Raw genomic sequence first — 144179 nt, 5'->3', positions numbered from 1 at the left:
AAATAAACCTATATTATTTTTGAATCACTGTAAGTACGCATTGTAATCAAGTCAGCTTAACGTAACTAATTTTTCGTAATTTTTCCCATAATTAATATTATTTAATAAGTCCTATGTCGATAATGCTAACTAATATTATTCCAACAAAAAGTCTTAATTTCCTTTCTCACGTTTAAACTTCTAACTTATGTGCATACATAAAATATATGACCAACAGTGAACATGAAAAAGTACATTTGTGAGAAACCTGAATTCGTCCATCTACATTTCATTTCGAATACGAATATATTATTCAATATTATATAATATCATACGCATAAATATGTAAACTGTTACTGTATAAATATGAGAAGGTATATTTTACTATTTATATATTATCATTTATCAGCTATAAATTGTACAGCGTTGAGAAAACTTAACATTTTTTGATACAAACTATAATAATTTATGAGTTAATTTAATAGTATTATTTCATATTGATTGCATTTGCATAATATGATATGCATCAAATAATTAGTAACATAACCGAAAATCCATTCTCACATTCCTGTGGTATAATATTTCTTATAATTAATATAACAATATTAAAATATAAGCTGTTCTATAGATTTATAAACTACCTATACAATATTTAACTATACAAATTAATTAAATAAATCTATCGAAAGAATTAATATGTTATTAAATAATTATAAATACCTAACTAGGTACCAGGATAGGTTAACGTTAACCTACCAGGCAAACTTAAATAAAAATCAGTCCATTTGTCCCCACTCAGGAAGCAGCGGTCATCCCCAATAATGAAATAAATATAATATCTACAACACGACGTAATGTGGTCACGCATAAGGAGTGAAACTCGTATTTATATTGTAATAGAGTGTGATCTTCATATTTAGGTCACCGGAGCTCGTGGAGAGAACGAACGGTCGAAAAAGGGATCTGACTTCTTCTTAAAGAGAGAGAGAGCGATAGTCCTTGAAAACTCAAAGCCCTTTGTTTAGGGTGCCTATACACTCTGCGGGCCAACAATCTATTATCTTCAGTGCAGCAAGGTGCAACATCCAGTGCGCATGCTCACCACCCACGCCGCAAAGAACCATCCCCTATAATAGGTATATAATGGGTACCGACTACCGAGTCCTGCGTACGACATCACTGCAGCACATCATTTTTAACGAACAGTAATCTATATAAGAGTCACGTTTTTATATCGGCACCCGCACTAAAAAAAGTAATTATTTGCCGCACTTTATTATACCTACTAAATTTTAATGTACTGCAACAGTTTTTTTTTTTTATAAATACGATTTCGATAACCAACCAAACATCTGCAGGTTGAAGGTGATAACGTAATAAACAAGATAATTACTACGTTCTATGTTATAATATTATATTCTCCAGCACTATTATTATACTTATTAGTTATTTAAGTGCAGGGAATCAATCATCCGGATATCTGAAATGTTTATTCTATATAGTAGGTAGTTTGGTAATTTTTTTTCTTATTTATTTATGATTATATATATTGACATATAGTACATACTGCATAGCGCAAAGCATTACTATAGTTATTATACTACTTATATTTTGGTATAAACATGGCAACCCGATACAGGTTCAATTACCAAATGTAATATACTAATATATTATATTCTAATATAATATGGCTAATAGGCAAACGACTTAAGAACAATAACCATAGTTAGTGTTATACTGTTAGGTATACTGTGTTTACCGTTTGGAAGTGGAACGGAAATGTTAGGTATTTACTGCAACGAGCTAAAGTTTTTAATTGAACACAATAATGTATAGATTTCAAACTTATTTCCGTTACTTTTCATTTCTGCAGTCGTATAACTTATGGAAATAATGTAACATTGGTATACGAAACAAAATTAATAACATATAGCCTAGAGCTATTCTTATAAACTGTGGTATAAATGTATAATTATTACCAATCCCAATTATAACAGTTTGAGGTCAGTTAAATATAGTTGGTGATTTTGTGTAATGTCACGGTTCGTTATAGAACCGCGGTAGAAAATATAAATCATTGAAAAATTTATGTCATTCTACTGCATAATAATATGCTAGTAAAAAAAAAATCCAGAAAAAGAATATTATAAATACAGAATATATTATAATGATTGAAACTTTTTTTTAAATGCACATCGCATATTATAAATTGTAAGCCAAATATTTTACATATTTGGTTTGTAATTATTTCAACTTCTTATAAATTTAAAACAATAAATAGATATTAATTAAATTAATTTTAATTTTGTTATTATTTTATTCAGAAATTATATTTCCATAAACGGGAGATTTTTTCATATTTTATATATTATTCAATTTATTATTATTGTATATAAAGACGTGACAAAGTTATAACTTACGTTCAACTGGTGTTGACAATTTCTAGAATAGACATACAATTTCAAAATATTTTAGTTTTAAGATTATTAGATTGGCGATTTTAATTTAAAATAACCTGTGATTTGATTTTGACCTATAAAGCTAAATAATATAATTACCCTTGTTAATTTATTTATAACTGTTGAGCTGTATTAATTTTTATATTGGTAGCTTTTTAAGTTAAAAAAAAAATCCTCTCTCAGTCCCCGGACTTATTCTTAATAAATTATATATTTATAACCTATATCGATCGTACTTAATTAATGTTATATTTTTATACCTTCTGTTATAAGTTGTTTGTTATATGTTTACTATATTATTATAAAATATATTTTTATTTATCAAATCATTTTTTTAAGACATTTTCTTAGTGCTTTAATGCATATTGAGATGTCTAAGTTAATTATTATGGTAAATTAGTTTGTGTATATAATTATAATATATATATGTATAATGCATGATGTACAAAGTTGGTGGAGAAAATAATTGTATTTGAACCTAACGTAGGATTTAATTTAATTCATAATCATGATAGCACACATTTTTCCAGTTCATTTCACCATTTGGGTGTGTATATGTTAAAAAAAAAAAATGCTTATTAGTATACCTATATATCGAATCGTTAGTGAAACGCTAAATATATAAGAGATATTAATGGACATCCTTCTGAAATGTCAATTTAATACCATTATCTTCGCTACGGCGCGTTTTGAAATAGGCGCCGCGTCAGTCAGAAATATTATATACGAGTACAAAACCATATTATGTATAACTAAAATAAATTTATAATATGTTGTTCTACAATTTATAAACATTCTACAACATGTCTTGTGCACTTAGCAACAAACATTATCGTTAATCCAAGATCTAAAATCATTAAGTTACCAAGTAAAATGATGTGTGATACCTACGTAAAGCTAAACAAAAATTTTATGTTTAATAAAAAAATGTTTCGACTTCATGTATATTCTAAATTAAGAATCGTGCTCGAATCATTATTTTATGCATTTAATGGAATTTTAGAAAATGATTTATATATGATCACTATTCGCTGCAATTTACTTGCTTTGGTCAAACAAAACTTGTTACAGATATTTCATATAATAACTTAATGATCATATTTTCTAAAACTGGTTTTAACGAACGTTTTTTTTTTATTCAGAAAATTAAAGTCCATTTTTTTTTTTTGCTCTTACATTATCCGGAACACACGCGAAATGTACGATTTTTTCCATTTAACTGACTTTTAGCGTCCATATAGCTTATTTCCCGATGTGTTTAATGGATCTCATATTTTTCTTTTTTGTATTCGTGAGAAACATTTCACGACTTTCTTGTGAGTTTATACTCGTTTTTATAAATCGTTTTTCTGTATCCAATACAAATATCGTGTGGAGAATCCCAAATTACTATTTTAGCCGTACGCGTAGATATATCTACATTATATATTATTCACTTTTACGTACCTATGTGTGCATTATATTATATTCCGTGTATTGCAGATATTATAATATGTTGAAACAAATAGTAATAATGAAACGTATATAATATATTATGTATAGTAAGTTGTATACGCAGTACGCACAACATGTTTTTTTTTTTATAATATGACCTAAGAGTTTTACCTCTCGTCCACTTTTAATCACACATCATTTGTCACCGATGCTAAATGACATAATGTTTTGTTTTTCAACTTGAACACTTGATAAAAGAAACAATCTAGTCGAAGAAAAAATAAATGAATACGAATTTCTATTTAAAACGTTTATCGATTTATATAAACTTTTTACACCGTGTATTAACTCTATACATAATTACACATAATCTCGTGCACAAATAAACAAATGTAATAGTAAAATATATTATTATAATATGTTGTTGGTACCTATATCCTACTATATGTTTTTGCTGCACGACAGTTTGAAAAAGAAATTACAGTTTGAGACAGACTTGATATCGTGTGAATATATAAATAGCAACATAATATAACATAAAATGAAAAAAACATTTTAAAAAATGTATATATTACTCCACTTTTCAACTTATAATTTGTCAAACGCGCACTTTGCGCACTTCCCATACATTCATCATTGATATACACATATTATATATATATGTGTGCGTGTGTGTGTGTGTAGTGTGTGTGTGTGTGTGTGTGTGTGTGTGTGTGTGTATATTATATTGTATAATAGTCGCTTATGAGTGTCGTCTGTCCCGACTGGGGCTGATCCGCTTAAAACGTTACGACTGAACGGTTCACTGCGCCGATCCTCGAAGGATATTGTAAATGCGCAAGTTGCGCCACCCACACTGCAGTCGGTGCATATCGTACAGTATAATATCATTCCGTATAGGAGAGGGACCGATTCATGTCTGCCTGTCTGTAGCCTATATGAAGTATAAAAATGCAATCCACTCTCGTGTTATACTTAACTACGAAGACGTACGTACTCCGCTCACACCCTACGTGAAGTTTCAGCGCCGTCTCCGAACGGTAACGATTTGAATGTTACACCACTTAAATCAGCTGTATAAGTATAATAATAAGGAAACGTCAATGATGAGAAAAAAAAAATGAGAGATCTCCCGTTAAATCGTTCGGGACGACTATAATTGTCTCGGATTAAACTTCAATCATTTGCGTTTAATTTTGTCTATTATCACTAAAGAATTCTAAGTACCTATAGTTGAAAACAAAAACGTTTGACGAACGATAAAATAGTTAAGATCGATTACTTGATTGATTGACGAAATTTATTTTCTTATTAAATTCCCGACTTGACGATAGTTTTATTATTATTATTTTGTTATTATTATTATTATCATGACGAATACAGTCATTGTTTTCCGCCGTTTTCTCACGACAATAATTTCTGTTATCACTTATCGCTGATTGATAATTCCGGTTCGTGTTACTTTATAAAAGTGTTGACCAATATATTCTGTGTGGTATACTATAAAAATATGGGCGCGACCATTTTCCTCCAAAAACGAGATTCCGTTTTCCTCCACTGTCCATGCATTTTCCGCCAAAAACAAAAAAGGTTGGTTTCCATTTTCCTCCACATTATTTTTGACTGAAATTATGTCTATTTTCCTCCAATATTTTAGTCAGTGTTGTAGTGTTGCGTTTCGTATTATAAAAATAGAGTATGGCTAGGGCCTAGGATCACATTTTGTGCGTATCTGTAGATTAAATTCTGGTCGCGTTCTTATCAGCTAGGGAAAAACGCTAGTCTAATAGTGTTTTCCACCACACCGCACTATTGCACCAAGGTAAAACTGGTACAGTTCACTGATGATCGTCCCAACACGGGCTTGTGCAAATGTAGATGAAACATAAAATCTATACTTATTACTGATATATAAAGATAATAAAATATTTAATGGGTATTGCAGTACTCATCATGATAATGATAATGCGCACGAGCTCTTGGAGCTCGTGCGATTATCTTTGCACTGAGTGCAAAAAACTGACGTAGTGCATTTAGGTGAAACATAAAAAAGTCCACTCGGTGCATATTAATCTTGCAGATGGAACATAAAAATATGTACTGGTGCAGTCAGTGCAGTGTGTGGTGGAAAACGCTATGAGTGTCCGACAGCACACGCAGTTTATAACAGTCGATTGTAACTTTGATTAAGCCTAAATAGCCTAATAAAGATAGGTACGTACATATACAACATATACGTATATACATTTTACTTTTATTGTTATATTGTGTATCATCAAATGTCACTGATTATGAGTTAGACAGTTAGACAATATACTAAATACTCGTATCAATAAGACTATATTTTTAGTAGTTTACCGTACGCCGTAGTGCCTATAGTGTGTTTTAAGGTTTAGCGAATTTTAATTTTTAACATGTCTGAAAAATCGACGTTTATTGAAAGTTCTCGAGGAAAACCTTTGATAATTCGTGATAGTTATAAATATTTCTTAGCATATAAGTCAAAATCTGAATTATCACGTTGGCGATGTTGTTTAACGACTTGTCAAGCAGTTATATACACTAATAAAAATGAAGAAATAGTAGCCGATGAATTACACAAAAATGTACATAATCATTTGCCATCACCAAAAAAAGTAAATCGACAAATAGTGAATTATGTAAGCGAAAAGCAATTGACGATTTATTCTCACGACCAAAAAAAGTGATACTTAAGGAACTAGGACAAAGTTATGTAAGTTTATTGGAGGGAAATGGACAGTGGAGGAAAACGGTATCTCGTTTTTGGAGGAAAATTGCTACGGCCAAAAATATAATATTAAAACTGGTGGTTGGCCACTGAAGAGTGGTAAGTGTTTATTATAATATTTTTACCATAAATGCTTGGTTTCGGTTTAGCTTAAAATATGGCAACCCTAGTATAGGTAATAATATGTATATTGAACATTGTTGGCTAGAGTTGAGTATTATTTTTTGTATTTATTGATGCTCGTCGTTGGAGTTGTGCGCACAGGTGTAACAAATTGGGCTATATATGGATACATTTGAACATATAGTTTTTATTTTTGGATTGAGTATACCCGTACCGTCTAGTAACCCCAATTTTAAAGTATGAAAATGTGTGGCTTAAAAAATATTCGAAATTTTTAGTTCAGATTTACCTATATACCTGCGCGATGCACTAAAATTTTGAATAAATGTATTAAAATTGTGTTGGTTAAACGATAGAATTGTAAAACAATTTTTTTGGAAATCAGTGAAGGTAGTCACAGAAAATGTACTCTTATAGATGCCAATATAATACTAACACGATATACGACTGTTGTATAGGATCATACGTGATACCTAACAAAAACAAAGAAAAATATAATGAATAATTAGAATTTTGAAGTGTTAGACTGTTATAGACATGCTACTACGTTTTTTCAAACCTATAATTAACTTATTATTGTGTTCTTGTTGATATGTGTGGCAATTATTTAAAAATGCATTATCACTTATAAGTATTTATTTTTTCCCTGTATATATCTGCGATCTGCCATAATGTATAGGTTCTTAAATAGTTATTATTAATGGTATGCATAAAACAAATAAAAAACATACAGCGTCGTACACACATTATCTCTTATATTATGTTTAATTGTTTGAACACAAAAAAAAAACAATAAAAAAAGATTACATAGTTCTACGTATCATTGCACCAATATATAACTTTTATGCCTAATATAATATTTGGTAGTGTTTCACCATATAATTATAATAAATATTTTAAGGTAGCGTTCTGTCGACGATACTTACTGAATATTTTGAGTATAACACAATTACCACTTGAATAATGTTATGTTGATGCCTGCAGTTGTTTTAATTGTCGAGGGAAAACTATGTTCTCAACAATCTCAACTCGGCATTTAACGAATATCACAAAGAATAGTTAACAAGTTTCGCAGCTTCCTTTTAATATTAAAATTTCAACCGGGTGACGGCTACGATGACGACGACGAGGTTGTTTATAATTAAAATGCAAAATGTTACAATTTCGATACGACGTGACGTTTTAATTTGTCACAATCGGCCTTTGATATGAATATCAAATCATTTTAATATAGATTTGTTTGAAAGCATATCATTATACTCGTAGAGTCAAAAACAATTAAACTGTATAACGTTAAAACTATATTATAATATTTAACTATCGCTCAACCGTGATCACAACAACAGTGAACAACAGTAGGTATATTATTATAACAATATATTGATACTTTGAAAAAGGGAACTATGACGACGTATACAACGATTTGACATTTTTGAAAAGCAGGAATAATTATAGCAAGGACTTAGATTATGGTGTAAAAACCTACAATGCGATGGCAAGGTTTTATTTTCCACGTGGTAAAAAAAAACCGACCTCCAGCACATGTGGCGTGTTGTATTATATTATACACACACACACATTATATGTATTAAATTGAAAAGTGAACATGTGTGAGGAAAAGAAGATAACACTGACTGTTAAAAACGTCAGGAATGTTTTATACTTCAGTGGCGGCACACCGGGCGAGGCAAGTTATAATCACAGCCTCACTTCTATATAGCAGTAATAAATAAAAACTAATGAGAGGGGAAGAAAAACAAATATAAATATTTAATACGCATATTATTATTCATATCAGTGTAATATTTTCTTCACACTCGAACAATAATCACCTATTCATATAATTTTAAATTTTCTATATTTTTCCATTGCCGGTAATTATAAGTACTACGAATCATAATTCAATACAATAAGCTATATATATATATATATTACATACACATTTGATAACACAACAACTATGATGCTGTTATGACTAACAACCATGACGATTCCGTCCCAAGTTCCTATTCCAAACGAATGAATCGGTATAACTACTGTAATTATTAAACTTTCTTAGACAATTTGTTTTTTTTTCTCCTCCGCTGACCCGTACAATTAATAAAAATATTATAAGATTTTGAGAGGAGCCGAAAAAATATTGTCTCGAATCCCTGCAGAGGTGAACGTTAATTTGTCCGACCAGTTAGTAGATAATAGGTATACTAAACGACGTCGTTTCCCCGAAGGAAAATCAGTGTAGTTCCAAGTTCTAATCATAAAATAGTTTAAAATTTTCAATTCGAATAATATTCCATAATATTGAACATAGTCATAGATATTATACTGTTTGAAATATTATTGCATGTTTTGTAATCACATATTTTATAAATTATAATAAAGTTACAGAGTCCTTCGTAATTAGTAGCGATGAAAATTAATAGTTTTAAAAACATTTATAATTTTCTCTGAGAATTCTATAACAGCACGCTTAATAATTATTCACGAACAAATAAAGAGTTTATCTATACTTACACCATAATATTCACGAGTTTATTTGATTTACCTACTGATAATGTATTTGCATACGACGCATATAAAATATAATATTATTATAATATAATAATATACATAGCCGTATGTATCGTAATATTGTTGTGCGCACATAATTTGAATTATTATTATCACAAATGTTCGGAATTTATTCGAAACGAATAACATTAGGTATGACGTTAATCCGTTTTAATTTATTTCGCGAATCGCAACAGATATATAATAATGTATTATATTTATATGTATACCTAGTTGTTCAATGTTGTTGTCGAGTCAACTTTCTGGTTAGAATAGATAGGTTCAAGGAACCTTCAGCGTTCATTTCCACAAACCATTCAATAAACATTTCGTATTAATTCAAGAAATTCGCCAACACAAACCGGTGTAGATTTCTCTTAAAAAGTAAATCGGTATAATTTTAAGAAATTCGCCGTTTTCGAAGTGGTATAAACTGCTTTACTTATTTTACCAACCGCCACCCAATGTTTGATATAACATCTAAATAAAGAGCACGGGAATTACAAAAGTGTGCAAATAGATAGGCTATATTTCAAATGACAAACTGTTATTTGGATATTACATGATTATTTTATTATAATCGTAACTCCCACATTAGTTGCTCCGTTGGCCATAACTTAATGCTCCTACTCATTATTATTCCTCTATTTCAGTGACTTGACTACATTGCATTACACAGAGGATGAAAAGGCGAAAGACATGCAAACTGCAAATGTGGTTAGTTGATTGTCTAATAAATTCAGATAATAACTTAACTACCTAAATAAAATTGTAATAAGCGTATGTTAATTAAATTTAAGAACGACACGTTAAATTAAAATCAAGTTTATGTACCTACATACTTATTATTATCTATAGACTATAACTGACTGTAGTTTAGACCATGAATCATTGTATTTTGTTTAATCGAGCTCTTAACAAATATTTTAATTTAAAAAAAAACGAAATTAACAGATAAATATTCTTTGAATTAATATAATTTAATTGTGTTTGCTAAAGTGCAATATCCCTTGGCAAATTCAGTTAGGGTTATAACACAGTAGGGTTTATTTTAAATAAAATATTTTTTATTGTTATAAAAAATGTAAGCTGCACAATGATGGTGGTGGTAGTGGTACAAACTAGAAAGGGTACTACAGGATAACGAATATAATAGCTAACTTTTTTAATGGATTTTGGCCTTTCTTGAACTGACCTGATCCACAGAACTGTATAATCTTGGATACGCCTATGATCAGTTGAATTCAATTGACAAGGTTTTTTATCCAATGAAAAAACAATTTAACTAAATTAAAAAAAAAAAAATTAATTTTAATATGTAGATATCACGGCAAAAAATATTTATAATAATAGGCTATTAATTAGGCTTTAATATAACTGGTAAGAGATTTGAATGAATGGAAGTGTGGGGTGAAACCTTCGTGGGTCTGTAATTGAAAACGATTCGGTGGGATGGAATATTTTCCACTAAACTTCTACCCCTATTTATTTTTAAGTGTACACCACTTGAGCAATCACTTAATGTGTGAGGGTAATCAAAAACAATTATTGACTATTTTCTCTTTAACCGAGTTAAGTTAATATTTATCTTCATATAATATTATCATTTAACTTTAAGAGTTTAATATCATATAGTTTATCAACTAGTTAACACGTTATTTAACGTTATTAAAGCTGACTTGATTAAAGTTAATTAGATTTACTTCAGCATACATTTTTTTCACCGGCTTGCCCAAATTTGGTAATTCGGTTACAGTGATCAGTATTATTATATGAGTTCGTGGGACGTGGCAATATAACACAGATGTAACTTTAGGAGAAGGAGATCATAGTTTTTCTCGGGATCAATAATCAAATAATTTTAATCGTTTCGTCGATTTCATTATTGTGTTAATCACCATTGGTCATTCAACTATACGAGATTATACGAATGTTACTGTACTCCGGCAAACCGTTATTTCCAGAAACCAGACGTGACTTAATTTGTGCAAAAACTAAATAATAGACTTCCACTTCCAAGTTCCAGGAACGCGACGGTTTATATACCTACGATAATACTTGTGTACAAGGAAATCCGCAAGAGTATGCGATGATGATAATAATATTAAAACTTACAAGAATTAGGTATAGACAGTGTAGTGTGCACCTCTGTATGGTATGGCCGCAACATAAAATAGTTCACATATAAGTGTATAAATTATGTTATAAATTACAATGTATATAGTGCGACGTATTTACTTGTCGTTGTAAATGACATTATTATGGACAGAGTGTGGTCGGGGGATAAAGGAAAACGATATTCGTCGGTGCTAACATCTGTGGACCACGCACACGTAGATATTAAAATAATATCGGTATATATATATATATATATATATATATAAGTATATACATGTATTATTATAATACACAGTTGATTTAATTGAGACGTGGAATTCAAGGAAAACAGACCTAATGCAGAGACTTTCTCGAGGCACGGCAGTGGAATCCATCACCGATGTTGGGAACAATTATTATACTACAGGATATATCTGACGATAAAACAATGGATAGGACATAAGGACATCGGAGCTCATCGCTTGGGCTCGGACTACTATTATTACTTATAGTGCTCTTATAAATAATAAATAGTATACATGCACTTTTACAGAGGTGTACTGGGACACATTTATGCCGCGCTTAAAGCAGTTCAAATATGATAGTAAAATATATCCTTTTTAATTTTTTTTTTTACAAAAGTAAGTACCTATGTAGCTCATAAAACTATTAATTGTATTGCTCAAAGTTAATATTATTAGATTACCTAATTCTATAAATTTGATGTACCAAACTCTATACTTATACTCTTATTAAAAGCAAAAAATTGATGATTATTATTATAATTACCATATATAAAAGTAAATATTTAAAAAAAAACTAAAATTCTCCCTTAAGAGGATGTCTGCACACATTTTTGTGACCCACGTGCAACATAGACAAAACGCATTTACGCAGAATCATTTTTTTAAATGTTTTGAAGTTATCTTAGAGTAAAATCACCCATTACAAAAAAGCTTAAGAATAATATTTTTGAGGGAATGACATATCGATATTATACTTTATTGTTATTTGATCTTGTATTCGACATTCAAAATAAACAAAAAAATGTTAAAAATTTGAATTATGTTTAAATTGTTTTGAGACAATATTTAGTTAAATCTATATGCCATTCCCTAAAAAATATTATTCTTTATCTCTTTTGTAATGGGTGATTTGATTTTACTCTAATATAACTTAAAACATAGAAAAAATGATTTTGCGTAAATGCGTCTTGTCAATGTTGAGCGTATAGGCCAGAGAGAGAAAACAAATAGTGCGCAGACATCCTCTTAATTACAATCATTCTTATTCTAATTTTTCCATTAAATTATATAATATATAAAAACGTTATTTTATTTTATCAATTTGATATTTGAACAACGCGATGCAATTGATAGAGTATATATAGATAGAACTATATCAGAATTACATTATATATTATTTTAGAATTTTAAATTGTATCATTAAAGTAACTAGGTATCAAATAAACGATCTAAAAAACTGTAAAATATTAAGAACTATGCTCTTAAATTATCATTATATTTTCATTGTTGTGCACATAATTACGAATGCTCCGTGCATTGTCTGTCCTCTTCACCAAAGGTAAAAACCGTCCATCCATCTCTTTTCCCAAATAAATATACTGTGATCGGCGTGATCCCTGCAATCCACCTCAAACCCATCCCTTCTTCATTAACATTTACACGTATTTAATTTTTATTCCGCGGGACTTAAACGATTTTTGTGTCGTATAGAAACGGGATATTATATATATATATATATATTATATATATTGTCTTTCGTTTTTGTATATACGTTCCCCGACCGAGGGTCATTAAACGAGGGTAGTAAATAAATCGCGAGTTAAACCTATATATCTGCGGCCGAGTATAGTCGACGCATACGTTTCGCTTACTCGTTCGCCACCCTAACTTTATACAACACTATAATATACGTACCTTATATCGGCCAACGCGGTGGTGGAAGGGTCGACCGGACGTCCGGTCATCGCCGCACACCCCACGTGCAGATATTGAATCCTGACGACGTGCGGAGGGCATTTGTCGTGACTCGCCGTCGTTCCGGGCCGCTGCAGCATATTTCGTAGGACGTCGAATGCATACCGTATAGTATTATATATATATATAGGTACAAACGCAATATCCGCGTAACGTTGATGTTATATGTATAATATTATATATTATGCAAGCAGTCACACGAAATTGCATTCGGCTAAACAGATGAGGATATCATCCGCGTGACAGAAGTCCTCTTGGATAAGGAAAAGGGAGATTATCCTTAATCTCACCATGTTTTTTTCTATATCGTATGCAGGCAGCTAGTTTTGTTTCCACCGAAAATCTATCATATGTACATATATACCGTATAATAATATATAGGACATGAGTATATACATATGAGGTGTACAAACATTATTCTGGGCCAACACACGAGTATATGATTCGGTGAGGCCCAGTATTATTTTATGAAAAATAAACTATATTAAACTTCCCCGCCGACAAGCAAGACGTTTCTACCGCGCACAAAATATATAACTGCAGGTCTACATTATCCAAGGAAAATGGATTGAAGATTTTGTTATATATACTGTCTGATTGATGAAAATAACATTCGAAATTATTTTAAAAAAGCTGCTCGTCAAAAATCAATCACTTATTCGTGTTGTGTGACTTATGTAGGTATATAATATTATACTTGTGTGTTTTTATAGGAGGTATATATCGTATACAAAATAAATAAGTTTTATTATATACATAAAATTGTACGCTTTTATATTTTATTAATATAAAAAGGAAATTTCCGATATTCATATAGGTACGTATAATTATACGAACCAACTTGTAAATAATTACTACACAGTTGAAAAATTATATAATTTTTGCCACTGGCAATCTGAAAACCTGAAACAATCGGTTATATATTATATTATCATTGTGTTTTATAATAATAAATATAACTTCGAAACATCATTCGAGGCTTAACTATCGACCATTATTTGCATCTGCACTGCGGCTTGGAAGTCGTAGTACCTATATAGGTATATATTACGCTCACTTCCTGGAAAATAATAATTCAGACGGCAGAATTCATCCAGTCAATTATTCAAAAAAGGTAAAAAATACACAAACGTCCAAAACGGTTTCACGCGCTGCGACGCGTTTTAATAAGCAATATAATAACAACACGTGAACGGTCACCTGCTTGTGCGCCGAGTCGTGTTCGACCCTCGAGGACTTCAAATTTTTTTTTGTATAGCCGTCATCGTCGTCGGCCTATACTACATATTTACACGCATAATTCTTATCGTACGCACAATGATTTCGACACGTTAATAATCAACTAAAATTAAACATTCCTACGACGCCAATAGAACGACGTCCGGCGGTTAAAAATAAATAAACATTAACACTTAATATTAATATTATATTTTATTGAGTTGAGGATTTTGATATTTTTTTTTTCAAAAGGGCTATCTCGTCGAAATTATTAAAGTCTATCCATAAACGTGTATCCATAATTTGATCATAATATTTGTGCTGAAATTAAAATATAACAATAATATTATAATATATGTGACTTCAGCGAATTCGCAACGTCATATTGTATAAGGTATAACTGAGGGACACAATAAACTATATACGTCTCGCAATATGATAATATATTATTATAATATTCAGTCACTTCATTTTCGTATAGTATTAAGCGTTGACAATATAAACTGCAACCGTGATTCAACGAGAAGCATTCCCAATTATGTATTATTATATAGTAATCTCGGCTCCTATCGTACCTATCTATTTTATTCAACAGACTATTACGCCCTATTCCGGCTATTCCATAATTCTAGTCAGATGTACGTCACTGTAGAAAATCTTGAGTGGCGAACAGAGTGATCTACTTGACGTAAGACATTCATTGCTGCATCAGTAATTATTAACGTCTTTGAAAACATTATTAAAATTATTTAAAATCGTTAAAAAACAAAAAATGTATTTTTTACTGTTTTTTTTTTATGTTTCAATACATTTTCAATTCCTTACTCTAAAGCAGATTTTTCGGAGTTCTACGATTTATAGAAAACAACATTTTGTAGGAGTGGTGTATGCAACTTTTAAGTACTTCAAAGTTCAAGTTTAGATGAGCGGAATGGAGTACATACTCAGGTCCAGCACCCTTCTTCCGACATGTTAGTACTGCGCACTATATACTCTGCTCGACTAAGTTTCAAATACTTTCAAAGTGATAAATAGTAAGCTACTGGTCTGAAATTTGATTTTTATAGAAATTCGGATAGAACACGATTGCGTACGTTTGTTTTTTTGGCGATACGATTGCGTATGTTTGTAGGTGGGTTAAAAGTACCTTTAAGAAAGAAAAAAATTAAACACGATTGCGTATGAAATTTTATGCAAAGTTGTCAAATTTATTAATAATTTCATCGTGTATAAAATAGATAATAATATAATATATAATATATAATAATAATAAATAATAAATAAAATTAGGTTAACTAAATAATAAAAAAGTAATTAGTAAATAAATAAAATCATCAATTATTATTTTTTAAAAATATCGTAAATACATTTTTTTTAAATGCTTGAATTTAAATTTCTTGACATCTATAGCCAGCCTACTAATTTTAAATATTGAATTACATTTTTGTGGATTTTATACTCATCATAATCCTTTATTGTATTTTGAATTCTGTTTAAGTCTTTTTTGCCATTTTCTTTACTCTCCTATTATTAACTGATTATATAACTGATCTGGTCTTTCAGTATTTGAATAACAACATGTGTTGGAGGATGAGCACTATGAAATTGTCTATTATAAGTTCTATGAAAACTTTCAAATCTATTCGTGGTACTAAAAATACTTGATAATTCGATTGACAAAAAAAATATAATTTTATAAAATAAGACTGATATTGATTCAAAAACAGGTAAAAATGTAAAAAGTCTCATAAAAAGCAAAAAAAAAATTTTTAATTTGAGTTCTCTGTATCATGAAACACATTTTTAGCTTACTCTGCTATTTTTTAAACATCTCATAAGAAATATGTAAATGCTATAAAATCTCAACCCTGATAGATATATATACTGGTATGAAAATTTACAACAACGCCGCCTAAAACTTCGTACGCAACCGTGCAGTTAAAAATCAGGTAAAATCATACGGAATCGTGTAGCTTAAAAAGATCGCCGATAATGAACGTACGCAATCGTGTTTTACCCTTTCTATATATATAGATTATAGTTATATGTTGTTTTGTTATGACTTAAAATTATGCAAAAGAATTTATATTTAAAACGTTATTGATTCCTGAAATAATGAGTGTTTTATGTTATATATCACTCCGTATAATATATTAATATGTAATTTTCACGCTCACTCAGACGCCATCAAATTCATCGTTGTCATCAGTTTGCTCGACTAACTTCAATATCTTACAAGTGTAGGCGTTAAGCCGTTTATACCTACATATTATCATATGTCATATGTGTATTTGTTAACCGTGTATCAATTTTCATTTAATCCATTTACAAATAAGTTTATAAAATATGTAAATCATTAAATCTCTTCCAATATGGCGACTGCATCAAGTTGTCGACGACAAATATTTAAAAAAAAAAAAATAGCAATTAAAATATAATATATATAATATTAATTTGTATAACTGCAGTGTCTTGTTTTATCGAGACTATAATAATATATGAGAATACTAAAAACGTACAAAAACATTTAACTGTATTGATCCGCTCCTATATATAACAAACGGAAGTATAAATAAAATAATCGAACGGTTCGACCGGATTTCCGGAAAAATATAGTACACAGTATAATATTATGCGGTCTACGTATAAATATTACAGTAACACGTAGGTATATGGCTGTTACTAGGTAAACCTACGCGTAATCAGCCGAACTCCAAGTGTAGTATACTACTACAGTACACACAGGTTAACCTTTCTATAACGAATACTAAACTATAATAACTTATAATAACCCTTGAACTCTGCAACGTGCAAGTGTGTGTGTTGCCCATGCACGCGTTATGATCGTCTACCTGCAGTGGTGCATTTCGATGACCTATATAAAACTGCATATATTATTATGAATTATAATGCAAGTGCTTATAAATCATATGTATATGTTATAGTTATATGCACTTATACATCGATAATATGTAGGTGCCGACTTGCTGAAGTTGCGGTCAATACGTGTGTGCCCATTATATCGCGTACATTCAGTGCGCCAGTTCCCATGCCTCGATAATGCGTATAATTTATAGTTATTATAATAATATATTATTAAATTATTGTAATATTGTTTTACTAGTTACATGTTTTATATTTTTAACGATACTCCACTAAGCTGCGATAACAAATTAACTAATCGATTTAAATTTATTTTTCGTATGCCTATTATATAATATTTGACTCTCTGCATCAATTATATCGCTCAAAAAAGTAAAATACTGAAAAAACTGCGACGATAAATAGTAAATAGTAAATAAATAATAATAAAATAATACATGTTGTCATTTAAACAAATTAAAACTTAAAAACATTAACGATAAGATTAGAAAAAATATTAATTTTTTTCTTCAAAAACGTTGTTTTGTTATTATTTCAATTATGTAAAAAATCGACAAAAAAAAAAAATCCGTAACGTTAATTATTTGTCTAGATAATCATAAGTGATAACTTACTGTGAGAGAATTACTCAGAATATAATTTAGTTGTGTCGTAATTAGGTTGCTGCAGAGTTCAGCAGGTCTTTGTAATATCATCTTTTTGTCAAAACGTTCAAACTATTATAGTTCATATAACGACTATTTGTAATGTATGATACATTTATTTGACAAGAAATGAAAAAAATAAGAAGAAAAAATCTGTAAATTAAATGCAAGGATAGTTAAAACTAAAGAAATACCCCATAATATAGGTATACAAAATATTTGGAATATTAAAAAAAAAAAATTAACAAAATTAATCAAAATACGATTATAATTACTCGTACTTATAATGTATTATTATACTTCATTATTTATATTGTTGAATTTTTATAATAATTATTTTTATTTTTATGAAACCGTTAAATATTTTATAAAATAAGTTTGTACTGCTAGTATTATTCTGTATTGTTTTTCATTTTTTTTAAACATTTCATAATTTGCCTGACAAAACCAATGAAACTGGTATAAATAAAATAATAAGCCTAACTGTAAGTATATATTTAGTTTGTGTTGCCAATTCAGGGAGAATGTTGGTGTGAAAAATTATTGGTAATTTCAATTGTACGCCTTATATTAAGTTATATATATATACCTAGGTACCTGTATGGTGTAATGTATACCGTGTGAAATGCACATCCCCCCGAGATAAATGACATGCCGCTAATGCTTATATATAGGTAATATATGTATGATATACGTGGATGCGCATCACGAACTGTGGTTGAGTCTGCAGACGTTGTACGTTGGGTCGTTGGATAGACATAATTAAAACTATTTTTCGTTGTCATTGTACAGGCCTTCATAATAATTGTTCTAATTAAAATGTGTGCAGTAACGAATAATGTATATAAGTATATAATATTTTCAAATTACTTTATTGTAAGGGGTAGATAAATCAATATTTTAATAATTTCCCCTCCGTTAGAGTTCCTATAGCTTTGGAACAGGTCATTATGCCACACTCTTAAAAAAATAAAATAAAAAATACATCCACATGCGATGTCCATCATCCATCATGTGTAACGATGTTATCAATATAAGCCTCAACATTTATTGTGTTGAAATATATTTCATTTTAAATAAATGAAAGCTATGTACATAAAATATAAACGAATATTATATTATAATATATGTAATATTAATTATGTTGAATGTTTTGACCACGATAAACCCTATTGATAATGCATAACGGTGGCGTAATGAAGGGATAATTTCAGGTCTCCCAAATTGTTTTAACCTAGTTAAATTTTCACCGTTAAAATACGATTTAAAACTTCTATGCTTTGCTCTTATCGTGAAATCAACTAAATAATAGGCGATGCAATAGTAACAAAAAAGTATCATTTACTCGTATTTTATTTCGTTGTTCGTAGGAACTTATTAAAATATAAAATTATGGTGTGCGTTGCAGATATATCAAATTATTAGTGCTGATTGACGATTCTATATTCTATATAAGCACAAACAATAATAATTTAATATAACCAGTGAACACGCGCACTTCGAGTTTTTAAATCCGTTAAGGGCTTACAAAAAAAAAAAAAAATCATAACAGTATTGTTATATATTTATAAAAATAAAGCCACAGTCTCTTAGTACAATTTGACAAGCTATAATTAAATGACTTCGTACCAAGTAGAAAATAATCATTAAAAAATTCACAATTTTATCACGTTACATTAAGTAAAAGTCTGATCTCATTAAATTAAATGCCTACGGATGTTATTAAATTCTAATTGAAACTCGAAAGTTGAAGGTTAGGTATCGCAATAGCCGTTATATTGTTATATATAGAAAAATAATTGCAAAAATAAATGACATATTTTAAAGGAAAAACATTGTGAAAAAAACTGTCAGTAGATGTTTTACATAAAATATGCTTTATTAAAAACAAAATTCTAAAATGCAATTTATAATTCATGTATAGGATTTTTTTTTTTGCAATTGTATTAAAGTTTTGAATATTGTAATAAACGTGCACACAAAATATGCTATATTTATATATGTTACGGTTAAAGTACGAATACCGGTTAAACCTAGAATTTACCGGTAAATCCTAGGTTTCGCCGACTACTGTTGGTAAATGTCCGAATTTCGGACATTTACCAATTGATTTCGGTAAAACCTAGGATATACAACATCGTTTGGTCAAACCCCGAATGATTTTTGTAGTTCGGACTTTTACAAACGAGATTTGGTAAATCTTAGGATAAACAATCAGTGTTAGTAAAAGTCCAAACATGTTTGCCAAAGTTATTAATTATTATTATTATATATATATTATATATATATATATATTTTAATCATTATAGCGATAGCATTTAATATCAGGTATTTTCAAACCCTGAGGTTGGCACTGTTGCTTTCCAATTCTACAACAAACTTTAACAATTTATTAGTCTTGGCACCTCATATATTTTTTTAATGTTAGAATTTAGTTGCGTTTGTTACGCCTAAGTCGTAAGTCGTTATTATATTTTTTGTTTATAATATCGGTGTATTGAAATTTGAAGGTTTTATTAAAACGTCTAGTCATCATAATGGATATAGGTATATTACGGTTTAACTTTAAATCAAAGTCTGTTGTCTAAACAAAGAATAAAATTAATTTGACTATAATTATTACACTTTATTACATGTATGCTCATGCCTCATAATTATTAAAATTTATACCTAATCATTAATAAATTTACCGATTTTATTGAATTGCTGTTATATATGTCGTAATATCTACACCATATCATATAACTGCATTGTCGATATATTTTAGAGTAATACCTACGTAAAATGTTTTATAATTATTATTCAATATTCCTCATCGTTAATTAAAATCAAAATTCTCAAATTAATTGTATTGTAATAATTTGAAAGATTTCTGAAAAAAGCGTATGATAGATTGTACATTTGGTATACCTACAATTAATGTTAATTAACTGTTCGTTTGGTGTTGTTTCATCATGTTGTGTTGTTTGCAACATTTCAGATATTTATAATTAATTATCATTATCATTATTTTATTATATTGCATGGTCAAACAAACATAATAATATGGCCACGTATAAATTTATAAATAATATATAAAAGCACAATCTGCAACGTACGCAGGAAGGCGCGATCAGAATTTTGGTGTGTTTTTTTTTAATATTATATATTATTAACTACTCCTCGAATAACAAAGATCCGAGGTCGGTTCCCAAGACCAACTAATAATTTTAGAATATTTTTAAATTCTGATCTCGGCGTGTGTGTTGTGCATGTTCCGATCGAGTTTGAAGATGCGTTCGAATGATAAAGAGCGGGGATACTCTTATGTATAATTAAAACAAATTTATATACGTGCGCGTGATGCGTGTATATATGTGTGTATGTGAGAGAGAGAGACAGAGAGGGAATGAGAGAGAAACAGTGAGAGAGAGAGAGAGAGAGAGAGTGAGAGAGAGTGAGGGTATAATTTAAAATCGTGTATCCACACATAATTAGCATTGTGTGTGTTGAGAGTCAGTAAAACTTGATAAATATGATCAATAGTTACAAAATTAACTGCAGTAGTAATGTAGTATACTGTGACTCGTCTGTGTATCGTAAAAATAAATAACCTAAAAATCAAACGACATAACATAATATTATATACAATAAATTTATTACTCACGACCACACACGTACGTATTACTCTCGACGATTTACATATTCCAATAGGGTTCGTTGCGCATAAATTGGAGTGTATAATATTAATATTATATTGCTATATAATTGTGTAATTTGTAAATGTCATCAGTCATCACTATATTATTAGTAGTTTTTAGCCTCATTTTCGGTACTCTCTGATGGTGCTGTAAAAACTACGTAGTTCGACTGTTATAAAACACGATAAAAAATATCAAAATGTTTGTAAATTTGACATGTTTAGACATTTAGTATGTTTGAATATAGTTAACATTCAAAAATATCGTTTTGGACGCGTCGTGAGGCTTTAGGGAACACGGAAAACGTTATCGGTGGCCGAGCATCTACTGTGAGCACGTATAAGAAGCGAAATACATATTGTATATTGTATATTATATATATATTATTAAAAAGTAGGAGGAGTTTGGTTGTTAAGAATCAGAGGTGTTAGGGTATATTATAGTATACAAGTATGCTATGGGGCCATTAAATTCGTAATTCAGTGTGTGCGTGCGAGCGCGAGCGTTAAGTCGATTTCACACAGAGGTGATAAAATAATAAATTTATATAAAGTTAAAGCTTAAAGCAGCAATGAAAATCGCGGGACTATTACGAGGTATTGGAAATACAATATGCTTGATAAAAATAGTCCAAATAATAGCTGCATACGTATAGCAGTATAGAGATATCTACATTCATTTAATATTTCAGAACCTTTTGAAAATGCCAATATCCATAATATAGAAAACGATAGTTTAAGTAATGGTGGAAAGTTTCAAGTTTCTAAGATAAATATTAGGTATGTTTTAAATCAAAGCAAACTAATTATAACAGTATTTTTGAGGAAAACTGTTATTTTTTCATCACTATATGAAAAACTTCACATTTTAAATTTTATCAGTTATTAGTTATTACAAATTATAATACATTTATGAAACAAGTTACTAATATTTGATTTAAAAAATATTTATTTATAGTTTTTTTTGTTTTTTCTTTCTGTATCTTACACCTATAATATTAATTTATTCTAATTGATGAACCCGAAATTTTCCACTCTTAAAATGTTAACCCCCCCCCAATATGTCCCATATATAGATATATACTATAATATGATATATTATACTATACGAACCAATAATAACTAAATATTTAGGTTATATATTTAATGTTTTTGTAAGAAATCATAACTTACTTATACATAGTAGGTTTATATAATTTTCTAGAGTAAATAGTGTCCTAGTTGAAATCGGAGATTTTGACAATTTTTCAGGATGTATGAATAACTCAATGGAAACGGTCACCGATTTTCGTTGACAGTCGTTTAATATAAAATAAAGTTATATGAGTATCGTAAGAAAAAATCGTAAATATACCTTATATTAAATATTGTATGTCATTTTCGTTAGACGACTGAATGGTTAATATAAATTGGTACGTTTAATATCTAGACGGCAATTATATCATTATATTATATAACTAGGTTTGACGGTCTATATAATACAATATACCTAATATTATGTTGTTTAGTATATTTATGCTATATATAGTTGCCAGAAACGGTTCACGTGTTCTTTTGTGAGCTCACGGATCTTCGAACGTTAATTAAAAACCATGTTAGTAACTGTAAGACCTTTGAAGTTTGAAGGTGGATGTCGAGTAATGTTATATAATATATTATTACTTTTATACGCAAACGATATTGCACAAGTCTTGTCGTCGTTCAGTGGCCAGTACCATATTAGTTATCGCTAGGATGAATTCAGTAACTATTTTAAAATGTGAAACAAAGATTGATTGGTAATAATTGAATATTGTTATAATTTTTATTTGTATATATTTTAGTTTATTTTTTTTTGGTCTACTGACTACTATTAATATCTACATAATAAGTATAGTACCTACTTATAAGTTATAATCATAATACGAGTATAATATAATAACATGTATGCATTATCTGCAGTACGGACATAATAAATACAACAATATAACAATATAACAATTAACAACTATTAAATACTTTTATACGTAAAAAATTTTGACAACAAGTAACAACTATATTTTATACCAATTGTAGACAAACTTAGTTATAAATCACATTACAATATTTATTACCACTATATTTTCTTAATGATATGACAACAATTTATCCCACATCCATATTTGTATATTTTACCGTTATAATATCATTGATTATAAACACTAGTATTCATAATCAATGCTTATACTTATGTAGTTATGCCATTATTACATTTTAAATATAACTTTTCAAGTTATCGTTTCTAAAAATAAATATTTTTAATATTCAGAGAAAATTATTGGGTTTTTTGTATTTTATTGATTGGTTTTTTGTATTTGGTTTTATTTATTTAATTTTTGGTGTAACATTTTATGCAGTTACAATATGTCAATCATTTTCTAGAAAACTAACAAGGAAATTATTGTATTCTATATAGGTATTGATATACGAGTATATTCTTATAAACCTGTAAATTAAAAACCTAAATAGAATTAATATATTATTATTTGACATAAATTGTTGATAATTTAATTTTTCTATGTCAATATTATCAGGAGGATTTTATGATTCATTTGAAATCTTTAACACCAGCTTGGCTGACGAGTGACGATGAAGGTTGAATGGCAAGTTGAGCATTATGAATAATTAAAAATAAAATTATAGTAACTCAAAATAATTCAAGTATTATCAATACATTAAGAAGCTTTGATATATTTTATTATTTTAGTGATGACACAAATAATATTTCTTTTCATTGAAATATTTACATGAGTGTATTTTTCTTTTTCGAAAGAACACTGATTAGTTACTAGAATTTTGAGACACCGCCAAGAGGCTGTTGAAAACGACTGAAACCTTGTAACAAATGACGAGGGTTGCTTGAAGTAAAGCTCCATGCACCCGTTTGTATTTTTCCTAATTAATCATCGTCACCCTGTTATATAAATTACAAACACATGCCATCCATAGCTTTATAAAAGCTGTGTATAGTTTGTTACTATAAAATAATTGTATTTTATAAAGTTATATATTAATATACTGAACAAGATGTTTTTTGAGTAAAATAATTTAAAATTCATAATAGAAATAATAACTGTTTATAGAAAAAAAAAACAAATATTGGATCCGGCAATGGTTCTAGACGTATTCGAATTTAGGATTTTAGACAATAAAAATATTTTTTCTATAAACAGGTGGCAGATTATACTTTATTAAACTAAAATTAAGTAAAACGTACTAGTTCTTTAATATCTAATTTGAATGATACACAATTTAATGAGGTAAAAAAAAAAAATTGTTATTAAGGGAAAAGTCCAAAACTCATTATTTACTTATTTTATTTGGTGTCCACTTACAAATATATAGTTAACTTAATAACACTATTTTTATAAAAATGTTTTATGTAAACGTATTATACTCGTATATGTAAATCTAGCAAATGTATATGTAGGTAATAGTTATAGATACCAACTAATTTAGTAGGCTACAATATTTCAGTAGGTAGAATTAACTATTAAAATAATTTTTTGTTTAAATAATAAGTAATAACTCACTCAAGTAATAATAATTGCAAGAAATATTTTTACACAACATAGATGTCTGATAATATATTCTATAGAGAGGGTTCTCAACCTTTAGAGGTGCATGGATTCTTTCATGCTATTTTATGATGTAATGCGTCTCGCCTTTTCCATTCACCATAATAATTAATAACATTGAATTATGTTTAATATATATATACAAATATATAGGTAATAGGAATACATATATATTACAAATTTAGATATTTTAATATATACAATATTCATCATGCCTTTAATTGATTGATATAAATTAAAAACAATGAAGTTTCTAAAAATATTTAATGTATTTACTTTGTTAGAAAATATATTGTATATTCACTTTCTTAAATATTAAATGTTAAGTTTAGTTTTATGATATAGATAGAAATTAGTGAGAGGGTTGGCACTGCTTTATTAAAATCAATTTTTTTATGTTTTTCGATAACTGTGATAATGCACATGTCAGGTCACATTTTACGTCTAATTGTGCATTTGAGCTCGTTATTTTGATTTGTAATTTCCTTAAAGCCAAACTCACAGAGGTAGGTAAGTGAAGAAAAACAGCACTAAAAGTTTCATAGTCAATTTAACATCTGGATACACAAGGAGATAACTCAGTCAAAAATGGTTGAATTAGTGCATTAGTGAAGGAATAACGAAATAAAAGTAATTATAAACTAAATAAATTTAGTAAACTTAATAATTTCTCGATTTAACATGAAAAATAATCAAAAATCACGTTTTTGTTATGAAAAAAAATTTCATCTCTCCCTTGAAACTTAAGAGGATGCTCCTACTAGGTTGAGAACCATTGTTCTTTAAGACAATGTATAGCCTATATCATTACATTTTAATAATAATAAGAAAACATAACAAATTTAAAAATTAAATTCAAAATAATCCATTTTGTTCTGTAATTTTGAAAATTAGAGTGAATTTAAGTATCATCAAATTTAAAGGTAAAAATATTATTCTGGAAATATTTGACCTTACATGAAATGAAAAGATGGAATTTCGTGTTGTTGCAGTCATTAGTTACCTAAAAGAAATATATCAGGAAAAAATAAATATTTGAAAATGTCAAGGTATCAAAATAAAATTTCTCAAGTTAACCAAATAAGATTATGCACTAATATTTTTATCAAAATTATTTTGACTTAAATCAGTAAAGCCAAAAATTACGTTTAAAACCCCCAATTCTCCAGTTGATAGTTCAATACAGTTAATAATATCTAGTTGAGATCAATATCATAAGTATTACCTATAAAATATGAAGCTAAGACTAATTTATCTTAAAATATTTATACAATAATATTACTTAAGAGTTAAGATTGATTTGATGCAATTTGAAATTAGCTTAACAAATTTAATAATAATTGGCCCTACATGTATACATTGTAAAAACATCACATTGTTTTAAAATTCTGTTTCTTAATTACACAATTTACCCTTCTATAAATCTATAACTATTATAAATAGCTTAAGTATTTTTTTGTTATTTATTTGAATGTACATGTAAGTAGGTACTTTAAATAATAATATATTACTTATTTTTATAATTACTCAATACCAGACATCAAGTATAGAAAAAATATGTGTTTTAATTTTGTATTTTAGTGTACGATTCCTTTGAAAACAATAATAATCTATATGTGCTCAAGTAATACAAAATAAATTGATCAATAATAATAAGTTTATAAAAACATTGTTTCTCGCACTTCATCATGTTGTAGTAGTTAAAAAATCGTCACCTGACATTCAGTTTTTGTATGTACGCTTGCAATGAGACACATCGCATATCGTAGAAGTACTGAAAATGGTAATCTCGTTTTAAATCCTTTAATTTTTGGACTGTTCGTTTGCCTTCGTCTATAGTCTGTTTAAAAAATAAATAACACAAATTGGAACAGATACTTAGGGATATTAGTTATATTATAGACTATAGTTATAACTTATAAGTTATAAATGTTTTTTGTCTTTTGGGTGTTGACCGTTACAGTCGAAAACTAATTTCCTCTTTATATAAGATGAAAATAAGTGTAGTAATGAATTAAAGACTGAACTATATACAGTAAAATAGTACCTACAAATGAAAATAAAATAAAGTACCTACATAAATTAGTGAGCTAGTAATTTAGTGAGCAGTGATCAACTAACCTAACCAATGCATAACTAGGATAATTTGGATACAACTATTTAGGATTAAAACATAATTTACAAATATCTAATAAATATAAATCATAGAACATAATAGATACTTCGTATATATAACCTACATTTTAAAACTTTGATAACTGACATTGGTTTTCATTACTAGAAATTCACAGCAATATAATTTATCATTATATATATTTATATATTTTTATTTATGAGGAATTCAATCGGTGATTAAATATAAATTCTAAAAGGTTGTTCTATGTAGTATTATCGGTAATCAAATATTTGCGTGATCTTAAATCTTCAACCCGTATACACTTTACCAACATAAAAAATAAAAGGTGTAGGTAGGTACCTTTATTTTTTAAACAAAGAAATACATTAGGAAATTCGTTGTTTATAAATTGTACTTGAAAGTTGTAGCGACAAAACACTCTAAAGTAAATGATTTTTTAATAGTGGATAATCGATTACGATTACCATCTTGTTTTTTTATGTTGTAATAAATTTCAGAAACTAATAATATTAGTTTGGAAATTGTAACTCTATATATAAGTAAATGAATTGGCATGAAAAAGTACCAATAATGTAAATAAAACGGAATGAATAAAAAAACTGTAAAAATTCGTATAAATATATTCTCCATAGCTATAATTCAATATTAATGCAATCATTTTTGACCGATAAAGTCATAAAGTGATTTGTATAAAATATAATAGGGATAAAAGCCAATCTACTATAATAATCTACCATAATTATAAACTTATTATTAATACTAATATACCTACCATATTGTATGATAATCAAATTTTATAAGTTTTATATACTAAAATCTCGCTTACTTCGACGTGTCTGATCTGTTCGGCGGTCAGTTCATATACTCCATATGCGTACAAGTGATCACGCCGCTGGTTTCGGTCCATATTTTCAACAATTTCGATCAGGGAATGACAGTGGTCATCGACAAAACTCAGAACTCTTCGACAGACGATTGTCAGCAGTTGTTTTGTGTACCACATGGTGTTGTCGTCGTCTTCAGCTTCTTGACAATCTGTCAATAATAATAAAAATGAGAATAGCAATCATAAAATAATAATCGCCAATGAAATAAATCCCATAAAACGTAAACACGATATTAGGGTTAATAGGGTTATATAAGCAAGTACAAGATCTTAAATTATTTTACCATATACAATAAATAAAGAAAAAAAAATGAAAAATCGAACATTAAGTATACCTAATAATATTCCAAGAAAGTGTAAATATTGTTTTAATTAAAGGATAGTACAGTTTTAACAACGCGTCACCCACTGCCAACTTGCGGCATTGTGATATTTATTAATGGTTAATGATGAATAATAGAAAATTATTATATAAGATATTCTGTAGATGAGTCTCTATTACATTTACATGTTCATTTTAACTTAATATTAAAGGATAGAAAAAGCATACTAAAAATCATGATTAATGGCCCAACTCAATAAATAATAGCCAAATATTAAATTGAGAAATGTAATTAATCATCATTAATCATATTATAGAAAAGCCAAAAGCGTCTCATGTGTTTAGCTTTGGAAAACGATAAAATTAATAACGTCCTAAAACGCTATGTAAAATTACTTAGATTAAAAAGATCGTATTATTTAATAGTGTGTACCTATTTTAATATCAAGTTTTATTATGAAATAAACATTATACTTGAACAGTTAATAAACAGTAGAAACACGCGTATAAAACAAATGTTTATTTTTCGTTTTTGTGTGTGTGAACAGTTTAAATTTTAATACAAAAAGTATAAAAACTAAAAGAAGTTAATTCGTTATCTTATAACTTAATTCAAATATCATATCATAGCAAATTAAAATATAAACTAATTGGTTGCTTTTTTGTTTGAGTTAGAATTCAAAACACTAAGTTTTTATACACAATTTATTTTTCGTAAGAATCGTTTGATAAGTATTAGTAGTGTGTACTATATTTTGTGATCTAATATCAATATATTATATCGTAATCGTAAATCAACAAAAAAATGATTAAGCTATTTAGTGTTAACTATATATAATTTCCAAAAATGTAGTACCTATTCAAATTCGAATTAGTGATAAACTGATAAACAAGTAAATAATAATATAGGTGGTAATCTTACATTTACAATTGAATGTATAATAACATTTGGAGTTTTATATTTTTAATATTTATTTTAATTAAAAAAAAAAACTTCAAATATTATTTTTAAACATTTAACTTCAGTTTTTAACAATACTTTTGGACACTCATTTCATTATATATATAGGATAATATGCTAGCAGCCAAAAAATAAAGTAAAATGGGTAGCTGATTTTGGGAAGGGGAGTTTTAATTCCCAACTCATCCCTGGTTATGTCACTGGCCACTCGGACATACTAGTCATACTAAAGCAATAATATTGATTGTACAGTGCAATTCAGACACTTACATAGTACAACCAATAATAAGTTATTAGCAATAACTATATAATTTATTGAAACCCACATGACGTATACTTACAATACCATTAATCAGTTTAGTTCACCGATTCTCGACCAAAGGGTCGCCAAATAATTATTTGAAGTCACCTAGTTCATACATGTAGAATAAAAAATAAAATTTGGAAGTCACTACCAGTAAAGTCCGAAAATTATTGTTGCATAGGTATATAATATATACGTCATCGTACACGTGAATATTGCATTAATATTGTGATAAATTCCTAAATTCTTATGACTCTTAAATATTATTACGTATATTTATGAATTATGTACTTACTGCGTAACTTAATAATAATTACAAAAATAATATGTTAAAAATCTTTATTGAGTACAGGCGTGTATCCAGCGTGTTAGTGTCCTATAGAGTGTATATTTAGTTTATACGCGGTGAACGCGCAGTGGTGAAATAATCAAAACGTACAAATTATTATATTATGTTGCAGCAGACGATTAACGCGGTGCTCACCAGAAAGGACGGCGTGCAGTGAGTCCACCGGCCACTTGGCCACGCCGTACTTGACGTACAGCACCTCGTAAGCGATCAGACGGCAGTGTCGCCGGCCGTCATCGTCATCATGATTGCGGTCGGCGTCGTCTCCGCCCGAGGCCGCCGCCGTCCACCGCAACGCTTCGGCCACCTGAGTCTCCTTGCTCTCCATGAAGCTGTACATCGTTCCCTGACAAGTATTCAACTTGTAACCGTTGACTGCTTCGTAAGCACGCCGTCTCATCAGCTCGGCCGTAGTGGTATCGCCCGCCGCGCCTGCGCACACTATAGAATATAAATACACACACCCAGCGCATCATTATTAATGTTTATGATTTTTTCTGGGCATTATTTTATCAGTTCTTGACTTTGGGGGAGGGGGTATCCTGATTAAAAGTTCTGATATTTAAGCTTACCTTATTAATACCATTATATTATGTATTATTATATTTTAGCGTAGCCTATAGTAAACTACCTGAAAAAGTAAATCATCTATACCCTTATGGTTGAAACTTTTGAAGGAAATACAATAGGTCATGACATTTTTATTGGCTTATGATAATATGTTTGAGCAATTTGGGAGTATAATAAAGGGCAACAATCACGTATTCACATTTTACTATCATCGTGTGAACGCAGCCCACATAGCAGTAATGAAAAACTATACTTTTTTCAATAAATTATAGCTTAAAGTTACTTGTTAGTTGTTACTATGATATAATATCTATAAGGGATTATAAAAGTATTCAAGTATATTACTGTACTAGTATAATAATATATCTGTTACGGTTCCTTACTACCTATACTTAACAAAATCAAACATTTATGAAAGACTATCTACTAATTTTATAAATAAAATATACAGGATGTATCAAATAGAACTGACTTAAAAAAAAAAAATTATGCTAATTAAAAGTACAACAAAAATTGTGAAAATTATATAATTAATAAATAATTTAAGAAATATACTCATTTCAGAAATAATATTTGAAAGAAGACAGAAGTTATAACGCTCCAAAGTGATTTATGCAAAAAAATATTGATATTTTAAAAAATCTAAAAAATAAACTAATTGATTTAGATAAATATTTTTACCATCAAAATATTTCTTTTAATTAAATTTACAAATTGGCTATTTTGAATTTTTCCAATAAAAATTTAATCAAATTTAAATTTTTTTATTTTTACTATTAAAAAAATGAAAATTTTTTATATTGTACGTGTAACGCAAGGGTCTCTTAATTTAATAACAAAAGTTATTCTAAAAGTTAGTTCTATCTGTTACACCCTGTATATGTATGTAATATAATATAATATTATTGTATTGCCTAGGTAAATATGAATAAAATAAAAGTAAACAACGCCAACTTTACTTTTCAAAACGTTCCGTATAAACTATTATTTCTTATTAATCGGTAAAAACCAGACAGATGGCGCCACGGGTTTAATCCTATTTCCCTATTCTGTTTACCATGGCATGATGAGCTTTTTATCAGTCACATAATACAGCTTAATAATTACAATATGCTGATGGGAATCTACAACGATTCATTAATTTCAAGTTTGTCAAATTAAAATCGATAGTTATGGTGATAACCCAGTTACTACTACCAAGATCAATCCATAGGAGTTCTAAGGGTTGTCCTACACCTACCCCAACAGCATTATTTTTCAAATAGGAATTGACACTCGTAAATTAGACGCTTAGTTTGTTAAAATTTCTCGAAGAATTTTAAAGTTATGCTGGAACATACATATAATACTTTACACTTCCATCACTTCCATTTATATATACACATGATTATAGAATTATCCAATTATCAAAAATATAAAATATTCAGGTACGAGTATTAATAAGATTTCTAAAGGTTTTAAAAATTGAAAATGTGTGTAAATACCACTATCATATCATATAAAGTAATTTTTGTTACAGTTAATAGTTGACACTCACTATCTTTAATTCATTTTCATTATTATTTTTTTTAATGTAATTTAAAGTCATTATAAAATAAAATTTTTTGTTGGTATTAAGTATTAAACTTTTTTGAATGATAACTTACATTTTTAATTTCATTCTCTAAAACATAATATTTTTCTAAGAATTTCAAAATTAATTTGTTATAGCTATGTTAGCTTAGGTATAAGTTTAAATTATTGAAATGGAGCCCCATCATTTTTTTTTCAGTTAAAAATTCCCTTTTATCTTTATTTTTTTCCCCCCGAAGCTAATTACTGGGAATTTAAACCTTGTACCAATTAGTATCAATTTTCTACCAGAAAAAAAGGTAGTTGAAAATTGAAATATTATTTCGACTATACTTATCGTGTACACACAGACAGAAAAAATAAAATAAAAACATACATCATTAAAAAATCAATACATTCATCGTTCTACTCATAATTTAAAGTAGGGCTAATGTATTTCAATATAATATTATATATTTAAATTACTAATAATAATTACAATATTTTTAAAATTATATCATATTTCGTAAATATTTATATCAGTATTTTGTGAAAATTCGGATTCTACAATTATTCAATTTGAGTAAAAAAAAAAAAAAAAACTATCATTGATAGATTTTGATTTTATACCTACAGAAAAATAACTAAACTCGTAATATTACGAATTTATCGTTTATTGTATATAACCGATGTTTTAAACCACCTCTATTTTTTGCTACCAAGAACCAACCAGTCACCTGATTACGAAAATAATCACAAATAAATTAAACGCTTAAAATAATTTTATTTTCAACTTAATTTACAGTTCTACGTTTTATAAATTTATTGCCATACCATCAACCATTTAGATGGGTATGACGGTATTCGCAACTCCAGGGAACGTAATTAACGCACAAGTTTTCAAATTATTCATTTAGATTTTATGTTTAACCATATCAAATAAAGAACTTTGAAAACTCTTACTGGTTTTAGTTGAATTTCAACTTCGTCAAAGTAAAATATTTGGTATATTTTACAAACTGTTTGCAAAATATCTAGTATACCACGGGAGCATCCACGCGGTATAAATACCGATTTTTAAAATCGTACATTAGACAAAATATTATAATTTTAATGAAAAAAATTACTGCAATTATGCCGAATTTCGATATTTACTTAAATTTTTACGTGAAAAATAATTACAATTCAACGAATTATAATAGACCGAGAAAATATCATAAAAATCTATGAAATTTTTTAAAGTTTTTTGTTTAAAATAAATAAATAATTTTTTCAGCAAATACGGTGTGAACAAATCCTTTAATATTTGAAAACTTTAAAACCCTGTTTAAGATTTCACCAGCTGTCTTTATTTCCCTAACTCGAACTTAACTCTATAAACCCACCTTCGTACCATGAAATCAGAAAGCAAAAAACACTGAGAACTCAAGACTGCATCTCATTATGCGAATCGATTGGAAAAGTTAAAATTTCATATTATAATGTATTAAATGATACCATAAATGGAATAACTCGGTTGTTTATTTCTTCATATAAACATACATTGTATTATTGGAATATTTTAAATTTCCAGCTAAATCATAGAATAAAATATAACACTGAATCGTAGTAATTTGTGAATAACTTATAGGTATAAACGATGTGCAAGTTTCATATCTATAGACCATTTTATAATAAAACTAAATACTTAGATATTATTTTATACTTTATTATATTCTTAAAATCTTTAGGCTACTTATTTGAATTTTGTAGAATAGTATATAGTGTATACAATAAATAAAAGCATACACCACACTATAAATGACGAAAAGATATATTTTAAAATAAAATGTTTAACCTAAGTAAATTATTATGTATTAATTTATTAATTAATTTAAATTATGAACGGTCATCAAGTTCAATTACAGCAGGTGTATGAAAAAACATGTTATATGATTAAGAAAAAAAAAGTATAATAATAATTAAAATAAAATTATATTACTAATAAAATAAGTTAAATACAAATCACGTATAAATATGAATAATAATAATTAAGTTTGAAATGTATAAGATTATACATCATTTCATGAAACACTTAAGATGGACATAATATTATAATGTCAATATGTTATCACAATAAATAATAATACCTAATAATACCTATACCATTTATTAATAATTATAATTTAAATGTTATGGAATATTTTAATTACGAAGTTACAATTATAATATATAATATATCTATAATTATAAAAATAAATAACTCAAAATATGAAAAAAAATACTACCTATCGAAAATTGCAACTTAAAATACATCATTAGTCGTTGGATTAAAGACCGTATATTTTAGATTCAATAGATAGGTATACAATAATTAACAGTACGATTTTTTTTTTTTTTTTTTTATTATGTTTTATTCAATCTTTTTCAAAGGAGAACAATAAGAATAATTGATGATAGAAGCTAAGATAAAAATAAAAATAACGATTTTTTTTAAATTCAGTTCTTGCAACAATTATATGTTTTTGAGTTTTAGTTCAGTAAGAAATTACGAGATAAATGTTTTTATAAATGTAATAATTTGTTTTTACCTGTAGCCATAAAGTAATGATACTGCCTCATCCACACTTCTGCTACACTTGCGAATTTTTTATACGCAGCCATCCAATCCAATTTAATTGCATACATGAAACCTAACTCATGTAAACACAATGTTTTCATACTTACAAAAGAATTATCAACTACAACGGTTGATCCAATCTCGTACGCTCGTATTGATCGTTCTAAATCACCCTACGAGTATAAATTTACTGACACGATCAATATTTAATGAACTCAATAACTTAACGTCAATTTACTTAATGTCTAAATATAGTCAATATAATAGACATGAATATCTATGATAAAATTAAAGCCAATAACTTCTACTTAAGTTATATAAATATAATATGTATTATGTTAAGCTTACACAGTCTTACAGACTACAAACCTTGAGATAATGCGATCGCCCAATAAAGTATTGCAGACATGTCGAGTTTAGGAACTCTTCAGGTGGATTACATACTAATTGTTCCGATTCCTTGACGTAAGTTTCATCTTCTCGAGATTGTGGACCGTCGAACAAGTAATCTGTGTTTCCCATCATGTGATACCATGAAAGGATCAACCTATAACAAATAGATATTTACACAATCGTTTAGGTCAGCAAATACGTATTTCTGCCACCCTTGTGACTCTTTAAATCGGTCTTTAGTACCCATGCATATTATGTAAGTATATTGGATGGTTTTTTAAGAAGGCCAACTTATTAATTGCTTAAATTATACATTTATATTTAAGTTCTGATTTTTGTAATTTTTTTATTTTAGGTAGGTACTTAAAGACTTAAAGTAATAGTCTAGAACTCTTTTATTGAATATTTTTTACTTCATTTAATTTTTACTACACGCAACTATGATATCATCAAGATTGTAATTGGATTTCACAAACCTATATAATCTAGAGTATCTACATATACGCTCTACATAATATACTCAACTATATAATACATTTTAATTTTAAAGTGTTGTCACATTATGGTGCATTTATTAATTTTTACCTTTAAAAATAATCCTATAAGCACATGATGTATTATTAATGGTACCTCATTAATTTGTTGTACATAAAAGGTTTCGAGTGTGTTATACTGTTATCTCATTATTGAGGTGTAGGTTACTGTGAATTGTGATGGATTTGTTAAATTTTAAATCAATGATAAATGTACGAAAAACGATTCTGAGTGAGAGGCGTCGTTGATTTATTTCTAAAGATACCTATGAATGCTTAAGTTGTATTATAATATTTATGTTATTTTTAATTGATTGGACTGAACTAATTGAAGTTTTATTTTTAAATTACAATAAAAAAATAAACAAAATCGATTTAGAGTTGCAAAAACTAAACGTTTTACAATAGCAACATTTAAGATGAAATCAAATTTTTAATACATAACAAATATATTCTGCCTCGAAAGAGAATAATCAATCAGCCGACTGATTTTGCGTTCAATCAAGCTTGCGCACAAAATTGTTAGGTATAAAAATATCAATTAAAATTTGTCGTAAATAAATCAAATAAAAAATGTTTATACCAAGTATATGCACAAATATGATGGTAAAATTAAAATAAAACTCTTGTGGCTTTAGATTATGAGTGAAGCAAAAACCTACTACAAACATTTCAATAGCCACCTAGCACATCATAAGAATCCCATAACATCCAAACTTTCATCTTTCATCTGCTTCTATGCTAGGCAACCCGAATAAAATACTTAAAAGACAGTGGTGTCGTGACCTGCAGCTAGCCTAACAAAGATTCTTTACTACGTCGTAGTAGTACCTATACCTACGCTGGGAGGCTTTTGCAGTCTGTCCAATCTGTATTTTTATTTATTTTAGCATTATCATCAATTGTTCTTATTGTTTTTTTTTTTTTTTGAAACAGATTGAATGAAAAAACTTTTTTACCAAAAAAAAAAGATTATGAGCGGATTCGTAATTTTTAATATTATAGTTTGTATGATGAATAAAGAGAGTAGTCAAGCATAGATTTTAATTTTTGTGATTGGTATATAAGACTTTTTTTATTGATATTGAAGATGCTGGTTATTGTTAAGAGTTCAATACAAAAATTTCTCAGAAGTTTTCAAAAGCGTTGGAAAAAACAATAGAAAAATAATTACGTGCGTACCTTTTTTTAGTAAAAAAAAAGTTATAGCATTACAATTTAGTACTTTAGTAGTTACCATGCTAACGGTGCGTGTACGTCGGACCCGTTTTTAGCAAACGCTAAAGCTTCTAAACCGGTTCGGCGATTTCCACGAAACCCCAACATCCCGATTAAAGGGATTACCATTGGCGACATTAATGATAACATCAAATTAAAAGCTCCATATCCCACACTGACCGCTGCCATCAATCTAACAACGTCCTTAGACATCCCGTTTGATACACTATATGAAAAAAACAACAATATCTTATACGTACTCAAGCATATTATTAAAAAAAAATTTTAAATTAAACAAGTTAATAGTATTATACTAGGAAGTACCTATATAAGTATTTATATACTATTAGATTGTAGATTTTAGACAGATAAGTTTGGTTTTAAGACAGTAAGCAGAGGACCATGAACTAGATGTTTTAAATTATCTTAATAAATACATGTAAGGAGTTTTAAATCATTAAAAAACACTATTACTAGTTGCTATACCTATTACTTTGACTTTGATTATTTATTAAGTTAATTTGTTTTTAAAAATATATGAAATAGTATGATATAGTATTTTCGATAATCGTCTGGTTCACAAAAAAAAAAAAATCACTGTAGGTATATATTGTTTAATATTATTAATATATTATTTCACGTGTACCAATCTTGACGTAAAGTTACAAACGACGTGGTAGCCGAGCGATGCATACGACTTCCTATGTTTGACGTCGAAGCCAACGAGGTGGCAGACGTGGATTGTCTGCGTTTCAAAACTGGCGGCCACCTTGGAGTGTTGTCGTCTGGTGAACACAACAAATAAATCACAATAAATACTAGTGAGCGAAGTCCCAAATCGCAATGGGTATTACAGCAGGTATAGGTCACAGTTATCAACAAGCTGTTTTTAGAATTAGAAGATATAAGATATAAGCAGCTACTATAAAGTCCGGTTCACAGCTACGTTGCGTGTCGTGTCGCGCGAGCCGTTAGGGCGTAGTAACTATGGTTATAACTGGTAACCATATTGGTTTAAAAGTTGAGCCGTATTCAATTCTTGGTATCCTCGGCTTTAACTCGGTTATACCATCATACCAAAAGTTAAACGTTCAATTAGAATGTGGTTTGATCGACACGACGTAGCTGTGAATCCGGTTCAATAATATGGTATGTATACATAGATAACCGTGGTACAGGTATAAGTATCGAGTAAAAAAATAGTGGTTAACTCGCTGACCGGGGTCCAAGTCGTAAACGGTGCGGTATACGTCCAGCAGAGAGGCATAACACTGTTGGTACATTTTCCAGGCACGCCGCAACGTGTATACCGTTTTGGCGGTGGCCATGTGGCCCACATTGTACCCGTTCATGACCTTGACGACCATCAGTCCGACTATGCACAGGGTGACGTCGGCCAGCGCGATCTGTCCGTCGTAGTGGTCCACGCCCGCGGTGGCGGCACCGGACGAGAATTGTAGTTTGCGCCTGAACGCTCCCAACCACCCGCCGTCGTCCAACATAGCGCCACATCGCGCCTCAAGTCGTTTGAACTCGACCAGCGCACATTCCAATCGCGACTTTTCCGGCGCTTGAATGGCCGTCTGCGGTAAACCCAGACAAGTTATAGAGATTAGAGAACGTAATAAAGATGGCGACGAATCAATTAAGTGGCGTGAGCGTGCAGTGCTGGTTATTCGCTACGTTATTTTGTAAAAATAAGTACATACCTGCAGCTACTAAATATATGTTTTGACTTTTGAGGATTTCGATAATTTATAAAGGTCGGTATATTTACGTAATTTTTTTTTAGATTCAACTGTATACTTATATAATTATTTATCAACATAAAAATCGTTTAAAATTAAATTATTTAAATTATTGATGATTCATTAAAAAAATTAGTGTACAGTTAATTAATACAATCTTGCATTAAGTTTATAACTGTATTCTAAATATATTTTAAGAAATGCATTCTTATTTGTATTTCCTCTTCATACATATTAAAATATTTAATTAAATCTCAATAATCATTATGCCACTGTAATATAATATATAGTGTATAATTTAAGTTTGTAACATGTAACACTCTACTACCAACACAAGCTCTGCTTAAATATAATAAAAATAACAATGTTTTTTATTCAAATTAAAAAAAAAAATTGCCTACTTATCAGTCAGTCCTCAAATATACGTAAAGTTTGGTTTGATCGTACGAAAAATATTTTTAAATCTTGAACTCTTTTTCGAATATTATAGTATCATTTTTATTTAAAGAAAATCTTTCTATATTTATCAAGGTACATGTTACATTCAAATAATGAAAGATAAAATATTAAACGAGGCATTTCGAAACAATAATATTATTGCTTCAGCTACAGAATTCACAGCTATAATTGAGCTAAACTATATAAACCTTAACAACTATTTGTTATATTAAATTGTTTCTTTTTATCGGTATTATGTTTAATTATGTTTACTTTTATTAAAAGTTTACTTGGGAGTCAATAATATTATATATTTATCAATTATTATTACACTTTCAACCTCAATTGATTTATAATATACCTACACATGTAGAGGTTTGGGTAAGTATTAGTAAAATTAACTTACACCTTTAATGCTTTAACTAATCTCAAATGTATGAAAATTTTAAAATTTATAAATGTTGAATTACATAGGATAATATTTAATATTGAAGCAATGTAGCTAGATGTGGGTATTATAATATTGCTGACTAGGTAGTAGGTTCTGAGATAGACGATAGTCGATAGACACATGCTTTAGATTCCGATTACGAAGTGATGAATGCATTGATTTTATAATGATGTGTGTTTTTTTTGTTTTTGTGTCTGTGTAAAGCATAACTAGTCTAAATAATGCTTTAATTTCAAACTTTGGGGGTGGTTTCCGATGTAAAAGTGAATATCCTTGGTGCATTATAGAGGTCAAAAGTAAACATTTTCCAATAGTTTTCAAAAAAATCGAGAAAAACAAAACAAAAAATTTTTACAGTTTTCGACCAAATCGATTTTTTTATATGGTTGTAATTCAAAAACTAATCACTGTAAATACTTGAAATTTTCACCAAATGTTTATGTTAGTGTTATCTATATACAGTTGAATTTTCACAAGTTTTCGACTTTTTTTGAGTTATTTATAGACAACTGAAATTTTCAATTTTTCTGAAAATTTTCTTTTGAAGTGTCGATAAAATTTCGTATACCCCTAGTCAGAGGTCCACCCCAACCCCAATGTACAGCAGAGCGATACCCACTTACCCACTTTTTTTTAGATTCTGAACGAAGTGATGAATGCATTGATTTCACAGTGATTTGTGTGTTTTTTTTTTTTAAATTTGTTCTACACTTGAATTGATGACGCGCGTTAAAGTCCTTAAATTATAACATATAATATCATGTTACATGTAAGTAATTTAAATTTATAATCGGCAGAATTGTGGTTAAGTTAGACTATTTAATTTCTATGGCACACTTATCACACTTAAAATAATCATGTGTTTTAAGACTTTGTACTGAATAGTTTTAACATATTTACCACTTTACCAAAGCATAACATTATTATAAGTATTTATAAGTATTAATGTATCAATCACATAATATCCAAAAACTTTTGTTTTAAAGTGAAATAAAATAAATATAAATGGAATTATAATCCTAACGAAACAAAAATAATGTGTGAAATTAATTATGCGATGAAAATGGAAAGCTTTGTGGATCAACCATCCTGCAACAATGCATTAGGTCTGAACGCACTATCTGGGGCTACAGAAGTAGTATAATCATGACTTACTTATAAAATCAGTACAATATAGAATGAAATATTTTTTATTGACTTCAAAAAATGTACGCAAGTGATCAAAATTATAATTTAATTATTTATAGATGTATAATATTATACAAATGTATTAATAATTAATATACGGATATGCAATATGCATATATACTTTCTAGTACCTATATACGTATTATACAAAATATAGACCGATGGACAAAAAGCTTATTATATTAGTATAGTAGGTATGTACTATGTGCATTGTACCTATTTACTATGTTATAGTGTTATACACAAATTAAATAAGATATTTTAACTTTAAACAAAATAGTATTTGTATATATTTCAATTCACACCTAATTTTAAGCTGCATAATTGATTTATTTTGCCATCTCATTAAAATGTAGATTTCAAAATAATATTTAATTATAATAATTAATATTTTGACTCTTTTTAAGCTATTTAAAGCCATGATAAATTATTTAAATTTTAAGAATTATTTTTCAATTGGAAATTCATAAGTTCAATAAATTGCAAATGCTTGCAGTACCTACTTTATATAATATAATATGATTGAGAGTGCCAAAAACAAAATGTACAGGGAAAAAGTATGTTATCTAAAAACTAAGAAAACTCTATAGAGGAGAAATATGTAAAAGGTAAATAAAATGGTAAATGAGTGCTACTATTTTACAGAAAAATTAGTAAAATAAAAAATTATAGACCAATAATAAAATGAAACATTTGCCGCTTGCAATATGAAGGTCATTCTCTTGTCGGTTCAGTAATGCTTCGGCTTCGGATAAGTTATTAACATTTTGTATCAACATCCAAACTGCTTTTCTGCATATTTTCCAAGTAGGTTCATTGTCTGAGGACATATCAATTACCAGCGAACGAGTTCGTCTAAAATAATAAACATAAAATAACGTCTAGTAGCGATTTTATATGCGAGCCAAGCAAAAAGCATTAATAAAATCGCCTTCCAACGACTTAAACACAATGAAAATACGTTCTAACAATAAACGCTATATTTTTGTTGCCAAACAAATCTTTGCTTTATACATTTGTATCAAGTACAATATGTTTTCATATACATCTTTGATTTAATTTCCAAAAAGACATAACTTATTGATTTTGATTTTCATTACATTTTTGGTGTACATTAAATAAATTTTCAAAGGATACCTATAGGCTATATTGTAATATACACTAGGATCAGTGGTGACCAAAAGCTGGTCTATTTGCTATGTCGACTATCTTTTATCTTTTTTTAATTTTTTTTTACTTAATTCTATACGACTCAATTTCTGTAAAATAGGAATACATCCGTACAGCGATGTTGGTATGGCGTTTTTACCGTGATGTTAAATTTTTTTCGTAAGAATCAATATTTGCACCTTTATCGGAGTCGGGTAGTATATTACTATTTACTAGTTGTTTGTATACAATATGATGGGTATACACTGTAACAGTGTGACTATGACACAAAAATGTACTTTATACAATTTATTTTACGTATTTTAACTATTAACTAACTAGCGTCACGTGTATCTACCACGCTGCTCAAAATCTTTTTTTGCAATGGTATCATATCCATGTTCAATGGCGAACGAAGAAACATGATAAGCAAACATGAAACTACATTCTTCATGAGTGTTCACTTTTCTTCAGTGTTTCTTAAACCAAAGGAAACGTGTTCGTTGTTTAAAAACAAAAAAAAAAACGTACGTCAGCAGCAGCAGGACGTGATGAAATAGTATAGTTTATTTAAGTTGGCGGCTAGGAAACCCCGTATAGGTACGTATGTACAATTTTTTTTTGAGGATTAGATCTATACTGCGAATATTAAAGTAGGTAAACTGTAATAAGTAATAACTTACAATAAATTAATGAAATTATTAAATCAAACAAGTAATTGTCAGTTATTTTACAGTAACATTATAGGTAAGTAAACATATAACAAAAAATAAGTAAATAATATGATTTTAAATATAATCAAAATATTCATTTTAGACTAAATATGTGAGGATGTTATTATGCAGCGACCTACTCAATGACTATGTAAGCTCAAAACCTACTATTCAGCAAAGCGAGTTTTTATTTATAAAATTAATAATTGATAAATATTATGTAAAATATTTTATTTTATAATCAAACTTCTTGTCAGACATTTAAATAGTACCATGTATTTATGTAGCAACTACCAATATAGCCATACTTTTTTTTATGAATATTGAATAGTTTTCGGTAGGTCGCTTATGGTCATAATATGGACTTAAAATGGTACAACAATTGTAGATATATACATTAAAAAAAAAAAAGTCGTTTACAATAAAACATGCCATTAAATATTTATAACTTTCATTATATACATTTATTTGGATCATTATTATTTTATGTGAAACCATTTGTCCCATTATATCAATATAATAATTGTTTTTATAAACATCCCATACACTGCAGAAGTCACTGCCATTTTTCCATTATTCTTCTCCACGAGTTATAACTATAGGCATGTAGTTAAATAATGTTAAATAATAATTAGTAACGATAGCCGATAGGTGTATTAATATTGTAAAAATGGGGTAGGTAGTTATAAAAACCTATATAATCTGCCATATACATATAAGTTGGTACTATTTTTGGTTCTATTTTATAATATTCTGCTATAAAGGGACACTATAAAATAACAAAAACAGTATTAATAATGTACCCTCGAGGAAAATAAATTGCTTTATTCGATTATATTATGAATTATAATATATTATTATGGCTTCAAGCACATTTAGCTTGTATGCAGACTTACGACCTCGTTTAATAGTCAATTAAAACAAAATATTATTTTTATCATTAGTAAGTATGTTTGGACTGGGTACAAGATTTTTTTGATACTGACCGATTTTTTGTGAGGTTTTCGTTATCTTGGTTGCTTAACTTAACGTTTTATGTATTCGGGTTTGTAATCACGTATTTATTTTCAACACTTCGTTTCACTGATATATAATTTTTTTTTAATTAGCAGATTTTGATCTCTTCAGTAAAACTAAGGCTAAATCGCAGGATTTGGCCGGTAAAATCAGTGGGTTAAGCGTAACCGAGGTTCAAACTATGATTGTAAAACGAGCCCTATAAGTAAATTTATATTTTTATTCGTTTATTTAATATAAAAACCAGTAGATATGAGGTTAAATGTATTCTCTATCTCTTGATAAAATATAGATCCCGCGTGAATAGTGTTTTTGGATGCGTTTTTATTTTGGTCTAATGTTTCTAATATAATATTTATGTATAATATACATAAAGGCCCTTATAATATAGGCCCTGATATGTGTGCAAATACGAGCATTGTGCACCTTTTAGTGACGTATATCTTGATGTTCAAATTTTTATAGTATTCATGGCTGGTAAACGGACCTTCTTATTCACATGAACTTATATACTATACAGGAATATGTAGGACATAGGGGCAGTATCTATTAGTGATTAGTTTATAATAAAATGGGAGCCTATTTAAATTGTAATAAATATTTGCTGTTAATAAAAACACGTGGGTGACATTATATGTAATTAATAATTATGAGTAGGTATCATTAATTTTTTTTAACGTTGAAATAGGAGTGTATTTTATACTATACTATACACACCTAAATTTCTATTAAAATTATCTGCAGGATATAGGCACAATGATGCATAGGCACGCTTGGTGGCTAGTGCTGTACAATTTAATTACATATATAAGTAGGTACGTAATTCTGAACATTCATCGAATTCATTCTATGTTTTGTATCTTACATTTACTCTAATTATACACACTAATATTAAATAATATATATAAATTAACTCAGTTCAAGATTTAAATATTTTTAATAACTCACGAGCAGCTGTGTTGTAGGTACACTTTTGATTCGGTAATTAAAAATAAAAATAATATTTAATAAATTTGTTTTTTTGTTATAGGTTCCAACTTTATCGGTATAGGTTTGTCATTGCATAATACTTACATATAGACGAAATGAAATAAATAATCTGATGACTATTTTAAAATGTTTCGCAAAATAAAACTTTAATTTTTTAACCCAAACATTTTGTAAAAAGTTAAAATGCTCAGACAAAATCGTAATTATAATATTAGACGGTGGATAAGTTTTTTTTGGTTGTTGCATTAACTGTATAGATATTTGATAAGGCCATCATTTTAAAATTCACGATAAAATATGTATGTATCTAGTATAATTGAATCCATAGTTAAAAAATGATTATTTGTAATAACAGTAATAGCACCATGTGTGCTGAAATATTTTATGATTATAATAATAAAAAAAAAAAAATAGTGTATACTCTCTCTTTTAAAAATAACTCAAGCGGCCAAGTTACTTTGAACTGCTACATAATATATGTATATAATTATATACGACTATTGTATGTAAAATATTAATATTATTATATACATTATAGTACTTACTTGTGCGAGGATCGTCAACACCGCTGCAAATACTGCGTCAAAAGGCTGCGGCGGTCTCATGAACGATGATGGACCTTCGGGCGCTCACCGTGATCGTAAATTCGTAATGCACTGCAGTGCACACAGATACTATTTGAACGTTTAAATTTCCATTATGATGTATCTCAAGATTTAAGATACCTACCTATTTATATCACATAAAATAATAATACAGTGTCGGACGGCGACGGGTGCGAGCGGAAACGAATTGTTTAATGACCAGACGTGGTCGAGAAACTGAACGAGAAAGGCTTTTGCTGCCAACGGCGGCGCCACGCCACGCGGGACACGAAACAAAAAAATAAAAACGTGCAATAAAAGCCAACACAGCCGAATCGTTGAACTCGGTGGTGAGGAAGGGATAGGGATGTGTGCACCACGTAAAAGCGCGTGCGACAGAATCGATTATTCCCATTTCCCATGACCTTGTTTTTAAAAAAACGCGTCAGCGTGTCCTCACTCGTACAGTCGTATACACATACATACATAAATAGATATAAACATAATATATACATTCATATCTATATATATATATAGTATAAAAACATACTGTTTCACTATGTATATACGCATTATCCATCTGTCAAACGGCCGTAAGTATATAGCGGGCACTTTTTTGGATTCATAGAGAAGTCGTGGAATTATATTATATTGCATAGCGCATGCGACATTTAAATATATATATTATATTATTTAGTTAGGTCCTTTGCGGAATGTATAATCCGAGTACCTACTGACTACTGAGGTGATTATTCAATAAATAAAGTTATAGCGATTGACAAAATGTAGTGCAGACCACGTCGTTATATTATGGTATTATAGCTGTTAAATATTGTCGAGTAAAATGTAAAACTATAATTATAATTAAGTTTAAAGACACTATTCAAATATTATAATATGTAATACTAATAATGGTGAATGTATTGTTATACATACCTCAAAGTATTATAAGGTAAGCGATTTATTTGTTTGTTTCGAGGTGTGAAGTGTGTCGAACTATAGAAGGATATCATAGGTAGGTAAAAAAAGATATTATATAAAACAGTAATAAATTGATAAAATAAACTTCATTTATAAAAAAATAATTATAATTTCTTAATCAGGTTGACTAACAACCGCCGAAGTGCAGATGTCCAATACCAGTGTAGGTATTACATTTCGGTTTTACTTCGGTTTAGTGTCTCCTAGGTCGAGTTGGAGCCAGTCGCATACGACACCAGCTATCTCGTCGGAATAACCGATTACAAACGCGTGTTGGTAGCCTTTGTCGCACAGTACAGTCTCTGCTTCCGGTACGCACTTGCTGATGTCGTCGTAGAACGACGTCGGACACCAACCGTCGGTTTTGCCGAAGTACATGTTTAATCTCTTCGCGTTGTCCTTCAACGGCTACTGAGACATAAAATGGCATCAAGAAAATACTTCTTCTGATAATTAGAATTAATAACATTTTTTGGGTTTTATTAACGTCAATGTCCGTTATTTTTAGAAAATAATGCATTTAGAAATATTTCATAAGGTAATGAAGATAATTCTGAGTTTTTCAGGTATAAAAATTTTAATTAAATTATTTGTTTGTTGAATTATAAACGGCCTCCCGTTGTAAAATAGACACCGATTTTTTATACTGACATCTTTATTAACATTGAGTAATTCTTTTTTTCGTAAATACGCCACTGCTTGATACTTAATATCAAATATTATTGTAGGTAGGTTTGTACTTTTGTAGGTATACCTACCTATATTATATAAATAAATCTATTATAAAATAATACTTCACCTATTATATAGGTTTCGATAAAGTAGACCGGCAGATGGCGATGTACCTATTACTTAAAATTTATATAAATAATTTTGTTCAGCCGCAGATTGGGTAATAATCATTTCGGGTTTTTCTATTCTTCATCAACTATCTATTCTATTGTAATGGTCCTTTTCAACACATAAAAAAACGAAGATTATAATGAAGTACACAATCGAGATTCTTCTTGGAATTTTCTGAAATCTTATTAGGCACTTTCTATTGTCTACGTTTTTATCTCTATGTTATTAAAGCATCTATTTTTTTTAGAGGTGATCAATTTTCAATTCGAATAGTGAAGTATAAGCTTTTTGTAACCTACAAAATATTTAATATGCAGGTTTCCGACAGAGTGCACATTTTATCCATATGAAAATCATATTTATAGATTAGGTATAGACATGCCAACATTGCAATGTTGTTCAATTTTTTATTCTATTTGTTTGTTGAAAAATTTAAAATTTTACTGAATTTGAAAACCAAGAAAAATGTTATTATCTTCTAGATCTAGATAGGTAAATTATAGCCAAATGTATTACAACAAACCTTGTAGTCCAAATCGTATATTTTATCCATTTCATCTACTGCCATTGAAAATACGTTGCGTAACACCATTGGATGAACCAAACGCACAGCTGACCTGATGACATGGTCATCGACATGCCCTCCTTCCATGATTATAAGGGTTATATTTACCAAAAATTTTTTGATAAAAGCCGGAAATAAAGTAAAAATCTAAATAAATAAATATTTTTTAAAACTATTTTAAACATTATATTATTGCAAATAATTTTAAATATTTTGTCATAGCGAAAAATGTATAATTGAAGTAATCATTAAACATTAAGTTGTATTTCAAACAATTATATGTAATTCCAATTTTAAGAATTAAACGAAAGGTACTTAGGTATAATAATTACGATTTTTTTCTACACCTCAGCTATTAACTGTATCATATTAAGATTACGCCTACTCGTTAAAATAATATAATAATTGCCGATGTGGACTTATCATTTCCACAGACTGTGGTCGTCTTATCTACATTACGTGTACGTTTACCAACCCAATTAATTATTATAGAATTGTTGTTATTTTTATTTTTAATAAATACACGTATAATTTAAAATCTATGTTTATATACACACAATGAAGTATAATATATGTAATTATAAAATAAATGTATACGCTAATCAATAATAAGAACAAACGCAGAGGTAAAGACTTAAAAAAAAAATAATAATAATATGAGTTTCAGTAGGTAATGTACGATTGCAATTGCAACGCGTATAATAAAACTACTAGGTATGCATATCATACCTAATAATGAACTTTAATTAATATTTAAATTATAAAATAATGGTTTCTCATGATATATTAATAATTTCAACTAGTGTCTGTTTTTATAATATATTCTGTGGTATTTATAAAATAAGTACTTACGAGTAATTTGTATTAAATAAACAATTTAGTAGAAATAGTAAAAATATTTAGTAAAAAAATCATGTCAGATAAAATAAATTTAACTACATTAAATAATATTTTAACTTATAAAATAAAATAAATTTAATAATGTATAGACATTTTTTATTTCAGTAAATAAAATGATCTATTAAATTAAAAAAATATTGTTTGTATTTTTTTTGTTTTAGATCCTGAGCGGAGCGATGAATGTATTGATTTTACCATGATGTGTGTGTGTTTTTTTTTTTGTGTCTGTCATCACGTTTTGGGGCTGTAAAAGTGCTTCGATTTTTTACTTCAGTACCTCGTTCGATCAAAAAGTGAATCTAGTTGGCACTTTGGGGGGTCAAAAAATTCTTAATACTTTTCTAAATATTCGAGAAAAACAAACTAAAAATTAAGGGAAAAACGGGAAATTTTACTCACACTCATTTTTCTACAAAATCGATTTTGGTTTTTGATGTAATTTTAAAACAAATGACTATAGATACATGAAATTTTCACCGAATGTTTATATAAGTATATTATATCCACCATGTAATTTTCGACTTAGTTGAACTATTCATAGGCAAATTTTCGATCATTATTAGTTTTTTTTAAATTAATATTGATAAAAATTTATTTATTAGGCAGAAAAGCTTGAAAATTTAATGCAAGGTTCTTAACATATTGTTACAATAGCAGTTGAAAAATAAAATAAATTCATAGTCACAATTTTTTTTTTAAGCATTCAAAGTTTGAGTTTTGACAACATATTATATAAAAATCACGAAAATTCACAAATTATTTAAAGCTAGAAATTCATAAAAAATTTTCTTTTTAAATCTAAGATTTGAAAATTTAATACAAGATTCCTTACAAATTTGTCAATCTTTATCACAAATAAAACATCCACGACTTAGCCACCTTTTTAACTTGTGTTTTAAAAATGTTAAACAAACATCCTAGACTTAATATGAACATTTTTCTTATTTTTATGTATAACATATTTTATTCATAAACATTTATTATTATTATTATTATTTGTAGAATATATTTACAATCTGTGTTTGACTACAGTACAATAAGTAAACTATCTTAGATATAGAACAATATTTTGGTTCTTGGTGCCATGCGTTTTTAATTTTCTGTAATATTGTACCTATCATAGAAGAAAAGTACTTCAAAAACATAAACCCTATTAAAAATAATTTATTCCATATATGGAATCATTTATGATATTCAAACTTTAAATGTCAGGTGGCATCATATGAAAATCATATGCATATACAACTAAACTGTATAAGAACGTGCCTGCACGGACACTAAAAACTGATTTTACCGGCTTCTTATGACGAGGAATTTTTGAATGCTACAATAAGGGGCTTAAAGTAATTCATGCGAATAATAATATATTCTAGAATCCATATTAGGAATCTAAAACCAGTATTGTTTTGCAGGTCACGTGTTATGAGCCTTTGATTATTGTAAGCTCGTCTAAGTACTACAATATTTTAAAATATAATGTGGATATGATTGAATTTTAATAAACGTACTTAGAAAAAGTACTTGTATAGTAAGTACTTTATAGCTTATAATTTATTTATAATATATATTATTTATTAGCACATATTATTATTGATACATGTTTTATGTTATATACACTTTTCTATTATGGTTATTAAAGTTAAGGTTATACTCTAAGTTATGGTTATATCTAAGATCTAAATAACCAAAACAAAAAAATGTATTGAAATAATTAATTAAATAATATATATACCTTTTGTTATTTTCTTATTACTTTTTAACTGTTATTAACCATCATCTATCAATAGCACATATGGATATTATCATACAAAAGTAGAATCTAAAATTTATTTTATATTAATTATTAATTCAAGTTAAACGCAATCAATATTTATTAACCTAGCCTAAATTAAGAAATACAGCATCAGTAAAATGATAAATTTAGTACCTATATATATATATATATATATATATTATGCTGGTAAACATAATATTATATAAATAAAATGTAAAATGTAAAACATAAAATAACTTTATAAGTAAAACTAATAATTGTTGTTATTGTGTTATTATTATATGTTGCATTAGGTCTTACCCAAGATAAAAAAATTGTGGTGGATAGAAGATGGGACGCAGTAAATATAAGTTTACGTCCGTTAGGTGTCTCACGCATTTTCTGTAGAGTGGGAAACAGGAACACTGAACGTTTAACCGTCAACCTCTGAGCCATTGCACTGTCCTTTAGCAGTTCTGATATAATTTTTGAGCCGACTGAATGACCCACAAAATATAGATCGCAATTATCTGGAACGTACTTCTCGATAAAACGTAATTTATGTTCTACTTGTCCTTTTACCGTGTAAAGATCGGGATACTTTTTAGGATCAGGAATTGTAAGTCCCGATTTTGACGGTGGAACTTCATGACCTAAAATTATATATTCAAAAACACATTAAAATAAAAAAAATATTAATTTTCATAATTATTAAATTTTTGTCTCTATTCCAAGCAACTCTCTGTAGGTGTACAAATGATGTCACGACTTATTATAGTTTAAAAACATTCCACTTCCCGAAATTGCATCTACGGATGGATTTTTAAACAGGTCACCAATCTTCTCTCCCCATTAGACTTCAATTACGCTTATTGTAACTTAATACAAATTTTGTGAAGTAATAAGTAATTAACATTAAAAAAAAAAAAAATTAATAATATTAAAATTAAATATATTAAATATATATTTGGAATAATTTCTTAAATATACTCGTAAATACGCAAGTTCAGTTGTTGGGGTAACATAGGAAAACCAAGGGGAAACATTACAGGCTATCTTGTATTTTTTAATCAATAATGCAATATAATAATATTAACTCTACGAGGTGTTGTACCTACTGCAGAATACATAAATGAATAAATTATAATTATAACAACTATAAAACTACCAATTCTCTTAACCTTAAGTATACTAAATTGCGAACTTCAGAAAAACCAATACACAGAATGTCCCACGAGGATTTACCCATTGCGATATCTCACGAAATAATGGAGATATCAAAATTCTGGTTTTATAATAAGATTCACAGGGATATCCCTATAAATGAAATTAATATATTTTTTTATTTAATTATTTCCAAAAAAATATAACACAAAAAGATAGCCATTTTGTAGAGTTTACTTTTCTGAAAATATTAACGTTTCAAAATTTTATTTTCATGAATTTCCTGATTTTTAATTTTAATTTTAGTTTCGAGAAAAATTGCGAATTATTTAACACCGTAATGTTATCAAACATATGTGACCTGCCGCGCTGCGCGCATTCCCACACGGCCGGCCGAATACTTTCCGTGTTCCTAATAGTAAGTTATAATCATATTTTATTTCTTCAAAACTAGATGTTTAGTTAATAAATCAATGAAAACCTTTAAGTGAGTGTTTGGACAAATTATTAAATAATAAGTTTATTATGGTACAGGTTTTAGTGAGGAAAACAAAGTTCCTCGGTAAACATTTTATCACTGTTACATACAGAAGAGGAAATTAATTTTAATTTGTTCATATTAAACATAGCGTTTTGATGAGTTTATTTTATAACTTAATAAATTATTTTTATTTTTAATAAGTATTTTAATAGTTTATATAAAAATCACAAATAATATAACATCATTATTCAATTAATTTCTATAGTATATTAAAAATTTTTAAAAAGTAGTCAATATGTACCTATAATACCTTTAAAAAGCATATAATATGAATGCGTATTTAATGACAATATATTAAAAGATGTTATCTGCATAACACATTCCTTATATTGTACATTATAATAACAAAATATGTACCTATTGTACCTAGATATAATCTATAATAATGAAACAATCTTATCAAAGATAAAAAACACACTAGGTAAATTAAATTTACTATACAATTTAAGTATATTTCTACAAGTACGTATTACTACAAAGTACAAGTAAAAATAATAATAATAATTATAATAATTAGTAGTCATAAGTTATTACAGTATTTTACTATTAAAACTTTTGTTAAAAGATGAATATATACAACCAAATGAAAATGTTGGAATGTTTTTTTCCAAATTTTTAAAATTTAAATAATATTTATTTGCAATTTTATAAAAACAATTATAATTTAATACGCAAAGTTTGAACATTGAAATTTAATTTTTTTGATGGTAAAAATAATTTATAGAGTTGCAAATAATATGATAACCTAGGAAGGAAATAAAATAATTAATTAATGTTTTTAGCATTAATTCTACATTAACAGTTATCCAGTTATGTAATATTAAAAGTTAGTCTCTTGATTTTGTATTAAGTAACAATAATTTATAAATGCATAACATACGACTATACGAGTATCAAGTTTAATAAAGTACATTATTTGCTGAACGTCTAACAATACAATACAAAAGAAGAGAATATTGTATTACAGGAAATGTAAGTAGGAACCTATTGATAAATATATCTGTATATATGTTTTTTACGTAATATCGTAATCCACTAGTGTACATACAAATGTTTACTTGAAAACATACTTATATATTTTTAATAGTCATGGCGCTATAAAGGCAATTAAATTAACTACACATTAGGTTTTCGCCAAATGAAATATTATTCATAGTAAACGAAAAAACATTTTGGTTACCACTATATTAATTTTTTATTGAATATGTGTCTATAGGTATATAGTACCTAGTACCTACCTACATAAAATTTAAAAAATGTAATTTTATAAGTTTATAATAACAGAAGAAGGAAGCCAAACACTCTTACAAAAGATTCCACAACCGTCTTTCCTCCCACTCAAATCCTTTAATTAAAAACCTTTCCTCCCTCTCAATCCCTGGCAGTCCTCTAGACGACTAAAACGTAAATGGTGCAGAGACCTGTTACAAATTCCAATATAGAAAAGAAAAAAAAAAGAAAAATTAAATATACAATAATTCATTTACTTTTCATATATAACATCAAAATTAAAGTGTCATCATTGGGTGGCTTCTTTACTCACTTTTGTATTTGTATACTCATGTTATCTGTACCTATCGTTATCATATATGCTTATTATGTCATCTGATATAGATTGTATATTACGACTTAAAATAAAAAAAAAATAAAATAAAATAATAACAGAAGTATTAAAAAAAAAAATAGTTTAATATTAAAAACAATTATTTGTCAAAGTTATGGCACATAAAGGTAAGTGTAAAACATATAAGTTAATGTAAATTATATATATATATAAAAACATAAATAAGCAAATTATTCAAATTATTTTTCCAAGTTATGGAATATGGATTTTATAAATTCGTATCGTGTGAGCCGAACAGATTTGTATTTTATAATTTTAAACTGATTTATTTCTTGTCGCTTGTATTCTTTCGAAATTTTTAAAAATTGTGCACTATTATTTTTAACATAAATGTATAATTTAATCCGCCACTTTTAACTATAATGCATTTTGTTGTTTATTTTTAATAGTGGACAGTGGTGACCAAAATGATTTTTCGTTTATTATGAATAATAATTCTTTGGACGAAAACCAAATCACTATTTTTTGTGTTTGGGTAAAAACCAAAAGGTATATTTTGGGCAAAAATAGATCGGCCTTACTTGAATGGGTCCTCAATAATATTTTATCTTATTGTTAACTAAATTAACAATTATCTTATTTAACGACGTTTAACCGGATAGCTGTCGTCGAATAGCATATTGTATAATAATTGTGTATCTAGTAATTTTATGGTAACAAAAAACAAAACAAAATTACTGATTAAACAGTTATTTTAATATTTTAATAATTTTTACATCAGACCGTTACCTTTACGGAACATAATTTAAATTTCAAAACGTTTTGTATTCGGTAGTTCGAAAATCAAAATCATTCAAAACTATACTCGTGGTATTCTAGAATAGTTGATTTCCCCTTAAATTATGATAACACCTAGTTGAAAACAGTAAAAACTTCAAGTATGAAGTAATAACAACATTTGTACCTGCATGCGATAACACCCAAACAGGAACGTTGAGGACCCGATAGACTTCTTGTAGAAATTTTTCATAGAATTCCGTTACACCCGGGTTGCCGCACACGCACAGCACCACTCTCTTTAATTCATGTTTATTGTCCTGGTCGATCGACTGGCCCCAACACAGCACTCGAGTGGCCACGCCGTTAACATCCACCCATAGGTCTCTCGCTTTTACGCTGCAGCCGCTGTCATCATCCGCTTTTGTCGACTTCATCTTCGGATCTGTTACTGTCGATGGTTCTACACGCGCTGCAGTCATCTGTGTCGAAATGATAATTTTATTTTATTTTTTATAACAGCTTAACACACACACACATTATATATGAAGAGTGATCCCATCACAAAAAATAATAATTTAAATTGGTAAACTTACATTAGGAAACGTAAAGTTATAAAATATGATTTTATTACTTTATAGGAAGACACACCACTACAGTCTACAGCACAACATTAATTTATTGTAATGATTAAAACTATGAGGGGATATCGGTGAATGTATTGATTTATTCACATTGTATGTGTTTTTTTCTATCTGTCGACTGTCATATTATCACCTTTCATGGCAGAGTAAAAATGCTTCGATTTTCTACATCAGCATCTTTTCTATTAAGGAAGTGAATAATTTAGACGGCACTTTTAGGGGCGGGGAGCTAAGAAGGGAACAATTCTCAGCGAGTTTTCAAAATTGTTGAAAAAAAAATGGACATTTTTAACTGCAGATACATTGAATTTTCTAGAGTAAAAATTTATACGGTGGTCATCACTTCCATTCTATAAAAAGTATTCTAAATATTATGATACTTTAGAACTATTTATGAACATGAGAAATTTTCGATTTTTTTAAAATTAATGTGAGTAAATAATTTTTTATTAGCTTCTGAAAAGGTAAAATGTTGACAATATTCGTCTACATCAAAATAACCATGAACATTTTCAAATAGTTTTGAGCTGAAAATGCCTAGAATTTTTTTATAAAATATAGATTTTAAAATACAATACAAGATTACCTAACAATCTATTCATGAATATTCCGACTTTTGTCAAAAAAAGTACTGAAATGTAACATTAATCTTTATAAACGTTTGAAGTAAATTTTGTATGACATATTGGATATTCCTTGTAAATTAATGATTTTCTTATTTTGTTAATTCAAAAACAAATATCCGTAGATACTTAAAATTTTCACCGAACGTTTATTATATCATTTTATATATATGATGATAACGTTTACAAAGTATGGTGACTCCTTTTGGAATATTTACGGACATTTAAAAATGTAGTCTATAAATATTGACACAAAAATGTTATTATGGCCATTGCGTCCTTAACTATAAGGTTTAAAAATCGTACACAAGGTTCTTAGTAAGTAGTTATTATTGTGTTATGACTAAAAAGTAAAAATCCTAAAGAAATATATTAATACAGTTGATTTATAGACATTTTAAATTACATTTTTGACAAAACTATAAATATTTAAACGAAGAATAACGATGTTAGTTAATTCGTTGTAATTCAAAAAAATTATTCTTGTGGACTAAAAACTTTTATGAATATTATAAATTTAAATGCAATTAAATTTTCAAAATGTTTAGATTTATTTAAATAGGTATAACTTAATTATATATAACTAATATTAGTTAGAACTTGCACATCACCTTTTTTATTTTTATAATTTTTAAATTACCTAATTACTTTCTTAAAAGTAACATGATATTACATTTTTAATTCATGAGCAGAATATTTTTTTTTGAAGATTAATATATCAATGTATCATCATGTAACAATACTGGTAAAATAGAAATCTATCTACTTAACTCAAAGTATTCTAAGTTAATAAGAGTTATTATTTTTTTTGTATAATAAACTATAAAAACATAAAGCCAAAATTTTCCAAGGTGTAACCCCTGTTAATAGCATTTAACTCCACTCATTTGTACTTATAAAGTGTATATGAAGAAATACACATACATTTACCAAGAAACTTACTTTTCTAAATAAATCACCCTGTATAATATAAACAACACTAATGCTTGTTTTCATAGGTTTTCATATTTGACATTTTGTAGAATTTTAACGAGAAAAAACATATAATGATTTTAAAATCACGCGCACGTTTATGAATAATAAATAATATTGCTTGCATTAATAGATATTAGTTACACAGAAAATGGTATGCTTAAATCGATAATTAAACAATTTACCAAGTTTAATATTCTAATATTTATCGTGTCATGGTTATTGGAATTATAAACAATTAATAATAAACAAATATAGATATATCGTTAAAAAAAACACGAGACCATAAACTATGTAGTATGTAAGTTTAGGCAATAATTAATATATTGTTTCCTATTTCTAAATTATATTTATTAATTATTACTATGCTATTGAATTTAATTTTAAAATATTAATTAGGTAAGTACTTAGGTACTAAAATGGTCCATATTATTATGAATACTAAATATATGTTAAATATGAAATAGCTTCTTTGTATAATTTAACACAAAACGACAAAACATAATCTTATAATGTAGCAGTTTTTTTTTGTGAAATTTTTATCCTTTTCATCGCTCCATCACTGTCATTCAATCCTCAAATTTACTCATTGTACATTTAGTATAGATTGTAAATATTCAATAAACGAAAAAAAATTGTCATCAACATAAATACGTAATTTAAGTCATCCGTTTAGCCTAAATTACATTTATTAATCTTGGATATGATGTTAATAATTAATGATTTTGCAGGTAAAATTTACTTAAAATCATGAAAATACTGTAACTTGCCATGATTATATTTTTCGTAAATTTCATCTAATAAGTTACGAGTTTTAAATTTATATAACATAAATACCGAATTCAGTTTTATAAATCTAGCGCAAGACAATAAATAGTTTTACTAACAAATAATTATAAGATACGTTTGAATTGTACACACATATTATTACATATAGGTATTATAATAATTAATATTATACTATAAAATATTTTCCAAGCCAAAATAATATTACGTCACAAAATTACAAGACAGAGAAAGTAAAACGCATAATTTATATTTTCATAATAAATATAAAAACATCTTAAGCTCCTATATAACATTCGAGTTAATTATATTAAATTAAATGAATGGTACATAAATGTTAATTAATTTAAATTTACAATTTCAATGTACGGTTTATCAACATTGAAAAATATGGTAATCTACGGCGGCAAGGATTTGTTTCTATGTTCATCAATAAAATCCGTTTTAAAAACTTATCAATTAACTACGTTGTATATTTAAAATTGGATAAATTAGGTCACTTTTGACCCTCTTTCAACACATTAACTTGAATTTTTTACAGAATATTTCATACAGGCTCAGACTTGTCATAAATAATTTATATTTTGATAAAATATTTTGAATATTTTTCAACTATTTATAGTCTACTATCAATTTAAATGTCAAACTTAAGTTTTTGTTTCAATTTATGTTGATAGAATTTTTGTGCCTAGGAAATTCAATACATGGTCATTAACTGTATTACTGGTATTTAAAGATATCGGGAATACTCGAGTAAATTATTTTTATTATTTTTATTAATGTTTGAAGTTCATGAGACTGGGTATTGAATCGAAAAATAATAATTTTCATTCTAATCATTTTGTTTCCTATTTTATGTTGTAATTAAAAAAATATATATACGATATTATATGTATATCTATCGTAGATTTGAAACTTTAAGTCATTACGATTACAATATATACATATATAATATAAATTATTATTTTCTTTAAATGATGACATTTTCAAAGTTACCTCTGTTTTTTAAATATAATATAATGTTAATATGTTATACATGAAATATATGTTGTAATAATGATTTATTATTGACAATATTAACACATTCATCATACAAATTTCGATCTACATTTCGTGCTTATGAATAGATATACCCTCATTAAACCTAAAACACTTCGATACAAAGTATACATTTAAAAAAAATATTTAGTTTCTAATAGAAATAAACTGGGGAAAGAGTTGTAACTTCGTACATACATACTCATAAATATACTTTAAAACCCGAATTAATGATTATAGTCCAAAGAACCATTCATAAATGTTCTTAGAACCACAAGAACATAATCTGAAATTGGGAGCTTATAAGTATAAATCAAATGACGAAATCTAGAATTGTATTCAAGATCAAAATATTTAATTATTAATTAGAAACATTAGTAACTCACATAAATTAATGTTTATTTATGAGAGGTTATACCTAAATGTGTCTTCAGCTTAACATACCAAATTTTGATCAAGAAAAATTGGTTTTACTTTGTTATATTTAGTGTAACAGTAATCGATAAATTATAAAATGTAAGCTTTTCGTATTTTAGTATCTAGCTAGGGCACCTACCTTGAAAAGTTTATTTTGAAATTTTAATATTGAAAAAGTTATGAACATTTTCAAAAATATTTTCAAAAGATATATAATTTTTAAATGTTTATAACTCGCTTTAAAATTAAAATATTAAAAAACCCATTCTTCAAGGTGTCCTATAGATATTATTCTTACGTTTATATTGTATTAGTAGCTCAATTTAATTTAATATTAAAAACAACACGGTAAAACAGATTTTTCTAAACATTAAATTGTCCATGTGTTAGTAGGACGGAGATTAATAACGTCCTATTCAATGATGAAACAACCATTTGAAAAAAAGTAATTAGGCAATCACCTAGGTCCTGGAGAGAAATAATAATTGCGAAAAGTGAGATATTTTCATGGATAAGATTTCAAAAACCTATCGCCGTGCTTATCATGATGTAAAATATAATATTATTATCGTTATTAATGGGAAACCGGGTCAATGCTGATACGAAATTTGATAAATAAACATTATTAGATGTGCTAAAATAAGACATATAATTATTAAAAAACATTACATTAAATTAAAATTCAACCGAGTTCTTACAACAAGTCAATTCAGACTTATCAGTTATAATATTATTATATGTACCTCCATAATATATCTTAAAATTTATATTAAATTATGCAGGCTGAAAGATTTCCAAAAGTTATACAGGCGTCTAAGAAAAAAATTGAACGAACGATGTTTTTTAATATTGTAGTACGATTTGGAAATATGGTGTTGGAATAAAATGAGAAAAATTCAAACAACAGATAATGACTAAAATATCATAGAATTGGAAGGTATATTTTGCATCGATGATGCTATATAATACTAATTCGTAAAAACGGCGCGCCGACACGTCACTTAGCGGAGACGCTACAACGGCAACACGGCGTGTTAGCGACCAATTATCAGCTGTTCAACCAGGAACTCGGTCCTCGCCACCACCGCACCACTATTATCTCTCCTCGTTCAAAATGAAAACCTACGCTTATCACTTTAATTCAGTGTTATCACACCCGACGACCAGAACCGGACGTGTACACCGTTTCTACACCTACAGCTTAGGTACAACTTACTGGTCCGGGCGGTCCGGCCCGACAAGTCGACGTAAAAAGTAAAAACTACGAAGTATCGTTTATCATATTTAATTATTTTTATCAATATTGTCGATTTAACATTTAAACATTACATTGATAATAATTCGTACTCACGCCTTGGTGGTAGTAGCTGCGGTCCGTTCCAACACTGTCGTGTTTTATCGGTAGTCGACCGACGAAAACGGTGGTCGTGCGACGGTACCGACCAACAACGGTAAGCAGTGGATAGAGCGAGGCGACGGCGACACGATACGATACTGCCATTCGGTCGTGATCGTCGGCGGCCGGCGACGTCGTTTCGCGCTCGCCGTGAACCTTTCACTCTCGAGCGCAACGCGTTGTCTCACGCTCAGTGCGACCTCGACACCCGTGCTAAACTATTGCGTCGTCCCGATGAATTGTTATTACATTATTAGTTATTACGATTATAGTATTGCTATTTACGTGACAACGTAAATTTGTCTTTAGTTTATACCTACCTACATTCACGACTAGTAATAATCGAACGACTGTTATTATTTTTCATTATGCAATGATAATAGGCATGGTTATTAATTTATTATTATTATTATTACATTGATATAAGGTGAAACGCGTTTACCATGTTTTGTAATATAGTAATATAATATAACGAACGAATATGCGTTGCTATTGCTGTAGTTGCATTGCATAGACGCATAGTTTTTTTTATTATCTTTCTTTACACGGAATTTTTATACAACTTGAAATTTGAATTATCGTCATTGTAGTGTGATACAGATTTACAAAATGTTTGGGGCTAAGCAATGTGAAAACAGTATGGCCCTCATGTAGTGATTTTCACACAAAAAAAAATGTTTGCATCAAGACATAATGTTGGGAGTAAATGTGCAATTCTATGATGTTTACTCATCATCAATCAATTATCACGTAGTACCTATAATATTTTAATATCAGATATATTATACAGAGTGTCTCACAATGATCCGACATATTATTATGGAATAACTTTTTTTTTCTGTATAATTCATATACTTGCGCTACATTTTTTTTTTATTTGTTAATACTGAAAGAAAAAAAAAATTAAAAATTGATAAAAATTTTTTTGGATAAATTAAAAATAGCCTATTTGTGAATCTAATTATAAAACAATTTTTGATGGTAAAAAGATTTATCCAAGTCAAGTAGTTAATTTTTAGATTTTTTGTAAAAAATTCAATATTTTTTTCTTATTAATGTGGGACGTAATAACTTTTTTAAAAATATGATTTTTAAGAATTTGCTGATCGTATAATATTATTAACAGTTTTTTTCATACTTTTAATTATTAGCATAATTTTTTTTTTGTCGGATCTTTCTGATAAACACTGTATAGGAAATTTTTAAGCGAGATATTGAATACCTTTATATAAAAAACTATTACTCGTACTTTTACAATTAATTTAAATAGCAATTATTTGTGTAGGTACCTATGTCGATAGAAACTTTATAGTATTATATAGAATGTTTTTTAAAAATCTATATGGAACAGGTACCTAACCTAACCTAACCTATACTACAATGTTTTTATAATAGGTAATTTACTCTTATTGATTCCAATTTGAGATTATTTAATATTATCTTTTATCAGACCTGAATCATGATACCTACTACCTAATACTACAGTAATTTACAAATAAATTATTCAAGTTGTATAATTTAATATAAAATCGAAAAACTATTTGATACAGGTAATCCAAAATATCACATTAAAATAGATTTTCCATATGATTAATAAACTGATATTAGTTTATTTTTCCAATTCATATTTAAGTTATATAAATTAAATAAACACAAAAAATAGGACTATCTAATAAACTGTAATTACAAAATAAAAATACATAAATATTACACCTGTATATAGTAGTTGTCTTTTTGAATGAAAGTTATCTTTGATAAACATAAAGGTACTGTTATGCATAATAAATAATCTAGGATATCATTAAAGATAATAAATATACATATAATATACTCTTACTTATTAAATATTTTGCTACTAAAATAAGTTTTAAATCACCCATATAATCATCATATTTTTAGCAATAAATTCTATAACACTGTAGTACTGAAATTAAAAATATTATTTATTTTAAATTAAACCAAAAACTTTAACAATATTCACTATTCTTTAAGGTTAGGTTATTCATAAGACTTGCAGAGTTATCTACGTAGTGATATTGTAGTTGTGGTAGGTAGAGCAGTAGAGCACCTATACTTATATTAATTTTGCAGCCATCACTTAATACAATTGCAATGTTTTATTACAATAATTGTTGCATATTCCATATTGAATCACTTTAAGAAATATGCTCATAAAAATAAAAAACAATACATAAATATAAAATACAGATTTATTCTGCGATCTTCTTAACCTTTCACAGACGTTGTTTATCATATTGCGTATGATGAGCAGCTATATCAGCTACAAATAAATTGTTATCTAATTTTATAGTTAAAATAAAATTATATTCTTATAACGATGATACTTAGGTACCAACATTGAGGTGTTATTTTAATGATATGAATGACTATATTTTAATATATTCATGATGGAAAAACCAAACCTTAAAATAATTAAATAAGATTAAGTATAATTCCATATAAACAATTTATTAATGCGTCTTCGTATTTTGAGTCATAGTTTTTATGAATTACGCCAGATTTTACCAATGCATGTGATTCGTACAGTATATTTAGCCCTATACCAAGCAATAATACAATATGGACTATTAATTTGGGGAGGTATCTCAGCTAATGCACTGAAACCATTGTTAATACATCAAAGACAAATAGTTCGTATATGTTTACATAAATCCACTCTCGAAGGTTCAACTTTTACTAATTTCAAATTATTTAATGTATTACCAGTAGATCAACTATTCAAAAAAATTGCTATCTTATGGATAGTAAATAACTCAAATAACTGGTTAAATCTAAATAAAAGAAAAACAGTAGCTTATGATGCAAAAGTTAGTTATTTAAAAAAATCATTTGGTCAAAAATTCGTGGACTACCTTGGTCCAACCTACTTTAATTCTATGCCTATAATTACAAAAAAAAACATTGTCTGTAAAATTTTTAATGCCAAACATTAATTGTAAAATGGTTGTTTATGTCTTTAAATCAATAATTATTTATATCTGTAAATGAAAACTCTGTTATCTGTTTTCTTTTTTTTTCTCTTAAAAACCAAATCTTTAAGAAATAATTTAATGTATTGTATTGTTCATAATAAGTATGTAATCACCTAAAATCAAATTGTAAATTTACATATTATATAAAATAGTTAACTCTATACCTTCGACACAAGCTATGCTTACGGAAGGAATATAATTTTTTATTAAATTGTATGTATTTAATTGTATGTATAATATAATAAATTTAAAAAAAAAATATTATTATGAACTATTTTATTATAATAATGCCTAGAAGTAGAATGTAGGTACCTACTTTGTGAAATATCCACGTTCACATACATTAGGATTTAGGATGTCAGCCGACAATATTATTTTTCGATTTACCTCGGCGTAACATGTCAAATTTATGTTCAACAGACCTAAATTTGTGTTACTATAGTTTTTATATTTAGTAAATCGATCAATTCTCAAACTTAATTATAATAATGTTTTCTAATGCAGCTCGTAAGCTTTTATTGCTATTGCTATTTAAATTTTAGAGCAAATTAATTGTCATTTTAAAATGTTTATATTTTTGGTATACATAAGAATTATACAGCGAGAAAACACGTGGCATGACCTGGGCGATCTAATCGAATTTTAGTTTTGTTTCTTTTGAAAGGTTCTGGTGGAGGAGTCCAGTACCCCTGCACCCCCCCCCCCCCCCTGCGTAATTACGCCACTGCATACGCCGCTATACAGATTATTAATGTGGAATGTAATATGTAATGCCAATGTAATTCGTCTCTTTAGTTATAAATTATCAGATATGGCCGATATGGGTAGTTAGTGAACGTAATTAACTACAGTTAAAACAAACAGCATTAAGAATGTTGAATGATCGATAAAAATTTAAAAATTATAAAAATTAAAAGTTAAATCTTAATATGTAGAAAAATATGAATTTAATTTGAAAAGAATCTAATTAACTTTTAACTACCAGTTGGGTTCCTTATAATGATTGTATAACTTTCAAATATTTTGTAAGTATTTAAACATTTTGTTAAAATTGCGTCTTATTTTAGTTGTTATAGCTTATAAATATTACATATTTTATCTTACCTATTGCATATTACCTAGGTATCTATAGTATAAAAATCCCCACACACTGCTGCGGTGGCATTAAAATTGTGTCCGGTTTCATTTCACCGTAACCGCCAACGCTAATATTGTACACTTTATATAGTTGATGACTTAGGCGGAGACTCGTTTGCGCACATATTAATGTAATTCTAACAAGTACGCCCGCAGGATAAAATCCCACCCGGGGCAAGATCAAAATTCTAAAACCAAATCAAAAAGATTATTTTAAATTTCAATATATTTCTTGTGTCTTCATTCTAATATAGCATAACCTAACCTAACCTAAACAACACTATATGTCATCACATAAGTCCCTTATATATGTAGGTTTACAATAAAATATTAATATTTTTTAAATACATGTTAATCATAAGCGCAACTAGACTTCTAAAACATGCGGGGTGCTATATTATTAAAAACATAAAATTGATGTTATTTCATTATAATTATAATAGTTAGATCTAAAAAATCAAGGGGTGCTAAAGACCTTTTTGCACCCCCCTTATTGTGCCAATGATTTTAATGTATATGTTACAAATTAATTATATTTATATTAATTATCAAATAAAAGTTGTACATATGCATCTTGGTTGCATACAAAATTATTGTATAACGTCTTCAATAATTTTTTGTTTTTGCTTTTTAACAATGTCTGAAATATGAGTGGCATTAAATTAACAATAGTTTTAAAATATTCCCAGTAGAGGCAATGGCCCATTTGCCCCCCCCCCTGCGGGCGTCCTTGAATTCCAAAATATACACAATTCTTTTGCATAAAAAATTGAGAACAATAAATAACAATTTTTAGGTTTACATGATTTACATTGTATTATTAAGATTATATTATCAATAGAAAGTCGCGTGGATAAAATGTATTTGATTATTTTTCTTTAAAATCATCGCGTGCGTACAGTGTGATTACATAAAAATAATTAAAATTACCAGTCATAAATATAACTTGGTAAGTATTTAAGCGTACCTATAAAAATCTATTAGATGAGTAAAGACGATCCTCCACTATGTGAGTCATGCAGCGTACTTTTAACCGTCAACCAAATTATCACTGAATGTCAAAAATACAACCAGTATCGAGATCAATTTCACATATCCGAACAAATCTGTCAAGCACTTGGACCAAACCCAAAGGATGTAAAAAACTTAATTTTATTCTTAAAAAAAAAAACAGAATTGTACAATTTAATTTAATCTAGAAAATGTATACTTAAAATACTAAAAATGTTACAAAAAAAAAAATTATTTTACTCATGGCCTAGTTGTCAATGTACTTTGATCAATAAAAAATAAAAAATAAATCTATTAGAATATTATCTACGCTTAAGCTTTGGTGATTTTTTTGATGTTTAAATTTTCATACAAAATATGTGTAGGTACCTATTAAAAATGTTCATATCTCACTTGAATAATTAAATATCAAATAAATGCTAACCCACGTATAAAAAACGTCTTATAAGTTAATTAATACGTATTAAAAAGTTTAATAATAGGTCAATTCAATTTTATATCAGCAATAACAACACACTGTATACTGTAATACACTATTTAAACTAGTGAACAAAAATTTGTCGTCGTACGTGTGCAGTAATAAGACAAAAACAACAAATGCATGGGCATGTGGTTTTTTTATTTTTATTAGCTTGTAATGTAACTAAAATAGGGTAAAGTTATTAATTTAATTAGAAAATTGACCAATATTTTGGTTAAAAATTTTTAAAAAAAGCGGGTAAGTCATGGATATCGCTCTGCTGTACTGTAGGTTACTGTAATGGATGGGATTAAATTTGAATGCAATGATAGGTATCATTGTATACGAAAAATGATTCTGAACGGAGATGATTTGTCAGTCTAGACTCTAGGATATATTATATTTAAATATTGTCATATATTCTATTTTGAAACAAATATTTTATTTTTAAATTAAGACGCATATTGCATAAGCCACGGTTAATCAATTAGTGTAGTTATCATATAGTTATCATAATTCATAATACCTTATATTATCATAGATATACGAATACCTGGTTTGAGGATAAATCGTTATCATTACGCGATTTCATAAAAATTTAAAACTCAAACGCTCAAAACATTTTTCCTATAATGACGCTTCAAATTTTCTCTATAGCTATTTGAAGCAAAACTTATGGAAAACTTGGTGTTAAATTTTATAACCCTAGATATAAATACAAACAATATTATAAATTTTGAATTACAAAATAATTTACAAATATTCATGGTTTTGACAAATTTTTGTCAATATTTGAAATTCAAATGCTAATAAAAATTTAATTTGAATTTCCGGTGGACATTTTTTTTGTGATAATGATTGACAAATTTGTAAGGAATCTTGTATTAAATTTTCAAATCTTAGATTTAAAAAGAAAATTTTTTATGAATTTCTAGCTTATAATAATTTACGAATTTTCGTGATTTTTACGTATGTAGTTGTAAAAATTAAAATTAAAATGCTTGTAAAAAAAAAATGTGACTATACATTTCTTGTATTTTTCAACTGCTATTGTAAAAATGTTTTAGGAGCCTTGTATTAAATTTTCAAATCTTAGGTATAAAAGGAAAATTTTTTATGAATTTATAGAATAAAATAATTTACGAATTTTCGTGATTTTTACGTATGTTGTCAAAACTAAAATTTGAATGCATGTAAAAAAAAAATGTGGCTATATATTTCTTTTATTATTCAACTGCTATTGCAAAACTATATTATGAGCCTTGTATTAAATTCTCAAATCTTAGGTATAAAAAGAAAAACTTTTATGAATTTCAATCTAAGTTAATTTGAAAATTGCCGTAATTTTTACGTATTAAGTCAATATTTGAACTTCAAATACTAATAAAAAAAAATTGTGCCTATGTATTCTTATAATTTTTTAATCACTATAAGAATAACTTATGAGGAACTTAACTTTGTATTCAATTCAATTTTTCAAGTATTTTGGCGCTATCAAATGAAAATTTCAGTCGTCTATAAATATCTCAAAAAAGTCCAAATATTTTGAAAATCAAATCATGTAAAGAAAATGCCAATCTAAATAACTGATAAAATTTTCAAGTATCTACGACTTATACTTTTTGAATAACAACAAATATTTAAAATCGTTTAAGGATAAATCGTTATCGTTACGCTATTTCGTAAAAATTTAAAATTCAAACGCACTTAAAATTTTTCCCATAATGATGCTTCGAGTTTTCTCTATAGCTACTTGAAGGAAAACTTATGGTAAACTTAGTGTTGTATTTTTAATCCTTAGTTATAAACGCAAAAAATTTAAAGATTTTTCAACTTCAAAATTACTTGCAAATTTTCGCGTTTTCGACAGATTTCGTAAAATTTTGAACTGTAAACGCTTATTAAAAAAAATTGTCACTTACGATTTTAAATTTTTTTTAACTACAATAAGAACAACTCATAAGGAACCGTGAATTAAATTTTCAAGTTTTTTTGGTCGTCCAACATTTTTTTACCGACACTTCAAAAAAAAATTCTCAAAAAAATTTAAAATTTCAGTGGTCTAAAAATAACTCAAAAAAAGTCAAAATTTTTTGAAAATTCAACTGTATATAGATAGCACTAACATAAACATTTGGCGAAAATTTCAAGTATTTACAGTGATTAGTTTTTGAATTACAACCATATAAAAAAATCGATTTGGTCGAAAACTGATTTTGCGTAAAAATTCCCGTTTTTCTGTCATTTTTTTTTTTGTTTTTCTCGATTTTTTTGAAAACTGTTAGCAAATGTTTACTTTTGACCTCTATAATGCACCAAGGATCTTCAATTTTACATCGGAAACCACCCCCAAAGTTTGAAATCGAAGCATTATTTCGACTAGTTATGCTGTACACAGACACAAAAAAAAAAACACACATCATTGTAAAATCAATACATTCATCACTTCGTTGAGAATCTAAATGTTTACTACTAGACTTGGAACTTTTTAACTACCTAATTTATATACTCACCTATTAAAATTATAATACAGATAAACATGGATTAAATCATTAAATACATTAATCTGCTACATAATATATTTTAATGTACAATTGTTTCTTGTAGTTATTTTCGGGTCTATTATTTAATAATTTAGAACATGTTTTATGTATACATATTATCCTGCGGATGAATATTGAACTAGGCTATGACCAATTTATTTATAGAGGGTATTATTGTGTTAATATATCAACTATTCAAAAATACTTTATTTAGGTTTAAATTTAGAATGGATTAAAATGTTTGATTTGAATTAAGCATGTAAGTCTCATAATGCTCTCTCACTTCCGAAATAGTATAAAACAAATAATATAACACATATATTATGGCCATTGCTCATTATATATTTTAGGAAATACATGGTATATATACCTATAATAGATGTAGTTGTATTATTATATGTTCATAAACATGTGTTTGATATATAATCTATATAAATGGTGATTTATTAAGTATAGGGAGATAGGTTTACCATTTATTAATGGTTGTAACAATTATTATAATATAATGCGTGTAATATGTTACCTATACAGTTAATTTGTATTTATTTCTTTATAGGATTAACCTAAAATTGTGCTAATTTTCTAAAACAAAATAGAAAATTAATATTTTAATTTTTTGTTGTGAAAACTTAATTAAATTTCTGATACCTATTTTGAGGTAGGTAAACTAAAAATGACCAGCTCTTATTTAAAAAAATAAATAAAAATCTAGGTTCTAGCAGTTATATAATCGAACATACAAAACGCTGACATTTCGGATGGTCAGATAAAATTTAAGATTGCAGTTCAGTCTATGGAAACTTTGTACTACTATATGCATAATATATAGATAGGTACATGTATACACAAAGTATATATATATTATATCATAGTAAGATGTTATTAAAACAATGGATCATAGAAAATGAATATTTATCTAAAATCCATACTACACATTTAAATAAATTGTGTTATAGGTAGGTGCATTTATATTATATGTATATTAATAAACATAGGGGACTTAATACACACAACCTTCCCTCTCTCTCTTGATACCACTTTCAAATCATTATGAATGATGATATAAGATATCACGCATGATGAAAAATTTCCAACAATTTGTTTTGTGATAAAATCTTTTATTTATTATTACAATAAATCTTGGTAGTTAATTTATTTTTTCATACAAACTGAGAAATTAACTTATGAAAAATAAAACGTTTGACGGAAAGTTGATAATATTATGTACCTATAGAATATTTGGTTCAAAACTACCTATATTCATTAATCATATTGACTCCTTGTCGTAATTAACCTTTTTGCTCCGTTCCCAGACGTATAATATTGTTTTAAAGTAATGGTTAAGCTTTATTACACTTACACTTACCTAATTTATTTTGTATGTTTACTTATTTACTAATAGGTTACCTACCAATTGTACGCACGAATTAAATCCGTTCTGCACATTCTTTATTATTGAATTGCATACTTAGGTAATAAAAAGAGAGTCTAATCTTATAATAACTTAAGTCCATTATAATTAATAAGGTACCTATGCATAATACTTACTATGTGTCATTTTATATAATGTTTACCTACGCAATATTTTAGTTTACTTATTAAAGCTATTAATCGTGACTAAAAATATACAATTTAATTTATGACAATATATATAAAGCCAATATAAATAAACAAATTAATAAAAATTAAATTTTTATTTCATTAGAAAATCGTTTAATTTTTATCTAATTAGAATATTAAAAACCTATTTCACTCTGGTGGATTTTAATACATATAATATGCTAATGATACCTACACGCTTCATTGGTGACCCCAATTTAAATTTCAGTTGAATGAATAAAATGAATTTTTAGACCCTATATATTAACCATCTTCATAATTGTATACATTTATACGCACAAGACATATTATGCACAAATGCACATTATTGCACATCTATAGGTATATTATAGGGGAGAGACAATTTGAGAAACGAAAGGTGAAAATATATTTGTTATAAATTGTTCAAGTGTATCATAATATATATGAACTATGAAGGTTAAAATACTATATTATACATTCTTACTTAGATTAAACGTTGAAAGTTAAAACTATGTCATATTAATTTATTAAATAAATATAACATATACTTAATAAATGAATATGATGTATAATTATTAATTATTATGAAAACAATTTCTAATGATTAAAAAATAATTTAATGTCACATTTTTAGTGAATTTTACAGAAAATAATGTCTGTTTATGAAGTCGAAATTCTCAAGTCTTAACCCATTAAAAACCATTAATAATAACTTTTATCAAGTCCAGCCTCCCTGTCTACATAGGTATAAGGAAAAAGAATTACTTTATTCTGACTTATTCAGAAAATTAACAAAATATGGTTTGCACTGTTTGTAGTCGTAGTAAATAATCGGTATTAAATACCTATAACTTTTTATTGTCATATCTCCAGGGATTATATTCTTTGGATCATAAGCATTTAATTTAAAAAATGCAATCAAAATATATAAATCACATATAAATTCACAAATATAACTTTAGCATATGTTATCTGCTTGAAATTTTGATTTCCATCTATCATTATATAATGATACCTAATAATTTTAAATGAATATTTTGAAACACAATACATCTAGTATAATTATCCGTTCCCATTGAAAAAATTGGGTACAGAGATTCTCACCATCTATACATGTCTTTTGATTTGTTTTTATTAATAGAGGTTGTTAATATGATATATTTATATGTATCAGTATTTTCGCTCATTGCTAAAGAACTTTTATCAACATTTTCTATAGAACATTTCAAAAAGAATTATAAAGTATACGTATAGGTATTATAATATACATTATGTAAATCGTTAATATTTTGAAAAAATAATTCAGTAAGTATTATAGTATGTAGTTATAAGTATACGCTAAAAGTAAATATAGGTAGATAAGTATACAATCAACAATATGTGACATATTACATTTTTAATTCATATTCTAAAGAAAATTATAAAGTACCTAATAGGCCGTTGTAAAAATGTATACAATTGTAAGTACGAATTAAATGTATTAGGTATATATCTGGAGGTAAATTGTCCTAAAAGTACATTTATATTTGTTCTAAGCAAGGACACTTGTGCTTCAAAATATATCACTATTACCTATATGTGACTCAGACTACTTATCAGTTTGAAGATAATGTTTTCTCAAGGTGTTTGTTTAAAAAATGGATATTTTTTAACTAATAGCAAACAAAACAAACCAACAATACTACCTGTATTCATATTATTCTTACTCAAACATATTATAGTATATTAAAATAATTATCCTTTTCTATACTATTTATTTACACAAACTAAATAGGTGTAAATTATACCTACCTATACCTACTATAAATATGCTCAGTGCTAGATTAAGCAATAGGTACAGTAGACATAGCCACATAGGTATAGGTTATACTTATACTTATACTTTACTTCTTCTTATTTTTCTTCTTCCTCACTTTACTACCTATATATATATAATGAAAAATATACAGCCATTAAATTTTAAAGTTATAAGTTCATATTTTTCACATTTTACTGCTGACATTTATATAAATATTTTTCCAATAATAATAGGTATGTCTTGAAAATATGGAACCCAAAATCCAAAATATCTCAAAGTAGAGCTTTTTTATGGTTTAATCTAGTCACGATTTTAAAAAATCAGTACCGACTATATATCTATTTGTATTAAAAACTCAAGAAATCTATTGTACAAAATAGGTGTCAACGATTTTGATATGGGTGCGTTTTTTTAGTAATATGAATGGGTAATGGGTATATTGCAGGGTATCCCACTTATGGCCGTTGTCTATATAGTATATACCTAGTCATATAAATATAGCTATACATATTTATTAAATGACAAGTTATATTTAAAAATAGTTTATATATATATATGCACCATATACATATTAGTTATATATGTTAATAGTTTACTTAAATACTTAGAAATATACATCTATGCTTATTATTTTGAACTCTGCCATCTTAGATGAACACGCACTGATGCTTTTACATATAGTTTCTTATAAATTATGTACTAATAAATATTACAATTAATTTTTAATAGCTTAGGTTATTATGATTATTGGCCATTGTATTAAATAATTCAAAACATATTTAAAATTTGAGTAGGAAATGTGTTGGTAGAAATGTAGACACGTGTAGTTACTATAATTCTAAACATCTCATCTGTTTAATTTATGTATATACATATATGATCTAAGTTGGCGTTTATAATACATAGTATATAAATACAGTTTATTTATTTTAATTGTATTAAAAATATTTTTACAGATTACTGGACTCACATTGATAACTCGTGTGGAGACCCAGGGTCTTTAGTTATTTTTTTAAATGTATATATAAAGTATACACAACACAAACAAATTTTAGCTTTTATCTACCATGATTTTTTGATAACATAATAAAATGATCAAAAATTGTAATGTCTTATAAATCATTTCAATTCTTATTTCTATTACTAAATATACATGATTCTAATAAAATTCATACCTACTTATTAAACCATTTGTATTGTAGTTTAATCTTCAAACATAATATATTCTATAGAAGAAAAATACTTGACATAATAAATTATTTGAAATACCTAGTATCGAAATAAGTAACATGAATGATAATAATTTAATTTTTTACACAACAATTCGTTTTTAATTAAAATTTAATTTCTAATAATCAACTATCAGGTGACGCTCTGATTGTACCTATATTGGCTCAAGATGTATAGGTATATTAGCTTTTCCTACATGCATATACATAGTACCTAGGTATACGTACACCTATAATAATTTAGGTGTATTATATTATACAATATAATATATTGAATAACTTTAAAAACATACAAACGATTTATGATGTATTATAAAAAATCAACATGTATAAGTATAACTATTACCACGACTACGAACTACTGTGAACACAGATGCACTTACATCCATATATTATGTGTTTGCCTTGAATAAATAATATTTGTCGTTTTTTGGTTTCTTATCAATTTACATGGCTTATAGTAATAACTTTTTACATCCCTATCTATATAGAGGGTATCTATAATAGTAGATACTGTCTCAACTAGTCATTACTATTATTGTGTATACTTTTCAATTAAGTAGATTTTGAGGTACTTTATATCTAGATATTACTACATAAGATACATTTTCAATGTTAATATTTACATATTCATTTTAAATTTTACAGTATTCAGGTCATTATATTATTATATAATTTGATATTTTGATATATAATATTAACTAAAAAAAAAATACATCTGTTGTTCAATCGATTGATCAGATGAATTATACATAAATATATATACCTGTATAAGAAGACGTCTTAAAATTGTGTAAAATATCCATAGATAATAGATTGATATATTTAACCACCGTTAATGCATTTACAAAAAATGTAACCGTTTATAGAACTGCAATAACTGATTCATTAATTTAACCAGCTATAGACATGAATTATCTATTATTATTTTTTTTTTTTCTATAATAACTAAAAGACTTCAGGAACTATAATGGAATTATATATTTTTAATTTTAATATATGTACATGTATAATGCTGCTTCACCTTAATCATTAATTATATATATATAACATATTATATACCTACTTTAGTGTTTTGCACATACATGTTATAATATTATAACAGTTTTTATTACATAGGTATAATATATTTATATATAATTTTTGGAAATTATTTTTAATATTAATAATAATACAAATTACAGAAAAGATAGAATTTTTTATTCTTGTTAGAATATCTGAAGTATTGAATAAAATTATAGTGTTTACATTGATTATTCTTTAACCGCTATTTTTGTTTAGAAATCAAAAACCCGTTTAATTTATAAGTGACGTTTCACGTACAGTTGCATATTATACGACATATTTTATATCATTATAATAATAAACAAATAATTTTAAAGTAATAATCATAATAAAGTAACATTAAATGTTTTTATCAAAATAGAATGTTACCCTACAGTTGATATATGTTATGGATTGGATATTTGGATGTATGTATGACGCATTATACGTATTATAGAAACTTGTTATGCTAATATTTAAATAACTACAATTTAGGTAAACTAAACTAATCTAAATTTTTTTTATTAAAGATATTAATTATATACTTTTTTTTGCTCTCGTATATGTATATTTGAAGAAAAAAGATAATATCTTACGAGTTTTAATTTTTCTAATTGGAGTTAATCAGCTTTATATCTCTTGGTATAGCCGAAAATATTGGTAAAACACATCTGTGAAGACTTCTTTCCCACGAAAATCAAAATTTATGGATCCCAAAACCATAGGTGATTAACATACAAATTTAATGTAGTTGTAGACGTTGTAGTAAGTAAACCTACATACATATATGCATAATATTTTTGGTCTACGCTCTTGTTTCTTATCAAGGTCTTGAATATTTTATACATTATAAATTATTATCATACAATAAACCAAACTTATTGCTATAGTTAACTTCGAAAGGTTCGAACATCAGTTATTCAGTTCTATGTTATAGGTGCTATAAGGGATGCATCGATGCTTCCTAGTTCCTCTAATGTATCTTTAATATAGGGCCAAGGTGAAAATATTCTCACATTAACTTGATTATGTATGAATATAGGTATGGACCAAGGTTAAACCTATTATCTGACATTACCAAATATAATGTACCCGCATCTGTATCAACTAATATAATAATGCTTATATAGATTCTTAATATATGATCATAAAGTTCTGTTATTGAGCGTCGACTCATTGACTTCAGCAGTCTTTTGTGTAATTTACGTATACCTACACACATTTTTAAAAGATTTCTACACAAGGTATTATATATATAATTAATTGGTTTAGTCACTAGTTACTAGTTAGTATATTTATTTAATTTAGAGATTTTGTATAGGTACACAATTAATTTTTATTATACTAACTATGTTTAAGAATATACCTATATACCACACAAATTTGTATTTTAAATTCATAGTAGCCTTAGAGACATAGATATAGATTCTATACATTATTAATGAGACACCTATAACCTATATTAATATTAGCAATGATCACACATTATAGCGTGCTTCTATAATAACGTGGCTTTTATAATTTTACTGCCATGTGTGTGAGTATCATAGATTATTATAATATATAGCCAAATAAGTACATCGTTCGCAAATAACACATAAGTATGTTAAAAGTATTGCATTTTAACTTATATCATTTATCAGAAACAATATTTTAATGTGAAATTAAAATTAACTACGAATAGGTACTTAAAACTTGTTATGATAATTATCGCACTCGCTTATTTAGTAGATAAAGATAAGTTGTATGGATGAATTTTAATTTATTAAAAGTATATATATATAGATAAATACTTATACCTAACTATTACATTAAATTCATATTGTTTTTAAAATATAATCATGATTTTAACAAAATACGAACTATGCAACCAAGGAACAGCATTTTTTTTAACACTTAAATATAACTACATATATAAATACATACATTATACATATACATGAACTATCATATGATATAGTTGGGAATCCTTACTGCATCTATCAACTATATTTGACATCATTGTGTTGGGATAGCAATATTATAATATAGTTTGATTGATTTAACCTGATTATTAGATTGGAATTTTATTAATTTTTATTTAATTATGTATGTAAGTTGAGTAAGTTTTATAATAAGTATAGTCTATAATAATAGCGGGAATTAATATTTTCTAAGATTAAAAAAAAAATAAAAAACTTATAATATTCTCCTCTCTCAGAATCGAACCCGATATACCAGCTTGCCAATTTTAATATTTACAAATTCGTAATGGGCTTAGTAATATACATAATAATATACAAAATAGTAAAAAAATATACATATTATATGGTAATTTAGTAAATGCCTAATACATATAGGCACGTGCTTGTAGTGCTACAATAAAATAAAAATGTATATATATAGGCATTATTATAGCCACGTACGTGGTATACACATGTATATTAACATTAAATTCCTATTTATATTATGTAAACAAAACCATGTAAATATGTATTTTAATATTATTTTGTTTTACCTCATAGTCTATATCTATTGACTATTATATTATGGTTATTGGATGTATACAAGGATATATAAGGGCAAATATTATAAACTATTTAAAATATGCATAATTTTTTTTTAAATTTTGTTCGATTGCTTATCAATTTAAAATGTTCAACGTAATAAAATGTACATATATATACATTAATAAATAAATTTGTGTTTATAGTTTTTCTAATACATATATAAATATGTAATAAAATAATAACTTATATTGTATCTACAGAATTTTGTTTCTTATGTACCTAATTATAATAATAATAATAACAATATTATTAAAACTCTTAAAAAATTATAGCCAATATGTACCTACTACTTTTATAGTACTTGTTACTATTACCTATATATTATAAGCAAAAGATGTATATATATCCATAAATATATTTAATGTACTTTACTTATATGCACAATTTATTATATACTTAGTATCTGTATAAAATGAGGAAACCACTTAATAGTTAATACATACTTTCACACTATGCATTATTATCATACATTGATGTGCGTATTTGAATTATAGGTAGTTACCTATAATATATTTATGCTATAAATTAAAAATATTATAATTTTGTATGATAGAATAAGTAATATACCTACTGCTGATGTAGGTACCTTTACCTATATAGGTATAGCTTAATAAATTTGAATAAAGATGCGATACGTATATTATACATCTAAATATTCAGTGTATTATTATAAGGACGTAAAATTACATATACAACCTTGAATACAAAAAAAAACTGTTGTATACTAAGATATATTTAGGTATAAATACTATCCTTCAAGTCAGTGGCGTAGAATTAGGGGTTGGCTCTTGGGCCAAGGCCCATACTGAAATTTTAGGTTCAACTAAAACATTGCATGCATAATGCTTTATTATTCAACAGGTACTAGGTGTATATATATACTATTTTATACATAACCATCATACTTTATGGAACGTATACCTATACGTAATTACTAATTTTTATGCCATAACTATAACTATCTAAGGTTTTTCTGTTTTTTGATAATCTATATATATATTATATGAATTATGAAATTTAGAATTTAATTATACCTATACCTTAATATTTATAGACAAGTGATACCCATTATCGGTTAAGAGTTATGTTCACATACGTCGACGGTGCGTTTTATTTTGTTAGAAATAGATTTCCATTAGTTATTATACTAGCTGTTGTAGGTATTATACTCGTATTTACATTGTTTACTGTAAGGAGTTTTCATCACTATATAGGTTCCCGCAATTAAAATCTTTTTGAGGAATCTACATGAAAATATTTTATTGTCAAAATACTTGCTTTGATGATCGTAATATATCATGATTCATTAAATAAAATATAGATCACATGTCTACAGTATTTTAAAAATATATAAAAATTAATTTTTATACATTTTTTTTAAAAATACAAATGCGCAATATCTATTTGTATTGTTTGTTGATTTAAATTCAACCACCTGACTCAATAATTAAGGTATATTTGGCTAAATGTTGGTGCTATAATATGCTTAATTGTAGTTAATTGACTCATAATGAAAATAATTCATATACACGCGACACGTCACTGCTGCACTTTATATACTTAAATTTGTATCTGAAATTGTACATATTTCACGTAAGAGTTTCTTGTATAGGCATGTATAGTCAAGTAAATATATTATTAAATATATCTAGTATCATAATATATAGGTAATATAGGTATATTTAATATAAATTTAATGAATATATTTTCGTCCAGCACCCATGTACCTTAAATGCATAAGAGTTTTATATACAAATGCAGATGTTATATGCAGATAATCTACTAGCTACTTCCTGTGTATAGATAAATACATTACACAATTTTTCAGGGTTTGAATGTGCATTTCTGCAGTGATAGATAAATGTATGTAGACTTTATTATTATATAATCGGTAGGCATCACAATATTTACGAAATGAATGCGTGGAAAGATACCTATTTAATAATATAACGAGTAGGTAACTGCAGTAGCTTATAAGGTAAGTATAGGTAACCTGTATACTTATGTAAATATTTGGGTTTGTATATGTGGTATCGATATGCATATAGACGAGTAGGTAGGTAGGTATATATTGGTATCGAAAAACCGTTTTCTCGTGACCAGAGAAAAAATAGGGGCGCGATGTCATCACGTCTGACATAAATCGAATCCGCCCAAACACTAACCGCTGCGCGTGCATTAGTAACGCGTTTTTGTGTGCATTTTTTTTCGTTCAAAATTCTCACCGTTAAGACGATGCCCGCCACTGCCGGGCACTGCACCGCCAAGTGCGACCCCTGCCGGGGTATTGAGCAGCAGGCGCGGTCGAGCGACCGGTGCGATCGATGCGGCCAACGAATGGTATGGCTAGAACACGCCCGCCGGGGCGGAGCTCGACACGCCTGCCCGCCGAACGATCGTGGCCCGTCGGTGAGGTTCGGCACAAGTCGCCCGCCAGCCCGCCGCCGCTCTATCGCAGTGCCGCCGTCATCGTCAGTACGTCGCCGTTATTCGCGCGTATCTGTCGCTAGTTGAAGTGCGTCGTCCCGCGTTCTCATTCTTTGTTTGTTATCCAACACAGCCAACTCGCAGTGGCTCCAGTCTGTCGTCGCGGAGTTGAACGTGTGTTCGGCTAAGATTTCGTAGCCATGATCGGAATATCCGACAAGTGCGGTCCGATAAACGTATGCGAAACGAGAAAAATTATATAACAGAAAATTTCTCCGAACCCGTCGTCCGGTTGTGGGGTATAAAATAAGAAGAAAAAATAAATAATATCAGAACCCGACCCAAAATTTCGTTCTCGCTCACACCGGTGGTGGCACCAGACCCGCGGATATGGCGTTCTTCTTTTGTGGTAGGTATTGTTGGAGATTTACGTTACTATAATATTATATTATTATATTTTTTTCGTCGATCCATAACACGTCGTCGTCGTCGTCGTTGTTGTTATTATTATTGTCGCGTACGCTATTGGTTGGACGACGTGTTTCGTACTGCGGGCCATATATACACATATATATATATATATATTATTAGGTCGTATTATAAACCTATGGTCGTACGTATACATATATTATATTATATACAGTGTGCGTGTGCCAACAACACTTACTGGCGTTGATTACGTGAATACTAGTTTTTAAAGCAGTTGAGAAAAGAAAACCGTTGTAGACGGACTGCTGCAGCTGCGACCGTGGTTTTTCGAAAGTATATAGTCGACAAACAACGCGCTTAAGCGCTGTCGAGAGGGGAGAAAAATACGACCTTCCCCTCCCTGGCCACCCCGAAATCCGCCCATTCTGTGAGGTTCCATTTATCATCTTAAGCGTTTTAGCACAGCGTTTGTTTTCACCTCAAATTGTGCCCATGTTATAATTACAGTGTAGGTATGAAAATGTAGTATGTCATATTATATACGTACTTGCTCGGTTGTAACTGCAGTTGAAGTCGTCGTACGCGGATCGGGTCCGTCGCTGATAAAAATCCCTCCGGCGGCGTCTGCAATGATGTCTCGTACTCGCGCGTGCCATCGAAAACGGTTTAGGTACCTACGCAGAAAACTCGCCGTGTAATTCATCTCGTTTGCGGGTGGGCACGTGCACGCGCGCGGATGATGCATACGAAAATGTGTTATGTTTATGTAAATGCGTTTTAAAAACGTATACCAATAATATTATATCTATTAGAAACCTACCTGCGAGTGGCGACGAGGTTTTTTTTTTCATCCCGTCGCGGTTTATACCAGCGCGTGCGGTGTGTAAACTCTGGTGTAAACTGCGTCAGTGCGCTCCGTGATGCACTTAAATTATATATGTAATAATGATTTAATTATATATATATGTATATTATTTATACAATTTTTTGAATGATGCATTATTCGTTATTATGCGTATTACACTTCTACGCGGTGAACGTGTGTGTAGACGTCGTCACGCGTAATTACTGTTATTGTTGTGTTTAAATATTGGACCTATTTATAATATTATAGTGCCACATTGCCCACATTCGATTGTTCTTGTTATCAAATCGTTCGGTCAACGGTATAAGATGATATTAGACGTTAAACTTTTATGGTTCGGTCGTTTTTGCTCTCGTATCATTACGTCGTCCGTTTGATAACGCAACTTTTGTTTATAATTCTGCGATTAACATTCAGAGGCTTTTTGTTGATTATTTTCTCATTTTTTATCTCATCTCATTATAATCTCCGCCGCCCCGGACGATGGACCAGACAGACTCCTGCCGGCGCTGTTGATTGTTGAGCCCGACCACAGAGGAATAATTATCGCACACACACACACACGCATACGCATACGCCTGACTTGTACGCCCCCTCCACTCTCTCCTCAACAGTGTCACTCTCTCGACTCCCACAGTTATGTGCTGCTCACACAGCCCCATACGAAATAACAATAATAATAATAATGACTCGTATACGACTCACACACCGCGTCTTGTATATCATAATATATTTCGTCGACTACCAAATTATCTATTTAAATATTAAGCCAACTTGAAGTTTTATAATTGTTTTCATTTGATTGCATAGGTAATATAATATATTATATTATGTATTTATATTGTACTTATTTCTGTTAAAACACTTGCAAGTGCTATAAATTGTTCAACATTAGGTTATGCCTATATAATGTATATGTGAAGGAAATGCATTTCATTTGTATTATATAATATAGATTCAATACATTTTGTTGAAGAGATTGAAAATATTTTGTTAAGTATTAGTTGGATAAAATAATTTGATCTAAAATTACAATTTTTAACATATATTTTAATTTAATATCAAATGAGTTTGATTAGCCACTATCATGCTTGGTTATTGATAATATTTTAAACTAAATGTATTAGTTTCTTTTTTTGATTCTGATATAACTATAATTTAGAAAGTGAAGACAAAGCAACCAATTTAATTAAGGATCACAGAAATTAATTCACAAGATAATATATATATAATATACCGATATTACCTTCCTATATATAATATAAAGTATAAATATTGTAAGAATGATGGTTTAATCTTTAATGCTCTTTGTGTCATTAAATTAAGTTCATATGAAAATTATTGTTTACACACAGATATTTTCTACAAAAAGTCTAATACAAAAATATAATCATTTGTTGTTTTGAAAGAATTTGTGATAGATTTACTGTGGATACTTATCTTTCAGAAAATATAAAATAAAATTTATACATTGTGGACAATAGACGTTGACTTACTACGACTTAATTACATAAATATATGTATGATTGATTTTGTAAATTAAATTTTTATGATGTACCTTAGTAGTATAGGTATTATTATTAATTTGTGTTTATATTTTATACTTTACAAAAATCATAACCTCTGCCATTGCCCATTACCGTATCCCATCACATAATGTATCATATATTTTTTGCTACATATCTTATTGGAATTTCAGTAGACTAGATCATACATTTAATAAAATTGTATTTGATTAGGAAAATAGTTGGATATTTATTATATTATATTCAAATTTACAAATTTAAGTCGGTAATCACTTATTATAGGTAATATTTATGTACCTATTATCTTCATTTCATATTTAAGTATAAAATAAAATATAATTTGTAGGTTGCTGCAGTATTAACATAATATAATATACTATATAGGTATAAAAAAAGTTGACTTTAATTTGTATTTTATAGTGAAATCATAGATTTATTTTTCGTATTTTTTAAATATTATTAATATATTAATTTTTATATTGTTATGTAACTACTATATTATAGCACATTGTAAGTAGTTTTTAATTATAGTCTATAAAGGTTATTAATATTATTATGATACACCCATTAGCCATTAATAATATAAAATATATGAACAATTATTTAAAAAATCCAAAAACAATATTTTTACTTTTATTGTAATAATACTATTAAAATTTGAATAGATACATTATAGAATATTCATAAATATAAAATAAATACTCCCTATAAATTTAAAATAAAAGTAATTAAAGTGGTTTGGTGTGGCTTCAGTGACAAATATGTTCTGAGTACTAGCAACAGTCGGTGGTACTAGTTCCCGGATGGGTGACCACCAGGATTCTTAGTAACAAAGACTTGCCACACATTATACATATTCAAAACCTACCGCCCCTCTCCACCCGTTAAAAACAAATTATCATAGTTGCAGACTCAAGATCAATAAATAATAATAATAATTTTTAAAAATAATATCTTACAAACATTTAAGCTTTTATACAATTATAGGTATACAAAGATCTGATGTTGAGCATTTGTATTGCACTTCCCATAATTTGGTATAAAGTCGTAAATACTAAGTAGCATTGTTCTATAATAACGTGTGATGCATTAGTATTATTATACATATATGATAAATTAGAACGCAATCATCAAATTATTATACGTACAATTTAGTTTATTATAAAAATAATATTCATATTTTTATGGGACTTTTAAAATGTTTAAGTTCCTCGTAACAAAAATGAATAATAAGTGTTATTTTATGTTATAATAAAATTGTATATATGTTAAAGTCTTTACTAAAGTCTTAGACTAAAAACCTGTTGACCTTTTTAATTCATCAAGGAATCTATTTTGATTAGATTGGTACCACTAATTTAGTTATAACTAAAATAATTTCGTCAATAACAGTTTAGTTCACTATTTTGTTTCGCATTTTTCTTTGATAAGGTCCATTAGAGAATATAATATAATGGCTAATGACAACATTTAAAAAAAAAATCATCTTATGTCCGGACATAAAATTACACCTAGATAAAATTCATAATTGGTAGAAAAGTACGCTGTGATTGGCTTAAATTTAAAAGAGCAGTTCATATTTTAGAACACGTGGTGTCCATAAATTGACGTTAATGTAACTGTAAAAGCGTTAAAATCTACTGTTGAAATTTTGGTATTAAGGGTAGACCGACCTGCGATCTTTGAAAAGAAAAACGCACTAAACTCCTCCCAGGACTCACACCGGCTTCTGCTCATCTTTAATAGTTTCAATGAAATTTATACACATGTATATTAGTATATTCAAGAAAAATATCTAGTCCTATACGATTATACGTATTACGTACGAAAGAATCTTTGTCATCTATTGGTTTATAACCTATATACATTATCCGTTAATCCAGTGTGCGTTCCAATGTAAATCTTATAATGATATTGTTTGACGAAAAAAAACATTTCTACTTATTGTAAATTTATTTATGTATTGCTTTTTTTATAATATATATATTTCTGTAGCTTCGCCCGGTAGTGCAACCGAACAACTCATGACTCAAGGAGCGTTCAAAATTCGGCCTGGACAAATTGGTACACCTATGATACAAAATGGTGACCCTAACCGTAAGTAAAAACATATTTTTGTGATATATTTATTAATATTTAATATTATTTTATTTCGCCGACAATATTCACGTATATCTTATGCGAAGTAAAAAAAAAAAAATACAACGAAATCGAACAATAATAATAATATTATTATTCGATCATCGTATCTTGATCGGTGGTATACGATGATAATAATATGCGAATGCATCTACCATGCATGTGTATAGGGTGTGGTCCATTTATGATTTACTTTTAATATACATGGTGTGAGTCACTCACAGGCGAGGGCGAAAAATTGCAGAACATATGTAGTGGCATAATAATACATCCCGCCAACTCGTTTATCCACAATATTCGATAATTTATATACTGTACAATTGTACTTATACGCTGTACGACAGTTTCTATGGCGTTTATCCACGTTGAATGTTCCATGTAGACCATTGAACAAGAAAAACAACGCGACCATATACCGTCATACCAGCCCTTCTATATGGCATGGCCCAAGCATACCATGCGTTGCTTTAGGACGGCATATAATCTTAAAGGAATTTAAGGTGGCAAAATTAAATAAAATTGCTAAAGAAGAAGCGGCATTAAGATGTCCGTTATACAACTGACAATATCTAATGACGGGCATGTGTATATGAGGCTACATATATATAAAATATAAGGTCGTTGCAGAAATATTTGATTTATCCCTCGTCTCTCCTATAACTATATACCTACCATAATATAATACTCCTGCAGGCACTATACTCATACAAAATGACGTGCGTTATTATATATTATTATTATTATTATTATTATGCAACTCTTATATTCCTCTGGTCGGGACAGGTGAAGTGGCCATTAGTTTTGCGTCGAGGCGAACCGCCGCTATACCATACATATATATATATAATAATCCATCGGCATGTCCGTCATGAAACCCCAACTTCTTCCCCAACGTAATTTCGTTGTTTTCCTAGTGGTGGCTGTAAGCGCACTGGTGCAAACGCATTAATTTTTAATCACACGTAATTAGCGTGATTATACAGATGTACCTACAGATCCCGTAATTGTTTTGCATCAACTATGTTCTCTGGATATTATGTACTATGGTGTATTATGCATTTAGCGATATGCCCGCCAATAATTATATGTTTTTCTATAACGTATTGTTTGTGTTATGTGTACATATAATATATATGAAACTATTACTTTGAAGATAAGATTTATCTTTATGCTTGGAAAATGGATTAATTGAAAATTCAGGATAATGGGGTACTCGGGTAGTTAAAGAACTGTATAAGATAAAACTGAATAAACTTTTTAGTTTTTAAATATATTTACTTATAAGTTATAAATTTTAATATATCAAATATCAAGTTGAATGAGTTATTATTAATTATCGAATATAATAACCAAACTTTAGAGTGTATACCTATATTTTATATACTATCCTATGGCTCTGCCAAAGTGCCAACCGTATTGAATTTTCTTCAAACAAAATATGTCACAGTTCCTTTAATTGTATTATTATTATTTTGTGTCCGTTTTTTTATACGATATATTATATAAGTACGTATACAGATAAAATATCCTATACAGAGTAGATTTATTGGTACACTACCAAACGCTGTGCAACATTCTATTTTTTAATAATTTTTGTTTCACATAAACATAATATGAAATAATTAAACGCTCGTCCCACGATTTCCGTCCACTTTAGTTTACGCATACTGTCTATAAATGGAAGGTATCGAATATTTTCACAATATAGATGATTGGAATGTACTTAATAAGTAGTTTTTATTTTGATAATGTATATTAATATATTGTCTACTTTCAAATGGATTTATAATAGCGGCAAAGCATTTGAATTCGATGCAAATATATGTATAAATTATAATATAAATTATATTTTGCAATCTATACTATATTTCAACCCTCCCACCAAAAGGTCCCTAAGGGCAATAGCAACATAAAAACGAAAAAACCTATTTAGAGGGGAATATTGTGTCCCATCTGGTTAAACTCATGTTCTGCCTATATTATAACCTATACGTTTACATTATTCCAAGCATTATTCTGAACGTTCAATGAGCTGAAGAAATTGTATTTTTCAATCTTATTTAAAAAATGATTAAACCATGATTTATAATTATTAATCTTCAAATTATTTACTCCAAATATTAATTATATCTATTAATTATTTCTTCAATTATGAGTTAAGACTCAAGTTTAAAAAAAATATTTGTATTATGAATTAATTATATTGAATATTAATTTTTTTAATTAATTTTTTTTTTCAAAATGTAAACTCTTACACGAATAACCTTTTAACGTAACGTGAATCATCGTTAAATGTAAATTCCTACACCAAAAACCTTTTTATATTTTTACCTGAAAATCAAAGATACTGTAATCTCCTACATGGACATTTTTGGAGTTGAAAAGCTCAAAAACCTAAAATTGATCATAACTTGAAAATAATAAATATTAGGTATATAAAATACAAAAACTAATAAAATATGAATTTATTGATACACAAAAAAAATAAATATATACGAGTAGAAATTTTATGTTTAGAGTTTACCTCCAAAGTATGCAACAAAAATAAACGTAAATGATTAAGATTATTGTTTTATTAAATTTTTTTTTTTCAAACAATTTTTGTTTTAAGTTTGTACTTTTGTATAATATTGTGTATTAATGTTACAAGAGTTAACACTATCTTTTGTTGGAGATTATCATCCCAATTTTATCTACAATTAAGTATTTAGTATGATATAATATTACTCATAATAATTTTCTTAATTTTAGTAGTGTACACTGTAGGTTGGAAACTATTGTATTATCCGTGTTTGATATTCAGTCGGTCCGGTGCAGGTAACAGGGCTACAACATTGCTATGTATACAACGGACTGTTAACATTCCTTTTCCGACTATAATCTAATTCAAATATGTAAAGGTCGCCGTTTGTAGGAACTGGCAAACAATCGAATCGTTGTTATCGGGCAAACAAGTGACCTAAAGGGAACAAAAAAAAAACCCTCGTCAACCATATCTGAGATAATATCTAACGTACTCAGCCTTATACAAACAGGTTTTGCTGTTCATAAAACAAAAACGTTTTAGAGGGATAAGTCACTTATTTTAAATTTTTTCTTTATGTTAACTTAAAAATTATAACTTATCCCCTGTTGGACTCGAATAAAAATAAAAATTTGTAAAATTGTACTAACAGTCTGTCACATAATCACGGAATGTCTCCAATTTACTATAAACGACAAAATTCAAACGTACCCATCACGTTGGACGCAGCTCTTGGACCAGACTCTAGCTATCACCATCGCAATGGTTCTCAAATTCTTAAAAAAAAACCAATATATTCATTGTTCAATAAAAAAAAATAATAAAGCTGTGATTTAATTAAAAATAATTAGGATTTAAGTACAGATTTATTTTAAGTTTCATATTTGTATAGGGGTCAAACTGTATCCTCATTTAAATTAAATACTATACTTATCATTGGCAAATTGTACTCTTAATAATAATAGTCTGTAAAAGATATACATTAGGTTTAGGGAATCATAGAAATTTGTAAGATTAAAGGCCTACTGAATGTACTACATTCAATGTAGTAAGTATTTTAATTGAAATAAATAAAAGAAATACTTGCTAAATTAAATTATGAAACATCTTAATATTAAATCTTAACATATACATATATTAGTTTATTTTTATTTTTGTAAATATATTTAACAAAAAATCTTTATTATCCCTTACTGAGGCAAACAATGAATAAATAAATAACAAGATAAAAACTAATAATTTAAATAAAATTGGAATTTAGATATAATTATGTTGGATATAATTCCGTTCTGGACTCCAGTATATAACTTTTAGTCATAATTAGAGTGGGAGTTCTTTAAGCTATTTCCCTGCTACTTTATTGGTGAGGTATAGATCATTCAAGGTACATCCAAACGTGAATAAGTCGGATTTGTTGATTATAATATTATGTATTCATCGTTTGTCTGGTTGCTTCATATTGTTATTTTTCCGAGTCTTTAAAAGTCAATTTTTTTTCACAAACTCACAGAACATCTTCTGTCTATTGCGGTATCAATTTAATATTTTCCTTTCTTTCCGGCATAGTTTATACACCGAGGTACCAGAAATGTATTAAGTTATTGTTCAACCTTTCAACCCAATCTGATTTTTCCATGATAGCTATTTTTATTCTTAAATGTCTTATTTTCTTTCTGTACCTAACTTTTCAGCTGCCTACAGCAAAAACATTGCTTGTGATTTAAGGCTAGATTTTGAGAGGTTGCATAAAATGAAGTTTATTGGTAAGTTTTGGTTATTGTATGATTGGCAAATTTGGCTTTCAGAGATTCTTTGCGTCTTGGTGTTGGTGCACCAACCATGGTAGAATATCACTGACAAGAATATACCAGTCTATGAAAAGCTCTGTATAAGTCAAAGATAGGTAAGTAGGTATATTAAATCTTGAAAAGTGATATTTTGAGTTAACCATAAACTTTGTTATGACTAATAGTTTTGAAGCAGAGAACAAAGATTTTTATTTTATTTGAAATGTTTTATTTTTTTCGAATCAAAATTCATCGTTCAATTTTATATAGTTCGCTAAATACATTTTGTGAATATAAAAAAAAATAAAATTATACTTACATATTTTTGATTTTTATTCGTAATTAGTAATAACATTATAATAATTTATACCTAATTATAACATTATATTATATCCTGTAAATCAAAAAAAAAATTTTAATTTAAATTCACTGTAAAAAAAAAGTGTTCATTTGTTTTTTTTTTTCAAAATATTATTAGGGTTGTAAAATGTTTTAAAAGAATTTTGTTTACCACATTTACACTAAGTACGTAATAAGTTGGTATATGTAGATAGGTTAAACTCGGATTTTAGCTATTATGCTTATAGTTCAGTTTTAAAAGCTTAATACTTTTTCATAATAATTGATTTCCACTCTATTGTATCTTTTTTTTTTTTTAATTTAATTGCATATTTGTTATATGATGGCTCATTTAATTTCTATATCTTACTTTAAAGCATCATATTTTATCTAATTTTATAATCTACAGCCGATGTTAGGTATATATGATGTTTTTAATTTTTTTTGCCTCTATTAAAATAGTATAATTTATTATATTAGGTTTATAACAACTATATAAGTGGATTATTAATTTAAATTCACGTGTTTTCAAAATAAAACAAATACTTATAATAGTAGGTATATCAATGTATCTATAAAAATCAAGTATAGTAAAATATTATTATTATATATAGCTATATTACTATAGTGATATTATTACATATTATATAATATTATTTTACACGGTTTATTAAAATTTGTATTTATTGTTTATAATAATATTAGTTATACCGATTCTTGTTCCATTACGTACCCGTATATTTATTGTGGTCTAAGTTGGTAATTTTAGTAGTCTGTGTCAGTGTTGGCTTGATTTATTACTGTTCATAGTCTACCAAAACAACAAGGGGAAACCTAATTTTTACTTCTATTTCCTAAAAAAAAACAATTGAAATTGAACTTTGGGTGTATTCCTTTGAACACAATATAAAAATATGTATACAAATTTATAGTACATTATGAAGCCTTGTAGTAATAAAAGTAATATGAAATAACATAATATAACCGTTGTGGATAGTGAAAAGAGTTGCCTAGCCTATAATTTAGCCAGTTATTGTGCAGCTATATACTGCGCCCACCCCCGCCGATCTCATGCTGCGCCTAAGCAATTTACGACACATATATTTATATATGTATATATATTTTCATCCCGAGTACTTACTACTCGCTAGTGGTGGGAGACAGGGTCTGCTATCGTCCGCGTCATTATATTGTGTATCGTATGTATATTTGCAGCACGTTGTATATTTTTATGTGTGAGTACGTATACGTTTTGTATAACACATAAACACCAATGTCTTCCAAAGATCACTTGTCGTTCTAACACCATGAGGTTTTTTCATGGCTCGTGGTATACGAAATTATTTTATTTTAATCCGTGCAGTTTGATTCTATTAAAAAAAAAATATATATAATCACGGTAATTAATCTTTAGTAGCAATGTTATTATTATATTAACTATTGCTAGTTCGCTTTGTTCAAATTTTTTAAAATGTACTAAATTATTGAAACATAAAATTAGTTATTTAATAGTTGTACCTATATTATATCAGGTTAATTTTTATCGGTAACATGACACTTAATATTATAAAAATGCATTAATTTCATTTATTTTAATATATATTGCAGCTATATAATGGCATGTTTTTAATAATTATAACTCATAAGTAAAACAAAATAATAATGACTAATGAGGTATTATTAACATATTGTAGTTGAAGGAGTTATGAGTTTATGACTTATTACTTTATGAGTGTTCATTGTTTTTCCTCTCGTTAGAACTATTTTTTTTTAAATTTACAATTAATATTGATATGTAAATTAGTTAATATCTATATGTTTGCGTGTACTGATATACTGGTACAATAATTGAAGGATATAAATAATTATTGTTCTAAACACTATTATTTTACTTTTTAAAATAAAATTTAGTTCACCAAATCATTTAGGTAGATATGTGTAAAAATAATATAGATACTATTATAATTTTTTTACTAGTACGTTGTATTTTCTTTTTTAATCCGAAATACCTACATTTAAATTGTGTCGGTAATTATATCTGTTAATCGAAAATTATTTAAACTAAGTTAAATTAACTTAATTAAATGAATAATTAAGTTAAATACTAATAAAACAAAAATAACAGGTCTAAGGTTCTACCATGCACGTCAAATATGTACAGATAAATTCATTCACTTTACTTTATTAACTGATTGTACTCATTTTGTAAAATTGTATTAGCACGCAATAAAGATTAAGTTTGTTTTATACACACACTGTAGTAAAAAAACAGCTATTATAATGCTCCTGTGTTTCGTTGATTAATTTCATAACGTGTTTTTGACATGTTCGATCTGGCAGTGGAACAAATGCACTTTAGCCCTAAATAATAATATTTTATAAACCGTTCTTCGTTCCAGAATTTATATTTTAACCCGTATCAGAAGAAAATCTGAACTCTTCTATTCTATTAACTAATTTCCCACGATCTGGACTCTGGATACAGTTGATAAAACTGCGGGTACCCGTCCAATAATTATCTTATAAGTTCACTTATTGAATTAATATACACTAGAAAAAAACATTTGATATAAGAATATTTGAAATTAATTTCTGCTATCTACCGTGTGCATGTTGTGTATGTAATATATACCTATATTTAAAAAAAAAATGATGACTGCAAAATTGAAAATAGTAATATTAATATAATTAAAACCCATTCTTTTAGCGCGTATATACGACTTTAGTGCTATGTATAGCAGTATAAGTAGGTAATTCATTTTTTTTTCTATTACTCATAAGTCATAAGTATTTATATTTAGATAATTTTAATGTTTATAAATATGATTGTGTTCAGTATTATTATTTTTATGAATCTATAATTTTACTATATTACTATTGTTTGCCGTAAAAACACTTTTTAAATATTGACGTCTAACTAAACATGAAAATACATGTTGGTACACAAAGGTAAACGGTAAACTGGTAACATCGAAAAAGACTACTGTGATTATTATTTTCAATCAACGAAATACTTTCAAATTTATTATAGTAGTATTTGGTATTTTTAAATTTCTAACAATTATTTTCAATATTGGCTTTCGAAACGAATTCAGCTGAGCAAACATCGAGGCATTGTTGAAATCTAAGAAGGATGTGGTTATAATATAGGGAGTGGTTTGATGGAGATATCCCTTTTATTTACAAGGGTCGGCCAATGGTTGATGAATGGCCTCAGATGCACTTCAAAAGCTGTTGTGCACCCTATATAAAATTTAATTTTTCTCAATGTGTAATTATAGATGTTGTGACGTTTTAAAAAAAAATATGGAAGTTAGTTGATAATACGCATAACAAATAACAAAAAAATTATGTAACCAATATAATTTGAAAATTATTCCAATTTATAATTAGAAATTGAACGTAGATAAACTAGAAATCCGAAACAATTTAAATTAAAAAATGTAATTGTTTATATTTGTTGTATTTAATTTATTATGATTATTAAAATTGGTTTGTAAACAGTACGTATAATTGTACTAACGTAAGGTACCTACTTTAATTAAATTTTTTTTCTCGAAAATTAGGATGAAATATTTTTTTAAATTTTTGAACGTGTAAAAAATCTTGAAAACTAGTATCGATATGAAATGAATAAAAATCCATGATATCAAAATGTGTTATACAAATTTCATCCCCCATTAAAAGAAATGTTCTAATAATAAAAAAAGGAATCAAACATAGAATCCTACTGAATCTCAAAATAATTACAAGTATAAGCATCATTTTAAATTTCACATATTTATATTTTCAAAATTACCTGTATCTATCTTAATTTATAATTCATATAGCTATATATATAGGCACTCTTTTATTTCGAAAAACAGTTTTATATAACTAATGAAGTTATCGTACTGAAAATATATATTTATATTGGTGATACCGATACATAAAGTTCAATGTATTTATAGTCCCTAGACAATTAATTTAAACTAGTAATCAAAATAATGTAATATATGTCGGTACTATTTATTAATCATTTTAAATGTATATGCGTTAGCTTACCTTTCTATTATTCACAGACTTTTTAAAATTTGTGTATGAATATTTTACAATGTACCTACCTAAATAGTATTATTATTCATGCAGTTTAATGTGTAATAAAAAATTATAGTTATATTTTAGGAGTTATATAATTATAACTATTGGTTAAGTTAAGACAATAAGATGTGTAGTTAAACAGTTAAAACTTCATATTTGTACCTAAAATATCATTAACGTTTAAATATTGGATTTGTCTTCATATTATTGTACATTATGCGTATAATATAAGAATAAATCTTTTGACTAACTTCCTAATTTTGTCAAGATTGGTAGAAGTAATATTATATTTTAAATAAAATAAACTGTTTCCTTACAATATTATTGTTATCATATTAACAATAGAGTAGAATTTTAGTGATCAGTAACTAAATAATTAACAGTATGTATCGTTAGAAATTGTTCGTAAATGATTAATTTGTATAAACAAGTTGTAAATATAATAGAGAGCTTCCCACATTGAATAAAATATATAATAAAAAGTTAGAATACAAAACGGATGGGATGGTACCTATCAAAGTTGAATGAAATAATGCAGCTCATTTTATAAAAGTGTCCAGAACGCTGTGTTCATAACAAGATTATAAAATGATATCGTGATGGCTTTCATTTAGTATTTTAGTATTTATAACCGATAGGTAGTGGATGTGTCCCTGTACTCGTATCAATAGTATAGGTGTTGTATATACATATATAGAAAAAAATGACGTTGCATGAAGAAAAAAAGTTATAATAATACGCAAATTCGATTAAAAAAAAAAGTTTGTTGTCTAAGCGGGGGGGGGGGGGGGTCTATGGAGAAATAGTGAACAAAAAATATTGTTTAAATATGTTAGCTCCCACGTGGGGAAAATCGCTCGAGACGTGTATTAACGACGAGCGTACACTATATTATATTAAATAAATGAATTAATATGAAATGATTGTATACAGTAGAAGTATAACAGTCGTCAGTCGTAGCCCGAGTAATAAATGCGAGTGTGTTTGGTGTCTGTGTTATTGTACTAGCGTAAACGAACGATTCTCGGAGGCGACTAACTGAGAACCCCTGTTTGCTAGGGTTGTCCGCCCGAAGCGATCCAAGGGGCCCCGGCCGTTCGCCGGTGAACAGTTGGCTCGTGTATGTTTTTCAAGAATTGAAGTGTCAGTGTGCGCTCGGCAGCGGATGTACGGCGTAGTGCTTCTCAGAGTTGTGCGGTCATTGGTTTTCTTTTTCTGAATCGTATATTATTATTATGCGTTTCGTCGAAATTATGCCTCGGTGTAGTGCTACATGTTTTCCACTACCGACTAGATATAATGTATATATTGATGAGATATTCGGATGAATCTAATACTTTCATATTATATTATTTATTATAAGCGCATATAGTTTACCCGACATACCTCCAATTCAACAGGTTTATTTAATTGTTTACATTTATTTAATTATAATAATATAATATGTTGTTAACTTTTGAAAATGATTGTCGCAATATATTATTTTATAATTATTATATTCAAGTAGTAACTTTATGTTGTCGCTGTATAGCTTGCAATCGCAAGTACTGCGCAACATCGGTCACTGTGTGTATAGTGTGTGTGTGCGCGCGCGCGTGTATGTAAATATAATAATATCCGAGGGCGTTTCACGCTATATAACACGGCCTATTCCGCCGCTAAAACTTAATGGATCTTTTGATCTCACACGCTGCCGTCATTATCTGCTCAATTCAATGAAAGTTGGAATTTTTTCTATTCATAATAAAAAAAAAAATTGTTTCTTCAAGTAATAATATATTCAATATTTTAATGACTTATTTAGTTAATACTATTATAGTAGATACTGATATAACTGTTCATACATTACCGTAGATTTATTGTATAGGGTTTTAGGATGTCAATTTGAAACAATATTGGTATTATCTATACATGTATTGACTTATAGAGTTTTTTTTTTTTTTTAAATTGTTTATTGTGTTCTACGTACGTAGAGACGTTTCAAATTTCAGTATTCCTGTTCGATTATTGTTGTGCTAATAACGTTGTCTATTCGTTTTTTGACAAGGTACGATTATTTTTGAAATAAACTAATATTTTTTTTTTAATATATATTATTTTCAATGTAAATTTGTTTTGTTCAGAGAAACTATAAAATTTTAAAATTAATTGTATATTATACGTATTAACTATAAGTACTAAATTAATAAATACAAAATTAGATTTTCGCATAGAAAGTAGACAAAAGTAAAATAAAATTTGACTTTTCTGAAACATTTATGTTAAAATAAAAGTTGGTATAACTATTAAAACTAATTTTAATGATATAGTATACCTAATATGTTTTTCGATAAGAAAAAAGTCTAAATAATAAATTGCTTTAGTAAATCGTTAAATGATAACAATAAACCATTTTAACGGATACAGAAAATACTTTGGGTTGCTACTTCTTTTGTTATCTACTCGAATATTATACACATTATGCCACGAGTAAATATAATATAATATATGATATTATACATTATTCTGTAGAACATTCTATGAACATATTAAAATGTGTTGATCACGGATTATGTATTTATAAATTATTTTAGTTTCATGTAATAATATTCCTTTGGTTCTTAATGGTTTTCACACAGTAATTATTTACATACACTTTGGTATTACGGTTAAAATTATTAATTCTAAAATCGAATTGAAAATAGTAAATAGAATACCTATGTCGGCTCTATCACTTAACTGTATTAAATATTTTTCGTCAATAAACTCAATCAAACAAAATATGAATTTTTTGCATTTTAATTTTATGTCTATAAACATAATATATTATAATATGTTAAATGCTGAATTATTTTATGTAGTTGTAGGTGTACCATTTTTATGATATCGTCTTATATCTGGTTGATTATTAGCCTTATGCGTATTATATATTTAATGGACAGTAGTCAGGCACCTGTATTTTTGCTAAATGAATTCAACATTTTTATTGATGCTGAAATAAAAATTAAGCTATTGAGTATTGTAATACTGCGAATGTTTAATAATTATACGAAGAAAAAATACTTACTTTCCAGTAATAAAAAAATCATTTGGCGTTAAAGATATCTAAGTTTTTTCTAATATTAAATTTGACATGTTCGACAAATATTACACACTTTTTTGCTAATTATAAAAGTATAGCTATCGATTAATAATTACGCCAAAATGCCAGATGTTTGCTATCATAGCTTTAAAAAATTATCGTAATTGTTTATATTTTCATCAACAATCTCAATATAGTATGTGCTTAAATTTAAAAAATCCATTTTATAATTGAAATTTAAATTTACGGTTTTTAATTTAAAAAAAAGCTTTTATAACTGCGCTATCATTAAGTTGTTTTATGTAATAAATACTTAACTTTGTAAATGTTTTAATAAGAAAAAACTGATGATAACAAATACGACTAGTATTAAAAATAATTACAGTTATCCATTTTAAAAAGTAGTACAAACACGCTAACGTAGTAACACTAGTAACGTATTCCGACACACATTAAACCTATTATATAGCTATATTATTCTTGTTTAAAATATTTGTTGATAAAAATTAATTAAAATTAACTTTTAAGAATGCTGTAGTAATATGATTTTGCTATGAATTTTTATAGTTACCTATACTTATTTTATAAACAACAATAATGATAATAAATACACTTCCTTTGGCATTAAAGATTAAATTTTACGAATTAAATTAAATATGACTCGACTTAAGTCATTTATATGAAAATTAATTATTTTGCTATACGGTACACTGTACACATTACTTAAAAATAAATTTTGAAATGACTAAACAGAATTTTAATTTAAAATAATTTACCGATCATAAAAATAGTGTAATATTGGGTGATATTATCTACCAATATAGGATATCTGTATATACATATATGGAAAGAGAAGATTTAAGAATTATTATTCATCTCAAAATATCGTGCTAAAGTGCTCCACCTTTTACGTTATCAGATGCACAATTAGTCAACTGTTGATTTTTTAATGACAATTTAACTTTTAATTATTGTATCTTATATTTTCTTAAAATAATCGAAAAAGTAAAATAAAAGCAAATACATGAAATTAAATTAAATTTTTTTTTAAGATATAATTTTGAATTTTTTCATTTGCAATTATAGGTACCTAACCTCTATGTATCTATGTAATTGCTTGAACTTATGATTCAATATTTCTGTATATTCTATTTATTAAAGCTAAACTAGTTAGTGTTTATAAAAATGATCTGATATTCTTATCACTAATATTTGGAAACTTCAATAAATATAAATTATCAATACGTCTAAGGATAATAAATTATTTTTGAAAACACCATCACTGATGAAAAGCAGAGTCCTATTGGGGCTAATCGTCGCATCATAAGTTTATGTTAATGCAATCAATCAACTATAAAACAGCATTATTTAAAAAAAAAATTAGGCCATCAACATTATTTTTTTGATTCGTACTCGTGGTATTTTTTATTGGGCATACAATAGTAAACTATTTTATAATTGGAGATTATCTTATTATTTTCATTCATAATATCATTGAAGTTATAAATATTTCAAATGAATTATTAATTATCAAACATAGGTAACATTTTTATTTTTGAAGTTGTATTTGTTTTTTTGAAATGTGATACCTTTCTGTAAGATATACAACTAAATTATAATATTTTATTGTACTATATTTAAATACGTTTGTAAAAAGACAAAGTGGCAGGTGGGCAATATAGTTAAAGAATATACATATATATCTGCAGCTGTATGTACTGGTGGTGATTTATTTATTTGTTATAGCATTCGAAATTCTTATTGAAAAAGGGTAGAAATGTAGGTATAAGGTTCTACTACACCCTTCAAGTATTATGCACATAGGTTTTTTTTCTCTCGTTTTGGGAAAAAATCGGTTTTGATCTTCGATTTTAGTAATTTCAATTGAAATCTTTGCAATCGAATATCATCAAAACATAGTGTGCCGCTTTAATTGTAGGTATTAGCCATTAGATATATATATATATATATTAGGTTTGCAGCATGCTTATGAAACTATATATACATGATATTACTTTGGTCTTTGAGGGAAATTTGCGACTGAGTGAAGCTAAAATATTCCATTCAGACCTCCCAAAGTCCCAATATACAGTAAAGACAGAGGTTTTATATCGCAGGTTTTCCAATAACTTTAATTATAATGCAATACTTTATTATGTTGCTAATTTTAGATAACGTTATTTATCTATTTTTATAAAACTTGGTTATTATATTATAAATTATAATAGTTTTTATGCGATGAAATTAGATATAAACATAAAGTATCCATCAGACAGTTGTAGTACCTATTTATATAGATGATTTGAAATTCCCAAATTAATTGTTTAAAATTTAATATAGAACTATAAGCATTTGTATGTTTTTACATATTATGTCATAAACTCATAACCTTAATTTTAAATATTATCCATGTACTTATTTGTGATATAATGTGTGGATGGATACATTGTATCATTGGTATTGTCTATTTAGCCATTAGGTGCCTATAAGGTATATACTAGAAATTGTTCCAAAATAGTTCTGAAAATTCGTGCAATGTAGTATATACATAAGTATATGTATATTATTTTTATGTACATTTGATAAGATTATGTTTGTTTTTATAATTATTATCTATGCAAACACGAATTATTCAATGCTTTTTTAAATCTAAAAAACGTTGTTTTGTTTATTGAAATATCTATCAATTATTAACTTTTAGGACTAGGTTGACATTATTGGAGTCCACAAAACACAATAAAGAAAATCATGCTATTCATACTATCAAAAACGTGTTTTTGATTTTTATTTTTTTTCCACAATAAAAAGCTGTTTCGGGCGGCGTAGTATTTGTTCTGCAGTGGAATGAACGTAGTAGAATAGTAATAATTTAAAACCTGAACATAATGTAATGTAATGTAATAAGCACTAGCCGGGTAGAAGAATTTTCAACTATTGTTTTTATTAGCAACGTGACTCGTTTTTTTCTTCTTCAAATTTATGTGTTTTGAAAATACAATAATTATTAATAATATTGTAATGTTATCTTGTTAGGCGGTGCGTTACTTGTCATCTCGTCCGGTCCGTCGGGGTCGCATTGCGGAATGCGGTTTTGTTCGTTTTTGTGCAAAACTTAAGGACTCTCCACGATGCCCCATCAACGACGGGTACTAGTCGAGTGTCGAATGAATTGTTTTCGTCGTTTTCGAATGGACTTGAGTCCGAATGGCGAATAGTATTATGTACGAATGTTATATTTTCCTATTTGAACATAATTACGAGTATACGAATATCGTTCATAGTCACAGATATAAAATATATATAATGTTCCTAATAATTTGTTAATAGCCAGATAATAAGTATACTTTTATGATCGCGCGATAAACCAACTACATTATATGTATAAAGAAGTTCGTAGTCATCATTCCAATGACTACAAATCTACAACGATATCGGATAATCGAGATTACATTTTATACGTATCGGAACATGACGTGTGCAGTGAACATAGTACCTATATGCGGTGCCTTTGATATCGAGACCAATATTGGCATCCAAAAAATAAAGGTTTCCCAAAAATTTCAAAGAGTCCAAACAATAACGAGAAGAACGTATTAAAAATCTTGTTGTAAGCTTTATAAACAATGTTGACAATGCTGATTTTAATATTTAAGAATTTTAAAGGCGAAAAGCTTATAATTTACCTTTTTAAAACATTTTTGGTTTTTTTATTATATAATATCATATTTAATTGTATGAACTATTAATAATAATAATAATACATTTTTCTTCCGATTGACCGACCTTTTAGCGGATAACATTCTAACACTTTTAATTCAGACACACTCGAATCACACATAACATTCGAACATTTAAATTTTCTAGCATATAAAATTCGAACAAACAATCCCTCGCCATCAACGACAACGATTTTCATAATAATTATAATAATAATGTTACAGCAATAATTGTAAAAGCAAAACAATATTTATGGATGTTGTGTAATCATATTCCAGCGATGATACCCGAACAGTCCCGGAGAGATTGACTGGTCGAAATCGTACTAAAATTTGATTAACTCCTTGTAAGCTACACGCTCGTCGCAAGAGTGCAAGATTAAATGCAATTTTACGATTTTACAAATGTCCATATTCACATCACGACGAGCAGGCGACGCTGCTAGAACAGACACTGCCGCCGTCGTTCGACTCGTTCGTCGCTATCTGGTGTGTATACTGTATAATGTGTATATAATATATATATATATATATATATTATGTACAATATACATACGCCTTCCGTTAAGCGGATTATACGCTGGTGGCGGCAGTCAGTGGTGCCAATAGCACGGGTCTGAACGTTCTTATTTCTTCGCATTTTTCTAATAATATATCTAATTCGTTTCGTTATAAATTTATAATAGGCATATCGCATACAGGGACAGGGGCACTGGATGATTCACCAAGCATTCTTACTCTCATTTGCTTATTTAATAATGAATTTATTTGAATTCCGATTTTTTAGAATTTTTAAACATACCTACTTCAGATATTTTAGTATGACATGGTCTTTAACTTTAAGTATGTTTAAAAATTTCATAAACCAGATTTTAAATAACTGCATTATTGAGGAAAAAGGGAGGAGACTGCTTGGTGAATCACGCAATCTATAACCTGCGCCCCACTAAATTAATTATATATTTTTTTGTAAGTATTGTTTTGGTGTTGTTATAAATAACATATTGTACTTCGTAATTTGTCTGAAACGATCTTCGCTTATAGTTTTGAAAACATTATTTATGAATTTTTATTTTTTCCATTCATAAAGGGGAAGAGCGTTTGGTCAGCCCTGTGACTCGTGCGCGTTGATACCTTGGAGGGCTTTGTTTAGTTTGAAAATAATTGGTCGGAACGACAAAAATTTGGAAATCATTTTTCCTGAATTGAATTAACGTGGAACTGTATTGATTTTAGATTTAAAAATGTATTTTATCCATAAAATATATTTACCCAGAAACTTATGTGTTTGGGAATTAAAACGTTGGTACCTAAATATTATTTTGTAATATAGTCTTTAATTTATTGTCATGTATGTTGTCGGAATTTTAGTACCTCAGGAACGTATTTTGTTCGAATTCGTTTACGCTGTATACTGTAATATACAGTAACACTTTAATATACTTTTAAAACGAAATATTGATCAGTATTTTACAGTTCCATCAATAATAAGGTGCGTTGCTTAGCACCCCAGTTAGAATTTTTCACAAAAAATTGTATCATTAGTTATTAACCAATTCGAAACCATTCGTAACTTGATTACATTAACATATATTTACAACAGAATATTTTTCATAAAATTACATTTTTGAATGGATTAAAAATAAAAATAAAAATTCTTAGGGCCGCTTTCACCAAATACTTTAAACGTCGATTACGCCTAATCGACTGATAACAGTTAATTAACCGGCCAAATTCGGCCGATTAAACCCCGATTTACCTTAATCGTAGTTTAAAGTAGTGGTGAAACCGGCCCTTACATGTTGTTTCTAGCGAGATATTTTCAACAAATTAAAAAAAAAAAAACGGTTCCGAACGAATAATTTATACGTGCTCTAGATTCGTTCTACAACGTAGACTATAACATTACTCATATTATACAATATTTCGGCTGAGGGGATAGCTATCAAATGTATATCCGCATTATGCAGTGTTTTGTTACGACTACCGTCATAATATTTCCCCCGAAGTAGTATTTTATTGGCATTACAATTTGTAGGTATGTACCTACCATTTTCGGGTAAGAATATAGTTGTGATAATTTTTGTATATACTTATATACGGGCTTATATATAATATATAAGGGTCAAATAATTTGTAACTTAGTATATTAAACATCGGTACTTAATTATAGTATGTTATAGGTATCTACTTATTATATTGAATTAGTTCAATACGAGAACTCGGTAAATTTAAAATAAGTTAAATATCTAAAAAAAAATTAATTTTATAAAATTATTATGTTTGTTGGTTTAATTAATATATTACTGTCCAACAATATTGTTTTGATAGACATTATAAGAAGTATAAAATTCATTTTAGTAAGTTTTGGTTTTATTTGTTTATTCCGTTGCAAAACGTAAGTTTTAACAGTTAGGAGGTAAAGAAATACTACAATAATGTACAATGTACATAGTTAGTCTTTTTAAGATATTTATTCAAACATTTGTAATTGAGTTTTTCAAGTGGTGAATTCAAAGATTTTTTACATTAAATTAGTTTTAAAAGGTTCCTCGTCGCAATATGTTGTTCTTTTTGTAATCAAATGATTTAGAAAATATGTTGTTTAAATTATTTTGTGTAAGAATTTAAGTTCAAATTTGTAAAAATTCGTAGACATTTGACATTTTGAAAATTTGCAAATTATTTTGCAGTTAAAATTCTGCATACAAATTTTTCCAAAACCAATTGTGGCCAATGACCTTTGTAGTCGATGCTTTGTGTGTATAAAACAAAAAAAAAAAATTCTCCCTGAAATTTAAAAAGAGTTTACATTGATCAAAATAATTTTTTTTATATGAACTTTTAAAGCTTAGATTTTGATGACAAGAATAATATTAATTTTAAGCTATGTATAGGTGATTTACATTTTTGAATGTTTTAGTTTTTTTCTATAAATTCCAAAACGATTATTGTACTCAGAGCATTTAATTAATTTCAAAATATTTAAAATAGATATTGGCACTATTTTTATGGATTATCTGAGTCCAAATTTAGACTGAATCAATCAAATATTAAAACAAAAAATTCCTTTTTTTCTTTAACGTTTATAGTGTTATTATTCTATAATTCAAAGAAATATTGAATGTAATTACTTGAAACTTTTCTTTTTAGTATAAATTATTACTACACATACGCCACACAAAATGAAATTCAAAAAATATTTTACTAATTTTAAGTTATTTATACGTTGATATTTTTCAGATCGTTCTAAAATACTCCATTGACTTATAAAGTATATTGTACTATAATTTAAATTAAAAAAATAAATTCCAATAGTAGTGTAATAGTAGTATTTAAAACATATAATATTATTGTTAAAAAATATTCTTAGAAATAGGCTTACGTCTGCTGATTCATTTTTTGCGTTCAGAATTGCTTTTTGTATATGTAATGATTCTTCATTGAATTCAAATTTAAGTATTTAACATCCATATAGACCTCCACAAAATCGACCGTAATATAACCCAAATCACAACTAACACGTGTAATATTTAGGCATATACATTATAATTTTGTATTAAATTAACCATCTATATTTTTTCGTATTATTATTCAAAATAATGTTGGTAATGTATTTTTTGAAAATGATTATTTTTAATTAAAACAGATTAATAATGTGGTTGATATCACGACGAACAATAATTGGTTTGAATGTTTTATTTGTATCTGTTTAACGATGCCGGAAATTCAATTCGTACATTTTGGTAAGTATATTGTACAAGTAAAAATTCCATAGTCGTTACTCATTACAGATTTATTAATCCATTTACATCGCTCAAAAACATTTATCGATCAAACTCTAGTATAAGTATAAGGTATAACAATCAATTAACTAATGATATTTTTGTTTCAGTTTACAAAATATAAGTTTTCCTTTTTAACTTTAATTTTTTTTTTTTTAATGACCGTGATAGAAATAAATTTATAACAAATATGTCTTTGAAAAAAAAATGTACTACATAATTCTAACATTAAATATAATATACTTAATACAAGATCAGAAAGTTGGCGTTGGAATTTTTTGGTTAAGAGTGTTTGGTGAAGAATTTATCAAATACCTATTAAATAAATTATTTTTTTTTAAATAAAGTGCATACTTTTTTTTTTGATTTTTTCTCAATGCTGTTTTAACTTTTTAAGATTGGAACCGATTGAAATGGTTATAATAATTGAGTATGAAAAAAAATTGAAATGTTGTTTTCTAATTTACTAATATTCATTTATACCCGCCAGCCGGCTATATAACAGCGGTATATGTATGGACAATTAAATATATCAAGTATGCTCATTGACATTGTTACTTGTTTACTTATGGGTTATAATAAGAGGTATAACATATGACAATAAGTTATTGTGATAATAATTGATGCGCTTAATAAATATTTTCTACTATTATTGTACATTATAAGTATTCTAAACGTACTTATTATAATAATGAGTATTTTATGCAAACTATTTCTTTCAATATGAATATTTTACTATTTTTTTTCCAAACTGACAACTAAATATGTATAATGTGTTTAACCTTGCTTATCTATGTAATTTTAAAAACAAAATTTAAATTCATGTGGAGAATATTATACAAATATGTTAAATAATAAATTCATCAATTAAGTTATTGCTTCACTTATTAGTAACAGGTATTAATTGTAGGTACTGACATACTGTTTATCGTGATATAAATACATTTTTAAATACCTCAGTACTTCCAAAATTTAATTTTTGTTTTTGAATTTCAAATAACATTGTTGACCAAATAAATACTATTTTCTGACGATTTTTATAAATCTATAATTAAAATTTGTCGGAAGAAGTGCACCCAAAGAATATGTTTCAAAGACAAAAAAAAAAAAAAGGTAAAATAATACTCACTAGACATAAAATTATAGATGTTCGTTTTAAATAATAGTTTTTACTGTTTCCTTACGTATACATTTTTGAGTAAAATGACTGTAGGTAAACTACACAATAAATGGTAATTTAATATATTAGAATGTATACAGTGTACACTAGTCCAAAAATACTGCACTATACAATAACCTGCAGAAGGAACATTAAGTTAAATTTTTAACACTAAAATGTTTTTTGTTATTCGTATATAAAATATCTAATAAGTACGTTTAACTAAACATGTCACTGCGCATACTGCATACAAGCATTACTTCATAGTCTAAATGACCGAATCAGTGGTTCCCCATCCTATCCTCACTGTACATCCCGCATTATTATGAGTTATGAGATATATACACCTATAAAAATAGCTGCACACCTTTCATAAACATTTTAGAACTTTCAATAACAATAGTACTTTTTGCTGCAGGAAAAAACATGCATCCCGCAGACCAATCAAACATTTAGTACAATATTCACCAAAATATTTGTATTAAAATTTGAATTTTATTACTAAACTATATAAAATTACTATTATTTTATTTCTAAATAGTTATTTTATCTCAAGTATTGTTTAAAATTATTTTTGTGGGCATAAAAATAGGTTTTTGTAGTAATTAGTTTTTACGGTACACATTTTGGGAACCACAGATATAATTATATCCATTAAAATTATATTGTCAAATTCCAATAGTTATTAACTGATTCGTAACAAAGTTTGATAGTATTTTGTCTTCAGCGATCACAGACCCACTCGGAGTATAATAGTTAAATCGTAAATGGTGTATACCTGCTACCATTATCAACTCGTCAGCGGTGGAGTGTATGACGCATCATCACGATGATGCATTCCCAAAGTGTTCCCACTATGAACAATTTTAAACAGTTCCATAAAATAAAATAAATGCATTATTGTCATGCAATCAAATGTATATATAATGCTAGCAAAATTTCATCGAAATTATTTGGTATTATTATTCTGAGTGTGTTTATGTACATTACGCTATTATATATGTACTATTGGTATGACACCCTAGGATTTATTTGATACCGGGATTAGGTAAAATATGTTTATGTTGTAGATATCATTATTATAGTGTTAGATTTGGCACAGTCGCAAGCAGGAATGCAATTAAATAACAATTATTGATAATGTATCAAAACGTGCTAAAAATCGTACTATTTTAATTTTTTATACGTTATTTATATAGTTTTATACGTTAGGTAGGTAAGTATTTTACACTATTGTAAACTACGATTAATATATTGAAATATAACATTATCATACATATATTGTAAAAATATTTTTATTCAGCATTTTTTTCATAAATATAACACTGTACAATCTTAATTGAATAAGCACTATAAGAATCATGATTAATAAAAATATATAAATGAAACTGAGACACTATTTGATTACTACATGTGCCTATTTTGTACATTTTAGATAGTTTTAGATAACTTTATAAGTAGATTAGTTGTTACGCAGTTTATCTTGTGTTATTTTTTGTTATTTAAGGTAATTATTTGTTACATTTTTCTGGCTTAAAGATTAAACTTTATGCTTTTAATCAATTAAAATGAAATTACAATCATAGTGTGTTAATAGTTGTGTTAACAGTAATGCAGTATTAGGTATAATTTATTCAAAGATGTATTTTCGTAAATACTTTTTTTTACAAAATAATTGCAATTGATGAATTTTGAAAGTTTGAACTAAATAATCTATTACTAAAATCTTAATTTGTATATTTACCCATTTCACATTATAATGTTAATACACTTTATACCTATATTGTTTTGTTACTTAAGATAATTGTATTTATATTTTCGGCGCAATCATATGAATTATATATTATTATTTACTGGATGTCTGGTCGTTTGGATAAAAAGAATAATTAAAAATATAGAATAAAAACTGGGACATCATAGGCATACGAGTGTATTGCAAATCTTGTGTACAAAATATTTCCCCCAAAAATTGCATTCGATTTTTTTTTAAATTCAAATATTTTAAATTCGTGTTTGCTTAACACAGAATCTAGCTGTATTTATTTTTTATTTTTCGTAAATCTGATTTATAACAAAATATGTTTATTACTTATCGATGCATTTTAACAATAATATATACTACCTATTTATTTAACTATATATATTATGTAATATGTAGTACTTATATTGTGGTATATTTTTCGGCTATACCATACTCTGAATATAATATGTAGTTAAAACTTTTCGCGGTACATATAAAAGTTCGAACAGTTGTTCGCAACTTTTTATTATCCTCAATTGCCAAAGAATAATCTCAGCACAAGCATTAGTTACGACTTACGTCTGCAATGTTATGTTTTCGTTTACAAACACTATTATCATATGTCCGTATTGGAATTGAGTGCAATTACTGAAGTGAAAAAATAAGTACATATACAATGTATAGGTACATATATAATCTTTGTAGTTATGCTATGCACTGTCTGGTAAATTATACTAGGTAGGTATTTAGAAAAAAATGTTGGTGTATTGCAATTTTTTCATCTTAATCGAACGTATACGTATCTATTATTCACGTGTATTGTGTGTTTTTTTAAATTGTTTGCGTTAATTGAATAGTATGTTAACTGAAAAGGTAATGAATGCGTATATTAGATATAACATTGATTTTATCATATTAGCAAATATATTATACGATCAATGGTTATACTAAATTTCGACGTAATTGTGTAATTGTCATCTACGTGCTTTTAATATATATGGATACTTAATCTTTTTTTATTATTTGCGTCGCATTTATCCGTATCTACTGTCTACATAATGTTATATACCATTTATAATATATATCAATCATTTATATATATATATTAACTAATCGCATGTGCATTTCGGAGTATTATTTTGACACAATACGATTGAAAGTTTCATTTTTTACTATACCTAGGCTATTTTTTTTATTTTACTGCTTATCTTATGTTCTTGTACATTAAATCGTCGGTTTTGACCGATCAGAGTCGATTATAAACATATAGGTAGGTATGTCATAGTATAAATAATTTAATGACTTCAATTATTACATTTTATTTCCTTTAATATTATCAAATATCATTTGTATGGAAATTGCAGTTGAAATATTGTTGTTGATAACTTTGCGAAGATATATCATGGTATATATATATATATATATAGTTTTGTGATATAACAAAGAAAACTATATCATACTATATATATTGCCATCATCCACATCAAGCTAGCGTTTGATGTTTTACATACTATAAAATATTTTATTATTATACTGCGACACCGCATATTCCTATGATTGACTCTGAGCATTTTTAAATTAAATAATACATTATACTCGTTTTAGAATTAAAATAAAATATTGAGAAAAAATTCAGACAATTAATAGGTATATATTATTGCCTTTAAGTTTTATCATTAGAATTGGAATTTATGAACTCAAATTTACTATATTGTTGAATTGTAAGAAGGAGACAACACAATTTGCGGGTGTAACTTATTAACGTGATTGAAAGTGGCGATTTTTTATGCCTTTATCCAACAAAATATGTGCATTATGTGCAACTATTTGGATGGATTTTATTTCCAACTTATATTATATTGATGAATCTAGTGTAAAGGTAAAAATTCTGAAAACAAATTGGTCGTCTTGTTTATATTAGAGATCGAATTTTTCACTGTCCTCGATTTTCCTAAAATCGAAGTTAGTAGTTCTTTATTTTTTACTTTTAAAGTTTCGAGCGGAGTGATGAATGTATTGATTATGTTATTGATTTAATAGTGATTTTTCCAATTTTTTTATGCCTGTGTACACGAAAAACATTCGAAAATATATGCTTATATTTTCTACCTTAAGGATGTTTTTTAATAGAAAATTTTAGTTAGTACCTACTTTTGAAAGGTCAGAATTTTAAATGCGAAATTTTTTCAAAATAATCAAGAAAAAAACGAGAATCATAAAGCAAAACCAGTTTCCTATTTTTTTTTTTTCTGTAATTCAGACAAATGACTGTAGAGAGGTATACATACTTAAAAACTTCACAAAATGATTTATGACTAACATTTTCCATACGAGATAAAAATTTTAAAATATTTTGACTTCCGTGCTTGTGAAATTATTTTTTTTATCTTTTTTTTTTAAAAATATTATTATCGATTTAAAATTTTCCGCTCTGTAAAAAAACATTGAAATTTAACACAAGATTCTTAATTCTTTGTGTTATAATAGTAGTTAAAAAATATTCAAGATACATGATTTTGTGTACGTACAGGGGGGAGGAATAGACGGCCTCTGTCTAAGGAACTACAAACGTAAAATGCTGAGCATAAATTTACCACGTTACGCGCTTTTTGATGACAGAGTCAACAAACTTGGTTGGGGCGTCTTATCTTAATTATATTAAAATGTTTCTAGTATGTTATTGTACCGAATTGGACTTAGATGATCGCTTCGTGTTGGTAAATGAAGAATGTACACATAAAATAATATGATAATTTTGTTATTGTGCCAATGGAGTATTATGCTGAATATAAAAACGACTATAGGTATGAAATTGATACCTATTAATTTATTAAATATTATTCAACGTCGAGGGGCATTTTTAGATTTTTCTAGTGCGACACGTTCGTGCGCAATATTATTGTCGCATCGTGTGTAGTCAGTTATTCTTTATTAAACATTTACAAGCGTTTCGATAATACGTCCAATAACTGTATAAACGTGTAGCCGCCAAATGCGTAAATACCATAGATTTTCCGCACCGTTCTCTTTATGGGGATGTGGGTGGGTGTGTAGAAGGAGCTATTATTTGGGTTGTTAACACACGTTTATAATATATAAACATAATAAACGTGTACGCATTATATCGTATCCCGAATTCTTGGGATTCGGATTCGTTATATGTATTATATTAAATGCCCATGGTTTTATGTACGTCGCGGTCGCCCGTAATTTCAAAGGTGGAGGTACCCACCCACTATATATATACCGCTTATTATACGTATATACACATTCGGTGTTTCCATGTCGTACAAGTTCAAGTTTACCGGTGGATGATTTATTTTATAATGAGATAAATGTATATTTTATAATAAACAGGGTGATTCACCAAGAATTCCTATTTTTCCATTAATAATAATGAATTAATCCCAATTATGATTTTTTAAATTTTCAAGTATATAATCATTGAGCAGTGAAGACCATATTATTATTAAATACTTATACCCTCTCATATTTTGTACACCATTTAAGGAGTATATTGTGGCAATACAATAATTTCTTTTTTTTTTCAACCAACCAACCGTTTTTTTTCTGTAGATCGTCAATCAGATAATGTTTTCAAACATTTTAATTCCGATGAATAATTTTTGAGTTTTTATATGTTGTGTTCTTAACTACTGAAATATTAGGAGATATATAATATAGATCCATCTATATAGGTTAAGGTTATATTATGGTATGATAGTTTTAAAATCATAGTAGATATAGTAATTATATTAATCAGTTTAAAGTTTACAATTTAATGTTATAACTATTTTCTTAATTGATAAATTTTAATAATTCAGAAGCTACTCGTTTGAACTTTGACTTAAATACATCTAATTATTTAAATAAAATCATGTTATTTATCAGTTTGATGAGAAAAATTGTGGTTCTCATTTGAAAAAAATAACTTATCAATAGTTGGTATCGTTGAATTACACTCCTTAAATGACTTAAAAATCTATTAAGTATTTCAGAATATGGCCCTTAAGAAGTATTCTAAATAATTTCAGGAATCAGAATTTGAAAATCATTATTAAAGGAAAACATTGTTCTGAGCATGTTTGGTGAATCATTCTGTATATGAACTACACGGTGGCTGACGTATCTGTATTCTGTTTATTCTAAACGACGGCGACAGATTCCGTCTTCGTATTATCGACAATTGATTTACGACATTTGATGGGCCGTCGCAGTATATTTATGTAACGCTCGTGTATACCAGGTAATAATGTAAGTACAGTTCGTGCTTATTGTATGATTATCTTTGTGTACAACGTTCAAAGAGATGGGCGTAGAAGTTTATTTATTGTAGAAAATATATAGAATATAATTAATACCTATCGCTTGGCTGGGTGTGAATGCAGTGGTAATATTATCCATTATTTTATTTTTATAGATATTGCATCAACCACTAATGTTGCATTAGCTTGAACAATAATAATATTATTACACATTAATGGGTACATTAAATTATTTAGATTTGAGTTATACATAGGTAATATGAATGAATTTAAGAAAAAAAAAATTTGTCGTTGTTGGAGTCTTCGATTGGACTAGGAGCTTCATATAGGTTGCCTAAAATCCCCTATACGCTACTTCTGATTTCTATGTGGTTTCAAAGTATTATTATTAATATAGATAATATAAGAACACTGCGGAATGCTATATATTATATATATGTGTATTATGATTTCAGTATGATAATATTATAATAATATACTGTTAATGTTTATTCACAAATTAACTCGTAGTTATTTAAAACATCTTTAAAAATTAACTAAAAATGTAATTATTATCTGAAAAATGTCCTCTATAGTGGAACAGAACCATGTTAATGTGTTATTACACAAATTTTATAGCTTTTAATAATTATTAAAGAAAAGTCAAACACAAATGTCACCTATCATATACTACACATTATGTAAAGTCGTTTACAATTTTAACATTTGATGTGCATGTAATAAGTATGTTTATGTGTATCGTATATTGTAATGTTAACGGCGTACACATAATACACAATTTGAGAAGAAAAACTTTAACTACGCAATAAAACTGATCCAAACCAATATTCGCAACTTAACTGCACTTCGTATAAATGATTCGCTTGTGATTTTTAAACGCAATTTCGCTTTAGTATTTACCATAGATTAAAATATTAAATATTCATTGGTCGTATGCATTAAGAAAGAAGGATGGTGGTTAGTTTAAATGTTAAAAAAAACTTTATTAGAATTTCTAACGGGCATATTTTAGTGTGGTGAATAAAATTAATTTCTTTATTACGTATGGGAAAATAATAGGAACACTTGAATTACATTACAATATTGATAAATATGAATTTTATGTATACACATCAACCCACGTCTCTCCACCGTTAAACAGCCATCTACTATTTATATATTGCACATTAAATATACTAGCTGAGAATTTATTCATCTAGGTACCTACATTGTACATCAGTGGTTCCCAAAAATCAGTGTGATATCGTATTACGATTTTCAAATGAGACCTCACAGACTACAGATGTTATATTACTAATAAAACATTTTTATGTTTATGTTCACTATTTATTTTGTAATAAAATGAACGTTTTTCTACCGGCTATACCATTTGTTTCTGAAATCATATATAATATATTATTTTGTTCCCGATAAGCCAGTAGTATTATTTATTACTAAGATTTTTAATGAAACGTAAACGGCACACAAAACGGTGATTTTAAAAAAATACCAATATTGATACGCAACGACAAACACTGCGGCTAAGTAGTTTTATACATAGAAACATGTTGATCTCAGCAGCTTAACTAAAAGTGATGAAAATGTGTTTATGACAAAATAATATTCTTATTTATATTTCGTAATACATATTAACAAATTAGGTATTGTAAATTGTAAATATTGTCTTTAATCATATAGTAATGACGTGTTCTTTTCTAGTTGGTGGTATATTATAATATATTGATGGTGCATGAAAGTTACTGATACGTGTATACTATCGCGACGTAGGCATCTACCAAAAAAAAAAAAAATGTATAGAAAGCGTTATACCGTCTTTGGGTACTTGAGGGTATATGTTACCTACTCTGCTAAAATTTTAATTGATACTTAATTAAAATCTCTCTCTTTCTCTCTCTCTCTATATATATAATATATATATATTAAAATACAGGCAGGTACCTATTATAAACTGCTGGTTAGTATTTATAATTATTGATACTTATAAATAAAATAGTATAAGTTACAGATATAAGGGTGCCTGTATTTTGTTGGGAAGTAGAGCGGATCTCGTGTTTTAAAAAAAGTAAAAGGTTGGTAACAATATCGCAGGTGTAGAGTGCGTAAACCGTATGTGGTACATAAAACATAAACAGCACATGTGATGACGTTTTCGCCCGGGTTTAATAATTTTATTTCCTGTAGTAGTCAGAAGTATTATTAAAATTAAATACTATACATCTTATTAAATGTATAATCATTATGAATGAGTTCAGTACCTACACCGTAGACCGTATTATGACCGTATAGACCGTATATTGGATATAGCCCACTCGTTATTAACAAAATCAATCCTGAGCTTATTGGTTTTATAATTTTTCACTAGGTAATTAATGTTTTTAAAAAAATTATGAATTAATTTTTTTATGCTGAGAATATTACATTATAATGTCTGAAATTTATTATAATATTCCTTTCATAAAATGTCGTTTCTAAAGCTTTTAGGTGTTTTTTCTTTTCTTCTATATTTTCTTTTGTATTTGGAGTTAAACGTGTCAGGTGGTTACAAAAGTAGACGCTGACAACTTTCCTTACATAACTGTTCAGTTATTTATCTTAAAATAGTATAGTTAAACAAAATCACACATTTGATATTGTAGTAATTACTCATTTATATTGGTTTAAAATTTGAATTTAATTTAATTTTGAAAATCATAATTGTGTACTTGTGTAGCCAACATAGTTAACACCCAAGAGCTGATATGTATATGAGGTATATTATATAATTGACGGTGTAGAGCGTAGTTATATTTTTAATAACAGGTTTGACGTTTGGATTTATTTTCAACATTTACATTTTTGTTTGACACTTTTTTTCTATAAAAGTAGTCTAGTCACGAAAACCCTTAAGACATCGGTTTTAATTGATACATTTTATAAATCTTCTTAGTTTAACTATCTTGAATTCACATTAAGACCAATTTTAACTTTTTAACTGGTCACGATTTCATCAACAAGTTGATCTTAAAATCATCTTAGGAATGCATGTAATATATATATATTTATAGTAAATTAATTTATATCATCGATCCTTTGAAATAATATATACTTAGCTCTACTTTTATAATATTCTGTTATACCAAGTTTTTGACAAGATAATCGATCATATAAATACAGTATTATAATATAGTTTGGGTAATCATCAGTCAAACATTTTATAATTATGTAGTAGAAGGTTCAAACTTATTATTTTAATTTCATAAATTAATTATTGTCATAGCTACGCAATAATTTATAAATAATAAAAAAAAATTATTTTTTCAAAATTTTCTTTCGTAAGTATACATTTTTATATATTTTTTATATAACATTAATAGGTTTAAGAATATCTAAAATTATTATCATTTAATTACTAATTATAGTACGCATTATGTAACATACCTACTAGGATTGTATGAAAGAGTATCTTACTTTTCTTGATTTTTTTATCTTTATAAGAAACACTTTTTTATGGTGCTTATCAGATAAAAAAAATTGTATATTGGATATTGATATGGACATAAGCCATATAAAAATACATTTTTCTTTATTTAAGAAATATTATGAGCTTTGATTGCATAATAAAATAAATAAATAAATTATGTATTCCTTATAAATAATAGTTATATTAGGTACTAACATCATAATTGTTCATTAAAGTCATAAATGAAAATAAATATTACATCATACGTATAATAAAATTATAATGCTAAATTAATTTGGTTAATGTGGCCGATACATTATGCTAACTATACTGTAAAATGGAATCAATAATTTACTTATTTATACGGTAACTTATATACATATACGAATAAACTACAAATTATTGAACGCTCGTGCAACAGTATAACTTTATAGCGTTTATTAACTATATTTATAATCCTCATACTTCATAGACGTTTTTTAAATGTCTGTGACGTTTGTGTATGACCCGCAATCGTTCTTATTGTCGTTTGTATATTTTATGAAAATATCGGGATGTCAACAATGTATGTACTTATAGAATCAAAACTGTTCATTGGTAATATGATATAATATAATATTTTAAGGTACTTCTGATGTGTCTGTTTGTATAAACCAATGTGTTGCGTAAAACACTATAAAAACCGTACATCGACTTTCAGACGAAAGAGGTACGGTAAACGTATAACAAAAAAACACAAAACCGATATTGGTATTAGGTTCGCAAGACTATAAGATTATATTTTTTGTCGTAACACATTTGTATTTTGAATAATATAATATAATATACGTGATACGTCGCCCGAAGAAACATGCGGGACGATGCTCCACACGTATTTTCGTCGTCGAACCAGAGTCGAGCGCGCCAACCCAATTCGACTCGGTCGGGGTATGTCGTGTGGATATGATGAGTGAGAGAAAAAAAACCTTAAACGACTTTGGGTGGGGTGACTACTACAGTCTGTTGTCGGAGATGATGATTTTTATGAATTTTATAGATTATATATTATTATTATTATTTATACGCACGTGCTGCTCGAACAGTATAATAATTATCGCATTTATTTATATTATGTACCTATATTATGAGAAGTATATGAAAAAAACTTAAATGTTGTTTCGCAGACCGGAGCACCATCGTCGGCGGTTCAAACGGCAACGGCATAACAGCAGCGGCCACCGCCACGGCCACCGGGTTCGAGATGTATTCGTTTTTCGCCAGCACGGCGACCGCCGCCTCGGGCACCGGAACCATTTCGGTGGCGCCCTCGTGCGGCGGCGCCCCGTTGTCGCCGCATTCTGTCGGCGCGCAAGCGCACTTTACCGGCATCCAGTCGGCCGCCGCCGCCGTCACGCACCAGCAGCAGCACCAACAACAACAACATCACCTCCACCACCACCACAACCTACTCCCACTACACCATCACAATCAGCAGCAACAGCAGCAGCAGCAACAACAACAGCAGCAGCAGTCGGTCTCCGCGGCCATCAATTGTTCCGTGGTGCGCGCTATCGCCGCCGCTTCGTCGACGCAGCCGTCGATCGTGGCCGTTTCGTCCGCACAACAATCATCGACCGTTGTCGCCGGGACGTCCGCCGCTGGCAAAAGTAATTTAATTTCGATTTTGTTCAGTTTTTCTTGCACACTCCGCCACGCCTCACATTTGTATTAAATTTTTTTTCCTGAATGACGGATATCGTGGTTTAAAAAAAAAAAACAAAAAATACCAACGAAGCAAAAGTAAGCCGAAATTGGGTTTTTTATTTTTTTTTTTATTTTCAAATAGTTTTCATATAATGATAAATCGTTGCGCTCGGCCGCGTGTAGTTTAAACGAAAGAAGTTGTTATGTGTGCGCAATGCGTACATTAATAATACGGACGGACAAAATGGCTGACACAGACTTTTGTGCCGTCGCCGCCCTACCGGCGTGTGTCACGTTTGCCCCTCGTGGTGTGCGCCCTCTTCGGGCTCGCTCCTCTTAAACGGACCGTTAACATAATAATAATAATTCGTTGTCGTCGTCGTCTCGTTTTACAACCATTATCGTTATTATGCGTTATAACTTAACGTCGTATACCTTTCCATGCGTTTATTTAATTATTATTTTTCAACGTGGTATTCAAACGTCGTCGTCGTCGAGAGCGGACAACGAAATTAGATCTAATATTTAGTATAAATTAAGATTATTTTACGACAAAAAAAAGTATATACGAAATCCGCGGTTTCTCTACGACATCCGTCGTCGTCGTGTGATATGAAGGGGTTATATTATGTTATCCAAAAACCACCTGGCATGGCTTGACTACACCACTAGAGTACGAATTAACGACCACTTAAAGACGTATTCTATGTATTATATTATAAAATATCTGGTTGCCAGACATATTTTTGTTGCATTGTCCTAAAATGTCCTTTACAATATACAAATGTATAACAAAGTAGGTTCGTATTTTTTTTTTCTGAAAATATCAAGATACTAAATAGTAATTAGTATATATTATTTTTCATAATTTAATTATTTGTTTACATTTTATGGTTCGATCCAAGGTTGTAGCCAGAGGGGATTTAGGATTGAGACCAGCCCCCCCCTCCAAATATCTCGTTGGCTTTGCTCCTGGTTCGACCTATTGCATATTACAGTATACCACATAATGTTTTCTACCATATAGGTAGTATATAAATGAACTGTTGTACGTTATAAATGTATACGTTTATTTATAATCATTGTATACGAACCTAATCGCTTTGGAACACCAATCATTGGTTGCATCGTATCAAATATTAACGTATAATTAGATAGCGGATAGTACCAAAAGTAAACTATTACAACTATATACGTTTAAAAATGTAAATTTTTTCAATAACCATGCATTCTTAATATTGCTGATATTTTAATTGTATTTAAGTTTCAAAGTGGTTCCATAGGATAGATTCATGTCTGTAATATATTGTACCTACTCTTTTAATGCGGGATTATAAAATATAAAATATTTACTCGAATATTTAGTTTTTTCTGGTGGATAGGATCAATATAAAGTGTTCGGATAAAATAAACATACTGATGCTGAATACAAGCAAAATATAAGTAGCGTAGTTTTCACCTTCGTCAAGCCTCTCAAATCACATTTATTTTGATAGTGAAGCCAAATTGTCCAAATTATAAAACTTACTTTTGGCTTAGATTATTATAATATTATCTGGTCACCACCTACGTAAAATATTGGTTTAAAAAATATTATGCTGTCGGGTTGTTTGGAAATCCGACGTCGTGGGAATGTTTAATTTAGGTGCAGTCCTCTCGATGGGAAAGCGTAAAAAGCGTTCCAATGCCTTCACCGTGGTTTAATATAACGCCACCGCCAGATTCTGTTCTATTTTAGGGTCGGTCCCCAACGTTGCAATGTGCGATGGCAATGCTCGGTGGGAAAAATCAATAGCCGTCCTTGAATTTGAAAAGAGCATGTATATAGGTGCTCTACGAAAATCAAGGTTATATATGGCGTTTCATCCGTATGATACTTACTTTTTGTTAAATATGCCTACATAGGTACACGTTTCAGCCATAATTTATAATATTGCATAGATATTTAACACATACAATTGATACGCATATCAAGCGATAATTTTGGGAACTAGCGTCGAATATTTATAGTTATTATTATTATTATTAGTCATACGGTCGAGGGTTAAATTTTCGATTACTTTTCATTCGCCCGCGGTTTCAAAGGGTAATTGGCGTACGCCTGCCGTTCCACTAAACTTCCAAGTCGAGATAAATATATGAAAATAACTTTTTCATTAACCTTTTCATTAGTTTCGTTTGAATATGATACTTGCATTTATAGTTCCTACAACACTTTCAGTTTATACTTGTATACTTCTGTTTATGCAATGCTCTGAAATTTCTGTGTATCACCATAATTTTGTGGTGGTATTGAACAGTAGATTATTGTTTTTATTTAAAATTACGACGTGCGAGCGAGCAATAACATATTATATTATTTTGATTATCAACTATAAAATTGTGTAGTGTATTTTGAAAAATATTTATTTGTTTTAAAATAATACGAGTAAACGGAATAAAGTACAACTTTTATAGATCAACAACAAAATACGTTGTGAATCACAATCATGATTTCCATTGAATTTATATAATCGTTGGCGGTCGCTTTATAGTTTATACATGGGGGAATTATTATTATAGTCATCACAATATTATAACTTTGTATTATCAACATTTTGGTGCAATTATTATAAACGTTTAGTTGAAAATAAAAATGATTACTTTTCTAGTTGTATGTTTGTAATAATTAATATTATAATAATGTCTCTGGGGTCATTTTGCTATCAGAACGTTTCATTAAAATATATTAATGAGGATTCAAGTATAATATATTTTAGTAATAATGCAATGCTCATACCCTTTGTGATTTATGCAACCTATACTCGTTGTAGACCGTGTAGTAGGTACGTTAGTCGTGTGTTATGATCTGTTTAGAATTTCATGCTAAAGTTGTATCATGATGTTTGAACTTAGATTCGTCAATTTTCAATTTCCCCGGTATTGTATGGTTAGCAACATGCGAAAAACCACAGAAACGTCAAGAAGCGATTCAATAGCGTAAAAGCAAGATGGGTATAAGCTCACACTTGGTACCTAAGTTTGGCTACAGCACGATTGACCATAAAAAACTGTGCAACGTTTTCATTTTCAACTTTGAACTATATTAGGTAGGCATTGCCAATATAAAAAATATTTATTTAAATGATTATAATAATTCAAAATATGGTGAGAGTTAAATGTCCCCGATTAAATTACTGTTATATTTTTGGTAAATGGACATTTCAATTAATTTTTTTTAAATATCAATTTTTATTATGCCAAATATAGATATAGATTTTTTTATTATAACAGGTACTTGTTTATTAACTTAACTTATAATTATTTTTCATTAATTTAATAAGAAATTGTATTGTATCTAGTGACAATAGTCAAAAATATTCATCTATAATATATTAATATTTATTATTTAATATACAGTACTATTAACAGTAGTATTGCAGATAAAGTTGGGCTCGGCTCACTTACTCGCAGCTTGTTTAAGTTTGATATCATAATAATATTCGTGTAATAATACTTGAAAATAATAAATTACAAAATTTCGGCAATGTGAATGTGACAACGTGTCATAAAATATCCTATGCTCAATCGTGCTTTACCGCTAATTTTTGAGGCTCGCCTGTTAAAAAGTTGCATTGTCATGCATGTCATTTTGATAAGTAAAGTAGAGGGTTATTAATCGATAGAGATTATTAAAATATTTCATTAGTTTCATTAATAATTTTATACATTTTCAATATAGTTTCTTTTTCTTTTTTTTCTGTTTTTAATGCTAATTGCTTATTAGTGAACACAATCACTGACATTTTTTCGTAGTACTTTTTTAACTATGAAACTATTATTTAGTTATATATTAATAAAATATATTATCATATAGGTATTCAACATAAAGTACCTACATAGGTTAGGTTAGGTTTAATGAATTAATAAAATGTATAGTTTTTTAATATTAAAATATTGTGAGGCAAAAAAATATATATGGAAAATTAGGATTTTTAAATTGTGTCTTGATGTAGCTTGGTTAAATATATTCACGGCCATATTCGAAATTAGCGCTTTGGCCTCACTATATTATTAGAACCACTCTTGGAAGCGATATGGAAACGCTGGATTCAGACTCGCCGTCGTCTGTCGTGTAAGGTGTAATATGTACTTACTCGTATTTATGCCTTTTGTCATATTCTGGTTATCTGTTGTAATCGTGGTATCATATTTGCCAACCACGATCTACCAGAAAATATCCAGAGTTCAACTGTTCCTAAATTTTGAGCACCACACCACATCAAACTACAACAGCTGCAGTGAACCCGGTTTCAATGGGTATGTTAAATGTAATCAGCTTGGTTTGTGGTCTTTTCCAATTGTTTGAGATTCACGCGCGCAAGCAATAATAATTAAATTTGTTGTGTCGGCCGGGCACGTTCAACAAATCGCCTTGTTAATTGGTTAATTACTCATCTGCAATCGAATAATCGATATATTATAATAACCAACAAGAATGTTTTGGACACACACATTTTCGGTTTGTTTCGATTTAAATGATATTAAATACTATTATTTATTATTTATTGTTTTTGTTTTTTATTATTATATTATTATTCTTCAACAACAGAGATGATAAATCGTATGTACTAATATGTTTTTTGACTAGTTTATCCAAGTCAGCAAATACCTTTAGGCATACATAAGAAAATCATAGGTACTTACCGCCTAACCACTTACTTAACGCGATTATCAGCCTATACATTCGATTGAACAATACGTGAATATATTAAATCTACGATTATACAATATGCGCACGTGATTTTATGTTTACCTAAGGACCCGCGAAATGTTTTTTTCACGTACGGTTGCGGTGACTAAGCTGTTCGCAGCAGATAGTATAATGCATCATATCTCATATTATAATAATATTATTATTCCTTTACCGCTGCACACCATTTGTATTTAGTTTCTTGGAAAATTATACTGTTGTTGATATTTTTCTTTTTTATCATAGTTATAAAATTTTTACGATAACAAATATCCAATATTTTGCTGAACAATGGTGATTTTCGTGTTTTTACCGGGCTAGTGTTTAAATTATAAAGGATGAAATCGGATCTCCGTGTACAAAATACGCTCTCCTAGTGTGTTATTATATTATATTAGGTATATTATTATTATTATTATTATTATATAAACACGTTTTATCCAGATAAATGCATACATGCCGTACTCATAAAGTGTGAGAAGCCGTTGGTTAAGCTTTAAACTTTAAACCTTGAAAACTATAATTACAGGTTTATCCGACGCAGTCGTTTATATGGCTCTTAAATACTTTTAACTAATTTTTTATCAGTATAATATTTAAAAAAAAGCAAAAGAAATATCTATTGGCCACCATAATGTTTCTACTACTGCCACAGAATTACCATTCTAATCTACATGTAATATACTATTATGCTTTATTCGTCCAATTCTATGCGAGAGTATAAATTTAAAAACATTAATCGATATCGTTCTAAATTCCGAAATTATAATTCTCCGCAAAAGTAAAAATTAATAATTATAATATAATTTTTTAATTGTAAATTCATACAAATAATATCTATATACTTAGATTACGGTTCAGTAACGTTACGTTGAACGGTTCATCTTTAATACACTTTAAATTATTTTTAAATATTATTGCTGAAACTATGGTTTTTTTGTTTGTTTGGTATTTATGGTTCTTGTTATAGACAACTTGTTTTTAAACTGTTAATATTTGACACAATGGTACCGACTACCGATACTAAATGACTTCTAAAATTGTTTAAACGCCGATTTGATTGAAGGGTTACTATAAAAACTAATATAATATTTTATACATATAGATATATAGTACCCACATCTTTACATTATTTATGCGTATATATAAAATATTTGAGCTTATTAAAAAATTATGCTTGCAGTTAATGTTTATAAATCTACAATGAAAAAAAATTATCGAGATATGAGCATATAATTTTATATCGTTACCTATAGTTAATGGGTTTTATAAATTTTTATCTTGAGTTGCGTCCACACTATGCCGATATATGCCATATGGCTGCCAAATTACATTGCCAAGAGTGATGTGGACTTTTCATTGGCACGTGCCATTTGACAGAGTTTTGCCAACTGACATGTCAAGCCTTATCCGACGAGTGTCGGTCAGGATCTAAGAAAGCCAAGTGGCAAAATGAAGTGTGGACGCTCCTTTACGAAACGCATATATATGCAATGATATTATTGTTCAATAGTATTTATAGTGGTGCAACTTACAGCGGTCGATACTTAATTCTAATTTAATATTTAATGTGTAAGTGCGTGTAAACATGTTGATATCGAATCCATTTCAAACCGCCAAAACGGATCGGATATCTCTACGTGTTAAAGGTACATTAACACGGACCAAGTAACGTTTAACACGAATAACGTTCAAATTCCAGAGGTAGAGAGAATTTTCAATTTCAAAAATAAATTACCCGTATCGGAATTCAATGGCAAACGATAATACAAATAATTACTGTGCCGCGCATTATATCATGATGACCACTGCAGCTGTCTATTCATCTTAATGATACCTATCCACAGTTGGCGACAAAATATAACATCGTATAGGTAGGTTCTTAAAACGGCCTTTTTCGTTTCGTTAATTGTATAAAAATGTACTACGCAAAGTTGAAAACGTGGAAATGAAGTATTTTAAATGATGATTTTGGCGCAAAAAAAAAATAAATACTAAGTAAACATAGTACAACTATGGCAGTGTGGTGTGTTCTATTTATAACAATATTCACGGTCGCTTAAGGTCATGGAAATCGCCGTGGCACTGACAGCTTCAGGGAAATTGAGTCTGAGAACGACGGCGGTTGTCTGATTTTTGTGCGTAATCTAATGGTAGATATTATAACCTATTATAAGGCTATAATAGTTGTCTGTCTCGGCGAAGTGTGACAACAATATAAGTTAAAAATCAAGATATAATAATTACAGTACCACCACTATTTTTTTTTGCATATTTTAATAATATATTAATAAATTTACCGATAAAATGTATTATATAAATAACCGTATATAGCTTACAACTGCTATTTGCTTTAGTTAGGATTATTGTATTATGTACTTTTTCAATTTCTACGAATAATATTGTTGTATATTATACAGAGATGAATAACAAAATTAAAAACTTAATACGTCGAAATAAAATAAAAATACACCGGAGTTTTATAATATTTTATTGGTAATATATTATTTAAAAATGTCTAAAAAATCTGTTAATCTACATACCTACTATTAATAAGAATTAATAGTTATATACACATGCTCGTATAATAACTATATGATAGTCCAGTAAATTTTCGATCGATCTTGGTACTGAAATAAATATTAAAATAGAACCATTGAATAATATTATAATCTATGATAGTACCTGCGTATGGAAAAAAGATATTGTATTAATTTTATCACTAAACTTATTTATGTGTTTAAAAAGAACTGTAAATTGACCATAAAACAATAAGCAATCGTCCCTGCCACTGGAGTTAAAAAATTCGATAAAATGTAGAATAACAAGAATAGTGACATTGCGAATGCTCAATCTCGAACGATGCGAGCTGGTAAAAAAGTATACGAGCATTTGTTGTATAGTCATATTTTTCGTATACCTACCGTTACAAAACTACTGAAACCTTGCAATACTATTTCAATTTTCGATTGACTGGTTGTGCGTTTGAAAAAAAAACATTGTTACCTACAATAGTATATTGTAAAAATAAATATTATATATTACCTATACATATTAATTTGTTTGAATTCCGTATAATAACAGGTAAAATAATCTCATTTTTTGCCTATCAACTATTATTATTATGACTGCATATTAAAAACATTATAGATTATACGGTTGCACATAGACAAACAATAAAATATAATACCTAGTGAAAATTGAAGAAAAAAAGTAATGTATTTCTTTATATATAATTAGTGATGTTATTAGTGGTACCTACCTATAATATGCATATATTATGATATTATTTTTTATTAGTATGATAAAATTATAAATTAGCAAAACAGTCGGGGAAACACGAGGAACATTATTTTTCAACACTATATGTTCGCCCGCCGACGGTGAGCTGCAACAAGTTCACTATTGAGTGAGGGGTTTAGTGGTTTATGATTTATAAAGTGCGTGTGTATTATTTGTCGTATAATATACAAAAGTACGTATCTTACTCTATACAGTGTACACTCTAACTGTATTATGTTAAAGCATATACCGTGATATAGATATATAATAATATACATGATATTTTAGTAGACGATAAAAATTGTGCGCCCGTGTGGGTCCCGTCGAGGTCATTCCGGTTGATAAGCCTGTGCCAGAATGTAATTTAACACCGTTTTTATTCGCCCTCTTTTCGTGATTTTTTCCCCGCTTCACCGCCCCGCAGAGATCCCACCGACCATACACTACCGCGCCGCTGCTTTTTCGTCAAACTCATCCGCCGTCGTTCGTTACTTCGTATTACTTTCGTCTCACTCGTCGATTGTGCAACGCGTTATCTGCGAATTGCGATGCTGTACCATGTCAGCACGCGAGATTGTGTCTCGCTAACCGCCATCCGCTTCGTGGCAAAAAATGGCGACTTAGGGCCTAAGTTTCATTACCCTGGTGGGGGAGGGGAGGAGGTCAATGTTTTATTCCTAGGGCTAGAATATTACCGTGTTTGGTAAATTTTGTATGCGGGATGGGTGGGGGTAGTGGCTTAAGCCTCCCACGGTACTGAAATCACAGAATTCTGTGCTGCACCAATCATGTTGATTGATAAAATACTACTATTATAATAAGTAGGTATACCAACAAAGAGTAATGTATTATTTTCATTTTTACGTGCCTTAAATATTTTTATCCTTAAAGCGTGGGCAAAATCCAATCCCAATCTCCCCCGGGAAATATGGAATCTTAAAATGCCACCTTAGGCCTAGGTGTTTATTGCGGGAAAAGATTTTACTTGGTTTGGTTACTTTCAGTAACAGAAAATCTTATAATTTAAAAAATTTTATTCATTTATTGCCTATGATATCTTATATAACAAAATATTACAATGTGTATTGTTTATGCAAGGCAAATATAGTTTTCGTGTACCTACGAGTGTACGAGTTTCGGGAAGACTCCAGTTGCGTTTTTTGTGGAACATATTATATAGTTATTATCTATTTATTTTATAATTTATATACACAGAATACTCTTCTTTATCAACAAAAAATAAGAAATCACCTTGACAATTATATTTTATTCAAAATTAAACATTGCTTGGATGTAAATTATTACATTTCTGTGAAACGTAGGTATTATTTATAAATTATAATGCATGGAATGATGATTTGTCTGGGGCAATAATTTCTATGGGTGAACATATTTTATTTAATATTAAAAAATTGATCCGGTAGTTTTTAGATGTTTTGAAATTAAATATTATTATAAATTGAAAAAACATCCAAATTACAAATTTGTTTGTAAAATTACTCTCATAGGTCTGAATGGGTATATCATTATTTTTTGGAATACCTGCAATAAGTAAAAGTAAAGTCATTTATTACCCCCTGAAGCCATCTATTGGTGGCGTTTCGATCAATCGTACAAAATGTGAAAGATGTTTGTATTTTTAAAGGATTCACGTTCTGGAATTTCAATAGAAAATACAAATCCATTAGATTTTTAAGAGAAATAAATGAGAAAATGTCATATACTTACGTCAAATGCGAAACCTGTTATAAATTGCACCTACTTAAAATATAACCATCTAAAAAATACATTACAATATTCGAATGATATTTGTATTTATTTTTAAAAGTATTCTTTGGTAATGTAATTTTAAATATTTGATGTTATTTACAGTTTAAAAAATAAAAGGTTTATAAACATAATTTAGATTTACTTCACGTATAAATATATATGTTTATAACATAAAAATATTTAATATTTAATATAAACATATATATTATATGAAAAAAGCCGGTTTCTAATTAATTTTTTAATTATACTTAATGATGATTATTATAATTAAGTAATTAATTATTAGCTATTTTTAAAGTTAAATTTTCACTAGATTTTTAATGTTTCATAATATTAAACATATATGTACTTAAGTAATTACCCATATAGCTGTATGATTGTTCTGATAAATGTTTATGGTTCGTCAAATCAAATTATGTTTTTAGTAATTGAATCATTTTAAAATTTAAATAATAATAAAAAATAAAGTTTAATTTCATTTAAATATTAAAGATTTGAAATGTTGCATGAAAAAAATAGAACTTAATTAATTAACTGTAATAGATAACTCAAAACATAACATTAACATTAAAACCGAACATTCTCTACAAAATGTGTAATTAATTTTAAAAATGAACATGTTTATGTACTTATATAGTGTACTGTGAATTAAATTTAAGTGATAATTATGGCATTCATGAATAAAAAAAAATTTTTTTCGTTAGTTCACCTTGGTTACATTCCTCGGTTTTCTGTAGATCTTTTTATATGAATTTGGACGGGTACTAAATCCATCGTGTAAAATTTAATTAAATACTCGAGTAAATAGTAAATATATATTTTGGTTACAGTGAAAGAAATGCCGAAATTGGTGAAACTTGCGCCCAACGGATCGGCTGACCGGTCGCCGCTACAAGAATCCAAAAAGCGAAAAAGGCCGATTGGGAAAAGTCACGCTTTGATCACCAGTAAACCATTGACAATTGGTAAGATTACTTTTGAAGTTTTATATGAATATACTTATAATATTATACTTTTACCTATACGGCTGTAATGCTGTATGTATTATTATTGATACGTATAAAATAATAAGACCACAATAAATTGTTCCATATCGAAAATAGGGTATAGGTATTATGAAACACGATTACAATTATGTTTTTGATGATATCTGCTACTATTTAATATTTTAAAGAAAAAAAGTATTTTTTAAATGTCACGGTAGAAACACTTTTACTGTTTTGCTGTTTAAAAGTAGTTACATACATACTGTATAGTGTATTACTATGTTAGTCTATTGATGTGTTAATGTGTCGCTAGTTTCAATGGTTTTAAAAAAAATATTTATTTATATTATTTATATTATATATGCTTATTGGATTAGGCGTTTAGGCTGTACAAAATCTTTCCAATATACAGAGTGATTCTTTTAAGTAGGTACACTAATTATCTCGAAAAGTATTTACTTTTTTCAAAATATTTTTTTACATGGTTTTAAGTTGTTAAAAAACCAACGTTTTTATTAAAAAATTATATTTTTAAATATTTTTTATCTTTATCATTTTTTAAGTTTTTTACTTTTTTGAATGAGAACATAGAGTTTTAATTTCATATTCCAAAGCAGAATATTTTTCTAAGTATTTTGATACGTAAAAATCGAATTTAGGACGAGTAGTTTATGAGTTATATGTATTTAAAGTTTAGACAAGCAGAGTAGTGGACAAACATTTTGCGGGGTAACCCCGTACCACTCCACTCCGCTCATCTAAACTTTAAATACCTATTATCTCGTAAACTACTTGCCCTAAATTCAATTTTTATATAGCAAATTACTTAGAAAAATATTCTGTTTTGGAATATCAAATTAAAACTACATGTTGTCATTCAAAAAAGTAAAATACTTAAAAAATTATAGGGATATAAAAATGTTAAAAATATAATTTTTTAATAAAAACGTTGGTTTTTTAACAACTTGAAACCATGTAAAAAAATATTTTGAAAAAAGTAAATACTTTTTGAGATAATTAGTGTACCCACTTAAAAGAATCACTCTGTAGACGTATACATATTATTTTTTTACTTTTTGTAATATAAATTATTTAAATGTAGTCACTTTGACTTTTTTATGATTTCGTGATTTGAGTATTATAACGTCATCCAATACGTATGTTATTATCTTTCACGCTTATTATGATGCAGTCGCCCTCATCGAGAGATGACATTTCCGGACAATACTGTACATTAAGTAATCGACAACAACGCAATGAGCTTTAACATTATTATTTATTATCTTACTTCTCCATTGTATACAAATTATTATAACGATAAAATGACACATTGTTTTATTGTTGTTCAAAAATATAGATAATAATATTATATTTAATTTTTAAATGTAAAATTCATAACTCAATTATTGCGAGTATTAATATTCTTGTCTGTTTACGAAAATCTTGAATTTTCATTCAAATATTAGCGTAGGTTGGTAATATGTATAATTACACAATTTAAATGCAGAAATAATTTTAGGAAAAAAATCTTCGCGAAAGCGGATTACGTTCCAATCGATTTGGCACGCCAAAGCGTTAAAAAAAGAAGTAACCACACAGATTGTACCTGCACTCTACAGTGACCAATATTAAAAAAACTTCACAAAAAATAATTTTAAATAATTTTAACTGTTTTTATCATACACCGTTGTCCGTTATATTAATTTATCATGCTAAATGTAATGTATACCTATACAATATACAAATATACCTATATAAGATAAAAGTACGTCTGTATACTTTAAAATAATTTGTTGTTGATTTTATTGCATTGTATTTATGCTGTACTATATTAATTACTTTCTTCAATATATTTTATATGCTAACGTATTTTATTCGTTGAATAAAAAATTAAAAAAGGTATTATGGTTTTATGCATTTGTAAATAACTCATGAATCATAATTAAATAATCTTTGAAAGCTTTTCGCCATGTCACTTTGAAATATTTGTCTTTCAAAAAACTTACTTTGATAGTTACTTTGATAACTGCAACTATAACGATAAAAATAGTATAATTATATGTTTTCCTTTATTCTGTAGTGAATTGTGTTGAACGTAATGTCCACGTTATGTTTTTCTAAATATTTCGTAGTCAGTAATCAATAGTACAGCTGCAGTTGTTTGTGTGTTATAAACCGTATAATATGGGTCGGGTGCGTGGTAAGAATTAATGCGGATAACGTATTTCAATCTTGTTTTTAGCATCATCAATTTAACCGCGGAAGTTCATAGTACAATGGAAACCGGATTGATTTATTTCCCTATAATTTATTAGCTTATACATAATTATTTTGGTAAACACTGAAAGAGAACAGCAATAATATGCAAATAATGATTTTATACTAACATTTTCGTTTTATTGTACGTGTTTCTATTATATTATTTACTTATGTTGTATAGAAGGTATACATCTAAACGTTATTTGTTTTAGTTTTGGCGATAGTTATAATAATTGATTATTTCATTTGTTCTTCCAATGTATAGTCGCTCCCACTCCAATCGCGACAACTCGAAACGAAGACTCTGTTAATTCGACCAAATATACTTCGTATGCGTCGCAGACTAATCCGGCACTGGTTTTGAAGAAAAAAGATTCCACTGTCCAATGCAGTCAAACGACAACCATCAAAAGTACGCAACTGAGTTATTATTTTATTGTAAACCCGTAATCGTTAAGTATCCTTCCAAATCCGTGCAAGTTTTCTCATGAACGTAATTCGATTTAGCTGGCGTAAGTGGAAATATACCGGTGGGCATAGCTGTTGCCAGACAAAGGTATACTCAAAGTTCTTCCAACACGGAAGTTCAAAGGCAACGAGAAACCACTACAACGACGGTGTCAATGCCCGAAGTCGTCCATCAGTCGCCGATGCAGACAATGGGTAAATGGACACATTTCACATTATTATAAAAAAACTGTATTATCACTTATTAGTGGCGTGTTTAGTCAGGAAATTTTGTGTCTATAGACGATATGTGGTCGTCACTGGGCTTTTTGACTAATTAATAATCGATTTTATGGTTTGCAAAAAAAAAAAATACGTAATATTAGGTATACAATATATGTATACTATACATATATTGTATAGTATACTTTTTTATATTATTTTTAATTATTAAATATATTTTTTTTTATTCATACACTGAAATATCTATTATATTTTTAAAACAAGTTGCGCAACCGGTAAAAATTGAAATTTTTTCTTGAAATTTTTTATGAACGTTGTTATTAGATGGATAAACAATTTAAGCGGGTGGGACTTTCAGAAATAATTTTTTTTTTTTTTATTGTCACCCTAATGTATAGTGTTTAATGTTTATTCGACCGTTTCAACTTTCAATTAAGTTGCTTATATAAAACTAATTAATATTAAATATGGCTCTGAGTGATTAAAATGATTTGTATCTAATATATGTTAACTCGTTTATGTCCACTAGTATTGTCCTATAACGATTGTTCCATGACGAGTGGGTCAACAGCAGGTATAAACCGATGGCCATCGTCTGGCAGCTGCAGCATTCCTCAAAATACTATTGGAGGTCAATGGAGTTTTCAAAACACTACGTTAAGAGGTAGACATTAGAAACACTTAACAATATTGTTTGATTTTGCTTATTCTCTAACACGATACGAATAAAAGCTTTATCTTTCATATTATTAAATTGCTGTCTAAACGATTTTTCTCTCTCCCATTATTATATTAGTACTATATTAGTAACTGTAGATTATTTAAAAGTATCTCATAAGTATTTTTTTTGTTTGTAAAGCTCCTGCTTTGGAACAGCAGACTGTACAGCCGGTCGGATATCAACTCGTACAAGACCAATCTGGCCAATATTTTCTTTTGCCTCAAAACTCTATCGCCGGTTAGTAAAAACAAATAATCAGACATTTTAGATATTTTTACCTCATTTCGTTTATTAATTGTTATGCAGAACTATTGAATGTCATTAATTTAAATACAATTTTGTAGGTTTAATGACTATGCCGTTTGATTATTGCAAGTCGGAAGCACAGAATCACCATCAACCAAATCAAGGCTATACTTTGATCCAACAACCCCAACAACAGATGACTGCTATATCGCCTATCATAAACCACCATCCACAATACACGTCTATTGCAAGTTCAGGTAAATATCATTATTTATCTAACTTTTTCTCCGATTTTTAATTTGCTTGTTATGGTATTATTCAGGTTCATTCCTGATTCAACAAGTCAGTTCTTCCACTCCGCCAGCCCTCATAAACACTCACCATCAACTAACTGATAGCAATCATCAACAGCCATTAATACAGTTGACGTCACCAGAAAATCAGATGATCATTTTCAATCAACAACAATCAGCAATTGTGGCACAACCGCTAATAGGTCATCTTCAACCGCCACACTCGGGGCTGACTATTGCAACTCAAATGCAATCTGGATGTCAAAACCAAATCAATGATATACAAACAGTATCTGAATCAGTTACTGTCCAAACCAAATTAGTACAGCAGTCTATTACTGAGAAAAGTACAATTTCAAGACATACAGAAGAAAATGTATCAATTTCTTTGGACTATTGTAATACTACCATCAGTGAACCGGAAAAAGACTTAAAACAAGATTTTTCAGTCCCAGAACAACTTTTAGAATCTGAAGCGATTGTATCACATGACGCTAGCAATCAAACAGATCTTCAAACTGAAGATGAAACTTATCACCCATTGATTGAAGAGAGTAAAGAACCCAATTTAACTGAGAACGCACAAGACTGTACGGACAATGGCCAGCCTTTGACTGAAGGTGCTACTCAGACTTCTGTATTATCTATAGCCGAGAATTCTAACACGCCAGATATTACTGGATTGGAGCTTTTGTTGAATAGTATTGAACAGTTTGAAAAACGTAACTCTAGTGAACAATTGGATAGTTCTCATAATCAGGAAGTTGTAGTGAATACTTTAGAGCAGGAAAATGAACAAACACTGGATACCAATGTCAATACTGTGGAGGAAACAGAAGAAAAAGGTGTGAACAAGATTGATTTGCTTTTGTTAGCTGAACAGTTTTTGGAAACTGAAAAATCTAGTGAGACTTCTGAACAAGACAATGTGAATAAGAGTTGCTCAAACAATAATAAATTAACTGGTAAGTGTGATGATAAAGTTAAAGTTTAATATTTATGTATTTATAGTAAAAGGGCGTGCACTTCAAAGGTCTAAAAATGTACAACTTATACATTCAGTTATTCAATTAATAAAGCAAATATATGTGCTTTAAAAACAAAAAAAAATATGTACATATATCACCTGTCGTACATTTACAATAAATATACTGTATGAATATTGTTGGTCATAAATTCATGTTATGGTCACAAGATACAAATTTTAAATTTAATCAGATTTTATTAATATAGTTCTTAATCATAAAATTGTGATAATTATCTATCATGCGCTAAAAATAAGGAATTTGCATTTTTAAATATAAAAAATAAAATTAATTACAAAATTATGCACTAAATTGTTTTGATATTTACCTGTTAAACCATGAAATTTATTTATAGCTTACCCATTAATAAATCTTAAAGAATACATGTACTAAAAAATATAAAATTAGAAAATCTATGTGTTGATGAAATTGTGCTGAATGTTATTAATTTCAAGTCAGCCATATTATATGATATTTATATGTGATTTTTTGTGAATATTTAAACTTATTTATGTTTTTGTTTAATTGTAGAGAAGAACGTATGTAGTTATGATTTTGATGAAAATACTACTACACCACTTGAGGTAACAATGAATAAAAATGGTATTAAAAAAGTATACACCAAAAAATCATTTTCACGGAGCAGCGACATTCTTCCATCTGTTGACAAATTAAAAGTTAATTTAACATCCGATACTATAAAAAAGTCACCTAAATACTCTAAGGATAAAGTTTTGAATCGAAAAGTGTCTGAATCAAGTTTGTCATCATCCGGACAAGTAAAACGTGGACCGGGTCGTCCAAAAAAGGCATTGAAATGTGATGATGGGAATAATGAACAAGATATTAAAGAAAAACGGTTGAAGTTGGATTGTAGTTCAAAAATCAAACATAAGACTTCTAGTTCCTCATCTTCAGATCTCTCTCCTCCTGTGTTGGAACCATGGAGTCCTTATTCACCTAGAAAGGTTTCTACACATACCCCACCTACATTATCGCCTATATCATCAATGGCTAAACGGTCTGAAGTTCAAAAATTATCAGATGATGATAAGGTCTATCAAAAAAAAATTGTCAAAAAACGCTCTACATCATCAACTATAGTATGCAACATATTTTAATTGAATTATCTGTATTTTCATTTTAAAATGTTTAATTCATTGTTTTATTTTTCAGACTAGTGAAGATGAATTTAGACCACCTTTGAAGAAGCGAAAAGTTGGACGACCTAGAAAAATTCAAAACCCTTTTGATGAAGTCATTAAAAATCATCTGTCTCAAACTCCAAAGAAAGAAAAACCAGTTTCTATATCATTGGGCTTGTTAAACAGGGTTTCTACAGTAAAAATTAACAATGTAGAGACACCAGCTTCTGGCCAATATAAAATAAAACCAAAGTTAAAGGCTGAAGTTAAAGTAAGTTATTTTACTTAGTATGTAATAATATATAAGTTAAAACTATTATTATTGAACGTTTTGGGACAATTAAGAATGTCGGAAAGTTTTTGTCAGAATTGGTTATTGTTAAATTATAAATGATATATTTTTCATTAAAATAAATTCTGGAATCATAAATTAAAAAAATATTTACATATTCACCTTAAAAATAATTGTGCTCTTAAATAACAATTAAATATTTACATAACAAATGATTTGTTTACATTTAGTAATAATTCACTTATGAATTTACAGATTAAACATTGGGATGTGGAAGATGAAGATGACGAGATTCAAGACCAAGACGACATATTAGCTTTGCCTGAATATGTATGTAAAAAACGCCAAATAGCTGATGCTTTGCACAGAATGGTAATTACCAAATATTAAATAATATCTTGCAGATTTAAATTGGATGTGATTTTCTTTAATGATTTTAAATTATTTAGTATATGGTAAATTGTATTCATAGTTTACCTAAATAATCTGATTTTAAGTGGGTTTTATGTATAATTATAAATAAATTATTTTGAAAATAATTGCTTAGTTAACAAAATACTTTGCAACAGCCAATAGGTAATAAATAATAATACTTAACAATACTATTTTTTTAATTAATAACAAGAGAATAATTTTTAAATAAGAAAAATGTTACAAGTTCCAAAAATTAAGTACCTATGTAAACGCAAAAAATATAAAACACTTCATGCATACCAAATTTTATTATTAAACAAATATATGGTGTTGTTGAGTTGTAAAATAAAAATTTTTGTTTTAAGTCTTTTCTGTCTTTATTATTTTTTATAGGTTTATAAGAATAATTCAAAGCCCAAAGATCAGATAATTTATAAAATATTTGAAAAACTAATATTTTCTTGAAACAGACATTTTTTTGTTGTTTTTGAAATATTAATTTTTCCATTTGCATTTCTGTTATATATGTACACATCATATTTACTCACTCACTCTATATACACAACACAAACATATATAATATAATATTATAATCATTAAAATGTTTCTTATAGTCTCCATGTACTGTCAATAAGCCAGCAGTGATTCCTAAGAAGAGAAAATTTTCAAATGTATCATTAGATAGTGTAGAAAGTTTAGATGATGCTCTTTCATTTCCAAAAAGAGACACATCGTATAGCTCTGTTCCAGTAAGAAGTCAGACTTCAGAATCTTCTGACATTTCTCTTGAACAAACTAATGAAGGTTAGTATTCAATACTTATATTGTTATTTGGTGATGGGTAATTTTGGATTTTGGATTCTATGTTGTGTTCATTGGTGGTTTCAGAACGGGATAGTTCTACTACGGTCGAACTCGCTGAACGACAATGCATATCCGTCAGTCCGAGTCGACCGGATGTAGAAATAACTACCGTCGATGTGAGTGTCCTCGTTATTGTTATAAAGTTGTGTGAATTTTATTATTAATTAATATTCTGTACTTGTAGGATGATTACGAAAGAAAAAGACTGAAAAAGAAACACAAGCATAGAAAACACAAGCACAATCATGACGAATCAAGAACCAAACATAAACACAAACACCACAAAAAACATCATAAAAAGCATAAGCGACATCGAGATTCTGTGCTTGAGCTTTCTGTATCTGAACCACCCACTCTGTCACCTCAAAGACTTATTGAAGACACCATTGAAGAGGACGATGACGATGATGACAAATCCAAAGAAGTGAGTAAAAATAGTGTTATTTTTAAATTTGATTATAGAATAATTTATAAATCTAATCTAATAATGGTGAATTATTTAATAAACTGAGCCACGTTATTATTTTGATTTATTGAATGGTCTATCAACTGACATTATTTGTAGCTTTATACTTTTATGGTAAATATATTTAGCGGAAAACTAAAAATTAAAAAAATTAACACGATTGAAATACTTTAGAATGACTCCAGTGAAGTAGAAAGCAGTGACGTGCCAGCATTTCTGTCTGATCAGCAAATATGGAAATGGTCAGGTGACAGTTATAAGCGCCCAGGTCGTGGTGGCAATAAGAAGACCTTTTACAAGTCCATCAGTAGGGGAGACGAAACCATAAGTGTATGTTACAATGCTAATATGTTTTTGATTTTTTTGTTTTTTGTGGCTTTGCAATAGCATAATTATATATTTTTTTCTTTGTAACCAGATTGGTGACTGTGCTGTTTTTCTATCTTCTGGTCAACTAGATCGACCCTTCATCGGTAAAGTTAACTGTATGTGGGAGACAAACCAAGAAAAAATGCAAGTAAAAGTATTTTGGTTCTATCATCCCGAAGAGACGGCTAGTGACTTTACTGGAAATCTGCCGTACCCGGTTAGTACAATATACTCGAATTATTGTAATGATCACAGTGTATTTTTATTATGTTATATGTTACAGGGAGCATTGTTCAAATCACCTCATAATGACATTAATGATGTACAAAGCATCATGAATGGGTGTCAAGTGGTATCAATAAAAGAGTTCACTTCAATCATTGAAAAGGATCCTAATCGGCTGAAGAATATATATGTTAATAATGATCTGTTCTATTTAGCTGGTGACTATGAGCCAGTCATGAAAATGATTAATTTCAGTGATGGTGTAGTGTTGACACCGAGTGATACTTGATTTACTCGCTAGCAACCATTTTAAAAATTATTATTTATTATTTATATTAATTAATCATCTGATTATTTATCATGCCACTATATTGTATACCCATATTCATATTATATATTTTTACATATTTATTATTAATTTTATATGCAACTATTTATTATTTTGGTTTTATTTCAACCTTATTAGTTATTTGTTACCTGTTAAAACTGCATTCGAAGGGCTAATATTTAGCTCCAAAAATGGAATTTACATTTTTTTACTAGTTTTTTCAACCATATTTATAAAACAAGTTGTACATATTTTACTATTGGACTTAATTAATGTGGTGTTACATGCATGTACATTGTAATTGTATATTTTGTGTAGATCTCCCTTTTATTCAGATTAGCCATTGTGAAATCTTAATATATCCGGTTCCTAATAAATTATAATTATATTGTTTGTGACAAAGAATAAAAATTATTTTTCATTTGTCCAAGTAAAGAATATGCGAATTCTTGAATTTTAGTATTTTTTTCTTATTTCTTGCCATATTTGAATTTTCTTACAATTATTATTTGTCATTATATGTTATAGATGATGACATCTAAAATATGATCATTGAATGGTAAAAAATCCATTAAAATAATTTCATAATTGCAAATCTTACCCTGTTTACACAGCCAATGTTTATTGAAAATGGTAAATTCTCAAAAATTTTAGTTATGTCTTATGCCATATGAATCACTTTAACTTTTCATACACATTTGAAATGTGTTTGATAACAGCATTTAGTCGTTTTTTATTATTTAGTTTTACTTATATTATTTAATTATTAATTTATATGTAATAACTATAACACATATTGTTGTATTATAAAACCATTTTGTATTAACTTTGTTTCATGTTGGTAACTATTATTTATTGAAAAGTAACTAGTGTTTTGCATTTCCTTTGTTTTACTGAATATACAACCACAAAATGAAGGTTAATATTTTAAGTTATTATCAATTGTTTTATCACTTGAAAAAAAAAAATGATATGTATTGTATTACAGACTTCAATTTGCCCTTCCCTCGGTTATTTTTCTGCGGGCGACTTCGGAAATAGGTATTTGTACCTATGTGTCTTATTTATTTTATTCCATGTATGTTATACAATATACAATATATACACTGTATTTAATTATCATTTATCCTATATAATAACAATATGTATGTTTTGGAATACATAAATTGTCGACTTAAATATAATATGTAATACAAATTTTACGCTATTCGTATTTTATTTACTTTCACATTATGCGATACTACCTAATACTATAGTACCTATATTGTATTGTTGTAATAAGTTTTTATTATTTGTAAATAATAATAAAATAGAATTGGTATATTTTGTTCATCTCCTAATCATATATTTTTGGAGATCATCAAACTATCTTCGATCTATCATAATATATTCCGTGCTTAGTAGTTATATATTTTGATGTGGTAATTCACTTTTTATTTTTGAATTATGAGAATTATACTACTTAAAACAATTAAAATGGAATAGGTACTAATTACGAGTAGATTGAGCAATGTTTCTTAATCATGACTGAAAACAAATGTTAATATTTAAATATTTAATGATTTCAAAAACAACAATAAAGCATTTTGACACTGATTATTAATTGTTTTATTTCCATTGGGAATTGGGTGTTGTGCGCACATTATACCTTATCATATACCTATATAGCCTATTATAATTAAATTATTTATTTTTTACAGCTTGTTTTTAATAGCTTCATTCAACTGTTTTTGTTAATTCATTAATTGTACGTCAATTATCGGTCCATTCAGCAATAATTGTGTATGAGACGTGGTTCTTGGATTTCTGAAATCATGAAATGAATGATGCCCTTATGAGTCACGAGCTTGAGCCTCGAGCTATTTGTACGAAATCGAAATAAATATACCACGCTGGCACGCTGCGTGGTGACGTGAAACATAAAAGGCAGTTGTATACCATTAACCAATAGGACCAATAGGTACTTACCATGATTGTAGACTCGTACTGTAGTTGTACGAAAGAGCAGTGTACCCCTACCCCCTAGGGCCTAGGCCCATGAACCAATCAAATATTATGTTCACATCCAAGTATACGACACTCTTGACGCGGTTTTGACGTGTTTGAAGTTTGCCCACCCAAAATATAGTATAATAGGATTTACTTCAAATCACCACCAAATAATGTTGTGAGTAATTTGCAAGCGCGTTTTTGAATTTCCAAGTAACCGGTTTTTGAGTGATTGAAGGTTGGGCAAAATTCTCTTAGACCACCCACACGTTGTCCGAAACGGTCCAAATATACATCGAACGATATAGATTTTGATTTGCAAGAATTGGCGGGTTCTGCATCCAGTCATTTATTACTATCGTACCTGCCGTAGTCCGCAACAATGGGCTCTGTTTCCGACCGGAAAAAAATGAATCTACGTCAGCGGTTAACTGAATTTTAATTTTAAATCGAAACTGAATTGAAAATCTATTTCCTTAGTGTTTTGTTTTTTTTTTTAAATCTTTCTTCAATGTTTCTTAATATTATTCTGTATATTAACCGCTTACATTTCAACAATACTTGACGATCGTAGTGCTTCACTCCGAACCGAACAGTAGTCCGCTACGCGGTTCAAACGAGATTTAATTATCGTTTGAATGACAATATTTTGAATTAACGTAAAAAGTGCCGTGGCGACGAACTTTGAGGAGTGACCGGCGCAGTTGTTTTCCAATCGAAATTGGATAGGTGCATAGTACAATAATTATAAAATGAATATAATCGAACCTCTTGCACTATTATTGTGTACAATAGCTCCTCCACCAAAGTATTGAAGTACACTACCAGTAATATTAATGTCTGCAACACTTCCAGGTCATATGCGGAAATCCATAGAAATTTCCGGGGCGGGGGGCTAAATTAACTAAAAAAAAAACTATATTCAAATAAAATCACATTTCACTTGAAACCTAACAAATATGTTTTTTTTTTTTGGGGGGGGGGCTATTACAATATTTGGAGAGGGGGCTAATCCCCCACATTTCCGCCCATGTTCCAGGTTAATGTCTATAGCTATATCGTGGTGCAACTAGTCTAAACATTAGTCCAGAAGGTCTCAAAGTATGGGGCACGACCCTCCGTGGGGGGAGGCGCAAGAAAATTTAAAAAATCAACATTGTATTGGTAGGACAGAAAAAGATTTGTGCGATTTGCGCAATAATCGCCATTAGGATTATTTTTATGAAGAGGGCTCACGTCTGGGATCGACCAAAGTGGGGGGGGGGCTGGCCTGAAAAGTTTGAAAGCCTCTGCTGATTAGCCTATATATTTTTTGTTCAAAAATTAATAAATTAATAATGTTTGTATACCGTGTGGAGGTGTCGTGATTTATGGCGTGGCGATGGTGGTATGAATTTGGTCGTTAAATGCTCGCGGAATTATTTTCAAATCCTGCGCCGGTCCATAGGATGCCGTTCATTGTTTTCCGAATGCGATTTAAAGTTAAAAAACAAATTTTAATACCCATCGGCGAAAACCACGTCGTTGCTCCAACACACGCGCAGTGTTCGGATTAGATAAGTATTTTTCTATCTAGATAAAGATAAAGATGATGCAACTGAAAAGTATCTAAATAGAGATGAAAGATGACTAAACTCATATTCATCTAGATAAAGATAAAGATAGATATTTTTTTATCTAGATAAAAAAAAGACACATTTTTTTAAAATTATTTTAAAATAGGTGTACCATAATCTGAAATAACAATATAGTTATTTTTTGTTCATTTTATTTTTTTTAGTGTGTAAAAAATATTATTATATGTTAATGGATTAACATATTATATAGAACAAGTAAATCACATTTTTAAATTAAATGTTAATATTAATTATACTTTGTTATAATAATTATTATTATCATTTAACAACCGTCGATAATAACCAGACAACGGCAAGCATCTATTCTTAAAATAGACGAATTGTACATTTTTAATTTCTACAGGCTACGATATCGATATGACGATATGTGACAATGGGAAATGAGTTTAACACAGTCGTTATTTTACGTTATTTGTACATATTATTATAAATTGTATTATTTATAAATAATACATTTAATAAAAATTTAAAAAAATCGTTTGGCCAATTCTTACGATTTTCATCAATAAAAAAAGTATCTAGATGAATTTATTTAGATTAGTAAATTATTTATCTAAGATAAACGTTTAGATACCTTATAACTATTTATCTAGATAAGATAAAAGATGAACAAAAAACTATCTAGATAAATATCTAGATAAATTTATCTAGATAAGTCCGAACACTGCACACGCGCAGCACTCGATTTGAAACACTTTCCAGTTCACAGAATTGGATATTAGGAAAGTGAAGAAATGCGCGAATTTAAGTTTAAAACGCAATAAGACGATCCGAAGTATAGGAAAACTTTTCGCCCTTCCGACCGCACGTCCGCACATCAGTGTCGTGACGTTCGGACGGTTATTGTTTTTAAGTTTCAATAATAGTTTCAGGCGGGCCACCATGTCTGGAGACGCCTGCGTGTATATATGTAATATATATGTATATAGTGATTGGCCGATCGTAATGTTTCCTACCTATATGATATCATAATAATAAATATAGCAAAAATAATTTGCGTACTTCAATGCCATTCCACGCGCAGTGGCGCCGATCTCATGTGGGGTGATCCGTTTAACGTAAGACACTATTATTATTTCGAAAAGTTTTAACTTTTTAAATTTTTTTTTTCGGAAGTGTTGAAATTTAATGAAATCTTCATAATATTATAATATCAATATCACTACAATTTTCACATTTTTTGTTATATGATAAACATGAATCAACTTTGGATTTTTAAATGGTAACACGGTGTTACCAGGTTAGGTTAGGTTAGGTGTTACTAACACCTATACTTAATACAAAAAAAATTATAAAACTTTTTCTTTAAGAACTTCTGTGTTTGAAATGTTTGTTACGATTTCATAGATTTTGAGATAACCAATTCAAAATACGATATAGGAGAAGCTTTTTGTGTTTTGTTTACACTTGCCCCTAATTAATTTTTGGTTAATCATACAAATCAATTGAATCAGAGTAATTAGTACGACTTTTAAAAACTTATTATATTACAGTTATTACATTACACACATACATATTATAGATAATAAAGATATGGATAGTATATATCTTCTTATCTTATCATTTATTATTAGTATGAAAATAAATATTTATTTTAAATACCTACCATGGTTATCTATATATGTACTTGGGCAAAATATGTTAACCACTGCAGGCCTTTACATGCGAAAAATATAATAGCACCTACAAAAAACACCTAACTTTGAAGGGCATTATGTTATCAACGGATTATTCAAAAGTTAAAATTCATAAAAAAAAATACATTTTATACATAAGTCGCCATTTAAAAATAAAAAGTTGATAGTGGTTTCACCTACAAAATTAGGGGTTAAAATATTAAGGGATATGAAAGATGTTAGTCTTTTATAACATTTTGATATTTAAAAGATAAAAATTTGAAAAATGTTAATACTTTTTTAAATAATGAGTGTCTTACGTTAAATGGATCATCCTGTATGATCATCCATATGATATGGTATGCAAAGCGATCGCTTCACCTCTTAAACGGGTGGGTTAGGTTAGTTAAATTATTTTTATAGGAGAGTTCTAGGGAGTAGCGGTTAATGGGTTAGGTAACATATTTAAATCAGGTACCTATTGTTCTATACGTAATTGAGTGTATTTTTTTTATCGGAGTCGGTAAATTGCGTCCCCCAAAAGAGGTCATAGTTATATACTACGTAAATTGCGGCCCATGTACTTTTAAAACATACTTAAATTGCGTCCTGGGTATATTTGGAATGTACGTAAATTGCGTCCTGGGATACCTATTCCGATTTCCGATGGGTTGTATAATTTAAAGATAAGTAATTCATCTTTGAATGATCGATTTAGATAATAATAATATGTTCACTAATATAATATATTACTAGCAGTCAGTGTGCATTTGATCGAAGACCTTATTTAATAACACATTTTTACTGACACATTATTACTAATTGTTAATAATATATTTTTTAATTAAAAACAACAGCAAAACCAATATTTTTAATCATAGCAATATTGATACAATTACATTGAAAAATGAGAAGGAAAATATTGATTTTAATATTATTGATAAAAGATATTTTCGATGTAGGGGATGTATCCAAATTTGAGTTTACCTCCAAAACCAATATTAACTCGTTGGGGTACACGCGCGGCTTGGAGTAGCAATTTACTTTGGGAAATATATTAATTCAATGAGATAAAATGTGTTATTAACGAATTTAACCATAATAAAGCGAATTTTATTGAAAACGCACGTATAGTCTATTTCATGATAAAGAGTGAAAAAATGAGCTGACCGTTATTAATAGATGCAATGAAAAAACTAGAGAAATCAGATGTTACTTTAAGAGATAGTCTATTACTCATAGAAAATATTAGGATTAAATTCGAAGAAGGTGGGCCGGCGATAGATTTCATTATAACCGTATAGTTTGTTAATTTGAAAAAAAAATTATAATTTTGCATATTTTTTGTATACTTTTTTATGATATGAATCTGCATATTTTATAGATTTTTATTGCGGGCTCTACCTATATTATAATAATACCTACTGTAATTTATCCGTAATCGGTAAATTCATAATCGTCATTCGTTGTTCACTTTATATAGTTATTTAAACGTCTTCTACAATGTTTTGTTATTATACGACGTCTCGTGGCGAAATAATTAACATAATATTATATCTACGAAAACATTATATTTAATTTTGTTTAAAGTTTGAACTCACGCGAAATGTTGTGATTTGGCAGAAGAGCGAATCGTCAGAAAAGGAAAAGGCGCAAACGTGTAACTCGAGTTATCCCGTGTGTTGTGTAGGTACCTGTATGCGACCTACCAGTGCACATGCTGCCGTGGGGTAGGTATTTAACTGTCACGAGCAGAGTTGCAGGTACTATGTAGCCAGTGCATTGCCACAGTTGCTCGAAACTTGAGGGGAAAATCTAATAATTTTAATTTTAAAATAGTGAGCTACAATCGTTTAAGACGAGGTTGTCTCCGCCGTCTTACAAGTGCGTAATATATAGCAAAATATATTATGATCATCATATTATCACGTTTAGCTCCGTTAGCTCAGAACAGTTATTCTCAAACTTTTTTTCCATCGCGACACATTGTTATTAGTTGTTATATAAGTCACGGCACACTTTGAACAAATATCATTTAAATATAAATATAATATGGGCAAAGTGATGACCAGATAATAATTCTATAAAAGCGGGACAAGTATTCAAAAGGAACTAGAGGCTAAAATTAGATTTTAAAAAAAAACATAATTTTTATAGTTTAATAATAATATTATATAATAAAATAAGTAATAACAAAAAAAAAAACCAATTTTCTGTGATAAACTGATAACAAGCACAGTTGTCACCTAACCCATTAGCTATAATATAATATAATACTATATAGCCATATAGTTACTATGCATAGTAAGAACTGGCCAAAATAATCTCATATTATGATCTGATGGAACACAAAATAAACAACATACTCGCCATAATAAGTGAAACATTTTCACTGAAAATAAGAGTCAATTAACTATTATTTGGAATCGGGGCAAAAGCGGGACGAAAAGTATAAGGGCATTGAACATTTTTCTAATATATATTCATGGGCGGATAGGTACTTTTTTTTACCGGGATATATTTATTGGGGCCTCATATAACTAGGGCCTGTATATTATATTAAATATATAAAAAAAAAAATAATCGCTTCGGTCGCAATACTTTTTACAATCAAATCATATTATATATTATGTAAATACTACAAAATAACTTTAAAAAAAATATATAATTATTAAAATGATAACAAATTTTTAAATGTACTATTCCTATAGCAGCTAATTTATTGATCACATCATTTGAATCAATTGTACTCAGTAAATCTTTTTCAACATTCATTAGCATGAAACTTTCTAAAATGTTTTGGGCCAATGTATTTCTCAAGTAGTTTTTTATATATTTCAATTTAGAAAAACTCCTTTCACATCCTACTTGCGTCACGGATAATGTCAGCATTAGTTTATACGCAACAAACAGACTGGGATATGCATTTGTGTATAAGTTGTACTTCACAAGCACATCAAAGCAACAAACTACACAATATTTTGCATTCGTGTTTGGTTTATGACTACACGATACTAAAAGTTAGTATTTCTTTCCATTTTGAT

At 28.1% G+C, this 144179-nt stretch overlaps 3 protein-coding genes across 7 annotated transcripts; 1 reads left to right on the top strand and 2 right to left on the bottom strand.

Moving 5' to 3' along the window:
- Positions 1-26956: 26956 nt before the first annotated feature.
- On the bottom strand, positions 26957-46011 carry LOC107167349 (tetratricopeptide repeat protein 39C-like). Of its 2 annotated transcripts, XM_089221566.1 has the most exons (11): positions 45658-46011; positions 45474-45602; positions 41734-41914; positions 38454-38817; positions 37881-38019; positions 37254-37460; positions 35460-35637; positions 35062-35263; positions 30506-30811; positions 28375-28583; positions 26957-27251 (listed from the first exon to the last, which is right to left on the bottom strand). In XM_089221566.1, exons 3-11 carry the CDS (start codon positions 41887-41889, stop codon positions 27123-27125), a joined length of 1890 nt encoding a protein of 629 aa, XP_089077692.1. In that variant the 5' UTR covers positions 41890-41914; positions 45474-45602; positions 45658-46011; the 3' UTR covers positions 26957-27122. The 2 variants fall into 2 exon arrangements, with proteins under 2 accessions (XP_089077692.1, XP_089077691.1); XM_089221565.1 differs by having other exon boundaries at positions 45474-46011.
- A 549-nt stretch (positions 46012-46560) lies between these two features.
- On the bottom strand, positions 46561-80335 carry sturkopf (lipid droplet associated hydrolase sturkopf). 2 transcript variants are annotated; one of them, XM_089221568.1, is made up of 5 exons: positions 80225-80335; positions 54788-55082; positions 50876-51207; positions 47860-48048; positions 46561-46901 (listed from the first exon to the last, which is right to left on the bottom strand). In XM_089221568.1, the coding sequence occupies exons 2-5, from the start codon at positions 55080-55082 to the stop codon at positions 46677-46679; spliced, it is 1041 nt and encodes a 346-aa protein (XP_089077694.1). In that variant the 5' UTR covers positions 80225-80335; the 3' UTR covers positions 46561-46676. The 2 variants fall into 2 exon arrangements, with proteins under 2 accessions (XP_089077694.1, XP_089077693.1); XM_089221567.1 differs by lacking the exon at positions 80225-80335 and adding an exon at positions 60432-60636.
- Positions 79299-137095, top strand: wge (BAH domain and coiled-coil containing protein winged eye). Of its 3 annotated transcripts, XM_089221562.1 has the most exons (19): positions 79299-79657; positions 84064-84165; positions 115267-115749; positions 126401-126535; positions 129081-129227; positions 129323-129478; positions 130035-130169; positions 130365-130463; positions 130571-130729; positions 130795-131730; positions 132322-132893; positions 132967-133206; positions 133483-133599; positions 134256-134445; positions 134530-134621; positions 134690-134929; positions 135146-135301; positions 135390-135557; positions 135624-137095. In XM_089221562.1, exons 1-19 carry the CDS (start codon positions 79639-79641, stop codon positions 135852-135854), a joined length of 4377 nt encoding a protein of 1458 aa, XP_089077688.1. In that variant the 5' UTR covers positions 79299-79638; the 3' UTR covers positions 135855-137095. The 3 variants fall into 3 exon arrangements, with proteins under 3 accessions (XP_089077688.1, XP_089077690.1, XP_089077689.1); XM_089221564.1 differs by lacking the exons at positions 79299-79657; positions 84064-84165 and having other exon boundaries at positions 115743-115882; XM_089221563.1 differs by lacking the exons at positions 79299-79657; positions 84064-84165; positions 115267-115749 and adding an exon at positions 120067-120085.
- The last annotated feature ends 7084 nt before the right edge of the window (positions 137096-144179 follow it).

Source organism: Diuraphis noxia, unplaced genomic scaffold (assembly GCF_037042655.1).
Source record: "Diuraphis noxia isolate RWA-SAM2 unplaced genomic scaffold, SU_Dnox_SAM2 contig0002, whole genome shotgun sequence".
In the NCBI taxonomy this organism is placed as follows: domain Eukaryota; kingdom Metazoa; phylum Arthropoda; class Insecta; order Hemiptera; family Aphididae; genus Diuraphis; species Diuraphis noxia.
This window is presented reverse-complemented; position numbering and strand designations above follow the sequence as displayed.

Bases quoted from the DNA above. Each gene is read 5' to 3' on its own strand.
- LOC107167349 (XM_089221565.1), bottom strand. From the start codon at position 41,889: ATGTCCTCAGACAATGAACCTACTTGGAAAATATGCAGAAAAGCAGTT. The intron at 38,818-41,733 runs GTCTATAATTTT...GGTTTACCGCAG, and splicing joins AATGTTTCATTTTATTATTG to ACGGCCATTCAAGCGCCGGA. The intron at 37,461-37,880 runs GTACACGTGAAA...TTTTTCATATAG, and splicing joins GTAACTTTACGTCAAGATTG to TGTATCAAACGGGATGTCTA.
- sturkopf (XM_089221567.1), bottom strand. From the start codon at position 60,581: ATGGCAGTATCGTATCGTGTCGCCGTCGCCTCGCTCTATCCACTGCTT. The intron at 51,208-54,787 runs GTACAAATGTTG...ATATAATTTTAG, and splicing joins TTGGGTGTTATCGCATGCAG to GTCATGAAGTTCCACCGTCA. The intron at 46,902-47,859 runs GTTTGTTGTAAT...ATGTCTCAGTAG, and splicing joins TATACGATTTGGACTACAAG to CCGTTGAAGGACAACGCGAA.
- wge (XM_089221562.1), top strand. The intron at 130,170-130,364 runs GTAGACATTAGA...TTGTTTGTAAAG, and splicing joins TCAAAACACTACGTTAAGAG to CTCCTGCTTTGGAACAGCAG. The intron at 134,930-135,145 runs GTGAGTAAAAAT...GAAATACTTTAG, and splicing joins ATGATGACAAATCCAAAGAA to AATGACTCCAGTGAAGTAGA.